Raw genomic sequence first — 144,179 nt, forward strand, 5'->3', positions numbered from 1 at the left:
GCACTGTCTTTTTATGCATTTTATCATCCTAGAATCAGGAAGTTTTAGTTTTTGTTTTTAAGCTTTGAAGCATATATAAAATTCATCAAATAAATATTTAAAACAACATTGTGACATTACAACATGTTTACAAAAACTTAGCTGTAAATGTGTTTCTCCCCCCCCCCCCCAAATATTAACGCCAATTGCAGTAACAATTTTGCTTATATCAGTTTTGCTTGGTTTTGAATTTACAGGGCATTAGTTTATGATAAAAGTAACTGAGAGAGTGGATACAAATTTATATTTATGGATCTGGGATTTCATTTTGTGACATTGTGTTTAACAGAGCTTTATTGGTCATCAACAATAAAAACAATGACATAGTTTCTCTTTTAAACCAAACCAGACTCTCTGAATGTGGCTGACAGTGGAGGAGGACTGAGAAACCAAGGACAACGGCGATGGGCTTGGACTCTTCAGCATAGACGGGCTCACTGTGAGCCTTGTCAGATTGGTTGCTCACCTTCCTGGACTTAGGGGGAGTTGGGAGGACCTTGGACTTAACATAGTGAAGGGAACCCTGATGGCTCTTTGACCTGGAGAGGGAGGGAGTGGGGGTATGGGTGGAAGGGAGGGGAGGGAAGGGGGAGGAGGAGGGGAGGAGATGGAAATCTTTAATAAAAAAATGAGAAAAAAATTTAAAACATCAGTCCAGTGGTTTAAAAATATAAAACAGCAATCTGTTTGCAAAACTTTGTAAATACTTTGCAATGTATATATAACTAAATTTCTTTGGGAGCAGATTTTTAGGATCAGCCATAAATTATAATTATAAAGATAATTATATTGAAAAATCTGCAGAATTCAGTAAAAGGGGGCACAAACTACAATACCTTCTGGGATCTGTGCATACTTGAGCTTGAACTCCACTTCTGAGAGACACTAAGTACATTAGTAAAAGCTGCCAAAAAAATAGACAGTACAGAAGCAACTGGAAGCTACTGTACAGTTGTCTAGAACAAGGAAATGTTACCTTGCTCTTGAAAAAGAACCTTTATTCTCTTCTCTAAAGATGTTTTCTCACAGTGTCTACTGTCCCTGCCATGTGTTTGTAAGCTGACAGAAGACATGACTCTTCATTGGTCAACAATATCCTACAGTCTATACAAGGAGAAACACAGACCTTAAATCCAAAGCCACCAAATGACAGACTTTTGAAATGTATGCAAACATCTATGCTCTTCTTCAGTGATATGTCATCCATCAATATCACCTACCAGTTCCAACTCCTTCTCTTTGGTGTTTTGTTAATAGAATAGCTAGGGGGAAATCAAGAAACTGGGGCTTTGAGTGACTGCAATGTTTAGAAAGGCATAGAAATGACATAACTTGAGATGGGCAAGAATTTAAAATTAAAACAGGACAAAACTTAGAAGCACATAACATAGAGGTGCCATCTAGAATATCTCATTGCTGTAATTAAGAATTCAGTGTAAATAGTTAAAAATTAAGAATATAGAGCCGGGTGATGGTGGCACATGCCTTTAAGCTCAGCACTTGGGAGGCAGAGGGAGGCAGATCTCTGTGAGCTCAAGGCCAGTCAAACATAAAAACATAAATATAAAAGCCAGCTGATACAATGCTTCTGTCAGATGTGCTTGCAGAATATATGGCTGCAGTTTCTAATTTCCATATCATGGATAGATCTTTAAATAATTAAACTGTATCTTCATTTATATTACTTTGTTGGGCAGCAGAGATGATCAAATTCTTTTCTTGTTGTAGCTCTGTCTTCTCCTATAAGCTAAAAAGAACTCTATAGGTATTTTTTTGAGGCACACTCTCCTAAACTGGCTTTCAGTATGTGAAAATATAAATGAATAGATAGATAGATATAGATAGATAGATAGATAGATAGATAGATAGATAGATAGATGATAGATAGATTGCAGTTAATTGGGATAATCAATGAATCCACCAGAAACTAGCATGAAGAATCATTCAAAAACACAGATGCTCAGATATCCATGTAAAAACACAATAACAGTTAAGACAGTATGTTGCCACTAGATCCTTGCAACCCTAACAGTAGCCCTGAGAAACACAGTATGACTAAGGCACAAAAATAAAACTTCAAAAAGCTGTTATGAATATGCACATGAACCTTAAAGAGAGGAATAAATCCAATAATAAAATTAATGAAAATATGAACAGTGGAATAAAATTAGGAAAGCTCATCAAGATTTGAAAGTTGGAATGGAATCACTAAAGAAAACCCGAACATAGGGAAAACTGGAAAGGAAAAAGTCAGGAACTGAAAGATTAAACTGAGAGGCAAGACAGCCAACATGATCCAAGGGACAGAAGACAGAACCTTAGGCATTGTAGACAAGATAGAAGAACTGTGTAACTCATTCAGAGAGAGTGTTATATCCAAATATTTCAGATACAAAATATTCAGGATGCAACTATATGAATCTCTGCATCTATATGTGTTTCCTATGCTTTTTCTTCTGTTTGTTTAGTACAGTTCCCGATTGTTTGTTTTGTTTTATCTTATCTTATACTATTATCCTTTAGCTACCTTATTGTTGTTTAAATAGAGACAAAAAAAGTAGATTTAGATGGGAGGTAAAGTGGGGAAGATCTTGGGGGAAAGGAAATCATGATCAGAATATATTACGAAAAATGTTTTCAATAAAAATGGAAGAAATACACACACATGAGCATCTATCTGTGCAGAATTAGTCTTCTCTCAACCAATACTGTGTCCTCTGCTCAATATTTGATGGCCTTGTCTTCATCTTCTTATTTTAATGTAGTTTTGATTTTGAATAAACTATCCACTAAATAAGAAATGTGGTGCTTATTTACTAATTTAGTGACTGCATATCTTAAACTGTATGAGAGAAGAAAAGGAAACATGAAGGTGATTACTGACCACATACACACGAAATAAAAAATTTTGAGTTCAGGGAAATTAAAAGTTGAATTAACTCCAGCCAGGATGAATAATTTCATTTTACTTAATGTGTTCTCCTGAAATTATTTTCAATGAGATTCACTTAAATCAATATGAATGGCACTGTAATTCTAATGTCTGAATTTAAACACTTGCCTAATCCAGTTGCTTTATGTGAAGACATGAAAATCACATTGTGTTAAGGTTATTTTCCACAGTACACAACTTAAGAGTTTGCTTCTTCATACTCTGTTGAATGGATATGAAGTGGTCAACTGCTAAGATTCATTTTAGTGAAGTGAATTATGGAATTATATATTTACCTCTGTTTCAAACATTCAAATATTAGAGTCATTAAGGCATTACTGCTCTCTTGGCAGCAGTAATCTCTCCAAACAAAATTTTCATCTATTTTTATATGTTCCATTACATTTTTAGATGTAGCCCATTCAGCACCTACAAACTCAATACTGTCATATGTAAAACAAATATCATAAACAGAACTATATATTTACCAAAAATAAAGCCAAACTAAAACAAACCAACAAAACATTGCTTTGTAATTTTTAATTCTGTTGGAATAAATAACTGAGTTGTTTAGCGGCATTCATGATTAATATCAGAGTACTAATAGTGGAGGGGAGGGAGGGGGGAGGAGGAGGGAAGGAGATGGAAATTTTTAAATATAAAAAAAAAATAAACCATGAGGAAAAAAAAAAAAAAAAAAAAAAAAAAAAAAAAAAAAAAAAAAAAAAAAAAAAGAAAGAAAATAAAAACATTTCTCTTTGGAGTAATTTAAACAAGAGTGAGTTCAGATTTGAATTCTCTTTCTACTCCCTGTGTCTTCTTCCTTTTGTCTGTCTCTTGTGTGAATCTGAATTTGTCTCTGAGTGAAGAGTGTCTTGTGACTGTCCTGTGGGTCTGTTTGTGTGACTGTCTCTGTCTCTAACAAAAGGTGTTCCTCTGGATTTTCTGAACAGTGTAGATAACACCTAATGGAGAAGCAATGAAGGATATTTTTCAGAAATCTTCAACAGAATTGTACAAGAGATTAAGGCATTGGCTCCAATGTACCCCAGTTAATCAGATAACAAACAGTACCATGAACATCATTGTTTCTCAACAAATATTCAAATTTATGGTGGATATTCATTTTAGAAGATTGTTTTCCATCTCTGTAGTTGTTGCTGTCAGCAAATGATAATGATACAAATACATTGCTCTAGTCAGAGTCGTGGAAGAGTACATAACTTAATATTGCAGCTATGTGTTATCTTAGGTTGGACAAGTTGATTCCATGGGAAATCCAAGACAAGTAAGGTTGATTGTTACATTGATCTCTTAAAAGAAAATGACACAAGCAGGCTGAGCACACAATAGGAGAGCAGTCTTAAATCTTCAGTAACTTCAAGGTATAAGAAAAACTTTGTGAAGTCTGGCAAGAATTCCTGTCTCTTAGAATGTATGAGATATGTTTTATCATAATGCTTTGCCATAAAGAACTCTCTCAAGAGATTAAATAGTAAATAATGTGTAGTGCAACACAAACAATGTATAATAGCACTAGTTATTACATCTAAGTCAAATAATACAGTGTTTGATACTTTTGAAACACTTGGATAATTTTGTCTTAGATATTAGTGAAACTTTGGAGACAAAAACTATATTTTTCTTTATTTATTTTTTAATTCTTAAAATTTATTCTATTATAAAAATTGCAACTAAAAACATCATGCAATGACACAAAAATGTAAACAAAACTAGATCAGAAATAAGACAATGGCTTGAACCTGTGATATGCAAATCATTTATGTATAGGTCATTGGGATTTTTCAAAATAGGTTGGGACTTGTCCATGCTAAACATGTTGTTAAAATTTCATTATGTTTTCTGTAGGTTTAATTTATTCACGAAAACAATAATGCTTACATAATCAGAAATTCTGAAAACAGAAAAGGCAGAAATATTTGCATGGAGATCTGAAACTATGTCAAACCCTGACAAACACCACACTGTCAACACTTCCCACCTCTTGCCGTAAAGTGCAGTTATCATGGCCACAACTATTTGGTTTCTAAATGACCTTCATTTTTACAATAACATTGCACTCCTATAAACAAATCAGGTCCAATTTGAGCATTTCACTACAAAGAAATGCAGTTTTATGATTTTTCTACAGCTTAGGTGATTTATTTCCATATTTCTCAAATAACAAGCTTCAGAGCATTATGTGTGGCACTAACTAGCCTCTAGTTTTTTTATAAGCTAAAATCTTGAATGTATGAAAGTTCTTCTTCAGACTGCAAAGGCAGTGAGTAAATAATTTCATAGTTCAGACCTGCTTGTATTTCTATTTATTTTCCCCATCTAAAGTGCTAAGCAGTGATCAACCATTACAGTAGCCTATAGGACGCTAGTTTTCTCAACTGAAAACAAGAAAAGTCCATTTTTCCCCATACGTGCCTCTTCCAGTGGTGGCTTCAAACGCTAAACAGTGACCAATCCCTATAGTAGCATACAGGAAGCTGTTTTCTCAATGAAAAACAAGAGAACACTATTTTCCCCCATGTGTATCCTTTCCAGTGGCAGCCTCAAAGGTTTGATGAGCACACAGCTATTTCAGGCTGCCTGTGCACACAGCAGGTCTAAACTGTAATATCTGCCTGTGGCCTACTGATGTCACCTAAAAGCTGAAATAGCACATGCTGGGACTTGGGTCACTTTACTGTGTATGTTGAGAATCTTTCTGGAATGCCATCATGGCTCGGGGTAACATTTTAAGGAATCATTAATAAATATGCAGCGAATGACAGAAGCAAAGGAATAATATGAACCAACCCAACCAGGCAGTTTTAATAAAGCATCAGAAGTATTAAGTCTTTCATCAGACCTCCTTAATAAAATGTCCTTAAAGGACAGACCATAGGTCTGGCTATAAACTTGAATTTCTGTGTAGAAATAGAAACAGCCTGCCATGGCTATAAATGTTTCCTTCTAACATGAGGCCTAAAATGATTCTCCTTTTCATGGTATACTATACAGTCCATTCTGTTCCCTTAAGAATGTTGTAGAAAACTTAAATGCTTGGTTTAACTATATTACCTGCAGACACATATTAAAGAGGACATCTTACATGTTTTTCTTCCTTTGGGCTATGGAAATTTTAATAGTGTAAATAAGCATTTTCTATGAAATGGCTTATGGAATGCTTGTACCTATACAAAGGCAAACTATTGCTGAAATAATATCATGCACGCCCATGTCAACACCTTGCTTGAAAAACTCTAGTTAATGCCTTTATACTGTTTTAACATAGTACTCTATGTTAAATCACATTGGGAAGGAAGTTACTGCATTGATCTTGCACAACAAATACTTTATGAACATTGTTAAACCATACCCTTAGATATCCTTCTTCAAAAATATCTACATGTTACCTTTACAATACTGAAGAATATGTTGGTTTTGTTAGAAGAGTGTGCAAATAAACTGAGTAAGTTGTTACTGATGCTTTGTTCTATTTTTAAAGAGGCACTTCTTCATATTTTCTAGAGTACATGTTGTCATATTATCTTATATAGTAGCCGACAAAATATGTTGCTGAGAACATGAGAAGAAGAGTTCTTTATTTTTAAGCCAATTTCAGAAGCAGTCCATCTTGAAACAACTGAAAGAAAAAAAATGTGACAGACAAAGTGAAAAAAAATATTTAAAAATGGAAATTTGGCATAGAGCTCAAAGGTAGAGTACCTGCCTACATGCTCAAGTCTGGGTTCCATGCCCAGCACCATTTTTTAAAAAGCAGTGAACTATTCCAAATTGATGTGGTATCTCGTAAAAGTTCATAAATGTCAAGGTAATGAGACCATTTAAATGGCAGAATATAGGATACAAAGGAAAGAGGAGCAGCCATTAGAACCATCTAGTGTGAGAGAACACTGGCATGCTTATATACTAGAGAATGTACCATAAACGCTGCTACGTGATGTAAAACATTACAATAGGGAAAAGTTGCCTAAATCGTGCTTTAGCTGATGCTGAGGGGAAAATTTATGAATTTAAATAAATATCCCTTGACTAAGCAGCTTCAAAACCATTGCTAGAAAATCAAAAGACATCATTGTTTTAATTTGTTCACTCATTTTTTTAAATATTGCACACCATCTAGCCAACTTTCAGTTGCTCACTTAAAGAGAAGCAGACGCTTGGCAATGCCAATGAGAGTTTTCCAAATATGGATTGGGAGAGAGTGTGGATGATACTAGTTATTTTTATGTGACAGTAACTTTACAGTTGGAGAAGGATGCTGGCCATGCTGGATGACATCTGAAGCTGGTAGAACTCTGAAAACTGTCAACAAACAGTGAGTGTCATAGGAATGATATTGACTGTCTATGCCTACATTATTCTTCTTTTATTTCAATGACTTCTGCCTGATGCATTTTTATAACATGAGAAAAGCCCAGGACTATAGAATATATGTCAGGTAGACAAAGAAAAACACACATCAATTATTGGTGCATCAGTTATTACCTAATAGAATTGCCCTGGCATTTAATTCCCATTTCATTTCAGTCTCGACTAAAAGGATAGACAGAATACCCAGATCATCACTATTATTCTTAACTCAACTGATTGTTGCCATTCTTAAAATATCTTTAAAGTATGTTTTAAAAACTCACAATCTTTACAATTTAGACAGCCCATGTTGCTTCAGACCGGTGTGTTGATTCACCTTTGAGATTTTGAGCTGCATGATTGTAACTGGATTTTTGTAAATGTTGGCATATGTGTATTTCAAGGCACTTATATGCCTTTATTTATACTGGTTTCCAAAAGTTCTTGAAGATAATTTTTTTAAAATAAAAATGGTAAATTCTCAATCTCAAAATTCACCATGCCAGGAAAGTGATAACAATCTTGCCTTTTTACACAGGAATTTGAAATTTAAATTAAGATGTTTAACATAGGCTATAATTATATAATTTATGAAATAAAACTTTAAATCATACACAAATTTGAGTCTAGACTTAAACTGCTATATGCTGTCTTAGATGCCCTCCAATACTCTCAAAGTATCTGTCAAATATCATGTACTTTTAATCTTTTCTCAAAAAAAATGTGAGCATAAAAGAACAACATGCTAACTTAAATTTAAAAGAAAACTCTTTTGATTTTTATTGCCTGCTAACTATGCTATATGGAGATTCATTGTGTCTTTAAAGGGGGAAAACACATTCGTTAAGGTGTCACATATTCCAGATTTCATTTTCTGATATATGAAATCCCTTGAATAGGTATCCTGAGGTCTGTCTCATTTTTTCCTTTTTCTTTACTTCACTGAAAGTCATTTTCCATGATATCTCAAGGCCAATCATATCAAGAATTTATTGAAACTCAATGAAAATATATGTTATGTGAATGTTGATATTTTTAACAGGTACACAATGATTTGAAATTAGGTCCCTATTTGTAAGTGATAAACTTTATGTTCAAAGCTGAATGTTGAAATTATTCAGGAACTAGTTCATCTTTTCCTAGTCAAATTTTCGATGAAAATATTCTAAAGTACATCAGACAAGGATTACCATGGGACTCTTAAGTAAAGAGGACATTGTGAAAGCAACAGTTTAGACAAATATCCATTCTCTATCAGAATTCTGTATCTTGAGTGGGGAAAAGCATTTTCCTGCAAGACTCTGTGAATCAAACACCAGAGAAACATTGAGGTTTTTCATTCACCAGCTCTTCATCCACTATTTTTCTTCAGAATGCAGTCAGGGATGGTCGTATAATACTTCCTCTGAAAAGAAAACCACTAAACAGGAAAACATTAATAACAATTTCCTGGAATAATTGTTTGCTGTGCCCAAAGTATGTTTAAATATTGACAGTGTTTCAGAGAAAGACGATGAAACAATTCACTATGATAGCAGAAATATGGCTTCATAGGAAACAGGGATACATTTAATTAAATTTCATAGTGTATGTGTCTTTATGCTTCTTTTTATAGTCCATTTCACTGGCTCGAACTTGTGAGTCAATCTTTCTCAAATTACTTTACTACCAAAATTTACAAACTTGATGTGAAGACTATATTGTATTTACAAAGAACTTGGCACTTACAGAATAAATTATTGACTTTTTAAATTCTAGCCCGGGGCACCCATGGTTTAGGCAAATGTGAAAGCCAGATGCCTTATGCATTATGCTACATTAACATGAATTAGGTTTTCCAGCAGGTAGATGCCACAGTGCTGTCCCTGTTGCTGAAAGCCAATACCTCCCATTTCTAATCCGTGGGGTAGAAGTGGAGAAGTTCTTAGTCCAGAGAAAGTAAAGGCTGCCTGTTTTCTTCTTCGTTTTTATCCATGCGCTTCAGGGCTGTGGGGTCCACCACTGATTGCGATCTAGAAAGAATGAAGCCAGGGGTAATGAGTTAGCACCCAGAATTAACCGCATGGTACCGTCTTCCAGCTTTTCCCCACTGCTTCTCCCAGAACTGGGAACTCTCATCAAGGGATTTATGAACTGTGGATACTACACATTTAGAGTATGGCATCAGAGTGAGCAAACGATTCCCTCTGGCTTCCTGGGTTGTGAGCGGCAAGAGGTTCTGAGCAGAAAATAATAGGAGCAATTTTGTCCTGACAGCTGAGCAACAGTATTCTCTCTAATACACTGAAATTTCCTAGTACAGGATAGATACTTTCTAATAAAAAATTACCAACTAGAAAAAGAAATAGATAGGTGCTTTTGATGATGATTTCAACATCAGTAAGAGGCTGAATTCCTGCCTTAAAATAACCTATAAAACAAATCCAAAATAGCTCCAACTCATTTCTTTATCGTATCATCTCTCATTTTCAATTATTACATCACTACCCAAACAAAAAAATTAAATTTGAAGGTAATTATGTTATGTTTCCCACTAGAAAAATCCAAATAAAATAAAACACACATTTGAACACTTCAAAAAATGTTTAAAGATGTTTAAAATAAAAAATGCTTATTTTGGCAGGAAGACTCTATAAATAAGAAAGCACACAATTTCCAAAGCCCCCATATATAAATTCTTTTGATAGCAAGGTGGAATTCTATACTCGTTCATCATTAGGAAACTGCATGAGAATGGGAAGAAGAGAGAACAGTGACACATGCTAATATTGTGGCAGGAAGTTGCCCTTTCAATGGCTATGGCATTAAGAAGGAGCTGCCCATGAGTGAACGCACCCCTCTCGTGGTGCGTTCACTCATGGAGACGGTGGGACAGAACTAATGGGAGATCACCAACTCCAGTTGGAATGGGACTGATGGATCATGCGACCAAACCCGTCTCTCTGAGTGTGGCCAACAGCGGGGACTGACTGAGAAGCAAAGGACAATGGCTCTGGGCTCTGATTGTTCTTCATGGACGGGCTCTGTGGGAGCCTTCTCAGCTTGGTCGATCACCTTCCTGGACCTGGGGGGAGTTGGGAGGACCTTGGTCTTAGCATAGAGTGGGGAACCCTGATGGCTCCTTGGCCTTGAGAGGGAGGGAGGGGAGGTATGGGTGGAGGGGAGGGGAGGGAAGGGGGAGAAGGAGGGGAGAGAAGGGGGAGAAGGAGGGGAGGGAGGGGGGAGGAGGAGGGAAGGAGATGGAAATTTTTAAATATAAAAAAAAATAAACCATGAGAAAAAAAAAAAAAAAAAAAAAAAAAAAAAAAAAAAAAAAAGAAGGAGCTGCCCTTTTAGAGCCCTCACTGGTAATGAATTCTTCCACACTGATACACTCCAGCCAATTGCCTTTTGCTGTAGCAATGTGCCTCTTAGCAGACTTCATTAACTCCTGAAAAGGAAGACTCTCAGCTAAATTACAATTGCACATGCTAATAAAAAGAATGCAATGGAACTAATTATATTTTCACGAAGCACAAGATTCACCAACAAATGCTCCATTTATTTAAATAAACAATCGTATTTCAGGAAAGAAAATGAAGTTTTTTCAAGTGGGGAGATGTTCTGTTTCTTAGATAAATTTTCTTTTCTCTAAATATTAAATAGACACCAGATCTTACAAAACACACCGATTAAACTTTTCTGTGTTTCTCTGTGTGTTCTCATGAGAAAGGGATGACGAACAAAGAGGAGAACAGGAGGAAAAGGAGACAGAAAAGGGGAGAGGCAGAGTAGGGGATTACAGGGTAAGATGCATAGTAAGACTTTGCTGTCTCAATTTCTAATGCATTTTCATACAAATAATAATGATATTAAGCATTCAAATGAAAAGCAACAAGAGATATAGAAAATTATTTAAGAAAACACAAAATATCATAAGACTACATCTACTATTCAGACTCTGAACTGCCTTAGTCATCTCCAATAGGTAAAATCCAAAGCTGTGTTTACCATAATATTCTGTTAAAACACACTCCCAGACATACACATACATTCTTTTCAGTTTAAATGGAATCTGACATTTTATTAATATAAAATATATTGTCTGCATTGGAATTAAATTGCTACTTATTTTCTCAGGCATTACAGTTTTCAGAACTGTCGGTGGGTAAATGTTGGCTCCATTTGCACAGCAATTTCACAAGAGAAAAAAAACTAACACTCAAAAAGAGAATTAATGTTGTCTTTGGCACTTAGCTGCCCCAGTTGCACTACTATTTCGTCTGGGGTTTATTCTTCCTCTCTTCTCTTCTGTGAGGGAGGGGGTGGAATTCTCTCTAAGAGAGAACTGTGTACAATCACAATTCTTCCTAATTATTTTATTCCAGCCAATATGTAGGTAACTGTCTACTATTATCTTGCTGTGTATATCTAGATGTTTTATTTCGGTAAAAACAACAACAACAACAACAACAAAGTTAGGGTCTGGGGAAATGACACTGTTTGTAAAACGCTTGTCATGCAAATAGGAGGACCAGAGTTTGGATCCTCAGCACCCAAGGACAAGCTCAAAATTTGCCAGTATCTCTAACTCCAACTGGGGATTCAGCGATAAGAGGATTATTGAAGCTCAATAGCCAGCCAGGGTAATAAAATTGGTGATCTCCAGAGCCAACGAAAGACCATGTTTCAAACACTAAGATAAGCGCTGTCAAGAAAGACACCTGACATTGACCTCTGGCCTCCATAGTTAGGTATATTTACCCACATACACATATACCTACACAAGTACCCATACACATACACACATACACATACACAAGCATATACAACACAAAAACAAAGTTAAATTTGTCAATATTTATGTATTCAGAAATTGTGCAGCTATAACGGGATGCAATAAAATCTTTTAGACCTAGACTTCAGAAACCAGTATTTCAATTCCAGTTGCTTATATAGCTAATTTGCTTACCTTTTAACCATGGGAAGGCTATTAAAAGGCCTAAGATTATATTCTTTTATGTGTAAAAGTGGGGGAGAACCTCTTCTTTACATGAACATAGTGAAGATAAAATATAATAATGCATACTTAAACCTCACACACATGACAAACACAAAGGGCTAAGGAAGTAGCTCACCGAATATGATTATTATCTTATTATATTATCTCTTAAGCTTCTTTATAACGTTCATGTCCTGAGAGGCCACTACTGTTATAAAAGAGTGGACTGACTTTTTGTCAATAATCTGAAAGTCTCCAGATGAGCTTTGTTCAACACACACACACACAAACACACACAAACACACACGGTGAATGGGAAAGCACTGAGAATACATGATTTTAAGAAGTTTTCTGTGAGAACTAAAAGGCAGAACATTAAGTGCCATTTTATGATAAATATGTAATAAGTGTTAGAATATAATAACAATTATTAGTAGAATTACTTTTGTTAGGTGACAATTATCCAGAGACATTTACTTTTTCAGCATTCTTGTTTTAGGAACACTTTTAGAGTTGGAGAAACACTGTGTAAATACACACACATACCCATTTAATTACACACATGCAGACTTTGAAGGCAACTCAGTACCAAAGAGACTCCTCAGCAACCTATCAACAATCACTTCAGGAGGTTAATGAACCCTCAGGTTTGCTGATAATTACTGTATAAGGCTGCCAAGTGAAGGAAGATAAGAAACCTAACGTCAGCTTAAAAACAAATTTGCTAACAAGTAAGGAAATGATAGGTAGCAGGGAATAATTCTCCAGTCCTTTCCTTTTACATCCAGGAGGTGTACAGCTGCCGGTAGTGGGCAAACATCATTTACAAACATCATGTACAAAGACATGTACATGTTCGTACGCACATGAGACAAAGAGAGAAAGACAGAGACAGAGAGATAAGCAGAAACAGACACCGAGGCAGAAAAGGAGGAAGGACAGGAGAGAAAGAGAGGAAGGAAGACTCACTCTTTAGGATCATGCTTGACACTACCTGAATCAATGCTTTAGCCAAAGAACCATGAAACCTCCATGGAAAAAAAGATACAAGATAAGGTTTTGCATGACAAGTGAAATGTCTGCATCTTCCGAGAGGTAGCAGAACACCACATACGTCTGTTGATAGTGATAAGACTTGTGTGATCTGTGAGCATCATTAAGCTGCACTCTGCTGGGGCCTGAGGAAGTCTGAGAATCAAAGTCATATCGTTTGCTACAGGATTCAGAGGCAGAGCCAATTATGCAAGCATGCATCTGCAATTCTCCCACCCACTAACTGAAAGAAACAGCATAAAGCATTATGAGTCAAAACAGGAAGATGGACTGTAACACAATAATGAACCTTATGATGATTAAACCTGTGAGGATATAGTGGTTGGCACAGAAATGGCTCCCTCTAAGACAAAGACTGAAGAGAGAGATTGAGCAGGTAACACAAGCTTGATTGTACTATTTCAAAGTGTGTGTGTGTGTGTGTTGTATGTGTCTACATGACCCATAAAACTTTTTTTCCTAAATGATCAAGCAGACTTTATTGACTTAGAAAAAGTCATTGTCACGGCAAGACTTTAAAATTCTATTAGAAAGGAAATAAGACACACACATGAAAATGACGAGGTCAAACTCAGTGTCACCTTCCCCCAGGGGCTTTACCGACTTCCCGGTCGATCTGAAGCGTACCTCTTCATGGATTTGGGGGAGAGTTCCTTTTCTACTTCCTTCACAGGCATGCTGTAGGAGTCCACGTTGTACTCACTGTCATCATCGTACTCATGGTCTAGCAGGGTTCTTGCCCACGTCCCCATGTCATATGGGGGCAACATTCCTCCAAACTCAGAAGGCAGGATCTCAGGATGGATTAGTTGGTGTAGACTGTTCAGGTTGTTACCGTGCAAGAATATCTATAAATGCAAGGTAGGTGACAGATGTGAAAAAAAAAAAAACACATAGAGAAAACTAAATACCACACAAAGGCTGTGGGAAGGGGAGAGGCTAGAAAAGCAAACATAGAAGGTTTATGTGTCTCTTCTCTACTCTATGAAGTAGACAAGACTATATGATTATCTAACATTTCATATAAAAGTCCTGAGGAGCAGGAATATTAGTTTCTGGAAGGTCAGATAGCTATTGGGCTAAAGACCTAGAATCACAAGTCTGATTTTCTGGTTCTTTATAAGAACTATGAGCAGAATATTCTAAGCTCCACATCACCTTCGTGTTAGCTGTGCAAATCTGGTGATATACATAATGGTGCTATTCAATCAAGGAGGGATTCTTTAATTCCAGAACTGTCCAAGTTATCCAGACCCAAAGCTGCCTCCATATCCATTTCTTATTATTGTCAATGAAAATAAAAATACTGTAACTATTCTACTGTAGCTTTATAATTTGAAGTGAATTCTATAAGGAAAAGTTGATTAGCATCCTCAGAAGTAATGGTTGAGTGGGGCCCGCATCCCAAAAGACACATGATCTGCATTATTGCCAAAATCCTCTGTCCTAGAGATTTGCATATTCATTCTCCAAATGAAAACAGAACTGTGAATTGAAAGGGCAACATCAAAAGTATATTTAAATTACTGGCATTATTGTCTACATAGGGTTTTTGTAATCTGAAGATGAATTCGAGCACAGTTTGAATTACTTGTTACCTCCATCGGTTGCTACCCTTTCTACATTTTTATTAAGAATTATTTAAATTATTTTATTTTAAATGTTTCAACAATACAAATATTAGAACACTATTCATTCACATGTTTATATAACAACCCTTTGACTAAAATAAGATTTTATCAGTAAATAAAAACTTATTTTTAGTAGTTAATAGCCAATATGCATCACTATTAATAAGGCTTTTAAAGAAGACATGACACACTGAGGTTGCAAGATATAGACAAAGCAAGCTAGAACTGAGCTGAATGCTTCCTACCTGTTGACTAGCTTTCATAGTTTCAGAGGGGTTCTGTGTATGCTTCTCTTAGCATTTTTTGACATGACACAGAGCCCAACTGCCTTCTAATGATTTATGTTTATATCCATATACAAATATGTATGTTTTAGCCATAGATAAATGCCACTCTCAGTTTTTAATCAGATAAACTCCTCTTTGCCGTGCATGGTAGTGAGTATAGGGACACAATGTTGCTTCCGATACTGAGAATGGATGATTGAGGGCTCAGCCCTAAACAAGACAATGTATTCTATTCCACCTAAGGTTTGGGGAACGTTGTGGAAAAGAGGGCAGAAAGATTGGAACAGCCAGAAAAATAATTTCTTCTGGACATTGCACAGTCAATGCAGTCATGATCTCCTACTGCTGCAATTATATTGCAATATAATTATATTGCAATATATAGGGGCCTGCCAACACTCAATCATGGATGCTCATAAGACTCTTCCATTCCTTGCTGAATTATTGGAAAGTGATAGGTTCTGGGACAAGGATCAATATCTTCTGCAATTGATTGTGTTTCCACTTATGAGATGATAAGGCTGCAATGGATAACTCCAAACCTATGGTCCCAAAGAAGGCCCTAGTTTAACTCAGTGAATAGAGAGACAAGGCTGTGGGTAATGGGGTGAAAATAAAAAAGAGACAATGGGTGACAGTAATCAGAATACACTGTACATACATGTATGTCATATATGTGCATATATATCTTATGTCTATGTGTACAAACGTGAAACTGTCAAAAATTAAATTTTAAAAAATTTTAAAAATGTATGTTACTCTCAAGTCTTCCTTTATAATCAAGCTTTCATCATCAGCTATGGACCCACCATTACCATCAGAGAACAAGAGATTTTTAAATTGTAACTTGCCTTTACGTCATTTTCATTCCATCATCACTAAATTATCAAAAAGAATCACTAACAGCCTGTTGATGAAGGCTGCTTGCTTGTTCCCAGCAGCCCAGACCCTAAATAATCACACAGAAACTGTATTAATTAAAACACTTCTTGACCTATTAACTTATGCATATTTCTAGCTATTTCTTGCATCTTAAATTAACCCTTTTCTATTATTTTATAATTAACTACAAGGCTCGTGGTTTACTGTCCCAGGCAAGGGCATCTCCCTCATCTGGTGGCTACATGGCATCTCTTTGACCCTGCCTACTCTCTCTATATCTTATCCAGCCTTATTAAGTCATTGGCTGAAAGCATCTTTTTTATTAACCAATGACAATAAAACATACTCATTGTATACAGAGGGTAATCTCACATCACCATTCCATGCAAATTTCTGTAATATTTATTTTGAAAGTATAGTTTATAGGTAACTTAATTTCACATTTTGGGTCCAAGATGAATAGGTTAACTAGCACATTCATATTTGGTCTCTGTATTTTTAGAATTCACATATGTAAATATATAGGAAAATATATCTTTAACATCAGGCAAACTTTGAGAAATTGCAATTACCAATCAGCTATTATTTTTAACAAATTATGGAAGATTAGAAACAGGTGTCAGCCAAGCATTGGCCAGTGTACAGAACAATCAGATTCTTTAATAAGCAATTGCAGTGTTCTAAGATGCCAGCTACACCACCCATAAACCAGGTTAATTGAAAATATAATATCTTCCCACTGCAACTGAAGATCACACAGCCTGTGTGTGTGTGTGTGTGTGTGTGTGCGCGCGCGCGCATGCTTGCTCATATATATGTGCATGCATATGTATGTATATGATATATTTATGTATGTATGCATGCATGCATGTATGGTGTACGGAACACACACATACATACCAATATTCTTCAGTTGATATTATTTCCCCTAAAAGAATCTAAGTTTCTAAACCCTTGTTATACCAGCTCTCTAACTCTGAAAACATCAGATGTGTTTCATCATAACAGAATCCTGCATCAAGTCATGAAGGAAGGTGCTGTGGTTAAAAACAACCTTTAGAGCAGTAAATTCTGCAACTCTCTGCTGCCTCCTCCCTCAGCATCGCTTTCAGCATTGGCCTTGATTCCACTCTCACTGAGGAAATAGGGCACTCAGCTGCAGTCCACCCACCAGCATCTGTGCCCATGTGCTCGGCCTCACCACTAGAATAGAGACAGCATAATCCCTACAAAGACCAACCATTACACAAGCAAAACAGATCTATTCTCTGTTCTCAACCCAATTTTATTTCCCAACAATTACACTTGTTTTTCCTATATTAAAACATCAATCTCTCTTTCCCATCTGAGGAAGAAAAAAAAGCTTGCTGTCTTCAATACCTTGCAAACAGATGCATAAAAACTCTCTTGGCTCTTTTATTCTTATCTTAGCTCCAATTCTTTATTAACAGCAGAACTCACAAGGGAATTTGTTTTTATACATTGTCCAAATACACTCCTCTAATATTTTATAAGCCGAGCCCATGTCTGCCCAATCTCTTAACACTACACCTTTTGTTTATATCACTCTCCCTGGTGAATTCAATGTTCAATTTTCATCTCATTTATACACAATCCTTACAAAACTACATTCTTCTTAAATCTCCTTTGCTGATGACTCTAACTTTTTTTAAGACAGAGTCTCACTATGTAACCTGGTTGACCGGGAATCCATTATGCTCACTGGGTATAACAGACTTCCCAAGAACTCATAGAGATCCACCTTCCATGGCCTCTCAAGTGCTGGGATTAAAGGCATGTACTATCATGCCCAGGTAGACTCTTAAACCAGATTTATTATTCTTAAACTACGATCTTTGTTGATTCTGTTCAATCTGCAGATTTATAATACTAACTATACTCTAAAAACCAGTGTCTTGAATCCAGACTTATGCTTGAACTCTGTATTTGAATGATCTCTCTCTCTCTCTCTCTCTCTCTCTCTCTCTCTCTCTCTCTCTCTCTCTCTCTCTCTCTTTCTTTGATATTTTCACTTCACTGTTCAATGGGTGTCTTGAATTCAAAAGGTACAAACTGAACTCAAAACTCTTACCCCCAAACTGTTTTTCCTTATTCTTAGCACCAATATAGATTTGGTTATCTTTCCTGTTTCTCAAACCAATACAAATGAATCATATTTCACTTACTATTACATCATCCAAATTGTCAAAAAAATTGGTGATATCACTCAGAGTAGCTATAACCCCACTACTAAAGTCACCTTCCATTATATTATACCACAGCTCAGATCTCCTGGGTCATCCTGCTGCCACTCTTCAGAATGCTCTCAAGATGGCAGCTGGAATGGCCATAACAATACATATACCAGATTACATAATCTGCCATTCCCTGCCAGAAGCAAACCCTCTATGGCCCCATATTTCCTACAAGATCTATTCATCTCAATTCATCTCCCACTGCTGCCTTAGAGCATTTGTAGTGCATATTTCTTCTTCTTGAATATTTCTGCCTCAATATATTTATGAACTCCTGTGGTCTGCAGAAATCATACAGTGCTATTTCTGCTGATATAGCAGAAGCCTAACCCACCAGAATGAATGTGTTCTGATGGAGATAAACGCAGTTTGCAAGGTTCTGGACCTACCACCTTTTGCATATTGACTAATTCTCATAATGGATCTCTTATGAAGCCACAAAAACTTTTCCTTGATGCAAGATTCAGCAGAGTATGGATTATCGGGCATAATTCTTTTCCATGTGCTGGAATATTGGGTCATCCCTCCCCCCAACCTTTTGTGAGACCTTGAGTGAGAAATTTAGTCACACAGTCTATAACCTTGGTTCCCACAATCTAATCTCCACTTTGTTCCCTGAGAAACGTTAAAAGCCAACTCTGTGAATATCTTCCATTTGTCAGGACATGTAGTCAGGAAAGGACTCTTTCATATAGATCACATTTGGGACCTTCAAAGATAAAGGGGCATCCAAGCTCAGAAAATTACCTTTGGTTTGCATGTGTATATAAACTAGAAACTTTACAGAATAAGAGGAGAAGAGAAGAATAAAGAAACTGATGCAGAAAAGTACATAGTGGAGAATTGATTTTGCCCTTAGATCTAAGTCCCATGCTTGTTGTGTATCTTGTTCTGAGCCCTGAAGGGGACACTGAGAATGGCATCCAGAGGTCCCCAATAATGAGCCACTATTCTGTAGTCATTGTTTATAAACACCCTTGGTGTGAAGCCTTCAGTGGTGAACACTTTCAACCTTCTGTTCCTGCCCGCAGCTAAACAAGTGTCAACATTTTCTGTATCATGTGTTTTGAACAACAACATTGACCTGCTAACATAACAATTTACCTAGAGTTGAGATGCATGCATACAGCTTTTAAAATTTACAAATCATCCCACTACCATTTCTCAAAACCTACAGTTTATTAATATCCTAAAAAAAAAACCACTCCTTCAGAACTGTAAGTGTGAAGTGATCTTCTGACTTGGGCATCAGGAATTCATCACTACTACTGCTCAATAGGAAAATGTTTGCTCTTAGTGGGTTTCTTTTTCTTTTTTCTTGTTGTCTTGAATAGTTCTATGTTAAGAATATCTATTGACATTTTATTATTGACTTCTTTCCTTTTGTTTTTGTTGTTTTTCTCTTTTGATATGAAAGGTGTCTGATCTTTATGGGTTCCTCTGCTTCACAGCACTAAGAATTACCCTGAAAACTATTAATGTTGTTTTCTAATTCACTTTCCTATGCCATTTATCCCATCAAATAAACTACATCAGGACACTGGAAAGAGAAAGAGAGAAAGAAACATAAACCTGAGAATCAGTGAAGTTTAGAATTCAGAGCCCACTGTTTTGAGGACAAGAAAAAACTCTGTGCTAGTTAATGGAGAACCCTTGTCAACCTTTATTCACAGGATGGCAAAGCCATAAGCAGAGACTTGTTCTAGGTCAAAATGAGGTGAAGAGTTGAATCTGAGCCTCTGCTTTCCAGAGTCAGCAACAATGCCTTTATTTGACTGACAACATAGGAGCAAAATAGGCGGGAAAAAAAGAAAAGAAAAACTTAACTCCAGGAATTAACACTGCACTCAACCATGGGAATGTTAGGCATTGGTTATGGTGGATGCAAAAGCGCTTGGTATGAAAATTCCAGGCATTGATGAAAAAATAAGAAGTGAACTCATAATATTGAACAGGGAAACCTTTACCATTCTGTTATGTTGACATTTAACTTAATTTAGGAAGATGAAGTGGTAGCCATTTCTTGTACCCTGGGTCTGTAGAGGAAGGCTCTAAATCCCCTTAAGTTTTAGCAGATTTTTCAGAACATGTATTTATAATGTCAGCAATATGAGGTGCTTGAATAATGACTGGGTATAAATTTAATGCTAGTAAAAATAAAATACCTTTGTTACATAAGTTCATCATATAAGTAAAAAATAAAGGAATTTAACTTTTAATTATTGTACATGAAAATCTTCAAGTCATGTAACTTTTATTAAAATTGTGGAGTTCCAAAGCAATCATACCAAAATCAGGAACAAGACAAGGCTGTCCACTCTCTCAAAGTCAATGCAATACAGTACTCGGAATTTTAGCTAGAGAAATAGGACGACAAAAGGCGATAAAAGGGACACAAATTGGAAGAGAAGAAGTCAAACTTCCGCTATTTGTAGATGATATGATAGTATACATAAGTGACCCCAAACATTCTACCAGGGCACTACTACAGCTGATAAACATTGTCAGTAATGTGGCAAGATACAAGATTAACTAAAAAAAGATCAGTAGACCTCCTATATATACATAATAAATAGGCTGAGAAAGAAAACAGAGATATATCATCTTTTGCAATAGTCACAAATAACAAAAAATATCCTGAGGTAACTCTAGCCAAACAAGTGAAAGACCTGTATGACAAGAACTTTAAGTCTTTTAAGAAAGAAATTGAAGAAGATACCAGAAAACGGAAAGATCTTCCATGCTCTTGGACAGGTAGCAACAACTTAGCAAAAATACCAACCTTACCAAAACTAATCTATAGATTCAATGGAATGTCCATCAAAATCCCAATGCAGTTCTTCACAGACCTCAAAAAAACAATACTCGTCTTCATATGGAAGAATAAAAAACCCAGGATAACCAAAACAATCCTGTACAATAAAGGAAAGTCGGGAGGCATTACCATCTCTGACTTCAAGTTCTACTATAGAGATATAGTAATAAAAACAGCTTGGTACTGACATAAAAAAGATATATGAATCAATGAAATCACATTGAAGACCCTGATATTAATTCACATATGAACACCTGATTTTTGACAAAGAGCCCAAAATTATACCATGAAAAAATAAAACATATTAAAAAATGGTGCTGGAATAACTGGATGTCAACATGTAGAAGAGTAAATTTATTATTTATTACTCATGCACAAAACTCAAGTCCAAATGGATCAAAGACTTCAACATAAATCCAGTCACTCTGAACCAGACAGAAGAGAAAGTGGAAAATAGCCTTGAATGCATGGACACAGGGGGCCACTTCCTAAATATGACACCAGTAGCACAGACACTGAGAGCAATAAGTGGGAACTCCTGAAACTGTAGAACTTCTGTAAAGCAAAAGACAAGGTCAATAAGATAAAATGGCAACCTATGCAATGGGAAAAGATATTTATCAGCCCCACATGACAGAGGGCTGAACTCCAAAGTACATAAAGAACTCAAGAGACTAGACACCAGAATACCAAATATACCAATTTTAAAAATGGAGAACACGTCTAAACAGAGAATTCTCAATAAAAGAATATCAAATGGCTGAAAGGCATTTAAAAATTGCTCAACATCCTTAGCAATCAGAGAATTGCTAATCAAAATGACTCTGAGATACCATCTTATACCTATTTAGAATGACTAAGATCAAATACACTGATGACCACTTATGCTAAAAAAGATGTGAAGTAAGAACATTCCTCCATTGCTGGTGGACCTTGTACAGCCACTTTGGAAATCAGCATGGTGGTTTCTTCAGAAAATTCGTAATCAGTCTACCTCAAGACCCAGCAATGCAAGTCTTGGGCATCTACTCAAAGGATGTACAATCACACCACAAAGACATTTGCTCAACTATGTTTATAGCAGCACTATTTGTAATAGATAGAAACTGGAAACAATCTAGATGTCCCTCAACCAACAAATGGATAAAGAAAATGTGGTACATTTATACAATGGAGTGTTACTCAGCAGTGAAAAAAATGACATCTTGAAATTTGCAGGCAAATGGATGGTACTAGATAAAACCATCCTGAGTGAGCTGTGAGGTAACCCAGATCCAGAAAGACAAACATAATATATACTCACTCAAAAGTGGATATTTGACATAAAATAAAGGATAACCAAGCTATACGCCACAACCCTGAGAAGCTAGGTAAAAAAGGAGAACCCTAAGAAGGACACGTTTGGGGGGCCCAGAAAGGGGAAATAGTTAAGATTTTCTGAAAAAGCTGGAATGGGGAGGGTTAAAAGGGAAGGCATGGGAACATAAGGGATCAAGAAGGCTAAGTTGGGGGAAAGACAGAAGGGACGGCAGTGAAAGAGATATCTTGATAGAGGGAGGCATTATGGGGTTGGGAAGAAACCTGGTGCTAGGGAAATTTCCAGGAACCCACAAATATGACCACAGGTAAGACTCCAAGTTATAGTGGAGATGGTACAAGCACAAGCCTTCCCCTATAATCATATTAGTAACTACACAAATTGTCATCATAGATACTACATCCATTAACTAATGGAAGTAGATGCAGTGACCAACAACCAAATACTGGGCTGAACTCTTAGTGTTTAGTTGAAGAGAGGGAGGAGGGATCATATGAACAAGGGAGGTCAAAATTACCATATGGAATACCACAGAGAGTGGACCCAAGCTAATGGGAATTCACCAACTCTGGAATGGCAGCTGGGGAATCTCCATGGGATGGAACTAAGCCCTCTGAATGTGGGTAACAATTCTGCAGCTTGATCTGTACCAGGACTTAGCCTGGCTGCATGAACTAGCTTTTTGGTGCCCACTCCCTATGGTAGGGTATTTTGCTCAGCCTTGACATGGGGTCGGGGGCTTGTTCCTTCCTCAACTTGAGATGCCAGACTTCGTTGACTTCCCAAGTGAGGCCCTATCCCCTCTGAGGAGTGGATGGGGAGCAAGGAGCGGGCAGGTAGGTGTGAGAAGGAGAAGGAGAGGGATGAGGAACTGGGGTTGGTATGTAAAACAAAAAATCAATGCAAAAAAATGTAGAATTCAGTTGCCTTGCTTCCATCTGGCTAGAAATGCTTTCAAGAGAAAAGGATCATGTCACAATAAGACTGATTGAACATCAAAGCATTTGCAATGCCTGTCAAAACCACATAAGATCTAATGAACAAAATTTCCTTCAAACTTGTCCCTTACTACCTCCCCATGTAGTTCATTTTCTAGAGTTTCTGCTTTCTTTTCTTTTGTTAAATATCTTAGACGCATACACACCTAAGACTTGTGTCTTTGTTACTCCCCTCTGTGGAATTTTCCAAATAAGCCTCAACCTCCAGCTCCTCTATCTACAAACAGCAATATATAGCAGATTTGTTTAACCTCCTAAGTCTCATTCTCAACATATAAAATAAAAAAATGACTTTCTCTAAAGCACTGTTAAGTATTAAATGAAACACACATAATGCCCTGAGAACAGCATGCAGCAGGAGGGAACAAACAGAAGTGGGATTTGTGCTAAAATCCCAAGCAGATGTTTTGAATAACCTGATTACCACTTCACGGAACACAACTTGAAGGTGCATTTGTGAAGCACTTTGTTATATTTTTAAACACTCCAAAATATGCATGATTCCATGCTTAGCAGTAGAAACAACTCTTAGTATAAATTACAGTTGTTTGCAGAGTTCTTCCTCCTGAACTAGTGGAATATTTTTAACAAATTCATACACAGTCAGCCCTCTGCTCCCTAATGCTTGATGTGAACACATAATTACTGAGCTTTCATGCTTAGAATGAGGACTTTGCAGTACTGGAAGACACGAAGGGCTTAATCACTGAGATTCACAACGCTATTGTCATCCTCATAGGTTTAGAAGTAAGTACATTTCAGAGTGTCACTAATCATTGGATGGTGACGAGGACACAGAGATAAACAGAACTGGATGCTTTGAGGGCATTTACTGGCTCTACAACTTCCCAACGGCATCTGTGGGGAAGCAAGTTGCTTATCCAGCCTCAGACTTCCCTTTTCAGCTCGGAAATAAGAGACCATGTTTACTAAATTTACTTTTCAGAGTTCAGCATAAAATCAGTAATCAGAGGCTGGCAAAGAAGAGCTAGGAATAGGTTGGTCTGTGGGTACAAGTTATTCAAGCTCTGGTGGATAAGAAAAATATGTATGATGACTCTTGATAATTATAGTCACTGTCCAGTTTTTTAAGCTACAATATTTGGAATGTTTTCATCACAAAGAAGCATTATTTTTAAAAGAAAATACATGTTTACCTTTTTCTGAACTGCTCAAAATGCATATATGTTTAAATAAATAAATAGCTGAAAAATACTTTAAATATTCCTTACAGAGCTGTTAAATAAAAAAGTGAAATAGTGTACCATTAAACATATTTAAAAATTCTATGTTCAGTCAACATGCCTATTCAATTTACGATGTACTATGGTGTTAGCACTAAATGATTCAAATAATTATTATAGTTCCAGAAAAGTCATGATTTTCTTTTATGTATATTTATTACCATCCTTGTATGATAAAACTCAATCTTGAGGAAAATCATATAACATGCTGTTTAGAGAAATATTAAAACTTCAACACATCAGCAATGTTATCGAAACCTCTGATGGATCATGACAGTCATGATATATCATGACACAGATATATCAGATTCTACAAGATTTACTTAGTTCAGTAAATATTGTGAAATAACAACACTCATTTGTCAGTAAATAAAATAATAACTTGTGTCTAGAGCTTACATGAAATTAATTGTGCCAACAAAAATGGAATAACATAGCCGGGTTTTCTGAGGTTTATAGTGAGATTGTGATATGAAGGTACTAATATACTTCATTATTTGGTTAAACAGTAGGAAAGCTCATTTTCAAATATCCCATTCATGCAACACTGTTGAGAATTTAGAAAGCTTATGAGCTCTCTAAAAATCTGTCCATGTCTGCTATGCAGAGTGTTAACATGACAAGACTGAAGAGATTCTAGCATGGCTGACGTTAACAGTCGACATGTGCATCATAACTCATTGAATGTGGGCAGGAACAGAGATCGACTTTTAAAACAAAAACGCAAAGGTACCCTTTTCCGAGTCTTCTCCTTCAGGAAAGGCCGGATCACAGTGTACAGGGCATGGATATACCAAGGCTGGTTGACGAAATGAATTCCTCCAAATCTTGCGGGGAAGCTGTCCTGGAGCAACACAAAGGTAGAGAAATCAGTACAGACTCTTCTGCAATGGAATGCTCCAGGAAACATTGCATGTTACTTCATTATATGAATCTATACACTAAAGAAAAAGGAACAGGCCTTGTCACAGTGAGAATCTCTGAAGAAAATCCAACAGTAAGTATTAATAAAGTGAATCCTTCTCAAAAACAGGTTAATAAAAAAAAAAACTTCAACATCTTTCAGACTGAAATTTAAGCCTGCTAACTTCTAAAAGTTATCAGCATAACAGAAACACAATAAACAGACAGATTAGGAAAAAAAAACCAAATTCAGGTAGAATAGTTGTTTTATTTGAATTATTTGTATGTATAATATATATATATATTTAAGTTCAGATATTTTATTGACTTCAGTAATCATTTGTAATGGGAGCGATACCGTATATAAAAACGCGTTTTTGTGACCAGTGTGATGGCTCTGCAAAAAATGATGCTTGCTGCCAAGCCTCAAGATCTGAGTCCAATTCCTGGGACTCATACAGTTGTCCTCTGACTTCCAAATGTGCACTCTGGTGAACCCACCTACCCCTGACCACACAATAAATAAATAAGTCAAAAAGAGACTCAGTGGATGTGGTTAAGGGCATTTGACAGCCTGAGTTCAAGCCTGGGAACTTGCATCGAAGAAAGAAAGAAAGAAAGAAAGAAAGAAAGAAAGAAAGAAAGAAAGAAAGAAAGGAAGGAAGGAAGGAAGGAAGGAAGGAAGGAAGGAAGGAAGGAAGGAAGGAAGGAAGGAAGGAAGGAAGGAAGGAAGGAAGAAAAACCTCTTATAATATGATCTCTGACCTCCACACATAGCTTGTGCTCTTCTGCATGCCAAAATTTAAAAATTAAATTAAATTGTAAACTAAGGTACATTAAAACATACCTTGTTCTCTTCACATCATTTCTAGGCTTTCTTATAAATGTCTGCCTTTCCTTACTTCAACAAGTAAAAAGGAATCATGCTTAAGTAAGATTAAAACCCAGAGTTGTGGCACAGGAAACTTCAGGATACATTCAGTGGGTTAAATGAGGATCAAAAATCCTCTGAGCTACTCCAGTGGAGAAAAAAGGAACTCAGTTAAAACCTGCTTCCTCTTCACCAAAACGTACCTGGGTAAGCTCAAGACCAGAGTGATGAAGCAAGGCTGCTCTGCCTACCTGTGGGTAGGAATGTGCACCTGTGGCTCAGTTCCTAGCATACAGCGATACCCAAGCCAGATGACTCACAACCTTGACACCTGATTGAATATGCTGAGGACTCTCCTCCAAAAGCCCTGACTCTTCTCTCCTCCAGTTTGTTAAGTCCACAAGAATCAGCGCCACTGACCCTCATAAAGACAAGAGTAAAAGCAATAAAATAAACTCCTCTAACTAATCTTGTCTTTCAAGTAGCACCATAAGTAATGGGTATATTCTTGTGCAGAGCATGAATAGGAATGAATAAAAGATAAGGGTCATGGTGAAGGAAAATTTAATGAATTTTTTTTTATTTAAGTGTGCTTTTGAATAAGATTTTCTGATCCAAAACATGCACCAGTGTAAGAAAATAAGCTGTTTTTAATTGGAATACTTTATAAGTATGTAAACTTGAGTATGTGTGAGTGTGTGTGTGTGTGTGTATGTGTGTGTGTGTGTGTGTGTTTGGTATATGTGCATATATAATTGTATATATATACATATATATATATGTGTGTGTGTGTGTGTGTGTGTTGATATGTCACATAGCATCATTTCTGACGTTTAGCACATTTGAGGGTGGCTACACATGCTTAGTGCCACTGTAATCCAATGTAACCCATGAATACTATGACTAAGATACAGTATATGGTTATTGAATTATTTTCTCTCATTCACGCACATCATTTTTCAGATCTTTTGTATGTTTACCATGACCCACATTGCAGCCCTCAAGACATCTTTCATGTGCACATTCAAGAGTGTAGTAACACATTTTTCTCAGCATTGATGCTGCTTCCTGGAGCAAATGCTACTCAAGTTTACAAAACCAGCAAGAATGACTGAATCAATTTACACTCCTCCGTCCCCTTGTACTGCATGCCAATTTCATTTAGTTTGCATAGCTGGTATATTACCACCTTCAAATTTTATGAATCTACTAGAAATAAAATCAATTTTTCACACAAACTTTATGTGCTAGATTCATGGTCTCTGTACATATTTGTTATTTTCCTCATTAGTAATAAAAGTTGTGAGCACAAAATTACATTTTGTGTTCTTGAGAGTGTGAATTGTATGCTCTCTACTGATTTTTCTATGGCATCCTGTTTATGGTTAACTCAACTTTGGCTAACCGTAACTATCAAGCATATAGACGAAACTGGTTTGGAGATGCCTTTCTCTACATAAAATCTGCTTCAGTTTTCACCAGGTATGAGATGCTAGTCAACTCATATGACTTCAAGTAGATGACCCATGCTGAGATTTCCCTGACTCCAGCATATATTCAGATTTCAGACACTCTTGAAATAACCGTGATCCTGGGCAATTGGGAAGGATATTAACCTCGTCATTATGACGATTGATATGGTTACTTTTCAGCAAGATATAGAAATGGCAGAGAAATTTTCTTGATGCTTTCCTGGTCAGTTGAAGCTTTATTTCAAGAAACAGCATCACATCCAATCACCCGCTTGCCCTCAGCATGTGCAAGCACACCCATGCCTGAGTACCCATGATCCTCTACAACTCTGGGTTCCTGGGTTGGTGTTTTACTCCAGAACTGTCTGGACCACAGCTACTCTCATGGTTGTCATTATAGAGTATTGTCTGTGTTTGTCTTCCATTCCTAAGAGTTCAACAATGCATTCAGAATTATTTACACTGTAATAAATTCAACACTCTTCTCCTTCGTGACAAAAAGATGTTTTAAGGATTGGAAACAGGCTGCACTGTCTGGAATAGAACTATGTACTGTATGTTTGAAATATAAGGTGCTGACATCTACAACAAAGCTGAATGAGCATCAGTCATAAGGATATGACACTACAAGTTTCAAATCAGGATAATTAAATTTTTGACATTTTCAGGGAAGTCACTGCCTTCTATCTCCTAAAAAAAAAACACTTGCATACACAGATCTTTTTAAATATACAACTGGATCATACCAAATTACAGTTAAGCCAAAGAGAAATAACAGGAAGAGTCTCCACTTTCCAATTAGGTATATCTACTTCCGAGTTCTGACGCAAATCATGTGTAGAAGTTTAAGGCATGATTTTGATTCCTTCTTCTCCTTCACTCTGATCTTCCTCTAAGCATCCACCAAGTGCTATAGTATTAACATCCCTCAACTCCAAGATTCTTGAAGTTTCATGTGCCCAAGCAGTGCAAGGTCAATCTGATGTTTCCAAACCCCAACTCAGTACGTTACTTTCCTTCATGTTTTTTCCCCCTGTGGTGACTATCTGTGTCATGACTGTGGACTGTTGTCTCCCCAAGCCAGCATGGTTTCCTCAACCCCCTGACATATTTTCTACTCTTACTAAGCCCTTTTGCTTAACTCAGTCAACATCATTTACACAATGCTCATTTTGGTTCCTTTTCTCATTTCTCATCAGAGTGCTCATTCACAAAAGCCTTCTCTCTGCTACCAGCAAAACCAAAATCCACCTCTGCACTCATTTCATACCTTCTACCTGTCTTTATATGTGTGCATGTGCATGATTTTGTGTACATGCATGTAGGTGTTTATGGATAGGTATGCATGTACACCTAGAATGGATAAGGAAATATGGTGCATTTGCACAATGGAGTACTACATAGCAGAGAAAAATGACATCTTGAATTTTAAAGGAAAAGGGATGGAGCTAGAAAACATCATTATGAGTGAAGTAACCCAGACACAGAAAGACAATTATCACTCATAAGTGGTTTTTACACATAAAAAACCAGCCCACAAATCACAATCTCAGAGAACCTAGACAATAATGAGGACCCTAAGAGAGACATACATGGATCTGATCTACATTGAAAGTAGTAAAAGACAACATCTCCTGAGTAAATTGGGAGCATAGGGAGTATGAGAGAAGATAGAAAGGAAGAGGAGAAGCAGAGAGGGGAGCAGATAAAAATGTATAGCACAATAAAATCAATTTTTAAAAAAAGAAGTCCTAATCAACCTCAGATGTAGTTCTTCATCTGTTGTTTTTGATATCTAATCATTTTGTAATCTCTTACTGGGGCCTGGGTCTTGTCAGTTTGGTTAATCTGGTTAGTCACTAAACCCTAGAAATCCTCCTGTCTCTCTGTCTCCTAGGACTGAGTTTATAAATGTGTGCCATTACGTCTAAATTGTCACATGAGCAGTGAGTGCGAAACTCACATCCTCATAGGAATGCAGCAAGCATTTTACTGACAGCCATCTTCCTAGGCCCTGACAATCTTTTTGCTGTCTGTCTTTGACAATGAATTGTGAACTCTTTGAGTAGACATTGTGAGTTCTAAACACCCTATAAGGATCACAGCCTACCTTAAAGACAGGGCATGGAAAGTCAAACATGGATCTTTAGTGGAATTATGAGTGAAAGATTTCTGCCCCTGAGATGAACTCCAAGTCTGAAGGACCGAAGGTAACAATAGGGACCTTCCCGCTCTGGTGACAAGTACCGAACTAGATCCCAGAGAGGAAACTGTTGCAATTAGGCTCTAGATCCCCCTTCCACTTTGTAGATGACATTTAGAAGACAAGAGGCCTTCAAGGCAATAGCAATAAATATGAACACAGCAGGCCTCTGAATGACAGCTGTAGAGATGTGAACTCAAACCCAGAGCTTTGTGGCAATCCTCCAGGTACTCCATTGCTTTGGTTTTCCATTAAACTTTAAGCACTTGTGCCATGTAAAATAAATCTACATTTTCTTGAACTACACAGGAAGATGCTTTGCACATGAAACTGAGTCCAACCGTGACATATTCACGTGTATGTTCCTTGAAATTGCAAATGCATCACAGAACAGAGACAGGCAAATTTGATCGCATAAAGAACACTCCGGTACTTACAACTTCAATAAACTCTTTAAATTATTTGTCTTCTCTAAACCAGATTTCCTCTTATGTAAGGAAAAACACTTAATAGGAATGCTAATTTCAGATTTCTATTACTTACTGAGCATATCTTGTAGAAACAGGGCTAGGACACCCACTATCAGTCTATCGTGTAAAAGAGAAAAATTCCTAAAGGTATCTTATCATGTGATATAAAGGCAGCCCTTTGGTCCAAAATAGCACTATAGAATACAAGAGAAAAACACACAAGGTGCCTATCGTTGACATTGCCTACATCACAGCTTTACCCGACAACCAAGAATATAAGACATGCCCTGTGATTAGGGAAAGAGTGGCCGGACTGGATGAAGGAAATGCAAATGTGTTCTACCTTCCCTGTGTCTTTCTGCTGGCTCCATTGTTTCAATTCATTCTTTTTTCTTTATTATTATTGTTGTTGTTGTTGTTGTTGTTTTATTACTTAAAAAAAAACAATCCAAATTCCCACTTTCTCCCCTCCTCCCACTCCCTCCATATACCCTCCCCCAGCACCAATCTTAAAAGAGGGTCTGTGGAAAGTCCAAGGCCCTCCCCACTACATCCAGGTTGAGCAAGGTATACATCCAAAGAGAACAGAATCCCAAAAAGCCAATACATTCAGTAGAGACAAATCCCAGTGTCATTGTCATTGGCCCCTCAGTCTGCCCCTACTGCCAAGCACAGTCAGAGGGACTAGTTTGATCCCAAGTCAGTGCTTGATGCACAGACTGCATTGTCTCTGTGCTGTAGAAAACAGAGAGTAAACTCACCAGCAACCCACCAACATCGGCATTTCTCTAAGCATGTGCCGTAATGACACTCTACTAAATATCCTTCTTTAGGAAACATTGGATTTAGAAGTAGCTCCAGCATACAGCATGACTTCCCTTCATAGTGGATACTACTGCAAACACAAAATGGGGATGGGTCACAAGTCAAGCCTCTGTTTTTTATCCAGCTCTCCAGACACTGTGAATGAGAATATATAGCTAATCCACATGAATATCAGTGAGTTTGTCATATGAGTTGCTCTTATTTTTCTCACAAAAAAATGTGTGCCTCAGATATGGATTTTGAGCTACTAGCATGTTATTAAAAATTTTAAATTAATTTTCTAAAATATAAAGACTGTGATAATATTATTAGCTTGTATTTTTGCCAAATGGGAAGCAATAATATAATTCTGATGTAGTTAGGTTATTGCTTTTAAGCTATAAATGAAAGAGAAATGAACCACTTTATAATAATGGAATCTATAGTTGTGGAACCATTTCATAAGTGGTGTGACTATCTAGGTTTCCTAAGCCAAATGCATTCACTGGTGCATCACATATAATTATAAATTGTAGCAATCAGTATTCAGGGATACAACCTTTCTACTATAAATCTACTTTATTTGTGTAGCCCTGAGGATTGGACATACAGAATCATACTGGCTAAGCAAGCATTCTACCACTGACCTTCTGAAAGGTTTTTTTTAATTAAAATAGAGTTATATTCCCCATTCCTTTCCTCCCTATAACACCTTCCAAATACTTCCACACTTGCCGTCTCTCTGATTCATTCCTTTTTCTTTAATTTCGAGAAAAAGTCTGACTAAATTGCCTAAATTGGCTTTGAAACTCACTCTGTAATCCATGCAGAACTTGAATTCACAATCTTGCATCAGCCTGCCACATAGCTTGATTACAGGCTTGCACCATGATGTCTGGCCCACAAATCTACTCTTAAAATGTCACTAGGACACAAAGCACTATGTCCTTACTTTATGGCGCTTTTGTTATAAATACAAAACCCGTTCATAAGCAAGGGTTAACTATGGAAAAATATTATGAAAGGACCACTGGTGTTGCTGCCAATCAAAAACAAGAGGAGTATTATAAACATCTTGGTCTAAGATTCCAATCTTATTCACTTAAGCTTTGTACAGATGACATAGAACTCTATAAAGAAGCTTATAACTGTGGTATTGGCCATTCATAGATACATGTCACACACAACATTACTCTGTGTGTGGGAGAACAGGAAGCAGTGACTGCTCTAGCAGCTGGTGCAGCTGGTCTGTCTTAGCATAACTGTTTGTCTTCCTCCTCTGTGTTTATACCTACTGCAATTGTGGTTTTACATGCTAACCACAATGTGTCCCTTAATACATCTTTTGGGGATACCACTTCTGGATATCTAGATAATATTTAAAAATAGCACACCCATCCTTTTTAGCTTTACTAAGTATTTGCATCTCATCTCCAGAAAGGTCAGATTCCTAAAAGAGGTCAAGCTGGCACTTGATCAAAACCCTAGCTCAGCTCCTACTGCTATCATTTGGAACAGAAAAGAGGCAGATTATAGTTGTTCCTTACATTCCCAGTGTCATTTTTTCTGGATGGAGAATTCAGGAAAGTTATTCATTCACTTCCATCACAAAAACAAAGTTTTTTATTGATTTTTATTGAGCTCTACATTTTTCTCTGCTCCCCTCCCTGCCTCTCCCCTCCCCTTCAACCCTCTCCCAAGGTCTCCACGCTCCCAATTTACTCAGGAGATCTTGTCTTTTTCTACTTCTCATATAGATTAGCAAAAACATCCCAACTTGTATGTGTTCTGCCAAATTTAGGGGATAACACCAAGAAACTATTTAACTTCCAACTAATAAGAATGTCTTTTTCTGTGCCAGTCTTATAAGTAGTAGTGACCATATTTAAATGAATGTGATTAATAGGTTGAAAAGTGATCCTCATAGGATATATATATGAGGATTTACCTTTGTACTCTTGCTACAGGGCTCTTTATCTCTCTTGTAACTGCTAACTCATCCTTAACATGTCATGCTATCCATGAAGACAAACAATGAACTTGACTTGATTCAAAGCATTGTATAGACACAATATTTCAGCAATAAGCAAAGATATTGCTCTGACCAGAAAGGAAAGTAATGAATCACGCATTCCATAAACAGCCTATTTAATCCTTGGTAGTTTATTTATGACAGACAAGAAGAAAAAATGTTAAAGCAAAATGAAAAGCCAATTCCTCTTACAAGACTCAAGTCAACCTTCAAAGATAAGTAGCCCACTGTTTCAAACTAAACATATATAGTGAGTCATTCTAATCTCTGAAACAAAATGTATGCAAACCACAAATTTATATTCTCACCATTAATCTAAACAAATGTGTGAGAGTTTAAGTGTTTTAAGGAAGTAATATAGATTTGCACCAATGGACATTAAAAAATGTTAAGAAAAGAGTGACTTAAGCTAATTGGTTGTGGCACACACCTTTAATCTCAGCACTCAGAAGGCAGAGGCAGGCAGATCTCTGTGAGTTTGAGGCCAACGTGATCTACTAAGGGAGCTGCATGATAACCAGGCTACACAGACAATCGCTTTCCTGAGAAAACAAAACAAACAGAGTGGCTTATGTTTTGTTTTTATGGGATTTTCTAGGTATAATTTTTTTTATTTTTTTAACCTTTTGAAATATTAATGTATTTTGAAATGATTTCATATTACCAGCAGTTTAAACCTTAATACAAATAGACCCAAATATTCAGATAACATTTGAGGTTCAGGCTTAATCAGAAGGCTGACTTTTAAGGTTTGTCCCTGTATAGTTAACTAGGTATTTGTTTTAGAACCAGTTGTCAGGTATTTTTTCATCTGTCATAAAAGCACATGTCAGTACATGTTACTCATCAGAGTAGTTGTAGAATGTAACATATATATTACATTCAATATATATGTATATATATATTCATCACCTCACATTCTATTTAAAATTTTGTCATTTTTATTAAGCATACTGGTATATGTCTGAAATTTCAGTTCACAGATAGCTGAGGTAGGGGATTACCAGTAACTTGATTTCATCCAGGGCTGCATGATGAGACTTTGTCTCAAAAAATTATAATAATGATAAACTCTCATTCTCCCATTCTATGTTCATTAATACTTGCATAAAAAAGATTTCATAACATGACACATAAAAATTTCTTTCCTCCTGTCACTATTTTTTCTTAAAATTCATTTCCTCTGCAATATCAGAAATAGTCTAGTTTTCTTTTTTTCAGTTCTGTCTGAGGCATGTTTTTCTTAAATTCGTTAGAAATGATGCTCTGATGCAATATTGTTGCCAGAAAGTTTTGTTGCATAAATAGATCTTAGAAATACACAACTGAGAGACATATTTTCTCACTGCACACTCCTAGCAACCCTGTTATAACAGTGAATCCTCCAAAAGAATGATGTCCTTCAAATTATCATGGATGTATACTATATGGAAACCAAGTGTCGTGCAACATTTAGAAGAGGGTAGCGTTTGACCACATCATATTTATAACTCTACTATCAGGATTTGTTTTTTGGACAAGATGAGATTTTTAGTTGTTGTTCAAGGGAACCAGGAGCAATAGTCTTAGATCACTCAGTCCATGATGACATTCAGAATTGCTCAAGTTCACGAAACTTAAGGGCCCAGTGTAGCACGAATAATAAAAACCCAGAGACAGAAATTGTGGTTCACCCCAAAAACCAAAAAAAGTAAGACAGCTAAGCCACTAGAAGTCTTAACCTCTACCAAGGATAGGCAACCATTAACTAAGTAGACTAAGCCTCTCTCTCTCCTTTCATTTTATATTCCCTCTAGTACTAAGATTAAAAATGTGACTCCCAAGTATTGGAATTAAAAGTATAGATCACCACCACCTGGATTTGTTTCTGCATTGATCTTATGTAGCCCACGGTGGACTTGAACTCACAGAGATCCATCGGCCTCTGTCTCCCAAATCTTTAGGTTAAAGTCATGTGTCACCATTACCTGACATCTAGTGGTATTAGGTTTGCCTCTTGTCTTCAGGCAAAAATTATTTATTAAAATGCAAATAATATATTATTATATTTCCCTTTTCTCTAAAATAAAATATAAGGTTATAATTAATATTTGAAAAACTTTATACAGTAAGTTCAATTACTATATACAATATATACAGGCAATAAATACATCAATAATGTCTAGTCCCTTTGCATTTGACAAATTCAGAGAAAATATTCCATATCTATCCTATCTTGGTGAGTTCAAATTTTTATTACTAATTTTTACTTTCTATCATAATTTGCTTTTTTGTGTCTGGTAAACAAGACAAACTATAGCTATCTTGTCTTCAACTTCCTCAGAGACCCAAGAAGGAAATAATAACTGAGTAAGCAGGAAATGCAAGCGACTTCCAAAAAATGTGAGAAATGACAAAAACAGGTGGCTGTCTGAACAGCCACCCAAAGTTCTCTGCAACATTAGGGCATCAATCTTCAGCCTACAGGTCAAGCATATCTGACAGACTTTTCTGTGAAGCAATGAATAATATAAAGTGCTGTTGTCCCTCCTTGTCTTGACAATGCTTGCCAGTCACTTTCTTCTCTGTCCTGCTTGTCCAGTTAGCACAGCATACTGTCAGCAGTTGAAGCAAGGACAAATTCTTGCCCATTGGCTTACTTTTGCCACAAAGAAATTAAGCTTCATGTGGAGTTTTTTAGAGGCATTTCATTTGTATTTTAGTAAATAAAGATTTCCTGAAGACCATAGAGGAAAACAGCCCCACTAGTCAGCCTTACATATCAGGCAGTGGTAACACACACCTTTAATCCCAGTAACCACACTAGTTTGCCATAGAAAACTGGCAGAACATGCCTTTAATCCCAGTGGTACATGCTTTTAATCCCAGCCCTAGAAAGGATTATAAAATAGGAGGAGACAGCTCACAGTCTCAGTCTTATTCTGAGATTCTTGAAGACAGGATTGACATTTTGGATTGAGGTAGATGTAAGAGTCAGTTCCTGGCTGCTTTGTTTTTCTGGTCTTCAGGTTGAACCCCAATTTCTCTCTCTGTGCTTCAGAGTTTCTTCAATTCCCATTATCTTCTCTGAAGTAGATTGGTGCTGCCAGGAACAGACATATCTCATTGTCATAAAAGAGAAGAACCTAGGCTATTAAAACATCTGAAATGCCATATTCTGTAAATCTCTGAAGTGTTTGAAAATGATCCGTCTGTCTAAAGTATATCTTTGTTTGACCCTGGAAACATGCCTAATATGACTACAAGTTTGATTATATTTGGTGATTAACTACTAACCTGCATTTCCTTATTAACCTAATATTACCTATTATTAAATTATTATTACCTAATATTAACCTATTATTACCCAATATTGGTAATAATAATTTTCACGGACTACAAATTTTTATTACATTGTTAAATGAGTTATATAGGTACAATACCTTGAAAAAGAATATATATGTATGTACAGTATGTTCTAACAAAATTAATCTCAATACACCAAATTTGTGTACAATACACAAAGGTACAATCCAGTATAAAACATGTAAAATTAGTATTTGCTCTTTAAAAGTATATTCAATAATCTACTTTTTCATCTAAACATATCTATGTCATTCCCTTTTTCTTTTCAGAGTAAATTCAATAATCTACCTTTTTACTATATCACCCAGAGAGGAACATGGCATCCCATTCTACTTATCAAAGAGTGAAGATTATTTCCACTTGACCATGCTAAAATAAGAGTTTTTTTTTTATATTCTTGTCATTATTGTATCATAAGACAGGCTATCATTTCCAAGTTTTATTTTGTTTTTTACGTCTGAAGAATAATGCTAGTAGAGTTGTTTTGTTTAAATTTATAATTAAAAATCCCATCTCACCTTTCACCACTGAATTATCATGTATAAATAGGAATGACATATTTAATATTTATGGAAAAATACCCACATTGCTACCCATATTTTTTTCCTTCGTTTTGAAACATATTGAACATATGTATGTATGTATATTTATAGTATGCAACATTCTTGACTTATAAATTCTAATAATAAATCCACTACTTCCCAAAATAGAGATAGTAAGACAGCTTACTTATAACATACTGACTCATTGTGTAACTGAATGGGCAGAAAGCCTCCTTTTCTGTGCAAGACAGAGTGTTATTCTCTCAGCTGTTCCTATGTCAGGGAAGGCTGATTATACATTAAAGGGAATCTCAACCACCAGACCCCACATGAAGCACAGACTTTCTTCTGTCCTTGATTGTTATTATGTGCCTGAGGCAATTCAACACTGAGGGATCCCTAAAAACATGACAGAAACTATGTACACATGTCTCACAATTCACTAATTGCAGAGGAGAACTCATAGTAAAATTGCCCACCTCCTAACAAATGTCACACCAACAGGCTCTTACCAAATCCTATAGTTTCCATCCACATATAAGCTGGCAGTAGGAATGCCTTACCCTTACACTAACCTCCAATCAACAATGGATCCGATTTCCCACTTGACTTTTAAGTTATTTAATTAATGTGCACCCAGAGCTGCTGATCCCACATCTAAACTTGCCAAAAGGTGAGTTGCATATCAGAATATCCCAAAAGAATTGAAACTAGTGAATTAAAATAAAATCGGGCAAATGTCCATAAATGGATATTTTGGGACCCTGTTGGCTCTTCTATCAAATGTGAAACTAGAGCCAAAATTGCTCTAGGTGATCAAAAAACCCAGTGCTAATGGGTTTGAAAAACAGGAATGAATTTTCATATCTGCTAAAGGAACCTAGACATAAAATAACTCCTGAAAAAAATTTAAAAGATCTATTACTTATGCCTTGTCATGTTTCTTGCCATCAATTACAAGAAACTGAGTAACTGAAGCAAAAGTTTATGTACAAGAATACTTACTTGACTTTTAAATTTGGTAACTAGTAATATATTGGAATCAATTTAAATTTACTTCCACAGAAGAAGGAATAAATGAATAATGTATTTGGAAGATAAGATATTAAAGAACCAGTTAATTGTATTTTCAAACAATTCCTACTTGCGAAACAGTCAAGAAATCACAAAATAACTAACTTTTTGAAAGAACATTAAACACTTAAAATACATCTAAAGAGCATCCTAGTTAACTTCATGATGTAGTACAACAAATAACTTTTTCCTTTTCCTCTACATTTTATGTGCTTCAAATGTTCTGAAATGACTATATACTTCATATATCTTACAAGTTTCTCTATATGCCTTCATTAGTATATATAAAAGTAAAAGATTGCATAATTCTATAATGTCAGTACAGGGGCAATAATAATAGTATTTAGTTTTCCAAGCATCAAAAAAGTTTTTTTTTTTTTTTTTTTCTGAGACAGAGTTTCGCTGTAGTTTTAGAGCCTGACCTGGAACTAGCTCTTGTAGAGATCTGGCCTCGAACTCACAGAGATCTGACTGCCTCTGCCTTCTCGTCAAAGAAGTTAATGCTAAATATTAGCTTAATCGCAATGCTGAGAAAAGTAAGAGGAATAGGAATGAAGTACTAGTAGCTGATGTTCTAGTAGGATGAGCAACAAAATTGAAGAAGGAAAGATTATTGCTTCAAGGTGTCATGAAGTTTAAGGAAGATAAACAATTGTGGAATATTAGCTGAAGACGTTACATTGGTTTATGCAGTGGAATATTTGGTTAACAATGCAAAGATGCATTGCATTCTTTTATGCTGCATTTGTTTGACCCAGGAAAGCTGTGTTACTTTGCCTGTCTAAAACATCTGATTGGAGTAAGAAAGAGCTGAACAGCCAATATATATGCAGGAGAGAGAAATAGACAGGGCTGTCAGGCAAATAAATAGAATAAATAGAAGGAGAAGAGAAAGGAGGAACAAGGAAAGGAGAAGGAGAGGAGGACTCTAGGGTCCAGTCATTCAGCCACACAGCCAGTCACAGAGTAAGAAGGAAAGAGAAGTATATAGAATAAAGAAAGGTAAAAGCCCAGAGACAAAAACGAGACAGGATAATATTAGTTTAAAATAGCTGGCTAGAAACAACCCAATCTAGGGTAGAGTATTCATAAGTAAAAATAATTCTCCATGTCTGGGAGCTTGATGGCAAGTCCCCAAAGAGGAAAGAAAAAAGAAACATCCAAAGGATGGATTAATGAAGATAGGATTTAGAAATATGGGGAAAGAGGTTCTGAAAGAGGCAGTGTTTGAGGGATGTCATTTAAAATTTGTAGAGTGTCCCTGGAGGGAATAATTGAGAAAGAAAAATGGTAACACCCAGGTCTCCTTAGAACACAGTTGCTGGAGGTGTCTGTTGGTAGCTTAAAAGTGTATTCACAAAGGTCTGGCAGTGCAGCAAAGAAGGCATTTTGAGCCTCCTTGACGGTGAAAATCGGCTGACTTTGTATGTATTGGGTATTATGAGAAGAGAGTGGCATGCAGGAATGACCTTGTAAGATCATTACCTTAGCAGGAGTGTGTAACCTAGAATAGAAACTTAATGTCTTAATATTTATATTTAAGTGCAACAAGTATGGAAACAGCTAATTCCAAGTTATAAATAGAAAAGAAATATGTAGCATTTTAGTTTCATAATTTGTTCAATGTCCAAGTAATATGTAAGACAAGGAGCTAAATACAAATGATCCTCTTAACTCCATTCCTGGTCACTATGGGCAACGAATATGAGACAGTGAGGGTTAGGAGTAAGTTAGACTAAAGTGAGACCTAAGAACCAATAGAGATGAGACTGAGTTGTCTCTGGTGCAAATTTGCTGAAAAAACAAGCAAGACGTGATTTTGTTTTTTTGTCCTGCTTTGTCTGTTGGAGGGAGATGAATAGAATGTTTTCCTTGAATTAATTCCAAAGAGAAACAGAATACAGTGATGAAAGTTAAAAAAATATTTTAGATCAATAGTAGTAGTACCACACAGGATGTTAAAGCCTGAGTCTTAAATTATATCATTGTATAAACTCTGAAAGGAAAACAAGGCATGCAGGTTGGAAATAGGAGGAGACAGAGGCTATATAACTTCACAAATGACTGGAGGATGCAGAAGAGACATAGAAGAGCATACTGTTCAGTTCAGTCTTTGTTAACTGGGATATCTCAATGGTGTTATAAACTAAAATATGAAAAGGATAGTGTTTAAAGGAAAATATTAAATTTCAAGTATCTATAGATTGCTTACATAAAGATGATACCAAAATACTATATATCTGCTAGGTACTTGGAAAATCAGGAATTGATCCATTGATGCACAAAAAAAATCTTAAATAGTATGAAATTATATACCTTAACAAAATATTATTAATAAAATATTTTAATAACTGAAAATAATTATCAAATAATAATTATCTTGGTACTATTATGTGGTTTTCCCTAATTGAAGCTATTAGTCACTGTCATGAAACTGGTCAGAGTACAGAAATGGAGGAAATAGATTGCTTGAAGCCAGACTCATGATTTCCAATAATTTGCAAGGACTCTTTTAGCTCTACACCACTTTCCAAGATTCTGTGGTGTCCATATGGGTTGTGAAGCAGGGGACTATAAAGATAGCTTGAGAGAATCTAAGGAACATGTTTTTTCAAAGAAGCTCATACGAACAACAGGATGTGGCTCAGGCTGAAGGCAGCAGCTGCTCTTCATGATCTAGGTACTGAGGACTTCCCATTCAGTCTCCAAACATTTGTTGCAGGTTGGGGGAAGTGAGGTGAAAAAACGGTGGGTCATTTTGTCTATTATGAGAATTTCTGTTACCTGTTAGTTTTACAGCAACCAAAAGACAATGGGGTTCATTTTGGTATCCTTACCCCTTTTCAGAATTCAGAAACACTGGCTGTATTTTAAATATGATTTTAAAATAACTTAGTTCAATGCTCCAAAGGTTTTACTGTGCTTTTCTTGCATTTCCTTTCAAATCTTGTAAATACTTAACAACTTTGATTAAGATTTTAATTAAGTCACCAGAACATTGATTTGTCCCAATCAGGACTTTTCTGTCTTTTGCTTAAGCCCCTGTGGTTTTACTGCCATGTAATAACCACCCTAAAGTATTCTTAGTTTCCTTTAAATAACTAACCTCTTCCTAGAAACAAAACTTTACAGAACAGAGAACTTATCAAACTGTTAGACATTGGGACACCATACTACTGTCAATATGTTAGTAATTAGCTTGTAAGTCCACCATAGTATTGCTCTGGATTCAAAGTCACCACTCTCCCTTAATTATCACGATGAGGACTGGAGGGTGGCATTAGACATTTGGTAGCAAGCGTATCAAGACATACAACCATGTTTATATTCCTGTGCACAGACATTGGTAACCTTTCCTTCCAAAATCTTAGCCATGCTCTATATGAAATTCCAGCCACACAACACTGCAGAATAAAATTCTTAGGAACATACACATTTTCTAGAGGAAAAAATATTATAGAGGGACTGTGTGTGTGTGTGTGTGCATGTGTGTATGTGTGCACTTCCATGTAAATTTTATTTTATTTTGTTGGGTGTAACCACAATAATATTCATAATAAAGAGGGACCATGTGATATCCATATAAACATCGTCTAAGCAATCCAATTTCTTTAGAATTTAGTATTTTCTTTCATCAATGCAGTTTCCTAGATGGGGACACGTCAGTGAGGTTTGAATTTCCTTTCTCTTATGCCAAAGAACATCTCATATGTTACTTTGACATCTGTAGGCCTACTATGGTGAAATCTTCCTTCATCTGTTTTAATGATTTACTTACTGTTTGGTTGTAAGACGTTTTTAAAGTTATCCAAGAAAAATTGGGTATGCCACTTACAACTCTTTTGCCCACGGAGCAGTTTTTTGTTTTGTTTTTTTTTTTTTTATCTTTTTAACACGGTATTTTAAAAAAAAATCTTTAAAATGTATCACTATGGAAGTCAGGGCAAAAACTCAAGGCAAAAAGGTAAAGACAACAATTACCTAGCTCTTACTTGCCTAGCTTTCTTAGACAATTCAGGACACCTGCCTAAGGATGGCCATAGTAACATCAATCTTCCTGCATCAATTAATAAGTGTGGCAATCCCCCAAAGTCAATGAAGAATTACTCACAATCCAATAGAACCAAGGCAATTAGACAATCAAGGTTTTTCTATCAGGAAATCCTAGATTCAGTCTGACAGCTAATACCAACTAGGATACCATCTAACTAAAGTATCTTTTGCATACTGTGTTTGATGAGAAAGTTCTTTGATAGGTTACAATCCTAAATGAAATTATTTAACAGCAGGTGTTTCCTGAAATAAAAATAGTAGTCTGAATGCAATCATTTGTCTCCACTACCCTTTAGATTTCTTTAAAAGTGGTGAGAAAATGTTTCATGTGTATATGTGTAGGGGTGTTGTATGCACAGATGTGTGTCCAATAAAGATGCACATAACTGTACATGCACCTGTCAAGGCCAGAGGTCGATGTTGGGTATCAACCTCTATTACTTTCTGTTATTATTCTCCATGTTCCTTTTTACCCAAGTCTGTCACTGACCCAGGAGTTCGAGTTTCAGCCACCGTAGTTGGTCAGGAAACCCATAGGTGTCACCTGTCTACCCCTCTGACAGCCCAGTCTTTACATAAATGTTGATGATCCAAACACAAACATTAATGTTGATGATCTTTATGCTTACAAAAGAAGAAATTTAACCACTTGCACTTCTCCTAAGTCCAAGAAATATTTTAAAGGCAGTAAAACCACAAACAGTTGCAGAACTGAAGGATAAATTCAACATTTCAATTACTCTAAATATGTTTTAAAATAGTGAAAGTAGACAAGTGGCCTATAGATACAGCAGAAACAACATAAGCATAGAATGCAGGGAGCAGAGGAGTAGCAGACATTTTGAACATGGGTTAGTAGATTTAAAGCACGAGTGAAGGGAAAAACAATTCAGAGTGCAAGCCACGCAACCAGAATAGAGAGCAGCCATATAACTCAGAAAGAACCTGTGGGTCTCCTAAAACATGGTTTTGAGAAGGAAACAGAATAAAATCCCAAATAATTTTTATAAGAGGTGACTGACTATAAAACAATGACAATATATCATAGGTATGTTAATCAGGATTTTGTTATTTTAAGCTAATAGCTGGGGAAAACAACTGAAAAGATTAAGGATTTTCTGGGCTCACATTTTCAGAGGACTCATTATCGTGGAAATGAGTGGTACTGTTGGAGCATGTGATCAAAATGGACTCTCTGAATGTGGCTGACAGTTAGGGCTGACTGAGAAGCCAAGGACAATGGCACTGAGTTTTTATCCTACTGCATGGACTGGCCTTGTGGGAGACTAGTCTGTTTGGATGCTCACCTTTCTAGACCTGGATGGAGGGGGGAGGACCTTGAACTTCCCACAGGGCAGGGAACCCTGACTGCTCTTAGGACTGGAGAGGGAGGGGGAAGAGGGTGAGGGGAGTCAGAGGGAAATGGGAGGAGGTGGAAAATTTTAATTTTAATAGATAAATAAATAAATATTTTAAAGAAAAAATAAATAAATAAAAAGAACTGAAGAGAAATATGTGAATGAAAGTATGAGAAACCAAAGCATCTAAAATTGAAAGGAAAACACAATAAAAAAAAGACAGCCCTTCACATAATTTGGACATAAATCAGAGAAAAAAAATCAAGAAATTATAAGATGTGATGAGCCTCCAAAGCCCATCCCCAGTCACTCCCTCATTCCACACCATCCTAAAACAGGACAACTATCTGTGACTAAAACTTTAAGTCATGAGTCTATGGGGGAGAATTATGTATTCAGTCCATAGCCAGGCAGAAGTGTCTCTAATTACAAGCCCATGTGTTTTATTATTTTAGAGATACATTCTTACTTAATACTATAATACTAAGTCAAGTGTGGAAGAAGGAAAATTAAGGTCAAGAGCCTCCTTAGTGAGGCAGGCCAGTGTGCTTCTTCAAATATACTCCAATGGGAAGACATTCCATGCATTATTAGCTGCTTTCGTAACAGAATTTGGAGTTTTACTCCCTTAGAGTCTTCTGAAGGGGGCATGTGAAAGATTGTCCAATTTTTTTTCCTTAGTTCCTTTAAAAATGTATACATAGAGAGAGGTAGATGAATCCAAGAGGCCAGCCTGGTTTACATAGTGAGTTCCAGGTCATCCACAGCTACATATTAAGATCCCCCTCTCTCTTCATTATGAATTATCATAAATATGGTACAATATAGTGTTTTAATATATTTATAACGTGAGATAATAATAAAACTAATAATATAGCCATAACCTCCCATAGTTGTGTGTCTATGTCTCTGTGCATGTCTGTGTGCGTGTCTGTGTGTGAGAGAGGGGACAGCACTTATGTCTGTTCTCCTAGGAAACTTCAAGCATACATATCATACATATGGCATTATTGACTCTAGTCATCCTCCTGAATGATACATCCCTAGAGGAGGCTCACCTTCCACAAATTAACGTTTTGTCATTTAACCAACCTGCCCTCATTTCTGCCTCTTTTATCAGATACGTGAGCTAGAGCCCACATTGTCACTTTCTTGTGGGAACAACTATCCTCATAGAGACCCCTCACACAACGGTGATCCTCTTTCCTACATTCTATAAAGATCCCAGTAACAAACATTAAGAAAGGATTATGATCTTTCCTGCGATATTGTCAGAGGCTACCCTACAGCTAGCTAACTTTTTTTTTTTTTTTTTTTGAGACCCGGGGACTTACTTTATTTAGTTTGACTGAGCTAGTTTTAGTCTCAGATGTGAACACAGAAGAAAGATGTGCTTTCATGGGGATCTGATCAGAGTTCACGTCACTCAGATATTAGCTGGACTTTGAGATTGGTTTACAGCAGAGGAGAGTGGCAAAGAGAAGCAGATCTGGAGAGAAGGTGACCAAAGGTCAAGCTGACCTTTATGTTTCACCAGCAGGGACAGAGCAGTTCTCCAAGCAAGCGATCACAAAGGAGTCTACACAACAGAGTGTGAGCTGGCAGAGAGCTTGACTCAAAATGACTCATCCCTGCCTCACACTGCCAAGGCACCAAGAGCATTAAAGCAAAATGCTAGAAAAGGTTCTTAGGTAACTGGAACTCCACTGAAGATTAAATATTCCTCAGTGAACTCAAGAACCCAGTCTCTTATCTGTCTCTTATAATAGCTGCAAAGGGCCAGAGATAAAAATCAAAGACCAGGCATGGCGCTGAACAAGAAAAGATCTAAATTTGCACACTTTTTTTTAACAGCCCACTTAAAAGTCTATTTCAAAGAAATAGGGAAAGTGATATTAAGATATGATAAGACAGACCACTGTTCGTGATAAACTATGCACCCCTTTTCAGGGGCATTTATACAGCTCTTACTGTGATCTCTGACTTGCTAAAACCATGCAAAGGCTGCAAACCCTTCACTAAGGTAAGGCAGTGTTTCTCCAAGTCTAACAACCATTCTCCCTGTCCTCAACCTTCCGAATGTTGCAACTCTTTAATACAGTTCTTCATGTTGTGGTGACCTCCAACCATACAATTATTTTTATCACTACTTACTAACTGCGATTGTGTTAATGTTATGAATCATAATGTAAATATCTGATATGCAGCATATCTGATATGTGACCCCAGTGAAAGGGTTGCTAAACCCCAAAGGGGTTGCAGGCCACAGGTTGAGAACTACCCGAGCAAAACCTACTGCACCAATCTGTGTTTTTATACATGAGCTTCTTGGTGCCCATGCATTCCATCATCAGGCTGTATTGGTTAAATATGTGGTTTATGATGTACTCAAAATGGATTGCCAGCATATTGCAGCTGTTAGCTATATTTCTCATTACAGCAGCTTTTATCACAGGATTACCAGCTTCAGCTATTAAAACGCACTTATTTTGTCAAGTCGAAACTTACCCTCAAGAAAGCATTATTTTAGAATTTTAAGTACAGCATTTATTACAATATTTATTGTTAATTGTAAAAAATGACGAAATTTAAAATCACCTGAGAGATGAAGTCTGGTCATGCTAAAAGAGATACCTTGATTACATTAATTTAGATGGGACAATCCACTGACTGTTGGGGGCACCTTTCCCAATGGGATCCTGGACTATATCCGCAAAGAAAGGAAGCCGAGGAGCCATATAACTTTATTATTCTGTCTCTTGGTGGTAGGTGTGATGTGATTGCTTTGAGTCCATGGTACACTAATGCCTGTGCCATCTTAGGTGTGGCACCTTTCACCTGGGAGCCAGAAGGAACACTTGTTAGTCACTCTGGTCAACGTATTTTATCCCAGCAACAGGAAAAGGAAGACAATGAACTTCTACTCTTCCACCTCTATTGAAATAGAAAACTTTGTCCCCTGTCTTTTTTTTCTTTTTTAATTTCTTTTTGAAAGTGTTTTCATTCCAACATTTCTCCCTTCCCTTTCATCCAAGTCCTGCTGTGTATCCCTCCCCACTCTCCTTCTAATGCAGAGTCTCCTTTTTCACCAATTTTTATTGTATCCATGCATGTAGTTGCATACATTTTTACCAAATGTAACCTAGTGAATCCATATAAGACTGCTTGCATGTTTCCAGAGGTGACCATTTGTCATTGGACAACCAACAGAGGCTAAGATATGACTGAATTAGTGGTTTCTGATGTCCAGATATGTCACTTTGTACATTGCCTTTCATTTGTAATCATTATAAAAGTCCTTTAGCCATACTTTCTTTGGCTCTTTTCCTAACAAAGTTCTAATTGCCTTTTCCTTTCAGATATATTGCCAAATTATTAGCATTTTTGCTAAACATTTTACAATTTAAATTAACATAACCCTTGAAAATATAATTGCATATTTTTCTAATGATGAATATTGCTATACTATATAAGATCCATCCATATATATATGTATATATATGCAGTTATTATTTTTTTCTTCTTTAGTATTTTACTTTGAGTACTATAATAAAAATAACACACATCGGTTGTCTTAAACGCCACTCAGTTCTCATGGTTATGAGGATGTAGAAGGCCAAGACCAAAGCAGGTGGCATCAGGTGAAGGCTGGCTTCGATATCTTTTCATATAGCTCGCATAAAGTGACAAATTGAGGCTGCAAGCTCTCCTAAGTATCTGTTGTCGGAGCACAATCCCACAGTGAAGGACTCTCCTCATGTTAACTTCAAAAGGATACAAACTTCCAGTCCATTTTCTTGAAGATAAGCTAACGAACATGAATTTTTGTAGACAGTATTAGAAGGCTGCACTCTTTAAAAACCAATTCATAAGATGAAGGAATGGAGACACAAGGCAAAATATGTAAATTGAATGTAACGGGGAGGATGCTGATCAATCAGACTTCTTAACCCTGTGTCACATACATGAGAGAACCAACAAATGAGAAGAATTATTTGGGCTCATGGTTTAAGAGGTTTCACTTCACCCTGGCAAGGGTAAGGAGGCAGAACAGAGCAGCTCAGATTACAAAGACAAAGAAGCAGAGATACATCATGCATACACTAGCTGTTTGTCTTTTCCCCCATTTGGATTCCACTCATGTACTCAGCTTATGCAATCCTGCCACTCACATTCAGGGAATTCTCTGCAGAGATTATTTCTTTCTGTAACCGCCCTCATGATGCACCCTCAGGAGTGTTTTATATTTATAAATATTTCCCCATACAATTGATACTGCAATCAAGATTAACTATCACAGCCTATTGTCAACTGGACACACTAATACACTTCTATAAACAGCAATGAATAGCTTCAAGTTAATAAAGGAACAGACCTTCTATGTCTTTGAAAAATTGTCTATGTATGTAGCAGTGCATTAAGAAGAGGACATTAATCCATGTTTAACAGCTGCTATACAATAAAAGTCCCTAGGCATACTTTAGCTGAAGTTTAAAACATCCTTGTTGCCAAACTTGTATAGATAAAAAATGTTGCTTTAGGAAGTGATTTAGTACTCCCTATACAAGAAGAAGCAGTATCTTAAGACTGCAGAAATAATCTTCCATTAGAGTGGCCCACGTGATTTCTAAGAGTCTAAGATTCTCAACTTTTCCTCTACACTAAGTTTTCCATTATACAGTCTGACACAACATGTGCATCTGCAGTGTGGATCTGCTTACAGTGATTTAGATCTATTTGTCTAATCAGACATTCCATATGTAATCATAAAACATTAATAAATAGCATTCATGGGATGGGGAGACAGGTTAATGGTTGAAGACCTTGTCACAGAAGTATGAGGACTGAATGCAGATCTTCAGAACTATTTAAATCTCAATACAGTAGCACACATCTATAATGTTAATGCATTTATGTAAAGATGGATAAAAGAAACCCTGCAATCTTAGGGACCAGCTAGCAGAAAACCTGTTGCAAAGAGAGTAAAAGAAAAGTAAGAATCAACACTTAAAATTATCCTTTGTACTTCACACTTCTAGTGTGTCACAAGGATGCCTGCCATCTCAAATGAATGTATACATGTAAACAGACATACATGTGCACATAGCACACACAAAAACACATATACCACAAAAAAGATAAAAGAGATGTCATGTCATTCCTATTAATTGAGGAAGATTATATTGGGGTCTGAAATTTTAATATTAAAATCTATAGTTATAAAGGACTAAATATTAATCCAAAAATCATAGGAAATAAAAACATACAATAGTTAATTTTGATTTATTAATATTTGATCAGATTTTAGAAGAAAATGAATGACTGTTTTTGTTTTTTAATTTTTTTAATTGAAATAGAACTGCATCACCTTACCCTCCCTTTCCTCCTTTCTAGCTAGCCTCCCTCTAACTCTCTCTATTCATGGCCCCACTCTCAACTTGATAGCCTTTTTTCTTTGATTATTACTGTGACATATATAGGTATGTATGTGTATGAAAAATATATAAATGCAAAGTGCTGAGTTCATTGTGTTGTTGGTGTGTATATAGTTCCAAAGCTGACCACCCTGCATTGGGCAATCAACAAGGACACTCATCTCTAGAAAATACCAATTGTTTTCTCTCAGCAGTTATTAGTTGCTTCTAGTTCATTGTTTTGGGGTGGAACCCTGAAATTTCCTGTCTTCCTTGTTAACATGCCAGCAATAATGCCATAATTCCAGTCTTGTTTTTACAGCCGTTTCTAAAAAAGAGTGTGCCACAGCAGAATTCCAGATATTCTCGTAAATTTACTTCTCTAAAAATGTGCAGGACACTCATATGGTAAACAGAATTTATCACTTGAGTCTAAGCAAGTGCACATGCAAACCTTTTTCTGCAAATCTTTTCCGCAAGAGAATTTAGCTTAGACAAGCGATTATTCTTTCAGTACATTCTGAATTTGTTCTCAAACCATTGTTTTGTGTAAACCTCTAGTTTTCCTATCATCTCTTCAGCCAGATGAGCTCTGATAAGTCCTTGTTTCTCCTCTCTGCAAAAGAATGGGTGAGTATCTTCTGAGAAAACCTGTGCTTCAGAGAACAAATGTGATCAGTATGTACAGGTATGGGGCAGTGACAGGCATTTGACAAATTTGCTTCTCTCTTTCCAAAGAAAAAGTTGGAGTGGTATGTGACAAGGAATAAAGTAAGGACAGGAGAAAAATAGATAGAAAACAATAAGGGGAAAGGTGTCCTCTCATTCTGTACATTATTACATGACCAGGACTGTGTGACTATATGACCCTCCATCATCTCTGTGGTAGGCTATTTCACATCTCTGAGCTTGGGCTGGAAATGGTTCAGTGGTTGAGAACATGTACTGTCTTGGCAAAGGAACTGATTTGGCTCCCAGCATTCAAGTTGGGAGACTCACAACTGCCTGTAACTCTAGCTCCAGGGGATATTATGCCCTGTTCTGGCAATAGTGAGCATGTGCACTCGTGTGCAGATACGCATACACAAACACACAATCATAGAAAAAAATAATTTTTCAGTTCTTAAAAGTATACCACCTGATGAGTACAATGATAGGATAAATGACACATTAAGTTTTTATTTTTTAATGTTTTTTACCTTTGATATTATACTTACCTACATTTCTTGCTTCCATTTTCTCTCTTTCAATACCACCCAATACCCCTCCCTACTCTCCTTCAAATTCATGGTCTCTTTTTTCATTAATTTCTATTGCATGTGTATGTTTGTGTGTGCATATACATATATATTCTTAAATATAATCTATCTAGTCCATATAGTGTTACATGTGAGTATGTTTCTAGGGCTGACCATTTGCACATGATAGTATATTGTTTAAATTCAAAAACATGTCCTATTTTTCTCCATCAATCAGATTTCTACACCTTCTCTTTTTTGACCCTCTTAGAACAACAGTTTACCTGAGATTTCCAAGACTCATTATGCTCAAAGTACATTCTATAAATTTTATTTAATTAAAATATAAATATATAATTTCTTTCTTTCTTCCTATCTCTCTTACTTACCTACCCTCACTTCATCGCAAATTCATGGGGCCTCTTCTTCTGTAACCAATATTACTAAATATACATATAAACAAATAAATATTTATCCTTCATCTCTCCATATAGCCATTGTGCTATATTTAGAGATTTAGCTCAATTTTAAAAGGCCTCATAAACTCTTTTTAGCATTTTCATCAGTGCATTTTAAGCAACATTCTTAAGTAATTCCTATCTACAAAACTATCTACAAAATGCATTTTTGTGCTATGAAATAATTTTAATAATACAAGATTGCAACTTATAAACAATAACAACATATACTGTAAAAGCATGTGTGTCTTAAGAAGATAATCTTTATCAATATTAACTTATTTCTTTCATAGCTATATTATTCTGTCACTGCAAAAAATCATATTTTAAATCATGCTACTGATGGTTACTGGACTAAATTCAACTTCCTTCCTCCAACCAAAAACTGCTTAGCATATGCTGAGTTTAATATTAGCACTATATTTGGCATTTTATATGTGTCTGGTGGCTTCAAAAACAAGCTTTCTAAAGGATGTGTGATTTTCTTTTCACCAATATATATCTGGATTTCTCTTGATCACGTTTCCCTGGGTCTTGATGTAACCTTTTTGGGGGCTATGAATCCAGACATGAGCCATCAGGATGCTAACAATGACTTGTCCAAGCATGGCAAAGTTGTCTAAGATGAACAGCTGCAGTTGTCTTTATTTTATTCATTAACTCTTCAAATTGTGCAATTATTTTTAAATAGAAACTATCTTTCAAACATGGCACATTGCTTGGTTATTTGTTAAATGACTTTTTATTTGTACAGTGCATCACAACTCTTTGGATGAAAGTATCTTTATGAGTAGAAATACTATATTTCAAAATGGCGATGCCTGGAAAGACAGAGCAGAAAAGATAAGATTTCAACCTACTTTTGCCACTTGGGTGCATCACTTTTTCTACTTCAATGTATTTTTTCCTCTCCCTCATTGAATATATTAGCAACATAAATATGGCAATGTTTTACATTAATTTATGGCGCATATGTCAGATTCCACTTAACACTATATGTAACATTTCCCATATTATTTATAAATTCTGCAATCAAGAATTATCCCTGACATGAAAGGAACATCTACCATAGCCCAAATCTCATCAAAATCCAGGGAAGCAGAGCTAAGTAGAAAGAGACATCCAACTGCTATAACAAAGGCCTTGGCTTATCCCATGAAATGCTTTGGTGTGGGCTCCTGCAGCACTGCTCAGAATAAAGGAAAGAAGACAATGTATTTGTATTTATACAGTCCTCTGATTACTTGTGCTTGGAGACCTCTTAGGGAAATAAGCTCTGAGAAAGTAGTTCCTTCTATACGTTACTTATAAAAACAAAAACAAAACCCAAGTGTGGTAGTTTGAATAAAAATGGCCCTCATAGACCAATAGAGAATGGTACTAATCAGAAGTATAGCCTTTTTGGGAGTATGACTTTGAGGCTTCAGAAACTCAAGCCAGGTCTAGTTGCTCACTGTCTCTTCCTGCTGCCTGCAGATCCAGATGTAGAACTCTCAGCTAACTCCCCAGCACCATGTCGGATGGCTTGCTTTCATGCTCCCTGCTGTGATGACAATGGACTAAACCTCTGAACCAATGTTCTGAGCCAGGCCCAATGTTTTCTGTTATAAAAGTTGCTGGGGTCATGGTGTCTCTTCACAGCGATAAAACAATAGCTAAGACACTAGATTAACCCATCAGCATCTAGTCCCTGGAAGAATAACTCCCTGGATTCTAAAGAGAAGTCTGAGCAACACCCTACATATATCAACCCCTTCATGTTATGTGCCTTCACTTGCTTCATATAACAAGCTCATACCTTCCATAAGAGCAACCCCAGTGTCCTGTTGAGTTTGTTTTACACTGGAATTGTGAAAAGAAAAAAGTTATACATAACTCAGCTTTCACTAAAACTATTGGTCTCAAAGATTTTCCTCCCCGCAATGCATTTTTTTCCAGAAAGGAGTGGAATGAGCCTGATATGAGCCTGTGAATCAAGAGGGTATACTATGTGTAAACTTTCATTTCATCCTGTAAATTCTACTCCAATATAGAGAGAGCATTTTATTTAAGGTATTTCATGTCACCAGATATGAATGGCACCTTGGTTCCTGTGTTCAATTGCCCTTGAAATGGCTATGTAACTCCCTTATTCCAATGTGCTCTGATCCAAAAAAAATGGCTGTGGCTCTAACTGAAAATGGAGGTACAAATTAGTTTGTAAAGTGTCTGTCTAGCCTGTATAAGGCCAAAAGTTTTATTCCCCAAACCATATAAACTGGATATGATTATGTATACCTTCCAGTCCCAACACAGAGGACAAGAAGACAGGAGGACCAGAAACCACTCTTGGCTATAGAACAAGCTTGTGGCCAGCCTAGGTTACATGAGATCCTCTCAAAAATAAAAAAGAAATAAAAAGTAATGAAAAATTATCTTAGGATAAATGTTCTTCTGTGTGTAAATTTACATTCTTTACTTCATGAAATTGGAGTCTGAAAACTGATCCATGTTAGAAACTAGGCATGATATTTAATATTTATTGGACTCACTATCCTTACCCCATTAATTTCATTTTGTTGAATATTTAAAATGGAACACTTATTGTCTTCTCGTCTATATTTCCTTATGTGTATATCTGTGTGCGTTTGTATACAGAAAAGTGCTTCTGTGTGTGCATGTGTGAAGGAGATACACGTGTGTGCTTGTTTGTGTGTCGAAGCCAGAGTTCAACAGCATGCCTTTCCACTTTATTGTGTGACTTAATGTATGTGCATGCATGAACATGTGTGTGAAGATATATGTGCATGTGTTGTAGAGGGCTACTTGTTTGTTTCCTGGCCGCCCAGACTCCTGAAATAACCACACAGAAACTATATTAATTAAACCACTGCTTGGTCTATTAGCCTATTATTGGCTAGCTTTTACATCTTAATTTAACCCATTTCCATTATTTTATATTTTACCATGAGACTCATGGCCTACCAGCAAGGTTCCAGCGTGTCTGTCTCCGGTGGCATCACCATGGCTTCTCCCTGACTCTACCTCCTTTTCCCCAGCATTTACTTTAGTTTCCCACTCCTACCTCTACTCTACCATTTCAGGACAAGCCAGTTTCTTTACTAACCAATGGTATTCACAGCATACAGAGGAGAATCCCACATCAGGCATATACACAAATCTTTGCAAATCAGAGAAGGTCGTTGAGTGTATTTCTCTGTAACTCTCTTCCTTATTCTATCAAGCATCTCTCATTGACATGGAACTTGTTATTATCTTGGCAAAGCTCCTGGTCAGCAAGCACAAGAGAGTCTCCACTCTCTCCTAATCCCTTCTCTCACAGCACTAAGATTATAGGTATATATAGACATGCCTCACTTTTGCATGGGTGCTAGAGATATTAACTCACATCCTCATTCGTGAGTAGTGAGTTCTTTTACACCTTGAGTCATAACTCAAGCCCATACCACCTTATTTTTTGATCCAAGGTCTATAAATTTGAAGCTCACTGGTGGGCTAGACTTGCTGAGCAGAGAGCCCCAGCACCTTTCTTTCTCCATGTCTTAAGCTCTGACTTTCCAGGCATTATGTCTGCATTTTCACATGGGTTCTGAGAATTCACACTAAGGTTCTATATGGTGGCTAATGAGCTTCTTACTGACTCTCCTGAGCAAGGTTGTGAGTTTACCAAACTTATCTTTCTGAGATCTTATTATGAAGCTAGGTAATAAAGTATCCCATCTACCTAAATCACTGCCTATTTGCAAATGAAAATGACATTCTCAGATGTAGAGTGTGAGTTCAATCCGCCCAGATTTCTTTGTCATCTATTTTAGTGTGTCCTTCGGAATTCTGAATTTGGGGAATAAGTGTATTGCATATTTCACCCCATGAGGAAATATACTCTAAAATTTCATGCATGTCATAAAGCATTAGCATCTTCATCACCACCATCACTCTCATCTTACTATTGTCATTCAGAAAAATAATCATGTCTTGGAGAACTGGTAAAAAGAGTGCCTCTTGTCCTTCATTTCTGTGATTTTGTGATCATAAACTAGGTAAAGGGTTGACTTCTTAATTGATGTTTAAATGATAATTTTTATCTCTATCCAGAAATTTAAATGACAGAAAAGACTGCCAAAGGTACAAACTAAAAATAATTTACAAATAACCAAAACAAGTAAAATTACTTTAATGCATTGGATATTTTGAATAAATTTCATGAGAGGAAAATTATAGGTATCTCATTTCTGTTCCAAGAAAAGGTAACCATATCTTTCCCGGTTCCTCCCCTTAAGAATAAAAGTGAGGGATGGCAGTCCCAGCACTCCTGGGGTAAAAGCTGAAGAAAGAAGAGCTCAAGGCCAACCTGTGCTATGTAGCAAATTTAAGACCAAAAATAGACACTGGGGAATGTCATCCCCAAAAAGCAGAAAAGAATAACTGAGACAATTGCACAGGAGTAGTAAAGCACACTAGGTAGAAACTCTTGACCCAGACTAGCATCAAGGCAGTTCCTCGGATATGATTCTGCAGCACATACCCCAGAGCAAACACTCATAAGCTGTTGGAAACAAAGCTCACTCTCATCTTTCAATATGTCAGAAAGAATGTATATCAACAACACATAGGACTTTTAAACAGTAACTACTGCAGTCTAGATAAATACTACAGCAAGAAAAAAAATGTGTTCTCATTCTCACCCATATTCAAGTTGAGAGAAGTCAGTCATGGTAGACACCTTTAATCCCACCATTGGGGAGGTGGATGCATGAATATCTCTGTGAGTTTAAAGCAGCCTGGTCTACATATGGAGCTCCAGGACAACCAGAGAGACATAGAGAGACCTTGTCTCAACAAAGAAGAGAAGAGATATAATGTGTGAATTTAAAGGGACTGAGAGGTATCAGGAATTTATCTAAATGTACTCTGGGTATCTGTGGTGCTAACTTTAGGAAAGGCTAAGATGTAATGATGTAAATTTAGAATGATAAACCAGATTCTGTGGGCTTCATTCAATCCACTGAAAGCCTGTGTAAAAGACAGAATAAAAGAAAAAGGAAATTCCTCCCACATGCCCTCTTTCCTTTCTTCACTCTGCCTGAGATTGTGGTTTAAGATCTCACTTCCTTCAGTCTGGGTTCAGATTAATCTTGTACCACAGATGCTTCTGAATCTCTGAGTTCCATAACCTTCAGAGAAGAACTAAAACAACTCTGTCAGTCTGTAAGATCCAGGCCCTCCCATATGCATTCTTTTTTCACTGTATCTGTTGCATTGTATTGGTTCCTGTTCTCTAGAGAACAGAGTATACAGCGTTCCTAGAAACCATCTTGAGCGTTTAGAGGACTGAAGCTAGGGAGATGGTTGTGTCTGCTGCTCCAGAATGAGGACCTGAGTTTAGATCTCCAGAAGGTGTGTAAAACCCTTTTGTGGTGGCAGGCATTTAAAACCTGAGCTCTCAGCTGCAGGTCAGGCCCAGATGTCACCATGGCCTCAGTGGCAACACAGACAACCCAGACTATTATGGCTCTGGTAGCAGCCAGGAACACCTTGAACACCAACAATGTCTTAGTTGGCTGGTCTCAGGTCCAGACAGACCCTAAGCATCTGTATAGCAGTAGGAGCCACATCCATCAACCCAGAACCTGGTAGTTGCTAGGACATAAATCCAGACATGGCCCTAGGCAGCAGCACAGGCCTGATTAACACCATGGCTCAGTGTGGCAGTGCAGGCAACCCAAGTCGGCAATGCCACATGGTGCCACAGTTCTCAGACACCAACATGGCCTGACCTAGATCGTGGGCATTCATGCGGCCTTTGGTGTCACTGTGGACATGAATATCAATACATACACTGGCTGTGGTAGGACCACTGAGGATCATGTCTGGCTTCATTGTCAACCGATCCTGAGGTCTTTGATGATATCAATGGCCCATGTTGCCACAAGAGGGATATAGAAACCATGCATTTTGAAATCCAAGGACTGTGCTGAGCCAACCCCATCCCTCACTATCTCTCAGATGACTGACCCTGCCCCTCATTGGACACTACAGTAGGAGAGCTAGCACTGCTCCCCGTGGAATAGCTGGCCCCCACACTCAGGAGAGATGATCCTTCCCCATACCCTGGGCATGGTTTAATCGAGTGTGTTTAATTTTTGATTTTAAGGGGGGGAGGGATTTTGGGAGGTATGATGCAGGAGTAAGGGGAGGATGTGGAGGGACTGGAAGGTGGGTGGAACTATAGTACATGTTGCAAAATACCCAAAGAATCAATAGAGAATTACATTAAAAAGAAAATTACACTTTGGCTCTGAGAGTGTAGGAACAGGCCCATCCTTAAAGTTCATCGACTAACCGGCTTACCAGAATTGATATGCTCCATATTTAACCAAATAGCCTGTCTCAAAGAATAAAGTGGAGAGCAGTGGAGAAAGACACCACCATCAACCTTTGACCTCCATTGTACACACACCCACATTAACATATATGTGCACTAGAGCATAGGGGAGACAATTTAGAAGATTTACTTTTTTCCTTTTAAATTAAAAATGTTAGGACATTCTTATCATTTGTGGAACCAAAGTAATGTTTGAAATGCAGAATTCATTATATCATAGCTATTGAAAAAACATATTGTACTAATATAGGAAGGTAGAGATTGCCTGCAAATTGTGCAAGTTAGGCAAAAAATGGTAGTCAGGACATGGGATGGATTGTAGGAATGATGCATTTATTCCGTTGGATTTGAATGTAGAAACTGGAGTTTCTTGAAAGATGGTCTAATTTCTATCTCCTCCTTTCATGGAAAATAAGCAAAACATTCCTTAAAAGGCTGATTGAAGAGTAATCAAAGTTACTTCATTGGTCAGCATGGATCCCTCTTCTCCCTGGCATCACAGGGATGCTTTGCTTCTATCTTTGCAACAGTAAGCATTTACTACTTCAGTTGTAGCAAAGGGAATGCCAAAGGCAATATGTGAACTACTTGCAAACCCAGCTTGTGGGATTTCTGACAGTGGTCCTTCAGGTTTGCCAATGGGCAAGGTCAGTGAATGAGAGTGAACAGAGTCACTGGGAAACACATGCAGAAGATGGCAGGCAATGAGGAGGAAGAAAGTCAGGCCACTGAGTCAGGAGAAGCACCAGCTGCTGATGGCAGATGCCTACAGAATTCATGAAAGAGATGGTTGAGATGAGGTATATACTCTGGCTTGTCAGTTACAGAAGCCAGCATTCACTTAAGTACCTTTCTCACATTTTATCATCTCATTTGATTGTGGGGTTTCAAATGCAGTCTACTTCAGGCTACAGAAACGCCATACTATTAGCTGTACATCAAAGATTTCCTTGGGAAACTCCAAGGAGACATTCCTCTTATGCCTTTTTTATGGCTTCTTCAGTTGCAGAAAAGAAAAGTAGGCACATTAGGGTGGGAGATGACTCTCACAAGAATGAGGGATGGAGAGTATTTTCATTTCCAGAACCATGTTAAGTGAATAGAATCAGAGTTTTATTCACCAATGAGATAGTACGATAGCAGAATTTTAAAAATAAGAAAAACAAAATAACACTTCCATTGATATTGCAAAAGATTTTAATTAAGTACTCAGGATTAAAAATTCTAAAGGAGAGCTGAGTATAAGTTTGAAGGCTAAGTGTGTACGTATAATATATACTACCTTTATATAGACCCAATGTCACTCAAGTAATAAATATACAAAAGTTTCAGTAGATGTTCACGTTTGGCATTGTACGTATGTGCATACATATCTCTGTGTGTTCATGGATGAGAATGCAGGCACACAGGAGCCACAGAGTGCGGAGGTAGAGGACAACCTCGGGTGTCAGTCTTACACCATGTTTGTGACAGTGTCTCTGCTGTTTTCACCTAGTTGACTGGGGACTCTCTTGTATACCTCCAGTGTCTGAAGGGTGCTAGGATTGCAGTGTTCATGCTGTCCATTCAGCTTTTAAGTGGGTTCTGTGAATTCTTCCCATTCAGTTCCTCAGGCTGAAACTCAGGAGAGAAAGCACTTTGCCCTCGGAGCCATCTCCCCAGCCTAACCATTTTGCATCTTTGATTTGAAGATACTGATTAAAATGAGGTTCTGCTAAGAGGAGAGAATGCATGATGCATTTATGTTGCTGCTGTAATGAGTAAGAGAGAAAAGCTATATTCATTCATCTCTAGCTTCTGGTTGAAGATACATCTAAACCAAGTTAAAGAAATGAAATTCAGAATACTTCATTATATCCTTCAGTTTGCTTGATAGATAATTGTTTCCTTTTCATTCATTGAAATTTCAATGGCACAAACAAAAATATGGGTGTAATTTCTTTCTTTCCTTTTTGTTGTTTCATTGGTTCAACTAATTGAAGGTAAATGATAATAAGCCTTTGTCAGCAGTTCAAAGAGAACACATATTAAGTCTTATTGGTAGTTACTACTGCTTTTTGAGTCGGAAAATGTGTGTTAAATAACTCTACAGCACAGAAATCTATGCATTTTTTTAAATTTAACGCCTAGTTCCTCACAACCAGGTATTTTGAGCACACTTTGCTGTTAAACAAAGGAAATGAATAGCAGTCTGATCTAGTAAAAATGTAGATCCTATATACATATTTGCATATGTGTGAGTCTATATATGAAACACTAGTGTATACTATTACCAAAGTCTTGACCAGCTCACTGAACTAAATTTATATATAACTTTTATACACCTAATGTCAGATTTTAAGGGAAGCGGTGCCCTACTTCTATGAATTAAACCTCTCAGCCAAAACATCCTCACACCACAAAATCAAGTGATTTCAGTATTTTCACTCACTTTGTTACAGGCTCAGTAACAACTTCCTGAAAGGAAGCATACTTAGCTCAGACAGCTATGCATGTGGTAAGAAAAATGTGACTTCTTTTTCCCACACTGCCCTCGTCACTGTTTCTCAATACAGTTCTGTCTGTGCATACAAAATGTGGAAGTAAACGCTGCTCCCTCAGGCTGTCTGAGTGAATACAGATCATGCGACCGTGTGTTCCTTTGCCAGCTAGGTATCATTTCAACACCGTCTAGTCAATCCTGCCTTATAATTCAAAGGTCGTTTGCAAGCAAGAGGTGTCTGCTATTGTCCAAATGCTGTGTGCCTGAAAACCACTAGCAAGCACCACAAAGAACAGACTCTAGGTTTCCTATAAAACCCTAAGTCTATCAATATTTCTTTTCTTATTCTTGATTAGCTTCCCCACACATGTGCATGCACACATATGGCTTCATAGTACCCACATTAACAGGTAGGATTTGCAAGGTTAAATACACTAAGGCTACACAGAAGTTAACGGAGCTCCTTACTCATTCGCCTTCAACAGGTATGTTCCAAGTTGTTAGCGTGTACTATGACTTTGGCAAGATTCCCCGTGTGTAACTGGCCTTCCAAAGAGTCAGAATCAGAATGTGTAGTGGCAGCACTTTCTGCCTTCTGCATGAATTATCGGAGCTCTCCGCATTAGCAAGGTCCTTGAGTCAAATGAAAGAGCCAGTGAATTGACAACATATTCTTTATTCTTTCTCAAGTCCTACTTAATAAGGAATCTTGGAGTAGCTGGCACCGTGTTAGGTACTTTACAATGGTCCTACATCTGTGTTTTATGTAGCAATCAAAGACCTATTCAGCCCCTTGTCACAGCCAACCCCTTTGCTGGCAAGCTTGTCTTGGATGCATTATGCAAATGGAATTAGGGGATTCCAGGGCAACTGTGAAAGCAAAACCACAGAGACACAGCAGGATAGCACCAAGGAAAATAGCAGAAAGGCATATCTGAGAGGCAGCAAACAATGCTGGGGGGAGGAGAGCACATTTTAAAATGTTTATAAATTGCTTAGAGAAGTACCCAAGAAATTCATAGATCAAGAGAAATAAGAGACATTCAAAAAGTATATCCTCATTTCACTCCAAACTCAAAGACTGATCAGTTCCAGGTATTTCCAAACTTTTCTTGCTTTAAGGGGATTCCCAGGAAGGAGCTTTCCATCTATAGGTCACATTCATTAAAACTTATATTGATTTTAAATGAACCTTTCTGTTTCCGTGACTACACTAATCAATTAACTTTTTGTAAGTGGCAAGACAATTTTCTTTTTTTCTCTCCAAAGAAGCTTAAATATATTCTTCTTTCAAGCAGAGCTAATATTGACCATATTTGTCAAGAAAATGTACTATGTTGATCAAAAACATTTGATGCCTTTTATATTTTGAAAATATTTGATATTCTTTACGAACAAAACATACAAAACCCCCTTTGTGTCAAAACTAAACACCTTGTAAATGTATCCTGGCATTTTTAAAAGATCTCCTGGGTGCTAAAAAAAAAAACTGTCTTTACTTCCTCCCTCAGAGAACTGAGTCAGTAGGCAGTCAAGGAGGTTATTCACCAGAGAACAGATTATGAATCTGGTGAGTGGCGACAAAGTACAAAAAACAGGACAGTCATTTGTGACTTCTTTCACTAGAAGGGAACTTCCATATTATGGACCTTTCACCTGTATTTAAATGTGAGAATTTGGAGTTACTTTAAGCTGATACCACCTAATATTTCTTTTTTTAAGCCAAGAATCAACAGGAATCCTTGGGAACCCAAGACTTCGGAGATGTATTGATGTCCAGACACAGGTAATATGGACTCAATACTAAGTATCCACTGAGAAAATTTGGCAAAGTGCCTTAAATTGAACTTTCACTTCCAACTCTGTAAATGAACTTGATTAACTTAGGGGTAATTTGGGGGTTCTCAAGATCCAGTTTCTTATTCTTTTGCCCTATTTCTTCTTCTACTCAGAAAATCTTTGCAAAACAGAAAAGTGATCAAGACATTTCCCCACCCCCAACTGTCCTGTCTGGAGAGCACTGGCCAAATGACATAGATTGAAATCTTTTATCCCAGTGATCCAGATCATGGCCTGCCTCCCCAAGTTCATCTTCCTTATTTTATTCCTTCCTGTAGTCACAGGAATGGATTCATTATGTATTCCCAACTCTCTCTAGTTCTGAGTTGAGTTGTTCAAAGTCCCCTTACCTAAATCTCCTTCTTGTCCTTGTCCCCTTAGCAAACTTTTGCACAACATTCAAAGCCAACACTATCTTCACAAACAGCACCTTTACAGCTATGGCAGGACTGTTTCATCAAAGAACTAAATGCTAAATTGCTCCAAAAGAAATAATATCTTTCTTTTTTTTTCCTGACTTCCCAATTGAAAGAACTTTTGTTTTATATCCATTGTGAAGTATAGAGAGGCTATTTAACCACAGGAAACAAACATTTAAAATTTTAGTTATTTATATACAACATGAGCACCAAGAGAAAAAAAGAGGCTAAATTTCTAAAGTCAATCAAATACATCTCAGATTGAGAAATTGCTGCTTTTCTCAATTCTTAAATTTCTCAAAAAGGAAACAATCTATCCTTATAACTAAAAAAAAATGTTACCTGAAAATCATCTGATCCTCACCAACTTTAGCTTAAGATATCACCTGCAAGGTGCAAGATGTATTATTCATAATGACACTTTAAATTAGTGTAAAGACCTAGAATGAGATTCAAGTAAGGTATGCAATTTCACAAGTACTTGATGTGCAGCAGGGCTGCCATCTGGATCTAGATCTGCTTGGCTCCTGAGCATATCCTGCACTCATCCTTGCATATAGTCTCTCAGGCAACCTTGTACTGGGATCACAGGTGGACCTACAGTACGTCCCATGTATCTGTATAATGTGGGGATTGGATCCTAACTCTATCCAAGTCATTCAAAATAATTTTCTTCATGAAGAATGGGGGGTAATTATATAAAGACAAATTACATAGATAAATCAAGAAGAGAGATAAGACCTCTTCAAAATAATAATATCATTCATAAAAGGCCTCATTAAAATAAAATTCCCATCTTCCATAAGGCTCACTGGTAGCTTTTCTTATTTTTGGTTCAACACCTTAGAATATTATTTATATTTATCTAAGTAAAAGTCACATTATTGCAGAATTGCAATATACTACTGCTGAGCTACTTAGCCATCAGATTTCTTAATTTCCCTGGTTGATTTAGTTGGGGGAGGGGGTTTACACTGTGGCAGTGGTGGTAGTCTTGGTTCAAATAACTTTAGGGGGAGGTAACTAAAATTGTGTGTCTTTATTTCATACATGTTTTTGACTCATGTTTATCTTGAAAAACAGCTAATTTTATATCCTGATTGGAATATGAAACAGGGCTCAGTAATAGTCTTTTTTCACATAGTAAATGCAAGCTAAATTAGAGACTTAATTTGAAAATTCCGTTTTCTTACTTCACTATGAGGCTAAGTGTAAGCTTACGTGTGTCATAATGGAAAACTTACAGCAATATTAGGATGGAGAATCACCACCATTTTAGAGGTAGTTGTATAGACACAGATTCAAGAAAAAAATAATTTTAACTGATGATAATTTGGAGTTAAAGTTTAGTACACTGTGTGGTGGTTCAAATCCACTCCCATAGGTTCAGATGTCTGAGTATTTGAGCTCAGTTGGTAGGGTTGTTTGGTTAGGTATAGGAGGTGTTGTTTTGTAGGAGGGGGTATTAATTTATTGAGAATTTATTATTGAGAATTTAAAGACTCACGATCTCTACTTTTTTTTTCTGCTTGTGTTCTGGTTCAAGTACTGAAGTCTCAATTTCCTGCTCAAGCCACAATGCCCCGGCATTTGGCCATCATGGACTTTTAACCCCCTGGAAACTATAAATCCATATAAATTCTTTCTCTAATATGTGCCTTGGTCATGGTGCTCTTTCTCAGCAGCAGAAAAATAACTAATACATTGTGTAAAATACATTCTCAGGAAGACCTTCTTTTTTTTAAACATTTCCTGGTTTTTCTTATAAATGTTTTAGGCCTGTTTACCACATGTTCATTTTGGAGAAAATAGGTGCTTGAGTAATTTATGCAGAATAAAGAAAAGGAATATGTACAATAAAGCCTGTACAGGAAAATAGAAAACATTTCCATTCTAGACACAAATGAAGCATTAATCTGACTAACTGTAGCTCATGTGAGGTTCACACCAACCAACTAAAGCTCTGACAGTCATCACAACAAGAGCTTACTTTAAATCCCTAAGCTCTTTTCTATCAATGACTTAGTGAAGTTATTAAGGGTATCTCATCCAGCACGTGTTGGATATATATGAGTTCTCCGTCTTTCCTCTAACAGAAAGTCTAGTTCAGCTTCTATATAAATAAAAATTAGACCCATGCTAAATAGAGATAATAATTGGCTGAGGTGACCAGTCTGTATAAAGTGGTTGCTGGTGATAATTTCTTCACAAGTTGAAGAACACTTTATGGATTGCCAGAAAGGGGCAGAATGCATGATATGCACATTGTACAATATGCATTATCCTTGCCCTCTCTCTGTTCTTATTAAGTGTCTCTATGAAATTATAAAAGAATAAGTCGGCAGCAAAGCGGACTCACCAAGCTTGCTTCATGGAAAACCTATGTGGAGATCAGTGTGTCTGATTCAGTACAATGACAGGTCAAAAACTGTGAACTAAATTTGGTTACTATGTCCTGCAGCCTGGAGGAAACACCATTGTTTAGAGGTCAGTGGTTATCGATTAAGTTGTCTGCAGAAACTAACAAAGATAGAGTGAGATAAATATTGTTTTGGTTTATTTATCATCTCAAGAAAGTGCAATATTTTTCCTAAGGGAACATTAAATATATAATTTGTCATTTTAAAATAAGAGATATTCTGATTGAGAAAAATGGTAACCTACATACTTCTAGAATATGTGTTGGGAATAAAACAAATACTAAATAATATCATTTTGGTGAACTTATAAATGTTCTAGGAGCTCTAAACTAGTTCCACAAATTAAACAAGTAGAATTCAGGACAGAGAGAGAAAACAGAAGAGTGTTAGAGACTAACTTCAACAAAGATACCACTTGCCAGTTTAGAGGCATGGGATTAGAAAAATAAGTAGAGAGAATGAAGATGCGAGTGAAAATAATAAAACAGAAGCATAGGCTAGTACTGGAAGGGAGTTCCACTAATTATTGAAAAGCTATATCATTTAATTTTGTATACACATTTATACTCCAATACAACGGGGGGGAGGCAAAATAATGGTCTAACATGATACATAGGACAGCTAGAACAATTATTTGCTTCAATATTTTGAGACATCAAGCCATTAATTCATGAGAAAAGCATTCTATTGTTTAGGTAGTGAATCCCCGCCCCAGAACAAGTACCTTGAAGACAACTCCTTAGGTCAAAAGAAGGAACAGAAGTATACTTGAATTCTCTGACCTTGGTCAGGGTGGAGTGGGTCTTAATGTAGAGGCCATCTTAATGTCCAAAACACCAAGTGACCACAACTTAGGTCAGAGTATGTAGCTACACTTGATGTTAAAAACTTCAAACAAGCTAAAACTCTGTGACTTTCGGACAAGGTGAAAATCAGTTCACATTTTTGAGCCTCCACAAAGAGTATCCTAAAAGTTAACAAGACTTTACAATAGCAGGATTATGAATGGCACACAAAAGGCCTCATTTCTCACTTTATGATTCTGTACAAGTTAAATATTATTCCTTAGAAAGACTCACTATTGCTGCAAAACTTACCACCCCTTCTACTGACAAAGAAAAGAAAGCAATAACTCCAATTACATCTGAAGAAATATTTCAAAACAGAGTTTTATGCCTTAAGGAACTATAAAGTCATTGATTATTAATTATAAACAAGACAGCATAATTCAGTCTCAAGTTCACTAGTTTATAAAGTCGTTAAGTAAAGTTTTGTTAATTTGCTCACATCACAGAAAATGAAATGAAGCAAAAAAAAAAAAACAAGGCTAAATACTAATACATCAAAACCAAAAATATAAAGTACATGTTCTGGCTGTCAACACAAACACCTTCATTCAACCCTTATACTTATGTGTAGACTTAGAGCAGGCAGGCCTCACCTCTTAGAAGGTTCTTGTACTTTCCTTGTTCAATCTTTTGTTCCAGGATTGTCCTTAAGATTTGTGCTAAAAATACAAACTCTGCCCTTTTGCGTTTTGTCCATTATTCCATAAGACATCCAATATTCTAACATATGAGACAAGTAAACTACAGGAGACAAGGAACTGATAGCAGCACATCCTTACCTGAAGGCCTTCGATGGCAAGTCGCAGCATGCTGGGTGTGAGCTTGGAGGCTTGCTTGAAGGTAAAGTTACTCCAGTCTATGATCAAAACAAATCCATTTACCTGCAGCTCGGGGTCTTCAATCATGGCTTCTAAAGAAAGTAAGATGGCACGCAAAATATCCACCAGTGTGTACCTATCAGCAACAGAAAAGGACTGAGTTAAAGCTACCAGCCACTTTTCAGAGCTGCTTGGGTATAAATTATTGAGGTTTTATATCTGGGTGGAGTTTAGAGGATGTGTTGTCTATTTCTATTTGTTTGATTGACTATTTTTTTTTCTTTAGCAAACTAAGGATTCTCTTTAAAAAGCCCTCAAAATTTTCCAGGAAAAGATTTTTGTGCATGGTTTTAAGAAGAGAGTGACTTGAAATGAGCCATGAGAACAAAGTAGAAACTGGCAGCAGTGGCTCAACAGTTAAGAGGGTTATGAACATGTACTTTGCTTGCACAACAGGCAAGTTCAGTTGCCAGCACCCATATACAGCGGCTTACAACCTTCTGTAACTTCATTTCTAAGAGAGACCCAATGCTTCTTGCCTCTGATGGCACCTACACTTTTGTGTACATACTCCCCCCATACATAATTTAAAATAATAAAAAAAACTTTTAGAAAGAAGCATATATTCTACCCTAACAAATGGCAATGTTGTTTTTTTAACACTAAGCTTATTTAGAATTTTGTAGTATTTTTATTTTCTTCTAGGCTCTCCATGGAACTGAGCATTCAACCAACTGAAGATCAAATACATTTTGTTAATGTTTAAACCATGTGCTGGGGGATAATTCCTTTGTACACTGTAAAGATTTGTCACGTGTATTGGTTTAATAAAACGCTGATTGGCCAGTAGCCACATAGGAAGTATAAGCATGGCAACCAGACTAAGAGAATTCTGGGAAAAGGAAAGAAAAGGTGTCAGCTGCTACCCAGACAGAGTGGAAATAAGATGAAAATGCTGCACTGATAAAAGGTACCAAGACACATGGCTAAATATTGACAAATAAAAATGGGTTAACTTAAGCTAGAGCTAGCTAGAAATACACCTGAACCTTCCACTGAGCAATGTTGCATTTAATATATCTTCTGTGTGATTGGGGTCTGGGTGGCTGGGAAATGAAAGCGCAGTCTGTCTACAACCATGAACATGCAACTATCTGCATAGCTTTTGTACTTAATTAGACATTGTAAGTCATCAAGAGATACTCAGAGACACTAAGATATAGATTAGAGGCATAGAAATTACCTAAAATACACTGCCATTTTAGCAAGAGACTTAAGCATGCTCAAATTCTGGGTGCCTATGTAGAACGCTAAAACCAATGCCCATAGACACTGGGAGACAACTAACCTTGAGAAAAGATGAGAAGAAGATTCAGAATCTCATCCAAAAAACAAGAACACTGTATGTGAGAGCTATGTACAAAAAATCACAAGTCCTTAATTCCTTCTACTGTGTTTCTCTCATAACTATGAAAATAGAAGTTAGGAGGAATGGAATTAGAAACCATAATTAAAAACAAAAGGGGAAAAGCTAATCTAATCCATACCTCTATGAGGAACTAAGCTATCCAAATTCCAGGATTAGTATCTTTAGTTTTACTGCCTTATACTTAGAACTGTGCCTTTAGAACACAATCTAGAAACTCAGGAGGTGCACACACTCCTGTAAACAACATCAAAGATGAGGGCAAGGGCACTGGATTATAGGTTAAGACATGGACTCTGCGAGGAAAGTAAAAGGAGGAATCATACGGAAGTATTTTTAGAGATAATCTTATGATTTTTAGCGGTAATCTTACGAAAAGTTGGTAGACTGAAGAAAATAAAAGACGACGTGAAGAGTATAGCTTCAGTCACTGAGAAGTAGGTAAAATCTTTACAAAAACCAACAATGTAAATAAATAAAGCAAGGGGGTGGTTTGAAAAGAATTTTTGGAGAAAATTCTTCATTGGAGAAACACTTCAGAAAGTGTATCCTAAACTCAGGAAAGAGCTCAAAGTTAAAAATACTGGAATCAGAAGCAAATAGACCCTATAATCAAATAAGTTAAGGGATAAGACAACACTAAAAATTACTCTAAGAAAGCAATTGCTAGGAATAGCATATCTTAAAATGAGTCAGAAAATGTATGAACAATGTTGGCAATTTAATTGTTAAGCAGTAGTATTTGATTTTGATTCTTTTATCTAGATAAATTCACCTGGAGATTCCCAGTGAAAGCTACGAAGAAATCGGGAACTTGGGACAAGGAAGGAAATGGAGAGTGAGTAAATTAGGAGTAGAAACTGTCATCACTCAGTGAAGAGAAGGGATCGCCAGGATGACCGTGTACACTTAAAAGGAAGTTATTCTCTCTTTACTTGTAAAAATATTTGGAGGCTAATAGAGAAAGTATGTTAGTTTAGAAGGAAAAAAAATAGTTAACACTGGATCTTCAAGCAATTTCTTACCTTCTTGAGATCTCATTCTCTACCAGTAAAGCTAAGCCTTTGAACCAGATTCAGCTTTCCTATTCTAACATTGATAAAGCAATGCCATGATCTCAGAAAATTCCAAGATGGAATCTCTACCACACCTATGGTAAGCTGATCTGTGTGGCCTTCAATGTATCGCTGGTTTTATAATTCTGAGGTGCACTTCATGTATTTGAGAAAAATAGTAGTAACTATGTATATCCCTGGGGCTGAGACTGCAAAAACAATATGATCACTCTTGTTTTATCTCAGAGATCAACAAACAAATAAGTGTAATGAATAATATAAGTGAACTTAAGAAGAGACATCATATGCTTATTGTAACAAATGCACAGAAGGACTTTGACAAAATCCAGCATCATTTCACAGTAAAAGTCATAGCGAGGATAGATTCAGAGAAATCATACCACAACAAAATAAACATGATAAAGCACATACTAACATAGTTGATGCAGTCTATTTAAATAAGGAACAGGAAGGGACTTTATTCTCACTGCTCCCCTCCTGTTCAATAGAGTGTGCAAAGTCTTCGTTCAAGCAATACGATAGCAAAGATTTTAAAAAGGACACAAATAGGAAACTAAGTCATGCTCTCTGTCTGCCAATAATTTGATTCTGTAAATAAAATATGCGATGAGTTCACCAAAAACTCCTTGAAGTCCTTAAACTTTCAGCAAAGTAGCTGGATGCAAAATTAAAACAAAAATTAGTAGCCTTTCCACATACCAAGACCAGACATACTAAATAGAAGCTGGGGAAGTGCTCTCATTCCTGACAGAAAAACAAAAGGAAACAAACAAATGAACATACACAAAGTAAAAGCACAAGAAACATATATAGATGCATTTGAACACAAAGGAATCTGAGAAAAACACAAAACCTGAAAACAGAATATATACACAAAGGACCTATGAGGTTTAAAAAAAACATATCTTAACATCATGAGACAAAGAACTTCTAACAATGATGCTGAGTTTGTTTTGTGTTGGTCATCTATGTCTGGCATGAGACCTGCCCTTAAGAATTGTTTATTTCCCTAAGACTCACTTAGATAAAAACTAATGTTTTTAGTTGCAAGTGGTTATCAATTGGATATAGTTTTTTGGATTAGAGATAGGGGCATGTATTCTTTCTGTTCCTGGACCCCATCTGGTGCAGACTCCTACAGGTTCTGTGCATGCTGTCCTAGTCTCTCTGAGTGCATGTGTGCATCATTCAAGCTGTGTTTAGAAGGCTCTATTTCCTTGGTGATCTCCATCCTTCTGGCTCTGGATGGGAGGAGAAGTGGGGAGGAATTGGGAGCAGTAGGAAGAGGAAAAACTGTAATCATAGTATATTGTATGAAAATATATATTTTTTAATAAAAAGGAAAAAACTTGAGGTAAAACTAAACAAGAAAAATTTTAAATATTTGAAAGAAATTAAGTTAGCCCTAAAGACACTCCTATATTGACAAAGTAGAAGAACTGACATTATAAAGGTGATCAGCTTACAAAATGCAATGTAGATATTCAATACAATACCAATCAAAATATCCATTCCATTTTTTACCAAACTAGAAAATAAATCTTCAGATTCATATATAAACACAAAATACCTGTACATCAAATGTAACCCTAGGAAAAAATAATTCTGTAAGCATTATAATATCCAATCTTGAGAGTGAAACACAAAATAATAATAAAAGCAGTATGATGATCTTACAAAATAGACACATATATTAATGAACTAGAATAGAAAATTCATAACTAAGATCACCCATCCGCTGATTTTTTTTTTTTACAAAGAAGCCAAAAATACACATTGAAGAAAATACAGTGTCATCAACAAACAATGTTGGGGAAATGAATGGTGTCTACATGTGTAAGAATTAAATTGGACCTTTATCTCTCACCTTTCATAAAAACTAACTCCAAATCAGCTTCTATACAGCAAAGAAAATAGTCAACTGAGTGGAAAAACAGCTTACAGAATGTGAGAAAAATTTTCCCAAGTACCCTCGGAAAGAGAATTAATACTATTGAAAAATCACAAAAAATGAAACATAAAACATCAAGAAAACAACAAATCAAGTATAAATCAGGCTGTAAATCTGAGGAAAGAGACCCAAAGAAATGAGATACAAATAGCTAATACCCATTTTGAAAATGTTAAATCATTGATTGTCAAGGGAATGCAAACTAAAATTACTTTGAGTTTTTATCCCTCCCATTACAGAACAACTATTATCAAGAAGTCAAATGACAACCAAGACTGGAGAAGGTGTGTAAAAAGAACACTTGCTCACTGTTGGTGGGAGTGTAAACTAGTGTGTATCCACTAGGGAAATCAACTTAGAGATTCCTCAAAAAAAACTAGAAATGGAACCATATGAGACATAGCTTTACAACTCCTGGGCATATACCCAAAGGACTCTACTGCAGAGATGGCTGCTCACCCGTAACCATTATTCTCATTGTTTGCAACAGTTAGGAAGTGGAATCAGCCTAGATGCCCATCAACTAACAAAGAGGCAAAGAAAATGTAGTACCTACACAATAATGTTTTTTATTCAGCTGTATAGGAAAATGACATTATGGAATTTGAGGTCAAATTGATGGAACTGAAAAACTTATACTTAGTGAAATAACCCAGACCCTAAGAGATAAGCACTACATTTCATTCTCACATGTAAATCTTAGCTTCAAATTTCCAATTCTGAGTGTTCAACTTGAAGTACCCCCAGAAATCAGGAAGCTAAAAAAAAGCCATTTGCAGTGGTGGGGTGTGGGGGAGATAATAGAACAATGATAATGCCAGGACTAGAAAAGCTTAAGCAACAAGGCAGAATACTGCCTAAGGAAACCAGGGGTGGGGAGAGAGGGCTGACTAAATCAAAAGTTGTATAAAATGGTCATATGGAAACCAATTAAACTGAAACTGAAAAGCTTCTGTAAAACAAAGGACACAGTCAACAAGACAAAACAGCAGCCTACAGAATGGGAAAAGATCTTCACCAACCCCACATCAGACAGAGTTCTGATCGCCAAAATATACAAAGAACTCAAGAAATTCATCATCAAAAGAACAAATAATTCAATAAAAAATGGAGTACAGACCTAAACAGAGAACTCTCAACAGAGGACTCTAAAATGGCTGAAGACACTGAAGGAAATGTTCAACATCCTTAGTCATCAGAGAAATGCAAATCAAAACAACTCTGAGATTACAGATTACACCTATAAGAATGTAAGAATGGCCAAGATCAAAAACACTGATGACAACTTATGCTGGAGAGGTTGTACAGCAAAGGAAACACTCCTGCATTGATGGTAGGAATGCAAGCTGGTACAGCCCCTTTGGATGTCAGTCTGGTGATTTCTAAGGAAATTAGGAAACAACCTTATTCAAGACCCAGTAATGCCACTTTGGGGTATATATCCAAAGGATGCTTAATCATGCCACAAGGATTTGTGCTCAACTATGTTCAAAGCAGTTTTGCTTGTCATAGCCAGAACCTGGAAACAACCTAAATGCCCCTCGATTGAAGAATGGATAAGGAAAAGTGGTACATTTACACAATGGAGTACTACACAGCAGAGAAAAACAGCAACATCTTGAATTTTGCAGGAATATGGATAGAGCTAGAAAACATTATTTTGAATGAGGTAACACAGAAACAGAAAGACAGTTATCACATGTACTCACTCATAGATGGTTTTTAAACATAAAGCAAAAAAAGATCAGCCTACTAACCACAATCCCAGAGAACTTAGACAACAATGAGGACCCTAAGAGAGACTTACATAGATCTAATCTACATGGGAAGTAGAAAAAGACAAGATATCCTGAGTAAATTGGGAGCATGGGGACTTTGGGGAATGGTTGAAGTGAAGAGGGTAGAGGCAGGGAGGGGAGCAGAGAAAAATGTAGAGCTCAATGAAAATCAATTTTCAAAAAAGAAAAATAAGTACAATATTTTAATAAATTTGAAAGGACATGTTCTGCATAACTGGACAATGCTGCTCCTAGAAGCTATAGATTATTATTAAATGAATTACCACTGTCAGATTTGAAGTGTTCTGTATGAGTTCTTAGTCGGGGGGGGGGGTGGGGAAGAACAGCAAAATAATTGACAGTTCCTATTATTCCACTTACTTGCCATACCAGAACTCAGTAAGAGCCAGTTGCTAAAGACACCACAAACCTTGATTTCAAGATATATAGATGTCAGACTCAACTAGAAGTTTCCCTGGTGGCTAGCTTTCATAGTTCTAGAAGGTGCCATTCAGGGTACCAGAGGAGAAAAGTTATCAATAGTCTTACATACAATGCCAACCTACAAGGGAAGATAAGCACTCTTGTGCACTAGTGGTATGCATGACTGCTATGGAGATAGTCAACCACTCACTCTCTAATTTGATGGAGACAGGAAGGAAATAAGAGAAGGTAGGAGGTAAGAGTAAAGAAAATGCATTATACATATGCTCATAGTTGGGAAAAAATTAAGAATGATCTTGTTAGACTATCTACTTTTATAAGAAGTAAGCATCAAAATTATTTTCAACTACCTAGAATATATCCAGGTTACTACAGGTCTTAGTGTAAAAAATCTAAAGATAGTCCTTGAATATGTAAAATAATAAAACTACTCAAAATTTGTCTACTCTTATTTATTTGTCTGGGCCAGGGTGAGTATAGGTGTGTACATGCTAGAGTTTAGGTGCAGATCAGAAAACAACCTTTGGAAGCCAGTTCTTTCCTTCCACCAACAGGGTCCTAGGGCTTAAATTCAAATGTCGGGTTGAGTGGCAAGTGTCCTTGCACCTTGACCCATCTTTCCCAACAAACTTTTGGGGAGAGCCAAAGACTTCTGCAGCTTATGTGCCTGGAATCTGTGGAATGTGCATGGTAGGTCTAGATCCCACTCTGTGGCTGACCCACATTCACTGTAAACACAATGTTCTGAAAGTGTTCTGAACTGGAGTTTGTAAGCCTGCAGACACAGCAAGTTAGAGCAGAAAGAATACGTTTTAGACTAAAATTGGGCACCTATTCAAAAAATCATATTTAATTTCTAAAATTCACAATAAAACCATGTTGAAGAAAGAAATTTTAATTTGCAAAGGCCTAATTTGGATAGTCCTTCATGAGGATGATTTATCCTTGCATTACCCACAAAATTCTCAAACGTTATTGATATGAAAACATTATGAAATGTAATTTGAATCTGAAATATGCTTCAAGGGGGTGATGAAATTGTATGTAGTGAAAATCAATCATGGCTCCAGTGAGGATGAACCAAGAGACAATCTGTTTCAAGAAACACACTTGGAGCATGGTCCTTCGAACCTGTATCAAAGTCAAGAGATTTATGCATATCATTATACCTAAGGATGGAAAACAAGGCAAATCACAGCATAAATGAAGGAGAGGCTCAGACATGCAAAATTTTCAAGAGGAAATCGAAACTTTTAAAAGACATTCAATGTCTTACTTCAAAAAAAAAGAACTAAATGGCCCGATATAAACAAATCATTTTAATGTTTAAGTTTGAGAACAGAAGCATTAAAAGGTTCCAAGCTAAGCTCATTCGGAAGGCAGGCCAACAGCACTCTCGACTTCCTCTGGCCCTGTGTTGTCAAACATGTCATATTCTCACCATTAGCAACGCAGCAGGTGCTTGCTTTACAGAACATTATTACTCAGGCTCCCGCCACTGCCTGGAAAATACCCTCCGCAAAGTCATAACATCTACTAAAAAAATCATCTCCTCAGGTATCTTCCCATCATTTTCTTTTTAAAATTATTTTCAGATGATATTTTTTAATTAAAGTCCACAACAATGGAATATTTTACATGTCCGCATTTGGGGAATAGACCTCAACTGTGTGAGTTTGACCATTGCTGTTCATCTCTTGCATACAAGGGAAGAGTCATGAATAAAAGCTCCTGACTACCAACTGTGCTTCCCAAAATAGCAGGAACCAAGGCTTGAGTCAGTTGAAAGATGTAGAACACATAATAAGAGAAAATCATGTTTCTAACAAAGGGCAGCATACCACGCAAACCATTGCTCTCGAAGGAAATTAAACCTCCTATAATAATTTTTTCAAAAAAATCATTGACAGTCATAGCTGTCATAGCTCTTTACTCACTGTGTAGTAAGAAAGAATTGAACTTCTGGAGCCCATCAGTTATAAAAATCAGTCTTCCTTACAGACTATAATATATCCCTGAATTCATAAGTTGGGGTCATTTTTATTTAACTTAAAACCTTAATATAAAACTTACAGCCATACAAAATGCAAAATAAAAGCACAGACTACTATTTATTTCTATCATCCCAGCTTCCTTTTGTGCACTGAAGAAGCTTTTGAATGTCATTAAGTTTTCATTTTCTTTTTAAAAGTCAGAGATAATACCATTGACCTCGTAGGACAGACTGTAAAATGTGCAGCTTTGTGCCTACCAGACTCCATACTCAGGTGTGCAGTTCTATGATCCCTGCAGATATCTTTCCTTTCTAAATTCACTTATTCTACACTCGAGATTTGGACCTTCCGAGTATATAGTCTTAATTTCACAAAAATTTTATAAGGATAAAAATGAAATAAGGTAAGTGGTAAGCAAGCAATTAGTGGTGCTGGGTCTGTAATGAAAACAAGAGGAGTATTTGCAATCATCTTTGCTGCTGAGACTAACTTGTTCTGTATTATTACCCTAAACTACTTCTTTTCCCATTTTTTCCAGACAGCATTTTGGTTTTCCTTCCACTTCTTCCTCCAGTCTCCCAAATGTAGAAATAGAATTCGATCTCCTGCTTCTTCATGCGGTAACTCACAGACTTCCAGAGTTATGTGTCTGAACCTTTGACCATGGTTCTGAGTAAAGCCTGATTGGTGGAACCAGAGCCAGTGTCACTCCTGAGGCACGCCTCATCCTCCCAGTTGCTATGTAAATACCAACACTTCAGTATCCCTTGTTAACTGAGATATTTGGTACTAATGTAACGTATTTCAGTGTTACCCACACCAGCTTTTCCTCTGGGATTGCCTGCATTAAGCACTTAATGAATAATATTTCATTATATTTTCTTTTGCCTCTACATTTATTCACCAAAAAAACCCTGTTTCTTTCTCCTTATATTCATGTATTTTTGGTATTCAATGACTCCTTTCCACCGGAGTCCTATCTCCATTGTCTAAATGGCACTGTGCCTCGTTCTCTTTGTCGCCTCTCTTTGTCTTTCCAGACATCTTACCTACTCTCTTGTGTGAATCTGGTCTTCCTGACACCTGCCTATAGCACTAGTCATCCATGGCTCTTCCCAAATTCTACCATTTCCTTCAAAGTCTTGCTTCTTACCTTACAGACTCACATCCAACAAGTTCACTCCAGACACTCAGATTTTGTCCCATGGCAATCCTCTCAAATCAATATTTCTCTTCTCTTCCTTTTCCTCAGTCTTTTGAAGACACCACTGCTTCTTATTGTCCTTAAGTTTTACCCTTCTCTCCTCCAGTATGCTCTGATATGTAAGATTGTCTCCACTTATTTGAGACTTTGGCACCATTTTCCACTACAAATCTATATATCTCACAGGAGATCCTTGTTTGGGTATGACCTCATAGTCTAATCTTACCTTTATAGCTGTGTTTTCACACAGGCCCTGCACACCCAGTTCTCTAAATTGATAGACAAAAAAAAAACCAAATTATTTCCAGAGGATACAAAGCACATTGTTTATTCCCCCACACAGAAGAAAACAAACTAACATCGCTTAATGTAAATATGTGGATTATGTCATTCACATAAAGCTTCCCTCTCCCTCCAAAGAACAATATTAAAAGCTACCTATATAGGACAGAAAGAGTTATATAATAGTGCTTACTATGAAAAATGAAGCTTTGATTTTTTTTAATTAAAGAAATGAATTACAAGAAGTGAATTACAAAATGTGCTTCTCAAAAACACTCAAGGTGACCAGGCAAGGTTCTTCTTCTGCCTCTAGCCAATCAATTTTTGGCATTTTCCCTGGATGGTGTTTCCCTCCTAGAATCTACAGCATCCCTGCTTTCAGTGCAAAAAGACCAACTAAAATGCCAAATAGGTTGTGTCCTCTTCTTTCCAACCTTTTCAATATCACAGGGAAAATATGAGCTAGCATCTCAGTATCACACTGAACAGCACAACAACTAACAATTTCCCCATTAAATCAATCAACCATTATTAAACTCTTCATTAAGGCTAGCCCAACCCCTCAGTTTTTATTAAACCACATTTTTCTAATGTCAGAAGCATTTCCTATTGGAAATGTGCTTGAGGTTGAAACAAAGACAAAAAATTGCTCTACTGATGCTGCAATGTATCATTAGTACTAAAGCTGATGAACTCGTCTAGAGGTTTTATATTACCATATGGTGACAATAATTATTAATAATAATACTTCTATCTGGGTAATAGTTAAGACTTTCAAAGCAATTTCAAATATATTATTTTAATCTTGACATAATAACGAAGTCTCAGTACAGGTTTGAGCCTATTATTTTGTATGGGTCTCAGAGAACTTAAATTTTCACAGAATCTTCATGGGAAGTGTGTATTAGAAGTCGATGTCTTTTGTCACCATTTAGAAGAAGGCTGTTTCCACTTTCTTTGGTGTCTTATACCTAGAACACAGTTTAATGAAGCTGATCTGCATTGTTGCGCCTTATTGGCATGTATATATCAGAACATAGAAAATTGGAAAGTCAATACAACATGGCACCTTCCTATTGAACCAGGCACTCTCCAACCTAGCTAGAGTAAAAGATTTTATAGAGGAAAACCAGTAGCACATTCAATGGAGGCATGATGAAGTGGCTAAGTCTACATGCCTTAGATGAAATATGAAAGAAGTCATGCCTAACTTCGGTCTCTGAGTACAGATTAGCTGTACAAGAGAACCATGGAGATGTGACATGCACAGAAAAAAAAATTCATTCTATGTACCAAAAAAAGGCAAAAAAAAAATCCACAACCTAAAATAAAACAGATTCCTTCCAGACAACACAAAAGCACATCAGAAAGCCAAAGTTCCAGGACTAGCTACTCTAAGCAAATGTCACTTGCTACAAACAGTGTTTGCTCTCAGAACACTTTTTTCTCCTTAGCATTTTGTACCCCCTTTTTTCTCTATACTCTTAAGATTAAGCAAGATTTTTTAAATCACAAATAGATTTTTAAAAAATTAATATCACGGCTGATTCAGCTATCTGTTCACAAACAGAAATCACTAATTCACTTAATAGTCAATGAAAGCCAGGGATATCCATAACCTAGTGGACAAAAGATGCAGAAGTGTTTTGGATAAATAGATAGATAAAAGGAGGAGGGAGGGAGGGAGGGAGGGAGGGAGGGAGGGAGGGAGGGAGGGAGGGAAGGACGGAGGGACGGAGGGACGGAGGGACGGAGGGACGGAGGGAGGGAAAAAGGAAATCGAACAGTAAGACTAAATTTACTTAGTTAAATAGACAATGTGTTCCTTACACAAACTGAGTAGTTCACAGCTGCTCTGATGCCCCAAATTCTAGCAGCATCTATAGTATCTTCAACAAATAATTTGGGGCCCAACTGGTTGTTAGTTCTTTGGTCTTTCACATTTTCTCCAGAAAAGTTATACATATCTTAACATTACAAAGCAGATGATACATGTTATGCTTGTCCTTAATACTTAAACATCTTTAGGTAAAAAACAAATCACTGACAAAAATTATTTTTAAATCAAATTGAATGAAATGTTAATAGCTCAGTTTGTTGTTTACTATCATCAGGGCATAACACACCAGAATAGATTTTCCTCCTGCTGTTAACTCTGCTCATTATAATAAAAATTATGTATCTCCTTTGGACAACATTTAAAAAGCTCAGTCTTTGTTTTCCCAAATGGAAGAAATCCATCCAGTTACTAAACATAGCCTGCTGAGCTAGTAAGTGTTGACTTTTGTGTTGGTACACTGTTAAACTTCTCATTTGAGTAACCCTGTAGTAACGCAAGTCCTTTGCTACTCCTCAGCCTTGTCTAATACTGCTTATTTGTAACCTGGGAAGAGCCTGGGCCAAACCTAGTCAGCATGCTAGCAAGAGTTGTTTCTCTCATCTTTGCTGCTATTTTAGTCCTATTCCACTAGTTGCGGCATAATTGGCCCAGTTTTAAGAGACTGCCCTATTTCTTTTTTCAGGAATCTGTCACTTTATCACTTTGCCACTTCCCAAGACAGCTTTTTATATCACCTTCAGTTTCTCTATAGTCTGTACCTTCATTTGGCATCAGTTGCTGCTTCCAGAACATTGTTGAGAGAATTTCCTTACAGTTATGGGAGCTCTTCCCAGACAGAATTCCCATGAAATGCCCATCACTCATTGCTAGTTTCAACCTAATCAAAACCGACCCGTAACACCACACAACAGTGCCCTTGAGTTTGTGAAGGTGCCAGGTCTGCACTGCACATAACAATAATGGTTCAACTAAGAAATATTCCAATAAGTTGAGAAAGGAAGCCTTTTAAAAATCAGACCAAACAATTGATCATTTTTAAGGACTGTTATCAGCTTGTCTCCGACTTCTCTGGTTAATTGCCCATGACTATTTCAATCTATACTCGGTCATTTTTTTTTTACTTCAGTTTACATCTTTTAGAGCACTTTAAGGAAGACTAAATCATTGCCCTGGCACTATATCAAGTTTTGTGTTCTATGGCTGTTTTTAAGTATTATGTGGCTGAGCAATCTGTTTTTCTTTTGAATGTTGACCACACTCTTTGGAGAAATAGGAGCATGGTCATAATTTGAAGGGAAGCCATAAATCGCTGTCCATTTAAGTGGCTTCTTTTCTACTAAAATGTTATACAATACCAATATTTGTTAAATATGCAATAGTAATAAGCAAATTTCTGGATAATTTGGAGGATCATAGCCATATCTGAACAGTGTACTTTCTACCACTTCCAGAACTTTAATAGCCAGTCCTTGTGACAAGATAGGGACAGGATGGCTGCACACTCTGAATTATCACTATTAAAAGAATTGTTTTTAACTATAGTTACATTTAATTATTTTCTAGTGACTATCAGCCAAGTTCCAGATAAATGACTGTTGGGAATGTAATGAACAGTTCTGTAAGAGCGCTGTTATCTACAAAAGTGTTAGCTAACTGATGACATACAATCCAACTCCAAAAATGTCATCTTACGTTTCATATAGCAAAGTTTCATTCATGAATATCTCCAGTAAATATTACTGTCCATCAATCGAGTGCCCGCCCTTCTGTGTACATGTATGTGAAATGTGTGTTGTACAGACACAAGTAGAGGCCAGAGTTGACAGCCTTTGGTGCTGTTAATCCTCATCTTCCATCTTCTCTGAAAGGTGGTTTCTGCAGTTTTGCCACTGTGTAAAATAAGCTGACCTATGAGATTCTAAGAATTCTCCTGTGTCATATTCTTACAAACGAGAGCACTGGGGTTACAGAGGTACGGGCACTGTGTCTAGCCTTCACATGGATTCCAGAATTTGAGCTTAAGTTACCATGCTTTTGTGACTAGTGCTTTTCCACACTGAGCTACCTCCACAGCTGTTATCTATGGATTCACTTTCTCAGATATTTGTTCTTACATTCTAAGGTCTAGAATGCTTTCCCTTTTTTATTCTAAGCCTCCTTTCCACAAGAAGCTATCTCTTTTAGCTTCACGGACCATTATCCCCAGACTTTTGACAAAATTGACTGGAAAAATTGAATTTATCTACTAGTCCTAAGCAAGGCACTGTCAGTGAGGAGGCAAATGAGGCATGTGATGTCTGGGGTCCAGGAACAAGTGTGACAGTCAGATGGTGCAGCGTGACTATCAAATTGCTTACAATTTCCTTGTGTTTACTTCTATTTTCAAAAATTATGTTAGGCGATCTGAAAGGAAGAAGACAAATTTGTGTGACTCTTCCAAAGTATAGCCTGATCGATGAAATGCACGTCATCCGAGCCTGTTCCAGTCCTCTCTAAAAGAACCACAGATGAAAGCAAAAGTCACTTTGACATTTTAGAATCTTCAGTTGCTTTAGATTTATTATAGAGTGGTTACACTGCAAATACTGAGCCCCACATAATCTTATTGATTACTCCATGTCTCAGAAACTTTTTGGAAATGCTTCTTTAGTTCTTCATAATGAATCCAAACTAAGTTGTGCTATATTTCCATAGAAAAAGTCACTATTTTATTTATGCTTGCCTCTCACATATACTTAAATGTCCAGTGTCCTGGGGAACATCAAAACTTTTCTTCCGAGCCGGGCGGTGGTGGCGCACGCCTTTATTCCCAGCACTCGGGAGGCAGAGGCAGGCGGATCTCTGAGTTTGAAGCCAGCCTGGTCTACAAGAGCTAGTTCCAGGACAGGCTCTAGAAACTACAGGGAAACCCTGTCTCGAAAAACCAAAAAAAAACAAACTTTTCTTCCTTATTCAGTACAGGAGAAAACTCACCTATAATTTTTGGTAAAAACTCTGTAACTTTTATTTCAACTCGGCTTCTTTCTGAGTCTCTCTACTCTATTTCAGTAGCTTCTCTCACCAGATTAACTTTCTTTGGACTTGGCTTTTTTTAAAAATTCATACATTTTCCTCTTACCACTGTACTTGGAAAATTGTACATAAGTCTTTTTCCCTTAAATCATGTTGGTTGGAGATTTTTCTGAATTTCTGAAATTTCCCTGTATAATGAGTTGCACTCCCTTGAGTTCTTTCCTGAAAAGAACGTTACTTTTAAAAATAGCCATTCAATGCAAGGGTTGTTGTCAGAGTTAAGTTCAGACATGCAGTCTTCTTAAACTCGGGTGATTTGGGGACTGTCAAGATGACAGAAAGGAAAGAATGACTGTCTGAGTCACAGAGCAGGAGAGTGCTGGGGAACAGGAGAACGTGGCTTGTGACATGTGCACCTAACAGAGTATTATTACCAAGTGTCATATAGAGACGTTCCCAGAGATTTCCACTGGAATCAAGTAAGATAAGGCACAAGACTTAGAACAGAAAGAGGAAATCCAGACTGAGATGAACTGGGGCGGCCCTGGCCCTGCGAGAGACAGCTTTCCTTTCATTTTAGGGGAAAGATCACAACACTATTTCAGCACCCATCCTGAAGATGAAGGCTTTCAGAGCATGCCAAGGCTCAGAACTCTTTATCTGTGCCCCTGTCCATCAGTACCATGTTGATTTGAAATGTGGCCTAGGTAAGAAAAGAGAAGGAACAATTTTATGAGTATTTTATGAATAAAGAAGGAGGCAATACCTGAAATCTAGAAAAGCCCTAATCCAGGTTTGTCCTTTCCCTGTTGATGTACCATGCCTTCTAGAATGGAAGTGCCCCTCAACCACAGAAATGATACCCTGGGTGTAGACCCTGGGAAAGAAATGATACCCTAGGTGTAGACCCTGAGACAGAAATGATACCCTAGGCATAGACCTTGAGAGTCCATGTCCATAAAAGGTGGCTTCTCATTTTTAATTTTAACTACACATGCATTTATTATTACTTATCATCTTATATTGGCTTATTGAAAATAATTCTACATGCCAATCAATAAATTCCCTCCCACTATAGATTTCCAAGGAGAGTCTTGATGATTAATAGCCTGTCTTTTATATTAATGCATGCAGTAAGCAACTAAAACACATTCTATTTCCTATAGCCAAAATACTCTTCTTACATGAAAACTGAAAGTAACAACCACTTTGGTGTGTTTTTTAAATTGTGACTATTTGCACACTTACAGAAAAATACAATATAGTGTGTGAGTGTGTGGTGTGTGGTATGTGTGTGTGTGTGTGTGTGTGTGAAACCTGCCTTTCTAAAAACTTCAAACAGATTCAAGACATATTTAAATATAAAACGTCTTCATATCACCATGGTTCAATATAGCATAACATCATAACTTAATGAATACCTTTCCAACCTAACTGATATAAGGAATATGATTTTCTGTGCCATTTTGTCATTTTGTTTTTATGTTTTGATAGAAAAATTAATTTGCATAACTCTAAAGTGAACTTCTCACATTAAAAGAAAAAAAAACACTCAAAGAAAACATATAGTAAATGGGTGGGATTTCATAGTCTTTTAAAATTTCCTACCTGACTCCCGTCCAATAAAAATCAATGTAAGATTCATACCAAGAGAATTCCATATTTTATGGTTAATCTTGTCTGTGAGCTCCTAAAGTTTGTGATTCTCTAGATAATAGGTACTTTCTATATTTACTAGGAAAAAATTATCAGTATAATCTTTCAACCTAGAGTTACAGGAAAGTATGACCAATTAAAAGAGAAAAACTATTAAAATATCCATTTACATTTTAACATACCAATAACACTCTCAGAAGTCTGTTGGGGAATCTGTTAGAGCTATTGTATCTCTCCTTAACTGCAGAATCATTTACATTGCTCCAGAAATAGGTTAAACTAACCAGATGCATCCAAAGACACTATTCACAGGACTAAAGAGACCAAATGTTTTAACAACCGGTTTCATAAAACTGATGAAACATCTTTAGCTTTGTACCTGACACCCTTTTTAAGAACCTTTTTATAAGTTTTGTGTCTTTCAGTCTAGAGAAAATGGTTGTGATAAAGGACACAGAAACGTCACTGTCAGCCTTTTTCTACAGTAGAGGAAGTAAGAGCATTATTTCTCTTCCATTAAACAGCACCTGAGCTCACAGAGTTTTCTAGCCGATGTATCTTAAAGTTTCCCACTTCAAAAAGATGAGCAGTCACATCAGACAGGAAGCATACCCTTCAGATTAGTGACAGGTGTAGAACTCGAACACCAGTCAGCCTTTATTTTCAGTGTCGCTGAGCATGCTCGGAGACAGAGGGGACAACTCTTCCTTCTCATTGAAGTGACACAGACCACATGATGCCTTCATCTACATGTCACCAACAGAAAAGTTCCCAAGCAAGAAAGCTGCCTGTTCGTGGTTAAGCACCAGTCTATTTGGGTGAGATAACATGCCACTACGAGGGAGAGAGAAAGGTGAAAATGCCAATGATGAATTGAAGGATTTCTTGAGGAAGAAGAAGGAAAAGTTGGCTCTATTCCCTCCCCGTTATTAAACATCAGGATTTAGAAGCCAAACGCTAGTCAGTAGCTAATTAGTTCTCAGCATAATAATATGCTTTGGGGAACACGTAGAGCTACAGTAGGAACTGTGTCAGCGCAGGAAGTTTTAAAAGCAAAAAATACAAGCCCTTCCCAGAGAGTCGACCTAAAGCTCATTTCTCAGTCCCATTTTCCCTCTGCCTCCAGCCAAACCATCAAAAGCATTGAAGCTACAACACTCCGAAACTCCTTGGAGTAGACTAACAAATAGAAGATCAAAAAAAAAAAAAATCATAAGTGAAATTTTGGCTTTAGAATTTACCTGCTCTGGTCCCAGTTGGCAGCAAACAGGACTAGAATTTTCCTCCCATAGTGGTCCAGATTGGCCAGGCCTCCAGGAAAGCCATCCTTCAGTGCCTGCTTGATGCCAGGGTCAGTAGCCTTGAAGCTCTTGAACATATCCAGGTTCTGCTGCCGATACTCAAAGTACTGGGCCAAAAGGCGGAAAGCCTCGAAGTGATGAAACTTCCTGGCCCGCAAGAAGCGTAAGATGAAAGCGTCATCCGTGCGCAGAAAGCCAATGTCTGGCCTAGTGATGACCATGTCCCTCACCTCCTGGATATCCTGGTGCAGAGTGTCTGGGTTCTCATTGAGTTCCAGGCGAGCTTTCTCCAGGGTCTCAGGAGAGAGACCAGCTTGCAAATGAGTCATTGTTTCCCTGCTCCCAAGCTGTCCTCTCTGAAGCTCTCCTTGTGTCCAACAATGCACCTGGCCTTTGCCACCTCCACACCACACTCTAGCCCCCAGTTCTAGCTGCTGTCTGCTTCCTTTCCTGTACAGGAAATGGTTCCTCTTCGTGTTCAGTCAAGTACCCTGTTGCTCCTGTTCCCCCCAACCACCACACACACAGCTTTTCTGGAGAGTACTTAAACTTTTAACCCCAGCCCCACTAAAAAACAACGTCTCCCATTAGAAGTGGGACCCTGGACAGGCCCCGCCAGCCTGCCTCTTGTCCTTTATCTCTCCGAATAAAAAGAAAGGAGGGAATAAAAGAAAAAAGAACCGCTAATTCCACTTAACATTGGGCGCTTCGGGTCTTGAGTCTGCCTTCTTCTCTTGTCTTGTACGATGTAAGGAAAACAACCCCCACGCACATCTCAGCCCCAGCACCGTGTTGCTGCTGCGGTCCCTGCTGAAGGATGTGCCTGCCAGAGATAAAGAGGGGAATTCTGATTAATAATAAGGTGGCTCTTCAGCTCTGAGCTCCAGGGCGGGGAGGGAGAGTCTTTGGCAGAAAGAAAAGGAGAGAAAGGAGAAGGGAGCTGATTTCTCCTCCTGCTTATTCAAAGATGCTATTTTTACAGGATATCTTTGTGCGATTTTTACTTTAGGTTATTGTGGTTCAATTAGGGGAGACTGCAGATAGTGTGCACCCTTCCCTCCGCCCCTCGTCCACACACCGTGATCTCATAAGGCTCCAGCTGGGTTTTGGGTACCTTTGACACGGGCGTGGGCTCCCCCACCCCCGCCCCCAACTTCTGCCTAGTCTAGCCCTTTATTTCAGAGGACTTGCCAAGGGAGTGGAGGGTAAGGATGAGAACTGGATGAGACCTCTCTGGGAGCATACATGTCAAAACTAGGGTGGATGTATGGAGTTAGAGTGAAATAAAAAATGTCTTTACCTTTGCTATAACCCCCCACCCCACCCCAGCCGCCCCCAAAGCCAGATAGAAGAAAGAGCAGCCAGCTCCTACCAGCAAACCCAGAGGCGGGGACGCTAAGCAATGCGGCACTCCCCAGCATCCATCAGCACTGGCTTCCGCGGAGGTGGTGGTGGTGGCGGGGGTGATGCCAGCATCAACTCCTCTCAGAGGGATGGAGCAAGCAGAGAAAGCGCCCGTGGCGGTGACCCGGCTGAGGGTTCGCCAGGAAGCAGCCTGGACCACCTCATCCAAGGACAGCTTGCTGCCTCTATCAGCAGGAAGGGTGGGGACCGGCTGAGCTAGGACCACTTCTTTCCCAGGTCCTCGCCTGGCCCATCCATTTTCGCCTTCTGGAGAGGAAGGAGGAAGAGGACGGGAACGCCGGGACTAGGCAGGCCACAAGGGTTGAGGCCGCCTTTACCTTTGTGCACCCAAGCGGTGGTACGCTGCGGCCAGCACCAGCTGTCCCCGGTGCGCTCAGAGCCGCTGGGTCCCGCGAGTCCCTGGGGCTGCTGCTGCCACTCCTGTGCCTGCTGCTGCTAAAAGAAGACTCGGCTCAGCCCAACTCCTGATTATCCCAGCACAGAGCTCAGGCGACGTAAGCGCTCGCGCACGCACTCTGCTCCTCTCCCTGCCTCTGAGGGGTAGGACCGCAATTTGGGAGGCGTTCAAATATCTATCCCGATCCTCAAGTTTAGCCTGCCTCAGGTCCCCAGATCCCAGCCCGGGCGGGCTTTAACTGACCAGGAGGGACAGCTACTGCCTCACAGCGTCCCCACACCCCTCGCCCACCCTTTGTGTGTTTGACCCTTGAGTACTAGTAGAGCAGCCCTTGTTCTTGTTCGGTAATTGAGGTTGACAAACCTTCTTTTCTGGTTCCTGTGGGGAGTGATTTTTGACGCAGAAGGAGTACAGAAACATTTTGTAATTTCTGCTTTAGTTGTACACAGAGCTATTTAATTTTAAGGACGACCACAGCGGTTTCAACACATTACTGGTGTTTACTCCCTCGAGGGAACTTACAGGGATTAGTTTGGGGCTGTAAAGGCTCCCTACTAAATTCCTGTTGAAGTGAATGAATATGACAAGGCAAAATCAACAATACCCACAAGAATAAGACAATTGTCAAAGGACGAGTTGGGGGTGGAGGGGAGGCACTTGACACCTAATAAATTTTATTTTCAGTTACTTTTAGAGACCTGCTTTTTCGCTTGTGATGCATCTTTATACTCGAACTACCATAAATAAAGAAAGCCCTTGAGTTTATGGTGCCCGGAAACGTATTTTAAAAAGGAAGAAGAAACCTTTTCAATTTTCAAAGCACCATGTGCGTTACTCAAACTGTAAGACAGGGTCCTGAGTTCAAAAACTCCGATGCAGCAACTCTTTACTGCACTCAGTTTGGGGCAATGTTCTAAAGTCTGCGGATAGGAGGTGGTCTGGAAGCTACCGCACTTTAGAACTGTTAGACTCGCAACTTATACAACATTATTTTTATTTTCTTGAGCATGGTATTGATAAAAAGAAAGGAGTGTGGTATGGCACGTTACACCATTTGTTAATTAAATTCTTGTGAAATAACTTAGGGGCCAGAAAAAAAGGGAATAAATCATATACACATAGTAAGTGAATTGCATTTTAAATGCAAGAGATGAGAAACTACTCATGTAAATAGATATGTGTATGTTTATGCATGTACCTGGTGTGTGTGTCTGTGGTATATATTTTACATGGACACTGTACATCCCTTGGGATATATGGGAAACTGATTCCCACATCCTGTAGATAACAAACTCTGAATAGGTTTACATATATAGAATGCTACTGTATTTATATGTATTCTACACACATTTTCATGTACTTTAAGTCATCTCTATATTACTTAAGATAATGAACGAAATTAAAATGCTGTGTAAATAGTTGTGCTGTATTCTTTAGAGAATAATGATGAAAAAGACTGCTTATATATGGTTGGTAAAGGAAATTTTGCAAGTATTTTAAGGTACAGAAACCACAGATATGATTATTTTAATGTGTCTATGTAAATTTGCTTTAGATAATATCTAAAAGGTGGAAGAAATTACTGCCTCATCAACTTACAAACAGGTTTGAGCTATCACCAGCTACAACTCTCTGTTTTTTTTTTTTAAAAAAAAGGATACTGTCTTTTGCAGACTAACTTTCCCAAGATGTTTATATAGCAGTCACCTTGGAAGTGACTTGAAAGATGGAGACAATAGTACCCCCATTTGCAATGGGACTATAATGTCTCTGCATTGAGCAAAAGGCAAGCAAGCTTCTGTAAATACTCTAAATTTAGAGAACACTGCTTAAAATGTGCCTCCTGGATGTACAAATATCACCTGACTCTTTTTTCTTAACTCTGTAGAAATGAAGCTCAGGACCCAAAGCCTGGCATGAGGATGCTCATACAGGGTGCTGGGTTAATAACCCAGGAGTGTTTATCATATTTGCTACCAGCGTCCCTGAAACTATAGACAGTTCACTTGTAACCTTAAAGAATTAAAACATGGATTTCTTGGTGTGTTTTAAAAACTGACTAATGTCATGATAGAACTCAATATAACTATTTGAGTAAATTAAATAGATAAATAGATTATAGATAGATAGGTGATAGATAAATGATAGATAGATAGATAGATTATTATATTGCTAGTGTTGTTCCTTGGAGTGCTGGTGTTGGAACCAAAACCTTTGAGCACGCTAACAAGCACTCTACCTAACACTGAGACACATCTCAAGACCCTTTTCATGGCATTTTTATTATTTAAAGCAAATTTTCAGTTTAAATGTATTTTGATCATATTCTTTTCCCTATCAAGTCTTTCCAGATCCAACTTTAAGTTTCTTCTAAAAAACAAAAACCCAATACAAGAACAAAATCCCCAAAACCAATAAAACTATGTCCAAAAAAAAAAAAAAAACCAAATATCAAAACAAAACAAAGCAAAAGCACCAAACTGTAGTCAAATAAAAAGACAAAAAAATTTTGGAGTCCATTACATGTTGGTCAACCACTCCTGAGCATGAGTGCTCATCTACCCAGTGTCACTGTATGGAGAAAAATGATTGTCCCTCTCCCAGCTGTATAAACGACAGTTCATTCGTTGACCTTTCCCCTTTCAGTTAGGTTTGCATTCATTCATTCTTTTTTTTAATGAAACAAAATTAAATACACTAAGACAAAACAAAAATGATCACATAAAAGTTGGACAAGACAGTTTACGGAAGGAAAAGAGCTAAGGTGAAGCACAAGAATCAGAGACACACTTGTTCCCAAACATGAGAATCCCTGAACACAGTACACTGCGAACAATAATGTATATTCAGAGGACCTCGTGCAGACCCACACAGGCCTTGTGCATGCAGTAATGGGGACTTGCTGTCAGTTTGTGGAGAGAAACCCATCTTGTCTTGCCAATAGCTAGGTTGTTTGAGGATTTCCATGGGAACCCTTCAGTCCACAATTTCATTAGATGTAATTCTCACCCTGTCCATCCATACAAAGCTATCTTTCTACTTCACTTGTCTAGTAATATCTGTCTGTTCCCACTAGTCCCTGACTCTATATCTAGCCTCTCTGGTTCTATTTATACCTTGGTTATCACAGGCTTCCCAGTTAATAGCCACATATAAGCAAATACATACCATACTCATCTTTCTGACTGAGTCTGGGTTGCCTCATTCAGCATGATTTTGTCAGTTCCATTCATTTGCCTGAAAATGTCATGATGTTGCTGTTTTTTAATGACTGATAGTGCAATGTGTAACTGTACCACATTTCTGCTGTCTATTTTTCTGCTGAGGGGCATCTAGGTTTTGTTTCCAATTTCTGACTATTATGAATAGAGCAGCAGTGAATATAGTTGAGCTTGTGCCTCTCTAAAAGAATGAAGCTTCCTTTGGGTAAATGCCTCCCCCCAAAAATGGGATAGCTGGATCTTGAGGTAGATCAATTCCCATCTCCTAAGGAATCACAACACAGATTTCCATAGTCACTATGCGAGTTTACACTCCCACCCAGCAATGGATGAGTGTTCCTCTTACTCCACATCCTCCTCAGCATGAGCTGTCACTTGTCTAACAGATCTTAGCCATTCTGACAGGTGTGAGATGAAATCTCAAAGCAGCCTTGATTTGCATTTCCCACCCTTTCTCTTGACTCTTCTTTCTCTGGTAGTGTTTTTATTGATTATCAGAATGGTAGATGTTGTGGAATAGTCCTATTGTACAGTATAAAGATTTGCCACTCAAATTGCTTTAATAAAATGCTGATTGTCCAGTAGCCAGGCAGGAAATATATGTGGGGTGACCAAACTAAAGATTATGGGAAGGAGTCAGGAGTCTCCAGTCAGGTGAAGAGGGTGCAGGAGATGAACATGCCATGCTAATAAGGGTACCAAGACATGGCTAAAAGTAGACTAGATTTATGGGTTAACTTAAGTGTTAAGAGTTAGCTAGTGCCGGGCGGTGGTGGCGCACGCCTTTAATCCCAGCACTCGGGAGGCAGAGGCAGGCGGATCTCTGTGAGTTCGAGACCAGCCTGGTCTACAAGAGCTAGTTCCAGGACAGGCTCCAAAGCCACAGAGAAACCCTGTCTCGAAAAACCAAAAAAAAAAAAAAAAAAAAAAAAAAAAAAAAAAAGAGTTAGCTAGTAACAAATCTGAGGTTTATCTGAACATTTGTAATTAATATAAGCCTCAATGTGTTTATTCAGGATGAAAAATGACCATTTACAAGTAGATTTTAATGTAGCTTCAATTTCCCCTTATTGAGGACTTTTTAGGTCCTATGAAAAGGTTTTTACTATTGTTTCATATTTCTCCAATACACCTACAAGTTTTATCCTTCCTTTAACATGTAGAATTCCAGTCCACTTGGTAATATGTGTAGTGAATGACATGAGGAAGGCAACAAATCTGGTTTTTTTTTTTTTTTGCTAGAATATCCAGTTGATTCTACATCATGTATAGACATCATGTATTGAGAAGACTACCTTCTCTGCCCTAAAGGAAAGATATGATACCTATTTTCACAAAATAGCTGTTCATATATGCCTAGATTTTAATTTAACATAAAATTTAAACCCTAAAGCCTTTTATATACTAATATATTATATATTAGGAATATATATAGTAATATATATTCCAAAATGTTTCTCATAGTTGGGCCCCAGCAGTAGCATTGGTAAACACCTGGAAACTTCGTCAAAACATAAATTTCATTGAAAAAAAATGCAAAATCTAATCTACTGATTGGTAAACTTTAAAAGACATAGAAACTTACAAAGTTTGGGCACCAGCCCTTTCAATGATTTCGAAATCAATGCTTATATTTATTTATCTCATACTTTTTATTGTTCCTCCTCAAATCTCTGAGTTTCAGTATATAATTTATTTTGTTTTACTTTTTATCCGAATAACACCTTTTAACACATTCTTCAGTATAGATCTGAGGGTCATAAATTACTTGCCTGTGTATCCGAATCATCTCATTTGCATCCACTTTCAGACAGTATTGTGATAACTGTTGGTTTCTAGATTGATGACAATTTCCTTTAAATGCTTTGAGTATGTATTTCGTTTTCCCTGGATTCTCTTTTATATCTGTTGCAAACTCACAACTTTTTCGCTGTTCTTTTGAAAGTAATCACAGTATTTCTTTAACTGACTCTATTTATATTTAAATTTCAGTCATTTTACACCAATATTTTAGGTTGGGGGGGAATTGTTATGTTTTGTTTTCTTGAATCATTTACGTTCGTGTGTCAGTTTTTCCGATACACATAGTTAGTTACACAGCTAAACATTTGAAAGGGAGTGTTGATGTAGGATTCCCCCTCTGTATACTGTATTTACCATTAATGAATAAAGAAACTGCTTTGGACCTATATCAAAGCAGAACTTAGCTAGGCAGGGAAAACCAAGCTGAATGCTGGGAGAAAGGAGGTGAAGTGAGAGAGAAGCCATAGAGCTGCTGCCAAAGACTTGCTAAAATTTTGCTGGTAGGCCACGACCTCATGGTAATGCACAGATTAATGGAGATGAGCTAAATTAAGATGTAAGAGTTATCCAATAAGAAGCCAGAACTAATGGGCCAAGCAGTGATTTAAATAATATGGTTTCTGTATGATTATTTCTGTTCTGGGCATCCAGGAACCAACAAGTGGCTTATTACAAAAGAGTGTATGTTTACAAATGTGACATTTGTATGTAGAGAGTAGAGTTGAAGGAATACACAAACAAGCTTTAAGCTTTCTAAATACACCAGCAGCAATGGGCTCTTTCCATTAACAACTTGGAAAAAAATCAGCATTAACCTGTTAAAATGAGTATGTTTTAGGTAAGAGATCTCAGTAGCTAAACATAAAGAAAACTGCTATTTTGCTGAATATGCCAGATTTGACATTTTTTTTTTTTTTTTTTTTTTTTTAGTGAGGGCAATAAACGTGCCTGTGACTGTCACCCTGTTAGTGATATCTTGTCGGTAGAAGAGAGCAAATTCAATTCTGCCTCATTGCTCATGTTTTGAAGCATATAATCTCAGCTGTAACATATTTTCATACCAACTGTTCAAATTCAAATTTATTTCATTTCCTCAGAAGAGATTCTGTTCTCAAAAGCACCAGCAATCATATTATTGCATCATATATGTTAGTAATCTCCTAATGGAACCCAAAATGTTCAGTGGGATATTATTTGCTAAACTTTACAAGTAGCTGGAATTAATTTTCTATCACAAGTCATGCAAGCCATATGTACTTTCCCCCTGTCTTATAGCACTAATTATTACCTTGTGTTACTCAAAAATGTCTCCAGAGAAAGAGAGGGAGTAAAGAAAAGTAAAATTCAAGAAAAAAAAAAAAACAGAAACCTCACACCAGCCAGAAAAGCCAGTCAGGGAAATAGGTAAGCAATCCTCAGAATTTTTATCTCTTCACTTCTCAAAATCCAATTCCACAGACTCATCTTCAGCTCTGTAACCAACCACCTACGGAAGCCTCTCCTTCCTTTGTGCCCCCATCTCTAGCAGATCACGTAGATCTTCTCTTACAGCATCCCTCCCTCACCAGCCATGATAAAATCAAATGCAAGCAGTGTCTATCTGCAAATCCAAACCCATAGAAGACAAACTTCAACCAGGAAAGGTTAACCACACCCAAGAAAACACAAGAAATAAATAATATCAAACCAGCAGAGCAAAGTAAGAGAGAAACATACACACAGTAAGAACAAAAATAGGAACCAACAAACATGCTTTTTAATAACTCTCAACATCTCTTTTTCTCAATTCTCCAATAAAAAAACTCAGATTAACAGACTGGATACAAAGAAGGAGTCATCTTTCTTCTGCAAACAAGAAACACACCTTAATGTCATGGATAGACATTACCTCAGGGTAAAAGCATAGAAAAAATATTTCAAGGAAATTGATTTAAGAAGCTAGTCGATGTAATCATTTAAATATCTGACAAAATAAATACAAACTAAATTTATCAGATGAAATATGGAAGGTCCCTACATAATCATCAATTAAAACATCCACCAAGAAGATGGTGAAATTCTAAACATCTAATACACCAAACACAAGGACACCCTAATTAATTAAAGAAGCATTACTGCAGCTAAAATCACATACTGACCCTCAAACAGTGATGATAGATAGTTCAACAACCCACTCTTGACAATGAACATGTCATCCAGACAAAACTAAACAATAAAATGATACAGATAAATGACATCATAAACCAAATAGACCTAACTGATATTTTTGGAATATTTCAAATATAAAAGAATACACCTTCTTCTCAAGATCTCATGGAACTTCTTATAAAATTGTCCACATATATAAACACAGAGCAAATCCCAAGAGATATATTAAAACACCATTCTAAACTTATCTGATGATTATAGATTAAAGCTAAGTATCAACCAAAATAGAAAGAACAGAAAGTTTACAAACTTATGGAAACTTAACAGTTCATTATAGGATGAAAAAAATGGGTGAAGACAGAAAAGAAAGGAATCAAAAATTTTAAAATTGAAAGAAAATGAAAATACAACATATCCAAACTTATGGGACACAGAGAAGGTGGTTCTAAAGTCTTTACCACTAAGTGCCTACATTTAGAGATGGAGGATGAAAGAAGGAGAAATCTTATATGACTGACTTAGCACAACTGAAAGCTCTAGAACAAAGAAAAAGAAAAGAAAAGAAATAAAACCCAAAAAGAATAGGTAGAATGAAATAATGCATGCAGGACTGAAATCAATAAAATAGAAACAAACAAAAAATAGTACAAAGAATCAATTAAATGCCAGATGGTGGTGATGCAGTCCTTTAACCCCAGCAAACTGGAGGCAGAGGCAGGTGGATATCTGTGAGTTCGAGGCCAGTTTGGTTTACAGAGTGAGTTCCAGGACAGGCTCCAAAGCTATAGAAAAACCCCATCTCAAACAAACAAACAAACAAAAAAGGAAACTAAGAGTTGGTTCTTTGAGAATACCAATAAGATTGACAAAACCTTATCCAAATAAACTTAAATCCAAATTAGCAAAATCAGTAATGGAAATGGGGGGGGGGCATAACAACAGACCCTGAGGAAATCCAGAGAATTTTAAGGATTTTAAAAATATACACTCCAACAAATTAGAAAAGCTCAAATAAATAGATAATTTTCAAGACATATGCCCACCTACTAAAGTTAAATCAAGATTAGATGAGGAATTTAAACAGACCTATAAACCCTAATAAAATAGAAGTAATAAATAAAAGTATTCTGACCAAAAAAACCCAGGGCCAGATGGTTTTAACACAGAATTCTACCAGACTTTCAAAGAAGAATTAATGTGAACACTCCACAATTATTCCACAAAATAGAAACAGAAGGAACATTTCCCAAATCTTTCTACAACACCACAGTTACTCTGAAAGTCAAATTGCATAAAGACCCATCAAAGAGAATTTCAGATTAATCTCCCTTATCAACATATGTTGCTGGCCTCTTGTTGCTGCCTGTTCTGGAATCTCTGTTTATTGGGGAGGGGGTGTAGGAGGGTAGGTAAATTCGGGAGTGAGAAGATGTAGAGGCATCAACACAGACTCTGAGAGATTTCAATACAGAAACTCTTCATTGTAAAATTGTGGCTTTTTATGTAGTTATGGAAATTAAACTGCTGCAGTAACCTTTTCAGTTGGTCCTTTTGAAACTGGCCATCACTGCAGGCGTGTTGTGTTGGCTAGGAGTGTGCATAATTACTTACTGTGCTTTTGCTTTGCTGACAGGTTGTTTTGGTTGATTTTGCTTATTCACTGTGAGTTTGCATGAGCTTGCTTGTGCTCGTGCTATTGCGCCGCCTCAAACATGGATATAAAATTTCTCCATAAAATAGTTGTAAACCCAAGAATACTCAAAATGTCATCCAGCTTACCAATTAGGCATCATCCCAGAGATGCAGTGATGGCTCGATATATGAAAATCGATAAATATAATCCACTACATAAACTGAAAGAAAACAAAACACATGATCTTCTCATTAGATAAAGAAAATGCCTTTGACAAATCTAAAAGCACTTCATGATAAAAGTCCTGGAGAAATTAGGGATATTCAAGGAACATCACGCAATATAATAAAGGTAGTTTATAGCAAGGCCACAGCCAACACCAATTTAAATGGAGAGAAACTCAAAGTAATGCCACTAAAATCTGGAACAAGACAAAGTAATTCAATTTCTCCATACCTTTTCATTATAGAACTTGAAGTCTTAGCTAGAGTAATAAGACAACTGAAGAAGATCAAGAGGATGCAGATTGTAAAGAAAGAAGTCAAAGTATTGTTATTTGCAGATGATATGATAGTATATATAAGTGACCCTAAAAATTCTACTAGGAAACTGGTACAGCTGATAAACACTTTAGCAAACTGGCTGGCTAAAAAATTAACTCACAAAACCCACTAGCCCTCCTATGTACTAATGACAAACTGACTGAGAAAGGAATCAGGAAAACAACAATTTCCACAACAGCCTCAAATACTTTAAAATGTCCTGGGGTAACTCTAGCCAAGCAAATAAAAGGATTATGCAAAAAAAAAAAAAAAAAACCACTTCAAGCCTTTGAAAAAAGAAACCGAAGATGATATAAAAATGATGGCAAGATCTCTTGTATTCATGAACATGGGATTATCCTAGCAAAAAATGGTCTTTCTACCAAATATACTCTACAGATTGAGTATAATCTCTATCAAAATTCCAACACAGTTCTTTACAGCGCTTGAAAGAACAATTTTCAACTTTATATGGAAACACAAAAAAAGCTAGGATTAAAAAAAAATTCCTGAATGATAAAATTACAGCTAAAAGTATTCCCATTCCCTATCTTAAATTATACCATAGAGCTATAGTAATAAAAACAGCTTGGTAGTGCCATAAAAACAGAATTGTTGATCAATGGGATAGAACTAAAGCTCTCGGTATAAGTTCACAAACATTTTGTTTGAGAAGCCAAAACTACACACTAGAAAAAAGACAGCATCTTCAACAAATGATGGTGATCAAAACAATTTCTTGTTTGTAAAAGAATACAAATAGAGCTTAATTATTGCCCGAAACAAAATTCAACTCCAAATAAATCAAAGACCTCTGCATGAAATCTTATAAAAGAGAAAGTGGGGTGAGGGGATAGTGTTGAAGTCAATGACATAAAAATGTTTCTGAACAGAACACTAGTATCACAGACAATAAGATTAACAATTAGTTAATGGGACCTCATGAAGCAGAAGTATTTTCTCTGCAAAGGACATCCTCATTCAAAGTAACAGCTTTCAGAATGGGAAAAGATTTTTACCAACTACAAGTCCAACATAAGTAAAGAAATCAAGAAATCTTAACCCAATTAAAAAGAAGGTACAGACCTAAACAGATAATCTTCAAAATAGGAAGCTCAAATGGCTGAGAAGGAGTTCAGTATCCTTAGTCATTAGAGAAATGCAAATTAAACCTACAATGAAAATTCATCTTACAACAGTCAGAAAAAAAAAAAAAACAAGTGACAGTCTATGTACAGGAGGGTGTGGAGTAAGAATAACACTCATCCAGCCAGGCAGTGGTGGCGCACGCCTTTAATCCCAGCACTCGGGAGGCAGAGGCAGGCGAATCTCTGTGAGTTCCAGACCAGCCTGGTCTACAAGAGCTAGTTCCAGGACAGGCTCCAAAGCTACAGAGAAACCCTGTCTCGAAAAACAAAAAAAAACAAAAAACAAAACAAACAAACAAGCAAAAAAAAAAACCACTCATCCATTTCTGGTAGGAGTATAAACTTTTACAGAGTCACTATGGAAATCTATAGGGAAGTTTATCAGAAAGATGGGAAATGATCTACTTTAATATGCTGTAGTGATGGGAGCAGCGGTCTGCATTCCCACCCAGATCCCGGCCGCCTGGCTAGCTTATGCCCCGAAATAACAACACACAAACTGTATTCATTTAAACACTGCCTGGCCCATTAGTTTCAGCCTCTTACTCACATCTTGACTAACCCATATCTAATAATCTGTGTAGCACCACAAAGTGATGTCTTACCAGGAAAGATTCAGCATGTCTGACCTGGTGGCTGGCTTCATGGAGACTGTCCCAGAGAAGAGAGGCAGGGCAATTGTTTGAGGCATCTGCCTCACTCCCAGCATCTTGTTCTGTCTACTCCACCCGCCTATGTTCTGACCTATTGGGCCAAGCAGTTTCTTTATTAATTAACCAATGAAATCATCAGATAGATAAAAGACATACCTACAATATGCCACCCTTGGGCATATAGCTAAAAATGACACTTAATCCTACTACAAAGACACTTGCTCAGCCATGTTCATTACACTTCTATTTATGATAGCCAAAAATTGAAACAATCTAGATGTCTGTCAACAGATGAATGAATAAAGAAAATATTGTGTGCATTTATACAATGGAATACTGCTCAACTTTAAAAATTGTGAAATCATAAAATTTACAGATAAAAACATGTAATTAGAAAAAAACCTGAGTGAAGTAACTCAGACATAGAAAGACAAATATGGAATTCATTTACTTATATATGGATGTTAGCTCTTAAGTTATTGATTATCAAGCTACAATCTGTTTTAATCTTCACTCAATTAGTCCTTCAATTTTTTTTTTTTTTTGTAAACAACCATAAGTTACCTTTAGAAGCTAAGCATCAACTCCCTGGCTTCTGAATGTTTTATAACGGATCCAGGAACCTGATGCTGCATCTTCCATGCTTGGACATGCAGTCACAACCTAAAACCTAATGTGGCTAAACTTGTGATATCTCTTCTGATATTGTAACATAAAATGCCTTACCTCCCCCATCCCATTATCCATCAATGTTCGCAAGTCAACAAACATTGCAATGTGAAGAAACGTACACTCAAGCCAGAATAAGCATTCAGTTTTCACCCTCTGTATATCACAGCTTCCTTTTCATGATTCAAGAACCTGGTTGGAGCCTACTGTTCATGACTAAGTGGAAAACCATTCATACATACATTATATGTACTATATACTTTATCTGTAAAAGCAGAAGTCGGTTTTATCAAAACACTAGCTACCATTCTCATACTCCTTTGTGGAAAACGTTAAAAGACATATTCCCCACATATACCTCTCCATGACTGAGCTACATTATGACATATGCCTCTTAACAGAAAAGTCCACATTATGATCAATGTGAGAGAAAATCCAATAAGAAAATAAAATTAAAACTCGTTGTAACAATTTTCTCCAACTAGAGCTCTGGAGTTATTTATTGGTAGAACATTAATCATTGAAAATCATATCCTACTTGATCTTCTAATCCCCTAATCCTCCAGGCAGCTGTAAAGAGCCAGAATCCAAGTCATAGAGAAGTGGGAGAAGAGGTCGATTTGTATTCATTGGAGAACAGAAGAAATAAAATTAATCAGGGTGCAATGCCCTCATTAGGCTATGAAGATTCTTCAATGATAAAATTATAGAGAAAAAGTCTTTCCAAGTCAAAACTTGCCCGCATCCCCAGCCTCATGAAATGAGGTCCTCTTGTTCCTAACATCACCACATCCTTTCTCCAAGTGTTACCCCCTACTTTGCTCTCAGCCTAGTTGTCCTGCTACCAGCACCCATGCTGTCTGGCTTCCCAGCAGAGGTCACTGCAAACTTCACAACAATCTGACTAATAGGAGGCAAAACCTCACTGGTCATACAGGGGTTTTGCTATATAAAGCAAATCAACACTAAGATGATGTGGTTTGAGGGACCAAAAGATGGCATTTTACTTTCAGAGAAATAATAAAGAAATCAAAATAAACTGAACACATGACACATGTGTAATCTCAGCACATGGGAGACTAATTCAGAAAGATTTTTAATTCAAGGCCATCATGGGCTACATAGTAAGATTTTGTTTCAAATACAAATTTATGCACAAAAGTTTAGGAAGAGTATTGTCTTCGGTTCTTGCTTTTTTTGTTTTCCTGCAATTGATAAAAGCAAGGTAAGGAGAAAGGGGTGTACTTTGGCTCACAGTTCAGTGTTACACGCCATCATGAAAGGGAAGTCACAACAAAATGATCATTATTGCTGTTCACGCTCCTTCCACAGTTAAGGAGCAAAGAATAGCATACGACTGACCTTGGCTTACTTTCTCATTTTTATAGTCCAGGACCCAAACTCGGGCAATGGTATCTAGCAAAGAAAGTAGTATTTCCACTTTGATCAACTTAATTAAGATAACCCTTATCAGGTTGACAATCAAGATTGCACATTAAAAGTAAAGTCCATGCAATTTCCATGAGATTTTCTCACTTTCAACTCAAATCTTAGCAGGGTAGTGGTGGCACATACCTTTAATTCCAGAGCTCAGGAGGAAGAGGCAGGCGGATCTCTGTGAGTTCCCAGCCAGCCTGATATCTGTGAGTTCCAGGCCAGCCTGGTCTACAGAGTGCATTTCAGGACAGCCGATGCTACACAGAAAAAAACCATTTTTTTAAAAAAAAAAGGCTTAAAATTTAAATTTTAACTTTATGTGCCATATTTTATCCGGCAAGCCCAGCAGAAAGGTCTGTTTGCTGATCTGCTGCAGAATGGAAGACATAATACTAAATAGCACTCACCTTTAGCAGTGAACAATGAGACCTGTTTTGTCAAGAGCAGAAATGAAAGCAGAAGGGGAACTGTGACAAATGGGCTATTAGCAACATTAAACTCACAGTGAAAGCTAGGACTGCATCTGTCCAGACAGGTGACCACACAGTTGCAGAACAAGGACTACACGACCCTCAGATGGGCATGGTGGGCCTGGGAGTGATGAAGCTCATCAACTTGGTGGGATTTAAAATCACCGTGGAAACCTCTAGCCACACCTGAGCGGGAGTTCTAAGGTTAGGTCAGGCAATGTAGGAAGACTCAATCTCAATGTGGGCAGAGGCTAGGGCTGGGATGGTGGGATGAATAAAGAAGAGAAAATGAACTGAGTAGCTAGCAGCCATCATCTGCCTCTGCTCCCTAAGTGCATACAGGATGTGATCAGCTGCTTCATCCTCCAGCTACCACACCTTCCCAGATATGATGAACGGCATCCTCCAACCATGAGTCTAGATTCCCGTCTCCTTTCTTAAGTTGTTCTGTCAAGTATTATGCCACAGCAAAGAGTGCAAAACCTAATATGACCACCACATCTTGCTTCTGAGCCTTTGCACACTCTGCTCTCTAATCCTAGAACAAATTTCTGGCCTCCTTCATTGTGGTAACAACCACAAACCATGTAAGATTCAACTTAAAGACAAAGCCATTGTGTGACTCACCTGCCATGCGCAAGCTTCAATCATTCCCTTAGTCCCTAACAAAATCATCTTCCTTACATTTTATCACTTACTGTGCTTATGGGTAATTGCCTACTTTTTTTCTTTTTATTTAGAAAAAAATGTTTCCCAGTGGAAAGAAGTTCTTTAAAGTTGATGCTTAGTCCCCCAGGAATGTGATAGATCTTTGTTGCATTAATAAACAGTACCATTTTTCTTAGAGAATATGCCAGCTTTCTTGGGCAATTCAAAGGCACAGATAAATGTAGTAAATAAAATATTATAATTACATCCTTACAAAACAGAGATAGTTTTAAGTATGTGGTAGAAATTGCATTAATAGTAGTCAAGAGATCAGATATTAGTTATGCTTTTCTTACCTGCTCTGCTATTAAGTGAAATCATTTTGTATCTCCCAGTCATGCCTTTTTTACTTGTGAAGTTATGGCATTCAGTTAGATGATTTTATTGTTCCTTTCCAATTTAAAATTCTCTAGCCTGATAATAACACTGAATGCAGGTATAATATATGAAAGGCACAAATGTTTCCCGGACTGTTCAACTAAGAACACATTACATTTATTCTGTTGTCTAAGATAAGTAAGAGAAAATGTATATCTTTGCAAACTATCAGTGTTTGACAAAATATCTTCTGCATTCTCCAGATAAATTGGTCTGTTTTTGTGGTTATGTTACTGAATGGAAATTTTCTTTCTTCAATAAAATGAAGCTGAAAAACAACTTGTCTCAACTATAAACTGTGACTTGAAACCCACTTTTAAATGTAGTTCTAGTAATTCAATTCTAATCGCTACAATTCAGCCTTAGAAGTTGATATGCCATGTTGCATAACTCTGTTTTAGCAATATCTTTTAATGCATTTTTCCTTGATCAGAGCAATACAAAGGCAGGCATGCAACATTCAAATATTGCTGTTATTTTTTCCAAATAATAATGCCTGAACATCACCACATGAATCTGCACCCAGAAATTCCAGTTTTAGATAAGCAAGGTAATCTGACCTTTGAGAATCTATTCACTAACTGCCAAAACAAAATTAAAAGCTATTCTCAGAAGAGCCGATTGATGACCTTAGCAGAATGGAAACTGATTATGTACTAATTTAAGCCAACATGATTCACAATAAACAGAAAGCCACCAATATCTGGATAATAAGCAATGACTTCCCTTCATTGTCTTGGAAAACGGAGCTATGAAGATGGCTAGAGAAAGATGTGTTCTTTATGTGACACAATGACATATTGGAGATCAGGAAAGCTGAAAATGGGACCCAAAGAATGTTTGACCAAGAAAACACCTGACATTGGTCTACATGCATGCCCTGATGCTTAGAGAGGAATTACTCTTAGTGCTCTGAGATCCAAGATATCAATGGAGCAAGATTATTCCTAAATTAAGGGGGGAAACTGAATGGCAAATCAAAGAGATGCTTGTGCCACAAGAGCCAAGACTTGTACATGCTTTAGGGCAAAAACCATAAAAATCTGACCATTTAAAGTGGTATCAAGAAGGGCAATAACAAAATGCCCAGAAAGAGTCCCAGAGAGGTGCCAGCATCAACAGAGGAGCAGAGACAAGGGACCTCAAAGGAGACCAGTAATTCTTTACAATAAACACCTGCAGGGGCTTATTGCATGACTCACTGTATTACACTGCAGCTTCCATCACAAGATTTCCCCTTCTTCCGTTTTTTCTTATTTCTTTTAAATTTTATTTTGTTTTATTGGGGGTGGCAGGGAGATGAATAGGGTCAGGAGGCACAATGTGAAAGACACAAAGAATAAATAGAAAGTTAAAAAAATAGTCAAGGCGTCCATAGTCCCTTCTCAATATGGGAATTTCACAGCCTGCCCTCCAGGTGTCCCTGTGATATGCTTAGAGACTCCTCATCAGGATTTCAAACAAGCAAAAAGCAAAGTCTTAGATTCTACACACTTTATTACTTTGTCGATGGAACAGTGAGAGTGGAGGCCTCAAATCTCATCACCCTCCATTTATGAAATCTTGTGAAGCTTTTATGTTTTCTAAAGACAACTGAACAGTGCACTGGAATGAAACAAGAGCTGTCACGAGATACCTAGACAAGCTCTCCAGGCCACACAGGTTCAGTAAACCAGTCACATGGCTCATGGTAACTGCTTGCTACAGTTTCTATCTCCCTCACCCATAGGAAGAGCAAAAGATGCCAGTGATTCTGTTTAAGACTTAATTGCTTCTTCCTCTGTCTTCTTGGTTTGGCCATGGTGAAAGCACTTTTGCTATTCTGCTGGGCAGGTATTTACTGCTTGTCTTTCTTTTGAACAGAACTGGCAAGTGTTTTAGGGAGATACTCAGGGCTAGCATCCCTCACAATTGCAGGAGTTTGAACATTTTAAAGAAACAATTCAATATCATTGAGCTAATTCAAAGTAGCCTTGTTTTTGCATCATTGAGAAAATTATTTTTCTCAAGAACAATCACTATGGTCAAGGAGGATACGCAACAGCCATCAGGAACCCAGGGGAGACTGTGGAACTGAACTGTGCTAGAGATCAGTATGTCCCAGTGTTCAGTGTAAAGAGTAGCATGCAACATGTCTTCTTTTGTTCTTCATACTTTTATTTAAAAAATTACTTTTCATTTTGCATACCAACCCCAGTTCCTACTTCCTTCCCTTCTCCCCACTTTTCCTCCCCCCTTTCCATCTCCCATCTACTCTTCCGAGGGAATAAGGCCTTCCTTGAGGAGTCAACAAAGTCTGGGATATCAACATGAAGCAGGACCAAGCCCCTCCACCCATCCCACTCCACCCCTGTATCAAGGTTGAGCATGGTATCCCACCATAGGGAATGGGCTCCAAAAGGTCAGTTCATGCACCTGAGATAAGCCCCAGTGCAACTGACAGCCCCTCTCCCCACAACCAATCAAGCCACATTCAGAGGGTCTTGTTTGGTCCCATGCAGTTCCCCAGCTGTCAGTTTATAATCTGTGAACTCCCACTAGCTCGGGTCAGTTGTCTCTGCGGTTTTCCTCATCATGATATTGACCTCCCCACCTTGTTCATATCTTCCCTTAACCCTCTCTTCAACTGAACTCCAGGAGCTCATCTCAGTGTTTGGCTGTGGGTCACTGCATCTGTTTCCATCAGTTACTGGATGAACCTAGGAAAGACTCCTAGCAATAGTGGAGAGGGAGTCTGAAAGGGCCTTCTCCTTTAATCATATTAGTGACTACCCTATTTGTCATCATAGAACCTGCATCCCAATTTTCTGAGAAACTGCCACATGATTTCCAAAGTGGCTGTACAACTTTGCGCTCCCACCAGCAATGGAAAAGTGTTTCCCCTTACTAATCATCCTCTCCAGCATAGACCGTTTTTGGTGGGGTTTTTTGTTGTTGTTGTTGTTTTGGTTTTCATTTTTCAAGACAGAGTTTTTCTGTAGATTTTGGGCCTGTAGTGGAACTAGCTCTTGTAGACCAGGATGGCCTCAAACTCACAGAGATCCGCGCACCTCTGCCTTTGAGTGCTAGGATTAAAAGCATGCACCACCATCACCAGATTGGTGTTTTTGATCTTATTCATTCTGACTGGTGTAAGATGGTATTACAGAGTTATTTGGATCTGCATTTCCCTGATGGCTAAGGATGTTGAGCAGTTCTTTAAGTATCTTTCAGTTATTTGAGATCCTTCTGTTGAGAATTCTCTGTTTAGACCTGTATCCCATTTTTTAATTGGATTATTTGGTACTTGATGTCTAGTTTCTTGAGTTCTTTATATGTTTTGGAGATCACCCCTCTGTCTGATATGTGGTAGAAGGGGGAAGGACAGAGAGGGAGAGCAAGAAAGGAGATATATTGATCAAGGAAGCAATTATGGGGTTAGCAAGAAACCTGACACTAGGGAAATTCTTAGGCATCCACAAGGATAACACCAGCTAAGACCTTAAGCAACAGTAGATAGGATACATGAACTAGCCTTGCCATGCAATCAGCTTCATAACTATCTTCATCCAGCAACTGATGGAAGCAAATGCCGAAATTCACAACAAAGCACTGGAATGAACTCCCAAAGTCCAGTCAAAGAGAGGGAGGAGCAATAATATGAGCAAAGCCTTCAAGACCATGATGGGATACCCACTGAAACAACTTACCCGAGCTAATGGGAGCTCACTGACTTTGGAATGACAGCTGGGGAACCTGCATAGGAACAAAGTAGACCCTCTGAATATGGATAACAGTTGTATAATTGGGACAGTCTATGGGGTCACTGGCAGTAGGACCATGATTTATTCCTACTGCTTGAACTGTCTTTTTGAAGCCTGTTTTCTTTGCAGGGATAGATACCTTGCTCAGCCTAGCTAGAGTGGGGAGGGCTTTGGTCCTGCCTCAAAGTGATATGTTAGACTTTATTGACTTCCCATTGGAAGCCTTACCCTCTCTGAAGAGTGGATTGGGGATAGGGAGGAAGGTGGAAGGACCAGAAGGAGGAAAGGGAATGGGAACTGGAATTGGTATGTAAATTTCAATTAAATAATAATAAAGAATTTTTTTAAAAAACAGGTATCTTTTTCATTGTTCTCCCTCTTTTCCCCTCCCTCAACTCTGTCTTCTTGATCCCTCATATTCCCATCCCCTTCCTTGTGTCCTCCCTCCCAGTTTTCTCAGGAGATCACAACACATCTTCTTAATTTTACTGTGAAAGAAGCAGCTATGCAAAAATGCAAAAATACCTGGCAACTATGTAATGTAGGGGTGTTTCTATCTATCTGCTGTTTCATTGGTTAATTAATAAAGAAACTGCTTGGCCTGAGAGGTTAGAACATAGGTGGGTGGAGTAGACAGAACAGGATGCTGGGTGTGAGGCAGATGCCTCTGGCAATTGCCCTGCCTCTCCTCTCTGGGAAAGATGCAATGAAGCTCTGGCCCAAGATGGAAGTACGCTAGAATCTTCCTGCTAAGCCACCACCTCGTGGTGCTACATAGATTATTAGATATGGGTTAAAGCAAGATATGTGAGAATTAGCTAATAAGAGGCTAAAACTAATGGGCCATGCAGTGTTTAAATGAATACAGTTTGTGTGTTGTTATTTCAGGACATAAGCTAGCCAGGTGACTGGGAGCTGGGCGGGATGAAAAGCAGGCTTGCCTACAGCTCCACACTACAACTATGGTTGACCAAAGATTAAAATATCACATAGTCAAAGCATGTGCTTAGTGTGTTGTGTATTTAGCTGATATTTCTAAATAGCTATCTATGCAGAATAATTGGGATAAATATGTATTCAGGTGATCCAATAACCTTATTTCCATTTTACACAATGTATTTCCATTTTATACATATTTGGCACTTATAACACACAAAGTTCTATTAAGTCCACTAGAACTTTGCATTTGATATTTACAAAGTGAAATTGTATTGTTGATGTATTTTATTTTTTTAATTAGTCAGTAAGTGTATCTGAAGTAAAGGATTTTTTTAAATCCCTAGTACAGATATGAAAGCAGAGAATACAACAGTTCAAGAACATGAGCACATTCCTATTGGTATCTCACCCCTGTGTCAGGTTTTCTAAGTCACAGGAACTAGAAGCTGATACTGGCTCTTTCCCTTCAGCAACATTGAATTCACCTTGGTGGAGAATTGTGACCATTGGATTCATTTGAATACTTTTCTTATAGACTTTTCAACCTTTGAAAAGAACTCCATGCTCCCCCCACACACATTAACAAATCAAATAACATCATGACTGGGATTTACTTTCAGATGCATTCAGATTTAAATAAAAAGGCATAGAAAAGCTGGTTTTGCATATCCATTTAAAAATCTCTACAATAAAGCACTAAAGTAAATAAGACACTTCCTAAATCCTTCTTGGAAGCATAAATGGTCAATGATTTCCTCCAAGGCTGAGAGCAGAGAAACCCTGAAGGAAATATAAGATTCCAACTCCTACAACCTCACACCTCATGGTTCCACTTTAATGCATATCCTCTCCATAAGCAAAACTAAAAGTGTTTGTGAGACAAATGCTTCCATGAGCTAAACAAACAATGCAGTAGTTTATGGAAAAATTATACATAAGAACAAAAACTAAAATTTCTCCTCAAAGTTGGGAGTGAGATCTGTTGGAATAAGAATGAATTTTTTTTCCTCATTTTTTTTTATTACTTAGGGGGAGCTGGGAGGACCTTGGACTTAACATAGTGAAGGGAACCCTGATGGCTCTTTGTCTTGGAGAGGGGTGGAGAGGGGGTATGGATGGAAGGGAGGGGAGGGAAGGGGGGAGGAGGAGGGAAGGAGATGGAAATCTTTATATCAGGTAGAACTCTAATATGATATATTTTTTAAAAAAAAATTCACAGAAGAATTAATTTTTTTAAAAAAATATATCATATTAGAGTTCTACCTGATATGGATTGGCACATCTAAGATTTTTTTTATTTTTAATGTTTTTAAAATTTTTATAAATTGAGACTGAATCATATTTTTTACCCATCCCCTCCTCAGTTCCTTCCAAATACCCACCCAAATTTGTGTCCTAGTTATTTGTTTTTGTAAAACCCGTGGAGTTTAGCTAGTGCTAGTTAAGCACTCCTGGGTGGGTGGCTATCCACTGGAGTAGGTAATCAGAGAAGCTTTTGATGTTTAATCAGATGGCAATGAACCTAGAAACTCATCAATATGCAGATAAATGGAGCATCTGTATCAATCCCTATTTCCCAAGGCCCAAGAACCATTCGAGAGTGAGCAGAACGATTGCAAAAGCCATGGGCACTGGATGACTCTGGTGAAACTGCTTTCCCGACACAACAGAGCAGTTGCCTGCATGGACTCACAGTGGTTGTGACTGCATGCACAAGTCCTACACTGGCTCAAAAAAGACAAAATCCCGCCGGGCGGTGTTGGCGCACGCCTTTAATCCCAGCACTCGGGAGGCAGAGGCAGGCGGATCTCTGTGAGTTCGAGACCAGCCTGGTCTACAAGAGCTAGTTCCAGGACAGGCTCTAGAAACTACAGGGAAACCCTGTCTCAAAAAACAAAACAAAAAACAAAAAACAAACAAACAAACAAAAAAAGACAAAATCCCTGAGTGTTGGAGGAGGTCGTCACTATGACCTCCTCTGACTGAGAAGCTACGTGCAAGTTCTTAAGAGTGGGGTTAGTACTGTGTCCTTTTAGCAGAGTAGTAGTAATAGGTTCTCCTCTGTGTCCCATGGCCTGTCTTTGCCACATCTTTTTTGCCCCAATAATAATAAAAGATATAGGTTGTGTCTTGTGGAGTGGGCATTAAATTCAATCAGAAATTTGTCCATGGCTCCTGTCATATGTAAGTCATTATTATATCAATGAACATATCTTTCCAGGCATGTCATTTCTGTAGCTCTCAGTGTTCAGCTGAATAAGATTGAGGATTTCTTGTCTCCTCCAGAAGCATGCATAGTATCTTCCAGTACTAAGAAATAAAGCCAAGAGAGATGAAGCTTTCAAGTCAATACCAGTTTTATTTCTCCATATTCTATGACTCAATTCTGTGATATCTTCAGCAATAGGATGATACCATCAGATTCTGGAGAGTATCAAGAGAAAGTACAGTAACCTATCCTGAACTAAACTTAGGGGTCTGTGGGAACCCAGTAACCATTAAGTACAATAAAAATAATCCATTCTTGACATTGGGTTTTTTATTTGTTAAGCTGTGGTATCCAGGAGAGGTATTTTGTTGTAATATGTCAACTTCATTTGTACTTTGTATATATGAGTATGTTTATACTTTAGCAGACCTCTGCAGTAGTAAATTTTTATAAGCACACATTGCTATAAATAACACATATTGGAGAAAACAACATCTTCAACAAATGGTCCTGGTCAAACCTTTTGGGTACATGTAGAAGAAGAGAACTAAATCAACATGTCTTTTTGATTTAAAAAATGAAAAAAAGGAAAATATCTCAATTCTCAGCTCTGAATATATCAAGGACCTCAACAAAAATCATAATCATCTGAATATGATAGAGAAAGCATATTTATTAAGTAAGGAATATGTGTGAATGTATAGTCACAAAAAATTATGAACATATAGTCATCAAAACCAACAATTGATAAATGGGATCTCATTAAATTTCTAAAAAGCTTCTACATAGCAAAGAACACATTATTTGAGTGAAGAGGCAGCTCAAAGAATGGGGAAAAATCTTTACCACTTATAAATCTGACAACAAGTTGGTATCTAGAATCTATTTTAAAACTTTAAAAAAAATAAACACTGAGGAGCAGACAACCTAGTTTAAAATAATAGGGCAAAAAAACTTAACAGAATTCTGAAAAGATAAACTGCAAACAGTTGAGAAACTTGTTTTGTAAATGTTCAATATCCTTAGCCATCAGGAAATATAAATTAAAACTATTTCAAGATTTCATCTTAACCCAACAAAGATGGCTAAGAACCAAAACAAAAGACATCAAAAGTTCGCATGGACGTAGGAAAGGGTAACACTTGCTTACTGCTGCTGGTAGTACCAATCGGTGCATTCACTATGAAAATCAGTGTGGAGGCTTCTCAAAACGCTGAAAATAGGCCTACCACATAATCTAGATTGACTATACTTGGGATTACCCAACAGAATCTACATTCTGAATATGTGCATACATATACAGAGATACTTGCTAATTGCTTCTGTATTCACAATAGCCAGGGAAAAGAAATAGTCTAGACGGTCAGCATATAGATGGACAATGAAAATATGTGGGAAATGTGGAAATTTGCATAATGAAATGTTATTCAGCTCTAAAGAAAAGTCATTCTAAAAGCCATAGGTAAATGAACAGAGTTGGAAACAATTTTTCTAAGTGAGATAACCTGGGCCCATAAAAACAAATGCCACATGTTTTCTCTCACCAGTGATGTTAGCTTGGTGTAGTACAATTAATGAAAACACAGAGACAGAAATTAGGGTTCAACCTAAAGGTCAGAAAAGCAAAACAGCCAGCCACTGGCTTTTTACTGCCTCAGTCCAAAATGGCAATCCTGCCTCCAGGAATATGAGAATGAGACTGTGTCTGAGAACTGTTTCTTCCCATTTTATATTCCTTTCTAGGGCTGGGATTAAAGATGTGCACAACTACTGTACATTTTCTATGGCAAACAAGTGTGGCTACTGGGATTAAAAGTGTGAGTCACCATTGTCTGGTGTGCAAGGCTGATCAGTGTGTCTGCTTTACTCTCTGAATTTCAGGGAATCTTTATTCAAATACATATACAAATGAAATTTCATGCATCTTGGAATCTTTGGATATGTGTGTTTCATTTGTAATGCCCACAGAGGTCAGGAGATAAGAAAAGTACAATGAGAGTTATGGAAGGGAGGAGATAGAACACAAAGACATAAAGGAGAAAGGGAGAGTGATAGAACAGGAAAAGTTAAATGGTACAGGGGATGGCAAAGCAGGTAGCAGAGATATTTTAGTGGAACTTATGTAATGCTTGTAAAATAAGACAAGAATAAAATAAAGTATTTAAAAACAAAATGATAAGGAAGCAGACAGGGAAATCAGAGAAGCATCCCCTTTCATGATAGCCACAAATAGCATTAAATATCTTGGGGTAACTCTAACCAAGGAAGTGAAAGATCTATTTGACAAGAACTTTAAGTCTTTGAAGAAAGAAATTAAAGAGGATACCAGAAAATGGAAGGATCTCCCTTGCTCTTGGATTGGGTGGATCAACATAGTAAAAATGGCAATTCTACCAAAGTCAATCTATAGATTCAATGCAATCCCCATCAAGGTCCCATCAAAATTCTTCACAGATCTTGAGAGGACAATAATCAACTTTATATGGAAAAACAAGAAACCCAGGATAGCCAAAACAATCTTATACAATAAAGGAACTTCTGGAGGCATTACCATTCCTGACTTCAAAATCTATTATAGAGCTACAGTATTGAAAACAGCTTGGTATTGCCACAAAAACAGAGAAGTCGCCCAATGGAATCAAATAGAAGACCCGGATTTTAACCCATAATCCTATGAACACCTGATTTTCGATAAAGGAGCTAAAAGTACACAATGGAAGAAAGAGGGCATCTTCAACAAATGGTGCTGGCATAACTGGATGTCAATCTGTAGAAGAATGAAAATAGATCCATATCTATCACCATGCACAAAACTCAAGTCCAAATGGATTAAAGACCTCAATATCAATCTGAACACACTGAACCTGATAGAAGAGAAACTGGGAAATACTCTACAACATATGGGCACAGGAGACTGCTTCCTACATATAACCACAGCATCACAGACATTAAGGGCAACACTGAATAAATGGGACCTCCTGAAACTGAGAAGCTTCTGTAAAGCAAAGGACACTGTCACTAAGCAAAAAGGCAACCTACTGACTGGGAGAAGATCTTCACCAACTCCACAACAGACAAAGGTCTTATCTCCAAAATATATAAAGAACTCAAGAAACTAGACTTTAAAATGCTAATTAACCCAATTAAAAAATGGGGCACTGAACTGAACAGAGAATTCTCAACAGAAGAAGTTCAAATAACCAAAAGACACTTAAGGTCATACTCAGCCTCCTTAGTGATCAGGGAAATGCAAATCAAAACAACTTTGAGATACTATCTTACACCTGTCAGTTTGGCTAAAATCAAAAACACCAATAATAGCCTTTGCTGGAGAGGTTGTGGAGTAAGGGGTACAGTCATCCATTGCTGGTGGGAATACAAACTTGTGCAACCACTTTGGAAAGCAGTGTGGCGGTTTCTCATGAAATTCGGGATCAACCTACCCCAGTACCCAGCAATACCACTCTTGGGAATATACCCAAGAGATACCCTAGTGTATTACAAAAGCATTTGTTCAACTATGTTTATAGCAGCATTATTTGTAATAGTCAGAACCTGGAAACAACCTAGATGCCCTTCAGTGGAAGAATGGATGATGAAAGCGTGGAATATATACATATTAGAGTACTACTCGGCGGTAAAAAACAATGACATCTTGAATTTTGCATGCAAATGGATGGAAATAGAAAACACTATCCTGAGTGAGGTAACCCAGATCCAAAAAGATGAACATGGGATGTACTCACTCATAATTGGTTTCTAGCCATAAATAAAGGACATTTAGCCTATAATTTGTGATCCTAGAGAAGCTAAATAAGAAGGTGAACCCAAAGAAAAACATATCATTATCCTCCTGGATATTGGAAGTAGACAAGATTGCCGGGCAAAACTTGGGAACTTGGGGGTAGGGTGGGATGGGGGTAAGGGGAGATGGGGAGAGAAAAGTGTGAAGGGGAGGGTGGGGAGAGCTTAGGGGAATGGGATGGTTGAGATAAAGGAAGGGTGGATATGGGAGCAGGGAAGTATTTATCTTAATTAAGGGAGCCATTTTAGGGTTGGCAAGAGACTTGACTCTAGAGGGGTTCCCATGTGTCCATGGAGATTTCCCCAGCTAGTTTTTTGGGCTGCTGAGGAGAGGGAGCCTGAAATGGTCCGATCCTATAGCCATATTGATGAATATCTTGTTTATCACCATGGAAGCTTCATCTGGTGATGAATAGAGATAGAGACAGAGTCCCACATGGAGCACTGGACTGAGCTCCTAAGGTCCAAATGAGGAGCAGAAGGAGGGAGAACATGAGCAAGGAAGTCAGGACTGGGAGGTGTGTACCCACCCACTGAGATGGTGGGGCTGATCTAATGGGAGCTTACCAAGGCCAGCTGGACTGGGACTGAAAAAGCATGGGATAAAACCAGACTCCCTGAACATGGCGGACAATGAGGGCTGTTGAGAAGCCAAGCACAATGACACTGGGTTTTGCATGTACTGGCTTTGGGGGTCCTAGCCTATTTGGATGCTCACCTTTCTAGACCTGGATGGAGGGGGGATGACCTTGAACTTCCCACAGGGCAGGGAACCCTTACTGCTCTTCAGACTGGAGAGGGAGGAGAAGGGGACTGGGAGGAGGGGGAGGGAAATGGGAGGTGGGGAGGAGGCTGGAATTTTTAATAAAAAAAATGGTATTGAAAATGAAGAATTTCCAGGTTGTGGCTAAGACAAAAAATGCTGCTATGAACATAGCTGAGCATATGTTATTGTGGCATGACTGAGCATTCTTTACATATATACCCCAAAGTGGTGTTACTAGGTCTTGAGTAAGGTTGTTTCCTAATAGCAAGAACCTGGAAATAACCTAAATGTCCCTCGACCAAAGAATGGATAAGAAGAATGTGGTACATTTACACAACAGAGTACTACACAGTTGAAAAAAATAATAACATCTTGAATTTTGCAGGAAAATGGATGGAACTAGAAAACATCATTTTGAGAGAGGTAACCCAGACACAGAAAGACAATTATCATATGCACTCACTCGTAAGTGGATTTTAAACATAAGGCAAGGAACACCAGCCCACAAATCACAGTCCCAGAGAACTTAGACAACAATGAGAACACTAAGAGAGATTTACATAGATCTAATCTACATGAGAAGTAGAAAAAGACAAGATCTTCTAAGTAAATTGGGAGCATGGAGACCTTGGGGAGGGTTGAAGGGGAAGAGAGTGACAGGGAGAGGAGCAGAGAAAAATGTAGAGCTCAATATAAATTAATTTAAAAAGAATTTTATGGTTATATTCATAGAAAAAAGAAAATGAGGAATTTAGTCATAATGTTGAGTGATGGCTTTACTCTAGGATGCTTATATGGCAATAAAGTGCAAAATTGAGGCAGAAAAGTGATGGACAGTTTCTTCATAAATGCAGTGTGAAGTAGTTATAGCTGTTTAGTGTATCAACTGAGAGAAGAGAGGATTATTTTTACTAACCACGGGAAATAGAAATGGGAAATACTAGACTTGTTTCCACTTGTAAAACCACAAAACAACACTTAGCACAAGAGCTTAACTATACCCTGAAGAATGGGCTAGAAGTGCTAATTCAAGACAATTTGTGCAAATTCTAAAGAGAAAGAAACCAGAACTTTCTGTATAGCAGATAACTACCTTAAATAATTTTTAAATTTTACTTTTCTAAATATGTATATGAGTATTTTGCCTGCTTCTAGTCTGTGCAAAATATGAGTGTAGTGTCTGTGGATACCTCAAGAAGATGTAAGATTCCCTGGGACTGAAATGATATACGGTTCTGAGTCACCATGTATACTGCATTCAGTTATTTTGTCTGTAAGTTAGAATTTTTCCATACAATGAGGGGGAAAGAATATTCATTGGAACCACAGTTTATTAGTGATTTCTATCCACCCTTTACATCCATGTTATTAAACAAAGTTCTGTAAATATATGTTTAAGATTTTGTCACTTTTACACTATCATAATGATTTTTTTAATCATTTAAAGCTAACTACCCTTGAGGCAGGTTTTCTTAAAACATACTGTGATCGCTTTCTTAGTTGCTGTAAGTGGGCAAACTCTGCAGTTGTTCTGTTGCATTTGAATTCTCTGGTTCTTAATCAGTGAATCTAATTAATATATTTGCAAATTGTATATGATTTTACACATTCAATAGCATTTTTGTAAAATGTTAATACTTAAATATTACCAAATCAGTTAATACACATAATGTAATAAGTCTCATATAGTATACATGCCTTTATAATTTTTATTTTAACTTTACAAAAACAGACCAACATATCCCCCAAGCATCAGATGATGAAATAAAGCCTTGATTTCACAATTAAATATATTTTAGTAATGTACAGTTACCATTGCTGTTTATTTATTAAGGGTCCACTCTTCCTTCTTTTTTTCCCCTGAGGGCAAAAATGATTTAATTTTTCAAATCATAATTAAAGTGACAGCATGAAATCTAACAAAATTTAAGTGAAGTGGGGATATCAACCAAGGAAGGAGAAGCAAGGGATATGAGAAAGGGAATATGCAGAGTAATAGCTAAAACTAAGGGTCATTTGAGAGGTTTATGGAAACTTAATACAGTAGAAACTGCCATATACATGTGTATTATATATATGTGTGTGTGTGTGTGTGTGTGTGTGTATAATGCATTGCTAGTATATTATATATTTATAATTATATTTGTATATAAATTTATATAATGCATTATATATTAATAAAAGGAATAGAGTAATAAAAATATAATAAACCACATAAAGAAGGAAAATGTGAACAGAATCTGGATTATGTATACTATTGTGTTGTCTTTAGATTTTTTTGGCTGTTAATGAGCAAATAATAACAGCTGACATTTGACTATGAAAACTGCAGACTAAACCTTCCCATTTTAAAAATATCTTGCCTTCGAATTTTAAGTTAAAAAATATGTTATTTCTATTGGCAAGCATTCACGGTACTGGAAGGTTCTCTTCACACTACCAAAGATGAAAGGTAAACACCAACCCAACTACAAACCTGACGTGGGATTTCCCACTGTATGCTGTGGTTACCATTGATTAATAAACTAATTTGGACCTATGCAGGGTAGAACTTAGCCATGGAAAGCTAGGCTCAAAGCTGGGAGAAAGAATGGCAGAGTCAGAGAGAAACCATGTAGCCCTGCCAGAGACAGACACTGGGACTTTAGCCAGTAAGCCACAGCCACGTGTCAATACACAGATTAAGAGAAATGGGTTAAATTCATATGTAAGAGTTAACCAATAAGAAGCTAGAGCTAATGGGCAAAGCAGTGTTTTATTTTATATAGTTTCTGTGTGATTATTTCGGTTCTGGGAGGCCAGGACGAACAAGGAGCCTGCTGCTACACAAAACCTTTGATCAATAGTGGTCACCCACATGCAGATGAGCTAATGCAATTATGACTCAGAACTTGTGGAAATAACAAACCAATAACTGATTGCGCTTAAGGTCTACTTCACGAGATCAAACCCATGCTGAACACTGCTTGGGTAGCTAAGAACCTGAGACTAGATAGGCTGGGTACCTAGGTACCAAATACTACTGTTTTGCAAAATGAACCTAGCAACAAAATGATGGCTAGTGACATTCAGCTGCATTCATAGATCAGCGCTTCACTTAGCCACCCTTAAGAAATTTGCTCCTGCAGTTGAGGGGAATAAATACAGAGACACAAAACTGGACAATGGGCAGAGAGTGAAAGACCTTGTAATTCTCATACTCAGTCCTAAATGGAATGTTTACACTAACTCCCTCCCTTCAACGATCATGGAATCCTATGGAAGAGAAGGCATAAAAGTTGTACGGGCCAGAAGGGATGGAGAGAGCCAAGGAAACAAGGCTTTCTACACATAGCAACACTGAAACACATATGGACTCTCAGAGACTTGGCAGCGCGCTCAGGCCCTGTGCAGGTCTGGTCCTGATACGTTCTGAGATCTGAGAGTGGTCACAAGCTCACATCCCTAAAGCAGAAGCTCTCTCCCACTAATAACTGTTCTCAAATGAAAAATCAGTTTTCTCTAACAGAATCCCGCTGGGTATAAAAACCACTTTTAAGGCTGGCTTAATGCCCAATAGTAGATGGCCAACACAAAACAAAGTCAATGGTATTTTTGGAGTGTTTTATCTCATAATGCTTTCTCGGGGTTCCTCCTCCCCCCTTTACCCTACAAGCCTTTGTCTTACATAATATGGTTTCTAATTTCAGTTTTTTAGATTTCTGCATGTGGAATGTATATGTCTCTGCATCTATGTGAGTTTCTTGTGTTTTTTCTTCGGCTCTTTGTTTTTCTGCCTACTTATCTGCTTTGTCCTATGCAATTTTGTTTATTTTTATTTTACTTATTTACATATTTTCCCTTTTATTAGATGCCAGTTTGTTTTCCAATAAGAGAGCAAAAAACAATATTGATTTGCATGGGTAGTGAGGTGGGAAAGATCTAGGAGTAGTACAAAACCGGGGATACCATAGAGTGTATTGTATGAAAATACCTATTTTCAATAAAATCATGCATATACAAAAAATATATCAACATATGATTGCCTTATACATTAACCTTGTGTGCATGATTAGAATACTTACAATGTACTACTCTAGCAAATTTCAGCTCTATAATACATTATTAGCAACCACCACTGTGTTGAAAACTTACTAATATTTTTATTTGTTTGCTTCCATTAATCAACATCTTTCTGTTTCTCTCATTCCCTGACCTCTGAGCAACAGACTGCTTCTTTCTGTTTCTCTAACTTTGATAATGTGTTCTTTGTATGAGTGAGATTATGCAATTTTTTGTCTTTATGCAGCTGCCTTGTTTAATTTAGCATAATATTTAGATCCATCTGTATCAGTCCAAATAGCTGCATTTCTGTCTTTTGAAAAACTGAATAATAATACATTATGTACATGTATGTCACAATTTCTATATATACTCACCCTTTACAGGCAATTAGGTGTTTCCATATCTTGGTTATTATGAACATTGCTTCAGTGAAGACCAGAGTATAGATATCTCCTTGAGATAATGAATCAACAGTTTACCTTAAGCCTATAGATTTGTTGGCTTTACAGTTTCAGGTAAGTGGAATAGTGTACCTATTCTTCTATGATTTTATTTCTCTCAGTCAATCATCCTTATGAATCATTCATGTTCTAGCACATGATAGAAATAGTTTTTGAAGCCACAATCTCTCATTTTATGTTTATACCATATTTGTGTCCTTTTTCTTTTTTCTTTTGTGAATATGATATTCTATTTTGCCATTGATGATCATTTAGATTGTTTCTATTTATTATTTTAATGAGAAAGTCTTTCATTAACAGAATAATCTCTTCAGAGTCCCACACCCAGTCATTTACATGGGAATCCAAAAGTGGACTTCCTGTCATATGTGGTATTGTTTTTGATTTGAAGAAACTCCATACTGCCTTCCCAAGAACTAGCTGGACATTTCCACATTTCTGCCAAACATAGAATCCTAGTATTCCCATTCATCTCCTGAGAGTTTTCCCTTTTGTTTTGCTGTTGTGTGGGTAAGGTCATTAGTGTTTGTTTCTGAGCAAAATCCATCTCACCAGCAGGTATGAGTCCTTATCTTCTTGTGATTTTAATCTATGGCTTGCAGATCATTAACATTAAGTTCTTTCTCATCTCATCAGAGCTAAGCAGGGAAAACTACACTGGATGCTCAGAGAAAAGAGGCAAAGTCAAAGAGAAGCCATGTAGTGCTGCCGGAGACAAACACTGGACAGAACTTTACCCATAAGCCACAGATGTAGCAATACACAGATTACTAGAAATTGGTTAAATTAATGGGTAAGTCATCTTTGGAGAAAATATATCGTCCTTTTCCTGGCTTTTTTCTATTGTTATTTTATTGAAATACATTTTTCATGCAATATATTCTAATTGTGACTAGCCATCTCCCAACTCCTCCAACATCATCCACACCTCGTCTACTAGCTGAATCCACAGCCTTTATGTTTCTCATTAGAAAACAATGAGGCATCTGAAGAGTAATAATACGATAAGATAAAATTTTGTTTCTATGTTAATTTGTTTTGATATTGAGTTTTGGAAATTCACTACAGTTTTAGATAACAATCCTTTTAGACATTAGGCTTTCTTTCTTCCATATGTAGAAAGTTTTTCATTCATATTTTACTATGTCATGAGTTATGGAAACTTTCTCAAATCTTTAAAGAGATACAGACATCAAGATGCATAAGTGACTTACAGAGCAACCAAGAAAACATTTTTGACAGCATTTTCCATTCTCTAAGTCATACCTGAAGACCACACTGCTCCTCGCTTCCCTCCCTAACTCTTGCTGACACTTCCAGACTAAACACATGGTATTAACTGAAAATGCCATTCACAGGCATGAAGCTTACTGCTCTGAGCTGCAGACTTCCCATCATGATCAAATGTGACAGTGTTTATCAAAACTCCATCGGAGAGTCACACATGCTCAGTTCTCACTCAGTCTTCTTCCTTGGGCATTGAGGCTTACTATTTCTCCCTCCACACACTTTAGACATATCTAGGGAAGTAATTTATGGTCCTCATTTGCTAAGGTTAAAATAAATCTCTCATGGTTCCCAGAAGGAAAACATGCAATTCCTTTATCAGAAAAAAAAGTTTATCTGTTGTTCCCAATAACAAGATTACTCATTCAAATCCTTTTTCCATTTCCACCTCCTGCTCTGACTTCTTTTTAAAGTTTTTGTGTCTAAAAGACCTATTTCATGCCAAGCAGTGGTGGGACAAACCTTTAATTCCAGGATTCAGGAGGCAGAGGTAGGCCTCTGTGAACAGAGGTAGAACTCTGTGAGTTCGGAAACAGCCTGCTCTTCAAAGTATATCAGCTATGGCTGTTGCATAGAGAAACCCTGCCTCCACAAAAGAACTATTGCTCATTATGTTATAAAAATGAATCAATAGAAACATAATCCCGAACTATCAATCCATGCTCCAAATATGAGACTAAAAACAGCCTTCCCCCTTCGGTCTCTATTCAGTCAGTAGTCTTTACACAGTACAAAGGGGGACATGTACAACTATAGCACTGGGCTAGACCAAGAAGCTCAAGTCATTAAAAAATGTTTCAATATGTACAAAACAATACTAGAAGTCTTGATGTCCTAACCTGTCGATAACCATTTGTGTTCCAGTATACTGGATGATTTAGTAAGTCCAACCCAGCACGTTGAAATTGAAGTTCCATCATCTTTCATAGAATCCTTGGATTATCAATCAGACTGACCCTTAGCCATGTAGTAAGCTACTATGAACTTAAACTGATAGAGTGCTTCATATCCTCTTGGAAAAGATTGATACACTTATAGGCTTCATCATTTATACAACTTGTGAAGTCACTGGGTAAACAACACTGATAAAAAATGATGTCCTCAAGGTAACATACAAAAGGTTTTAAAATCTGTTTGGTGTCAGGTAGTATTGATGGTCCTCAGTGAGTTCTATATTTACATCACTCTTGTCTCTCCATCTCCCTCCAACTCTTCTTATTCCCACTACGACACACATATTCCTACGTAGTCACTCCTAAACACATGCACATTCAAGAAACACTAAGTGGACCCAGTCAGTGTATATATTCATAAAATAATAATAATTAAAGAAGTGCTCATAAATTTGAAAAAAACTTTGTATTTAAATTTTTTAATTAAGTTTTTTAAAGAGGAAAATAGGTACCTGTTTTCACAATAGATTACTTGTTTGTATTTCTACCATTATTTTTTCCCTACACCATACCTGCTTTCTAGATTTCTCATATAAACATCTCAGCAACGCAAGGTTAATAATAGAGCAGTGAGCTGATTAATATAGCTTAAACAAATGCTTCATCTTGAAACCTTTATTAGTTCTGAGAAAGGGAGACAAGGAGGCCCTACCTTCTCCAGAGGACATACAACCCTCACTCACTCTTTGCTGTTTGGAAAGATGGGGTGATTCACATGGGGTTGCCAGGGTGGCTTCCATCTGGCCATACACACTGAATCAGACCAAAACAGGCTGAGAACAGGAAATGTGTCTAGACAGCAGTGGACAAGAATCTGGTAGATCAGGAGATCCAGAAAGGTATAGTCAGCAAAAGAGATCTGGTCACCCATGATGAAAGCCTTGCTCCATAATTCTGAATAACTGTGGGGGGTATCAAAGGCTTCATGTGTTCAAGAATTGTCTTTACATGGTCATTTTTAATTACTTCTTTTTTATATAATATAACTCTATCATTCCCCTCTTTCCTCTCCTTCCTCTAAACCCTTCCACTTAACCCTTCTAGTTTTCTTTTAGCTTCATGGCCTCTTTTTTTAAAATTAATTGTTGTTACATAATTATATGTATATACATATATACATATATATTCCTAAGTACAACTTGTTCAGTATATATAATGCTATTTGTGTGCATGTTTTAAGGGCTGACCACTTTGTAACAAATGAAGATCATCACAGAAAACTATACACTCATTCTTGCCTTTGTGGTATTTAGTGGAGATGAGAGTGTCATATTTGTAGTTAAGGTCTTTCACTCATGATGTAGGATTCCCCTCTGTATGCTGTGATTATCATTGGTTAATAAAGAAACTGTCTTGGGCCTATGAAGAGCAGAATAGAGCTAAGCATGGAAAACTATGATGGGGGAGAGATGCCCCAATGGTACAGAGGAACTTTGAGTGACTGTCCAGGCAGCGAGTTGTCTCTGTCATTTCTAGAGTTTGGAAGTTGCTTACTTCTTGTTTACTTAGGTAATATTATATCCTTCTGGAGTCTTTGATGAAGTTGAAGAATAAATAGATAGTTATAGTTTTCCTTAGATATGATAAAAGATAAAATAGATATAAATATTGTAACTGTAATTCTTGCTTGATAACTGTTTTGTCATATGTAATTTTGCTATGTTAAAGTTAAAGCCTTCCTTTCTGTTTAAACAGAAAAAGGGGAAATGATGGGGGAGGGTCATCTCTCTATGTGCTACTTTCATTGGTTAATAAAGAAACTGCCTTGGCCCTTTGATAGGACAGAAAATTAGGTAGGCAGAGTAAACAGAACAGAATGCTGGGAGGAAAAAGGCAGTGAGGCAGTTGCCATGAAGCTCCGGACCAATAGAGACATAGATTAGAATCCTTCTGGTAAGCCACCACCTCGTGGTGCCACACACATTAATAGAAATGGGTTAAATAAGACCTAAGAGTTAGCCAGTAAGAGGCTAGAGCTAATGGGCCAGGTAGTGTTAAATGAATACAATTTGTGTGCTGTTATTTCGGTTGTAAAGCTAGCTGTGCAGGAGCCAGGCAGGAAGAAAAGCAGGCCTGCCCACAGCTCCTCACTACAAAACTACACTGAATGCTCGGAGAAAAGAGGAGAAGTCAGAGAGTCGCCATGTAGCCCTGCCAGAGACAGAAACTGAATGGAACTTTATCCAGTAAGCCACAGCCATGTACCAATACACAGGTTACTAGAAATGGGTTAAATTAATACCTAAGAGTTATCCAATAAAAGGCTAGAACTAATGGGACAAGAAGTGATTTAATTAATACAGTTTCTGTGTTTGGGAGTCTGGGCAGCTGGGAAATGAACAGGCAACTCTCCTTACAACACACCCAGCCATTCACCATATCCACCAGGGCATCCTCCTTCAAACTTTTCCCATAAAGCTTGAAGGAGAAACCAAGGTGCCTTCAACTGATACAGTATGCCCTCTGTTCATGAACTTGGAAAACTGACCATACAAATAGGTAGGTTTGAACAGCCCTTGCCATCACCTCCTCCTTTGAGCTCCCCATTTGTCAGCAAGCAAAATGTGTGTTACTATACTGCAAACTGCTCTCAAACTGTGAGGTAGACTATGATATATTGTGCCATGCTTATATAGAAGGAGCAGGTTCACTGCTGCAAAAATGGTGGCAGATCATAGGTGAAGGCAGAGCAAGCTTAAACAATTTTGTGTAAATTTTAATTTGGATCCTTTAACACCAAGCTAAATTGAGAAAAGGAAACTATGAAAAGTTCCTATTCTAAGGTTCAGTTGAGAAAAGAATATAAAAGTGTATACATTCCTTATGCATATGCATTATAGAGAGGTACAGCTATATATTATGTATTTTGTTACATAATAAAATTTTAATGTATAAATATAATTTAAATGTATTTGAATGAGTCTATATATAGCACATATATGTTGACTACACTACACATGAATAAAATTGACATGAAATATTTATAGTGTACAGTAATAGAGCTATGCCTATGATAAAGCACCAAAGTTGAGTTGTCTTACTCATCCACTCAACAGGAATTATGAGCAGGACAGAAATGACACACTTCTCTTATAAAGATCCAAACAGTCCCCATTAAAATATGGCTTTGCAGGCTATGGTCTCCCGTGGACCATCTACTCTGCAGATGCACACTATGGAAATGACTGTAAATGACTGTGATTCCAGCACAAAAAGGTCTTCCTAGTGTGGCCAAAGCTCTAGTGCTTGACCTCTCATTTTTATGCTATTGTCATCAGCGCTTATTGTCCACAATCACAGGATCTCCATACCCATCACTCCCAATGCTGGTTTAATAATAGCTTTTACTTGGAATTTGTTTTTCCATAAGAATCTGCACGGCTTTCTTTTAGCTTCCTGGCCTCCTTAAAGTCTTTACTCTGCTAATGATCATGATAACTTACCCTATTGGACTGACAGCCTGGTCAGACACTGTTCTTTTCATCCTATGGCAGTGACTTTGACAGTGGAAGCATGTAGACTCAGGAGTAAGGACATTTAAGTTGAATTTTGATTCTTTTATTTACTGGATATATGATTTTGGCACAATAAAATAATCTATTTGTAGATCATTTCCATTTATTGATAAGAAAAAATGAGTGTACAATTAACATCTATCTCACGGTTCTTTTCTGCGATGATTATATAAAATAGTATTTTACCTGCTATTATTACTAATAGGCTTGTCATTTGTCTTCCTACAAGAGAATAAAAGTCCCCTGCGGAAGGAATTGTGTCTTCTCTGGTCACCACTGCATTCTCAGGACCCAGCACAATGGCTATGAAATAATGAAAAAAAAATTAAATTGTATCTAGTGAAATCTCTTAAACAATAAGGAATGAAATTAAGTTATCCAGCAGATAGTAGAAAAGATTTTAAAAATGAAAAATAAAAACACACAAAGAAATCTCAGTAAATAATTTATGTAATTAACCATCAATCTTAATGACTGACTTCAACATATAAAAATTAATTAAATATATCCATCTACTAAAGAAGATTATTGAGCCTGATGTGGAGTATGGTGCTTGCCTTTGATCTCAATAGTCAAAGACAGAGACAGAAGGAGGTCTGAGTTTGAGACCAGCGTGGTCTATAGATTGAGTACCAAGACAGCCAGAGCTACACATAGAAACCTTATCTCAGAAAAAAAAGAAAGAAAAAAGAAGAAGAAGAGAGAGAGAAGAAGGATGGAATGAAAGAAAGAAAGAGAGAGAGAGAATATACACACATAATTAGACTAGACTATACATTGAATCACAGAGGTACAGTAGGGGTTATATGATATATCACGCAAAACTAAACAAAAGAAAGCTGAGGAGCAGTGTTAATTTTAGACAAGATTTAAATTAAGGCAAAATTCACTAAAACAGGTAGAGATATAGAAATAAATATGTAAATGTATTGTAATGTATATATATAAATATATAGCAGTGTTGAAATTTTATATACCTAAGATATGATTTGATGTAGTATTGTTTATAATAATAAAATATATTTTCTTATTTTATAGCCATGAGGCAAATTTAAATATAAAATATTCCACAATACATAAAATTTGTGAAAACATTTATACATTTATATTTACACTAAAACTGGGCATAAAAATGTAAATCAAAACACTACCTAGTAGTTGTTATATCTTTTGTCGCTACTGATTTTCCTTTTTAAAGTTTTTACTTATTCTTTGAGAATTTTATACAATATATTTTTATCATATTCATTCTTCTCCCCCACTTTCCTACCCACATAACTTCATGATTATTTTCTTACACTTTAAAAACTTACATTAAATTAAAAACTTTAAAAGTCATGAAGTCTAGTTGTGTTAGATGACTGCTCTGAGCATGGGACTGACCCTGGAGTATAGTTGATATACCCAGTGTCATTCCACTTTAAAAACTGACTTCTCCTTTCCTATATCAACTACCACTAACTCCTTGGCTAGGGGTAAGACTTTGTTCCCACTTAACCTCCACCATGGTAGTATTTTTGTCTGGATTGAACTTATGCAAGTCTTGACATGTTATCTCATCTTCTATAAGTTGTTATTTGCATCTGTCCTGTTACTTCTGGAAAGTTCTGTATCTTTGTCATCTACCAGTTGGCTCTTATGATCTTTCTACCCCTCTCCCACATAGATAGACTTGAGGGGAGGGGTGTGATATAGATATCTCATTTAGAGTTGAGCATTCTAAAATTTCTTATGCTTAGTGTTAGGAATATTTTCCTAACGAGAGCTCTTGGCCAATGCAAATTCCCAATCAAGTCAAATCAAAACAAACCAACTTAAGAAATATCCAGGTTTAATGGAGTTCTGTGCTCTCAGGTGACACAGGAGGGCCATGAATGCAATCACCAGGAGGGAGGAAAAGAGACCACCATGTGTTCCTCTTTGGAAGTTCATTTAAATACTTTGTGGGAGTGGTCCTGACCCCTCCCTGGGGTCTGCTGGGATTTTGAGTCCAGACCAATATAATTCTCAGGCCTAGGGGCTGGGATAGATGCTAGGGGCTGGGGCCTAAGCTCCCAACCTAATACTTAGCACTTTGACAAGCTGTTTCTATGGTAATTACCATTGACTATAGTAAGAAGCTTCTCTGAGGGCTGAACAAAGTACTGATCTATTGTATAGCAGTACAACCTATCAATAGGAGTCATTTACTATGACGTTCATTTAGCATAATAGTGACAGTTTTTCCTCTAGGGAACATGACCTATCTAGTCTTAGGTTCTTGACATCATAGACAGTGTTAGGTATGGGTTCCATCTCATGAACTAGACCTTAATTCTAATCATCAAAGTGTTGTTGGTTACTCTCATAACATTTTTTGCCACTATTGCACTAGTGTATTCAACATTCTTAGCCATCAGAGAAATACAAATCAAAACTATATTAGGATTCCATAGTATCCTACTCAAGAAATCCATCAAGAATTTCTTGTTATAGAGCAGGGGTTCAGAGGAAGAAGGATACTTAGACATTGCTGATTGAAATTTAAATTAGTACAGCCACCATGGAAATTAATATGGAGCTTCATCATAAAGCTATCATAGGATCTAGCTATACCACTTCTTAGAAGGTACCTGAAGGAATTCAAGTTAGCATGTTAGAGAGTTGTCTGCATATGCTTGTTTTTAAAAGAGCATTCACAGTGACCAAGTTACATGATCAGCCTAGGAGCCCCTCAATAAACAAATGGATAAAAATATGTGAGATATATGCACAATGGAGTTTTACTCAGACAGAAAGAAGAAGGTTATGATGTGCACTGAAAAACAAATAGAACTTGAGTTGATAATTTCAAGCAGAATAAACCAGGCTGAGAAAGACAAACATGGCATGGCTTCTCATATACGTGATATCAATTTTTGAACATTAATGGGACTTGAAAGCAGAAGAGAGCTAATTAGAAGAGATGTGAGGAAGGGAAGGTAGTCAATGGTAAAGGGCAGGTGAACTAGATTAAAGCACGAAATACACATGCATGAGAGTATCAGAGAAAATCCATTGTTCTCTGCAATTAATGAACACTAAAAAATTATTTTAAAATAGAATAAGAAGCTTAAACTTCAATATGGGAGCCACGCCTTGAAGCTTGAAATGATTTTTTTGAGAAAACAAACAGACAAATAAAAAAGACAAACAAAGATAAAACAAATGAACAAACTAACAAATCAAAAAACAAACAAACAAAAAAGAAATTAAGAAATGAGCACAAGAAACAAATATATGCACATTCAGAGGCACATAGACACAATCAAGCAAAACCCATCAAAAATCAAAGTGGAAAATCATAATATACAATCAAAAGACTAGTGGTGGTGGGAGAGAGACCAGACAAAGAAATACAAGACAAATAATCTCCAAAAATACCCTTAAATTCATTTTATGTTGGTCATGTACTGCTGGATATGGACCCTGCCTGGAAATATAGTTTGTATACACAGTGAGACTCCCTGGAAGAAACTAATTTTTCGTTTGTCAGCAGTTATTAGTTGAAGATAGTCTCTTGGAAAAGTGGGGATAGAAAAGTATGTTTATTCTCCCATCTCAGGGTTGGGACCTCATCTGGTTTGGATCTGTGCTGGGTCTGTGTATGTTACTATCATCACTGTGAGCTCATATGTAGATCATTCCTATTGTATCTGGAGGACCCTATTTCCTCATTATGATAAATTCCTTCTGGTTCTTGCATTCTTTCTCTCTGTACTTCCCATAATTCCCTGAGCTCTGAGGTGATTGATTTGATGAATAATAATGACATAATTTATAAAACTCTAGTTCACCCAACTGAAAATCTTGGTCTGGAACAATCATCTATATTCTGCCAATTATATTTTAAATAAACACTGATTGGCTAATAGCCAGGCAGGAAGTATAGGTGGGTAAACCAGACAGGAAGTAGAGGTGGAGCAATGAGAACAGGAGTATTCTGGGAAGAAGGAAGCTCATTCTGCAGTCCTGCCCAGATCACCAAAGAAACAGGATGTGACCTGCCCCACTGAAAAAAGTACCGAGCCATGTGGCTAACACAGATAAGAATAATGGGTTAATATAAGTTATAAGAGCTAATATGAAGCCTGAGCTAATGGGCCAATCAGTTTATAATTAATGTAAACTTCTGTGTATTTTCCTTGGGACTTTCCAGCTGTGGGAGCAAGGCTGGACATAGACCCCAACAAGCCTGGCCCTCCTGTTACAAAATCTAAAAAGAAATGGATAAATTTCTTTATTTAACCTTGGTAGGTTAAATAAAGAAAGGATAAGAAACTTAAACAGACCCATTACCACTAATGAAATAGAAGCAGTAATTTAAAGCCTCCTACCCACCCTCAAAACAAAACAAAGCAAAAACAAAACAAAATTTCAGGGCAATATGAACTAAGAGTGGAATCCTGCTAAACCTTCAAGGAAGAAATAACACCAATAGTCCTCAAAATATGTGACAAAATTAAAATAGAAGGAGCATTGTCTGATTCTTTTAACAAGGGCACCATTACTTTGAAATATATAGGATTCTCCAGCTACTCTTCCAGTACCTAGTCTGCCTGTATGCTGCCATGCTCCCATTCATGATTATAACATTCTGAACCTCAGAAACTATAAGGGATCCACCCAACTAAATGTTTCCTTTATAAGAGTTGTCATAGTCATGGTGTCTTTTCACAGAAATAGAGACCCTAACTAAGACAATGTCTATTGTTGTTGTCCTTGTTCAACCTCTTTGGTATAAAACTTTTAACAAAAAGATTTTGTTGTTGAATTTTTTTGCTTTTGAATCATTGAATCTAAATTTCTAAATAAATCCCTCTATTGTCTTCCTACCTATTTTGTTATATTATCAGTTCTAAATCGAGTTATAATATAAGCGGAGACTACAAATTCATTTCTTGACCACCCAGTCCTGAATAATAACACAGAAACAAACAGTTTGTTAATTACAACACTGTTTGGCCAATAGCTTAGGCATATTCCTAGGTAGCTCTTACATCATAAATTAACCCATTTCTATTAATCTGTGTATCACCACACAGGATAGGGAGTCTAGATGACATAGAAAGTTGAACAGAGACAATGTGATGAAGATGCAAGAAAGAAAGTATATTGTCAATGTAAACTCCTTTGCCTGGTTATCATATCTTGCTTTATTTTCTCCCCTCATCAACATATGAATTTTTGTGAGCTCATTTCCATGTTGTCTCTCTCCTTAGTAGATTCTATGCTCTTCGAGAGCAGAGACTTTCTCTGCCTCATTAATTTCTGTATTCCTACAACCTGGTATAATATATGCCCTCCATGAATGTTCCTTGAATAAATGAATCAGAAAGGAGCAAGAATTTGTATAAATAAACCATAATAATAAGAACCACTAGGGTGTGAAGTTGACAAGGTGAAATGTATTTATATGATCATATTATAATGTATGTAAAACTAGATTAGAGAGAAGCAATTTAGAGATTAAAAAGTGATAAAGTTACAACTTGAGAGGCATTCTTAGCTGTTAAACATAGATTCTGCAATGTTTATCCTGTACTTATAGCATTTCTGTCTTTTCTCCATGATAATATTTTATGTGCTCAACCCATCTTTTAGCCACTTTCACTGTCTTTCTAGACCAAATTTGCTGGAACTAGGAGAACTTTCACTGAGGAAAATGGGACAACATCATCACTCTCCTACTCTTCCTACCCTTCCTAACCTTCCTCTCTCTGTGTATATGTGTACATGAATAGAAAGGGAAAGGATATCAGGTGTCAAATTGTGACCTCTTTAAGAATTTGCACATAAAATTCTTCATAAAATAATTTTGTGTTTTATGTTGCAGTAGTTTAAGAGAAAATGGACCCTGAAGAAAGTGGCACTACTAGAAAGAGTGGCTTTGTTGAAATAGATATGGTTTTCTTGGGGCAAATGTGTTACTGTGGAAGTAGGCTTAGAGGTCTTATATATGCAAACCATGACCAATATTTCAGACAAGTTCCTGTTGCCTATACATCAAGATGTAAAACTCTCAGTTCCTTCTTCAGCACCATGCATGCCTGTATGCACCATAACCTACCATGATGATAATGGACTGAACCTCTCTGAACTGTAAGCCACCCAATAAATGTTTAAGCAACCCCACTAAGAGTTGCTGTGGTCATGGTGTCTCCTCACCGCAACAGAAACCCTACTAAGACAGAAGACGTATTGGTTACATATACTATATAGATCGGTATTCTCCTTCCTTTGGCAGTGTTTTTAAGCCTAAGTCAATGCCACCTAGCTTAACTGTTTTAAAGAACAACAAAATTTACTTCCTCTACCAATTTGTATACAAATCAAGGTGAACTAATTTATTCTATCATAATCAAAATCAATTTGTCATAAAATAATACAATGAAGACTGATTTTACACTCAAACTTTATATCTAATGTATATCAATTAGTAATATTTTATACAACATTACTCAGGAATGGAGATACGAGAAACTCTAACAAGTTTTACAGTAACTGCAACGGAAATAGGATAAAGTGTTACAAACCATGTACTATTTCTTTAAACAAAGGTAAGAATGAATATCCATCACTTCTCTTCATAGTGTTGATGGGAATGTCATTAGACTACATCATATTTGTCAAAGAACAGAGTTATCTATGGCCATGGATTAAGATGGAATGTTATGAAATAACTCTACTGCAGAAAAACAAATACCATATAATGATACTCTCGTGTTGAATACAAAAGCTTCCCTCTTAAAAACTCATGGCAGATTCAGAATCATTAGATGTTGGAGAGAGTGAGAGAAGAGAAAGTGGTCAGTCAATGGGTGCAAAGTTATAATAGGTTAGCAATATTACAGGCATAGGATCATCATAGTGAATGTTGTGTTCTCTACTTCAAAATAGCTAGAAGAGAGAATTTCAAATCTTTTATGACAAAGAAATGGCAACTGTTTGATCCTATGCATATACCATCTACCCCAATTTGATCATTATCCATGTATATTATATGTGTGTATATATGTGTGCGTCTCAAATCATCACCTTGTATCCCATAAATGTGTACAATTATCACATGTCAATTAAAAATAAAGCATACCTACATACATCATACCCATAATCTCAACACTTTGAACACTGAGGCACAAATATTATCATGAGGATGAGGCTACACAGTGAGTTCCAGACATGTCTATATGACAGAGTGAGAACCTGTACCAAAAATCTAGTTAATTATGCCAGGCAGTGGTGGCACATGCCTTTAATCCCAGAACTCAAGAGCACAGGCAGGTGATCTCTGTGAGTTCAGGCCAGCATGGTCTACAAAGTGAGTTCTGTAACAGTCCAAGAGACATTGAGAAATCCTGTCTCAAGGAAACAAAAAACAAAAAAATAGTTAATATAAATTGGTAAGTCCATCAATATTTTAAAAACTGTCATGGTAGCCATTTTTGCAATCTCATGACTACTTAGGAGGCAATAGCAGGAAAATCTTGAATTTTAAGCCAGCCTGAGATACAGTAAAATCCTATCTCAAAACAATGAAAAAAAATTAAATTCTGACTCTATCAAGTACCCAAAAGGAAAGAGAAGAAAAATATTTCTTTAAAAATGCCCTAATTAATGTCACACTGACAGAAACAATGCACATCAGAATACAGTCATAAATTTTACAAAAAATGTTTAATGCTTAATATATCTGCCTGTCTTTTCTTGCTATTTCCCTTGCAACTTGACATAAACTTGTATATCTCGGGCAAGCTAACTTATAGCTCTGGAGATGAGAGATGCTGTACGGCTTTTACTGTACTGAAGCCATGGTACACTGTCAGCATCTATTGCTTCTAGATGATCTAGGGAGCAATCTCTATTTACATTTTTTCCAGCCTCCCAAGCCTGCTAAGTCCCCACGATGATGATACCTTTCTGTCTGAAAGCCCAGCAATGAGCCTTCAGTTGACTTTTTGGTTATGATACAGGCACTGACTCCTTTGCTTCTCAGTGATAAACTGGTGAGCCCTTTTGCTTACAGTGGCTTATCCATATTATCCAAGATGAACTTCCTATTCCATAGTGATCAATCCCTATCTACTGCATGATGTAATGAGAATGGTGAAGAGCAAGATATATAACCCATTCTAGAATAAGTCACTACTAGTTACACAGAAAAAAATTACAGGAGTAAATAACAAAAAGCTATGAAATGAAAGAAGAAAACATAACTTACAGAAATAATGTGATTGCTGAAAATTTAGTTCAGAGGATTATTAGAAAAAAAAACAGTGAACTCATAAAAGAATTTAAAATTATCCAATACAATTTAAAAGATATGAGAAATTGAATATTTCAAATGAAAAATGAGACTGGTGGCAAAGTAGAAAGAAATGAATCTGAAGAAATGATTGATGCTTATAGAAAAGATAAATTTAAAGTTTAAATTCAGATTTGGAAAACTCAAGAAACTTCAAAGAAAAGAACTTGAATGTACACAAAAATACATCTATGGAAATACATAATGATCAAATTATAGATAGCAAAGACAAAAAATAAAATTTTAAAATCAAAATTATATATTAATGTTGATACATTTTAGTAATTGTTATCATCTTCACAAAGGAAGAATATGCAAACCAGAAGATAAGAGAATTGTATCTATGAAATTAATAAAGTATTAATAAAGTCAGGATACTTATATTAGTAGGAAAAGGATAAACTAAACAATTCCAAACAAATAAAAAGTAAAAGTATTCTCATCCAAGTAAAAAAGGTTCTGAAAAGTATATATTTCAGCAAGAAATAAAGTAAAACAACATAATAAATGGGGAAAGATGAACTCAAAAATGAGAAAAGACTATCAGCTCTCTCTACTATTTAATAGAGTGCTTGAAATCATAGCCAGACAATAAATCAAAAAAATATCATGCAAACAGTATGATGCATTATTTCAAGACCCAAATTGTTCCATTAATCAAAGAGAACCCTTAGGTAAAGATAAAGACTTTCAGCAAGGTACCAAGATGTAACACCAAAAAGGACTAGCTTCCAATATACCAGTACTGAGTGTGCCCTAAAAGAAATCAGAAAAAAACCTGCTTTTAATAATTTTCAAAAGCAAGAATAACATAATTTAGGAAGTGAAAAAATCTTCTACAACAAAAGCTTGAAAAGACTGATGCTACAAACTGAAAAGACACCTGGTAGATGGAGAGAGCCTCCATGTTCATGGGTACCATGTTATGTGTGTGCCTATTTCACCAAAATAGGTAGAAACGTTCATGTAATCACTGCTGAATTTCCAAATGCATTCTTTAAATAACTAGTAAAATATCTTTAAAATGTAAAAGACTTAAATAGCCAAGGACCCTTTAGTAGAAAAAATAATGTTGAAAATATCATAATACCTGATTCCAAATTATACTACAGAGCCATACTGGCACAAAACAGATACCTAGGCAAAAGAATTAGAACAAAAAGCGTATTTTTTAAAAGTCATGCCACTACATTCACCCATATATTAGCAAAGCTGTCAAATTAATACACTGGACAAGATACAGACTCAACAAATAGTGCTAAGAAAACCTGATAGCCACATGTTTAAGAAATCAAATTATTAGACACATATCTTCCACCCTGCACAAAAATCCATATGAAATGGGTCAAAGACATTGGTATGTGATCTGAACCTGAAAGGACTACAGGACAATCTAGAGAATACTCCCTATGACAGAGACATAGGAAAGAACCTTGTGAACAGAATTTCAATAGCCTCTAAGAACTGACAAACTGGATTGATTAAAATTAGACCTCTTTTGGAGAGAATAAAAAAACTTCAACAAAATGATGAGAATGACCAAAAAATTGAAAACTTTTGTCACCTACAATTGGAAATAGCATTATCTAGAATCTACAAAGAACACCAAAAATTAAATGTAAAAAAAGAGTACTACTAATAGTAATAATGCAGTCAAAATGGAAGTCATCAATGGAATAAATATAATAAATACTGGCAAGAATATGGAAAAAGATCAGTTTTTATATACTGCAGGTTGGGATGTAAACTGGTATAGCCACTATGGAAATCAGTACAGAGGTTCCTCACAAAACTAAAAATAGAACTTAAATGTGGCCAAGCTATATCTCTAGGTATGATAAAATTCAGGACAGTACTCCACAGAGACACCTGTGTATCCATAGTTGTTGGTGCATAATGTACAGTAGCCAAGGTATAGAACCACCCTCAATGCCCATCAATAAATGAATAAAGAAAATATGTAGTGTATCACAATGGAATTTTATTAATTTTTAAAAAGAATGAAATTATGTCGTTTGTAGAAAAATCGAAGTGGAAAATATCATATAAGTGAATAAGCCAGACTCATAAAGATAAATAACACATTTTATACCAGATGATGTGAATGAAGAACCATTTAAGGAAAAAACACCCCAGTTGGGAAAGCTACATATAAGCAAAGTAGTTATGAAAACATAGCATAATAATTAAGTCCATAATTTTGTATGATAACCAAAACATTTTATTAAAATTAAAACAATTAGCTTTGCCTATTTTTGTAAATTAAAAATGACTGGAAATGAAACTTAATGAAAAAATGTTTGCCCAGCATGTGTAGTAGCCCGGGTTACATCCTCCACATGGAGAACATAGTATATCAAGACTGGGAGACAACACTCAGAAAGACAACACTTAGAAAACAAAATATGCAATAAAAAGCAATGCATTTGAAAATTAACTAGGAAGCCAGATCCTGCAAACACTTCTCCAAGATCTAGTCAGGGAAATGGACAGAACTAGAAGCAATCATATTGAGTGATGTAACCCAGATTCAGAAGGACAAATGTCACATACTCTCTTTCATTTGTATTTCCTAGGAGCTCCAAGTCTCCAGATGTGAATATATACCCTGAACTAATTGCAGAATACAGGCAAGTAAAATGGGGCCATGGAAGAGGTAGCAATAGTGAGGGAATGACAGTATATAAGTGATTTGAAGCAGAAAATGGAAAAATCTGGAGCAGACTATTGTTGGTGAAATGGGAGGAAGATAAATACAGAAGGAATTAGGGGTAAAATAACAGTAAAGACATCTGAAAAAGTCATGAGACAGCTTATTATTGCTCATCTACCTAAAATTACGTATAACAGATATAATTCTGTATATAGCTATAAAAATATATTTTAAATGAAAACTTTCCATCTGGGCTGACAACACTCCATACCAACAATGCATAAGTGAATATAGTGTCTAACAGCACTAGACATAAGAAAATGGCTTTTGAGTTGTTGGTCAGATTTGTTCAAGAGACTCCCAAAACATTATAAGCTATTATTGTTGCACTTGGTTGGCTTCCAAAGATGGAAAGTCAGTCTCTATTGCAGAGAGCACCATGCACTTCTGACATAGATCCCAGAAAACCAGACTTGGGCATAGCCTGAATGCCACCTCCATGAGGATTAACATTCATGGTACCATACTTTTCCATGCAAGCATCCAAATGAGGGGAGCAACTAACCAGTCCCACACAGCTATGATGCTTATAGACCACAACTACAACCAACTACAACAGTATGATGTAATAATCCTAGGGTGCAAGGGGGCCCACATATATTGATAGTGACCAATATCTCTCTCTCTAATAGGGCTTAATACCCTCAACAATAGAAAAACTATGTCTGGTACTGGAAACTTAGCCAACTGCTCAAGGCTACTGAAGTCATCCCAACCAATCACTTTGAAAGGCTGAAATTTGTCATTGTTAGAAACAGGGCTTTAAACTGGTCTTCCAAGTCAGTTTAGGGAACTGTATTCCAGATTCATAGTTTCATATTATTTGTAAATTAGAACTCTACATTTTACTTGACATAAAATGAGATGCAGTAAGTAAAACCACGCTGTCTGTCAGCAAGGATGACATGGATAGGCATATGTCTCACAGATGGGGATTGATAGGTGGCCACTGGACCCAAAATAGTTCAAGAAACAGATGGCATTTATCTCTGTGTGTGTAAGAATGAAGAGATTTGTGTTTGTCTAATTGGCATGGCAATCCAAGAAAAGAGAAACATAGAGTGTCTCCTTAAAAATGATAGTAATCAAAGTGGATAAGGGGATCATATGTGCTCCAAAAGAAAGAGCATATTTTTCCTAATTAAAAATACTGCAGTATATAAAAAAAACTGATTCAAAACCCAAATAAAGGCATATGAAAAACAAATTATAAGATCATTCACAATTATTACTTCTTGTTTTTGTTTTGTTTTACTAGCCCAGTACAAGCAGACATTTAATTCAAAATTATGTCAGACTTTATTGTGGTTAAGACTTTGTTACTTATATGACAGCATTGTTTCATCTCATTCTTCATGCATTGTCAAGGTAACAGAAATTAATATGGTAAACTCTAAGACAGATGGGCAATGAAGTAAGATAAAGGATTAGTTCATAAATGTCTTTAAGAACTAATGATAAGATAATATTTTTAAAGTAGCAAATAAACACAGAGATAAAAGTTATCACTCTGAGTGTCCTTTGCCTAGTAATGTTGTGATACAAACTTAATTTAGGAAGTCTAGTGATCACCTAAAGATTTTTTGCAAGTGTCTTTATACATGCTCACAGTCTGGCTGACACATTTACCAGTTTATTCAAACATCTTCCTTAAAAATTTTCAAACAATTTTCTATAAACTTTATTAGATATAATTCTATAAACTACTTACTTACCTAAGTGATTAATTATTAAGGATGTGAGTATGCCATGACGGAAGACTTCTATAGGACTCTGATATAAATTCTGTGGCAAGTATTTGGAGTCAGACCTGAATTTGAATCCTCTCTCTAATTCGACAATCTTGAGACTCTGACCAAATATAACTTAAAGTCTTTAAATCCACATTTTTCATGCTTGAAATTATAGTGGTAATACTTAATACAAAAATTAAAAAACAAAACAATGGGTTGTTAACTTTTGTCACTATGACGAAGCCTCCTGAAGTAAACAACTCATAAAATGTAACATGGGGCCTGCTTGTTGGGGTATCTGTCCTGCCAGGTACCCCACAGCCAGCAAGTCCCAAAGAAAATCACACAGAGTCTTCATTAATTATAAACTGATTGGCCTATTAGCTCAGTCTCCTTATTAGCTCTTGTAGCTTATATCAACCCATTGTTCTTATCTATGTTAGACACATGGCTCTGTACCTTTCAGCTGGGCAGGTTATACCTTGCTTCTCAGTGGTCTGGGCTGGAATGGGAGAAATGGGTTTCCTCCTTCTTAGTATTCTCCTGTTCTCATCATGCAGCCTCTACTTCCTGTCTGGTTGACCTGCCTATACTTCCTGCCTGGCCAATCAGCATTTATTTAAAATATGATTGACAGAATACAGACAATTCTCCCGCACCAATAAAAAGAATTTATTTTGGCCCCATGGTCTCAAAGAAGTTGGTTTTCTACGAAAGGGAGACCATGGTTGAACAGAACACTCCACAGTGTGCACATACAGGAAGTATAGACAGGAGATCACAAGAACGAACTGACCCATGACCCTGAGCATGTGCCCCTAGCTAGCTACCTCTTAAAACTATGCCCTGTCTTCTCTTCATCAGTACCATCCAGCTTTGTAAGCATATTTAGAAAACATCAAATGATTCATTTATTGATTATCTTGGAGCCCTCAGGACCCAAACACTTCCAAAAAGCTATCAACCAAACACCAACATGTGAGGCTACGGGGACACTTTTCACAGTCAAACCAAAACAGGAAGAATGTTCTATAAATTATGTTCATCCAGGGTCGAGCACAGTATACGAGTCAGGGAGTAGAGTTTTCCAACATTTATTGACTACATAAACAGTAATTTGAGATTTGTTTTAAAGTAATAGGATCATATTCATTAAAATCAATTGCCTGAAATTCTAAAAGAATTCATAAATATATTATTTAAAAAATAAAATAAGATGAACATCAGGCAGTGGTGCCACATGCCTTTATTTTCAGTACTTAGTATGAAGAGATCTATGAGTTTAAGGCAAGCCTGGTCTACAGCGTGAGTTCAAGGACAGCCAGGGCTACACAGAGAAACCTTTTGTCAGAGTTGGGGGCGTGGTGCATTTCTTTATCCCAACACAAAAGAGTCAGAGGCAGGCAAATCTCTGAGTTCAAAGCCAGACTTGTCCATGTAGGGAGTTCCTGGCCATCCAGAACTATGTGCAGTAAGACCTTGTTTAGAAATGTAGATAGGTAGATAGATAGATAGATAGATAGATAGATAGATAGATAGATAGATAGATAGATAGATAGAGATGGATGGATGGATGGATGGATGGATCGATGGATCGATGGATGGATTGATGGATCGATGGATGGATCGATGAATGGATAGTAAACTGATTGATTTGAAGAGACTGGGAAAGAAATTTTAAAAAGCTTATTTAATGTCCCACACTAAATAAGAAAATAAATAAAATTAAAAACAAAATATATTAATCAGCTAGAATTTGATTTAATAATTGTAAGACAAACATAAAAGAATTTATCAGTTCAATAAGATATCTATGTACACAGTAAAATATGACAAATCAGCTATTTCACACTCAGGAAGTCAAAAAATAATCTTCAACTAAAGAACAACCCCAGACTTGGACAAGACGAAATCTTGTTTCATCGGTAACTGTGAAAGCTGGGAAATATATTTGGTGGGATATTGAAGGAAGTATGAAACAACACTCAGTTGTGAATGTGCAGCCCACAGGAAAAAAGTATCATTCTACCCAGAAAAACAATCCAGCCCATGTTGACCTGCCTGAGAAGTTGCCAAAGAGCCCTCATGGACTTGAGTGATGGGGTGGAGACCATCTGCTGTATTCTCTCATTCTGAGGCTCACCTGCACCTCCAGCTGGAGAGTCTGACAATGCAATTATGAAACCTGTCATTGTTTCCCCATTTTCAGTTGCTTTTGAATGGCTTTGGTTCCATGCAGCTCTATTCTCCTGACTTTGTAAAGGAAACGGCCCACAAAAAGAAATCTTATCAGGATTTTAAACACACCTTTCAGTTCAAATGCACTTGCTTTTTATTCATAGATCTTCAGATGAAATTTTCCAAAGAATAAAATGAGCTTAAACCCAGCTATTATTTTATTAATACACAATTATATCCATAGCTCCAGGTAAAGTAAGAAAGTCAGGAAATTCTACAAAAAAAAACTTTAAAAAGAAAAATGAAAAGAAAAAGATAAGATATAGATGATGGGGCCCCTAGAAGTTGCTTGAGTAAAACAGGTGAATCAGCTAAGGCTGAAACCTGAAAAACATTCCTTTTAATATGAAAAAGATAACATCACAGCTGCCACAGCATGGGTAATGTTCTTTGTAAAATTCCCTTCTAGAATTTTTATTGTCTTAATATGAAGCAATATGAATCTATTTGAAACTTGATGAATGGACATGACAGAGATGTAGAGAACTTTCTAAACAAATGTCTCTGGCGGAAGGAAAGAGTCATTGCTTCATTATACTAAGTGACTCATTAGTTACTTATCTCACTGATGCAAAAAAAAACTCAAAAAAATAATTTAAGGGAAAAGGGATTGATTTTGACTCAAAGTTCTAGAAGATGCTGTTCATCTTGGCAGTGGAGCTACAGAAGCAGAAGCACAAGGTAGAGGGTTACATTATGTTCACAGACAGGAAGCAGAAAGCAATGAACGTAGTGCTCAACTCACTTTCCCTTTTGTGTTTAGTCTGGGACTACAGCCCATGGAATGTGATTCCCCACATTTACAGAGGGTCTTCTGACTTCAATTCACCTTTTTGGATAATCCCTCATAGACATGCCCTGGGATTTGTTTACATGGGTATTCTGTCCTGAGCCTACTTGCTAAAGATTGAGGTACCTCAAGTTGTGTAGATGACGGCTCCCAAAGTGAGAGAAACAGTAAAATTGCTCTTGAGTAGAGACCTTAAGAAGAAAAGAGTCACACCTAGAGATATGGGGTCTGCCCTACCACATGCCTAGCTCCATCGTGATTCAGATGTCTATACTTAACAACCATGAACATCAACATAAGACAACTAAGGCCTCGCACAAATGTAGTATTTTATTTTTACATAACAGGACACTTTCTTACCCCCAAAGACATTCTTTAAGGAGAAGAAACAGAAGCCTGGTGGTTGTGAAAGCATTTGATTCCAGCATGCAGGAGGGAGAGGCAGGCAGATCTTTGTGAGGTTGAGGCCAGCCTGGTCTACAGATCAAGTCCCAGGATAGCCAAGGCTACACAAAGGAGAAGGAGAAGGAACAGGAGCAGAAGCAGAAGAAGAAAATAATGATGATAATGACTTCCCAATGGCCTCATTAAAGGACTGTATTGTTTACTCTACACAAGGATAGTCATTGCTATCATACCTTCCTCATGGTCAAATCTACTTTCATAGCCAGAGCAGCAGTTTACCTTCCACATGGCCACTTTACTCTAGCCACCAACTGTCTGCTCAATACTTATTTTCCTTAGACATTCTAATCTCTGCAGAGTTCTCTCTACCTTCTTTGGAAAGTCAAGGGTTATTGTTAATTTAGCCACTTTCATATATTCTCTAGTTCCAGTAAACAAGACCATTCTACCCTTTCTCTTGGCTTTCATCTCATTTCTCTCCTTACTTTTGGTTCTGTCAAGTTACGCCTTTGTTACTTCCAGCTCATTAACGAAGGGTAACTCCTTAATTAATCTCACCATATCACCTTTGGTTTAGCTACAATTGTAAGTTGCCTTAAGATACTTGACAGATGATTATACAATACAGAAATAATTATTCACGAGGAAAAGTAGGAGAAAATTTTTCAGGAAATAGTCACTCATTTTGATGGAATGGCTTTAAGCTTATACTAAAAGGCCCTTCTCAAACAGCTCTTTGTGGAGGTGAAGTCAGCCGCCTCATAAATGAAGAATCATTTGTATCCATTCAGAGGCTAAAAGGCCATCTATCAGGAACAGTGTCCTATTTAGAGGAAATTCTATCACTAAACAAATGAAGGTCTTGTGATAATTCAGGATCATTTTTTTTAAGTCTCTCAATCCTATTCCAAACAGCTAAGGTTCTGTTGCATTATAACAGTGGCTATAGGGGCTATATATGGTAACTGCTTTATACATACAATGTCTCTTTTTTAATGATAGTCCAGTCTTGATTTGTATTAAAAGCATGTATGAAATAAATTTTCAGCATTGAAATAGGAAGAGGAAAGGAAAATAGTGTCATAGCTATTCTGTGTGGATGCCTATGAGATTTGAGTTGCATCAATGAAATGAATCTGGGGTACATGTGTGGTATGTGCTGTTAAAAGCTGTTGATCATCATTTTGAGACAGTACGTGTATCATCAAGGCTGTGAAGTGTGTGATATTTGGACTTTAACAGGTTTCCCACACACACACAAAAGGTACTGAGAAGTGGCAAGATGAAACTGTTTCCCAGAAGCCAAATACAACTAGGAAACTGCAAAGTGAGAGAGCCAAAAGAACAGATGGTGTGGGAAGCAATCAAGTTATTAGCCATTTCTGTGATGGTGGACTTTGGCCAGGCATTAGTGTTTGTCACTCAGAAAAGCATGCCATCAACTTTTATGAAGGTCACTGCTCAAGATTATAATATGATGTAACAGATCTGTTCACACATTGCCTACTTTACTTGGAATGTTATTCTGACAAATACATTTGAATTTAACTCAACAAAACTTAGGCAAGACAGTTTTCTACAAAATATATAACAAAGAAGTGCATTAGGGAATGAATTTTGCACTTGCTGAGTGTGTATGGGTATTCCATATGGCTCTGGCAAAAGGCTTGGGATTAGGTCTTAGCAGGAGTGGGGCATTCAGAGTGTACCAAGCAACCAAGCTCCCCTGGAAAAGATTATTTTAAGAATGGATCAAAATGAAATGTTAGTTTGCTGGGGAGTGGATCCTGTTTGATCCCACTGGAGTCTAGCAAGTTCTACTTGCCAGAAGAACCACGTACACTGTGGTGCTGTGTGCTCCTAAAGTCATTTCTGTTAAAGCTAAAATATCGCTATCGCCAGTTACTGTTGTAGAGTTGTACATGTTGTTAAAACATATGAACTTCTTCCCATTTTTTTTTTTACTTATGTTATATTATGTTTTCAGGTAAGAGTCATCCAAATACCAAGTAAGTTCATCCTGGTTTTCAGTCATGTATAATAAACACAATACCACTGTGTACGCTTTTACCCATGATCAATTTAGTGTAAGAAAAGAACAAAGAACATCAAAAGCTCAAACACATACAGGTAATTTGAATGACAGCTATTTTTTAAGAATATTAATGGTTTTTCAAGCAATCTTTTTCTAGGACGCTAGTTCTCAAATTCTAAGGATGTCTGTGTCTCAAAGCTGCACCCCTACTCCCTGACCCCTGCCACTTACCGCTGATGCAGCTGCTGATCATTTTTCTTTTCCCTTCCCCATCCTTGTCAGTCTTCTTTCCCCATCTTCTTCCACCAGTATCCTTTATACACAGATCCCTAAATTAGAATACAGCTATCTCAAACCTAAGGATGAGGAGGAAAACATTCGCAGGTGTGAGGAGCGGCAAAAGGTTAAGAAAAAATAAAATGTTTTTAAAACAAACTGTTGGTAAGTTTAATGTAACATTTGGTTTCATTCTTCAACAAAAGATCACCAGCCACTCTTGTGGGGCAGGCACGATTTTGCTGCAATGCATCACTGGACAAAACAGATCATGGTCTGTGGACTTAACTAGCCAAAGTTTTATCAGAATAAATATTCTGATAAAACTCCGAAGAAAAAAACAGAAAGGTAGGATGACTTAAGGGAAACTGAGACTATTTTTTCAATGTTTATTTATTTGTGTGTGTGTGTGTGTGTGTGTGTGTGTGCGTGTGCACAATAGTACACACATAAAGTTAACAAGACAACTTGTAAAGTCAATAATCTCTTTCCATAATATAGATCTTGGGATCAATCTCCTCTCACAATGTAGGTCTTGGGATCAAACTTATGCTGTCAGGTTTGGCAGCAAGTGCCTTTATTGGCTGAGCCATTTTACCAAACTCACAAAACTGAGATTTATAGCTTGAAAGGTATCCGAGAGGAGGGAGTTGTAAATCATGGGTATGACACTTGAAATGTCACCATGTCATGTAACCTTCGAAATGACAGATGTTTCTAAACACTTGACAGTAAAATAGGTAGCTCCACCAGAACCATGAGATTTTCTTAACCAGTGTAGTGAAAAAAATTAATAATAGAACTGAATCACTGCCTGAATTAGGTTGATATAGAATTGCCAGACTGAAAAGAAACTTTCTCATAATGGATTTATGAGATGATAAACTCCAATAGGAGTAGCTAGATTTTGCAGATTCTCCTTCTACGAGCAATAATTGATAGACTCCATTAGCATATAAGATATTCACTGCTCCTGTTAAGAATATGAAGGCACAGAACTGGTTTCCAGATTTATTTTGAGGTACTGATTGGCTCCTCAGAATAACGATTGATAGTAAAACTAGATAACTTTAACCAGAAAATAAAAAAAGTATTATGGATCAGAGAATTAGTGGTATAATATGCAAAATAAGGCTTAAACTAGTAAGTAAAATATGAAATATGTATGTCTATATCTACACTATTAAACCCAAGAACATTTAGTTTCAAGCAAAGATAATTCATTGTCTAGCAGTAATATTACTTTTCTTTTTTGACTTTTTATTGTTTCAATTTATAGTTATGATAAAAGTAAAGTATAAAACATATATGTTTGTAATACTGTAGGCAGAGACTGCTCACTCGTTTTCCAGCTATCCAGACCCAAATAATAACACAGGAACTACATTAATTATAACACTGTTTGGCCAATAGCTTAGGCATACTTCTAGCTAACTCTTACATATTAATTAAGCCATTTTTATTCATCTGTGAATCACCAGGAGGTTGTGGTTGGTGGCTGGTGACTTTCTCCACCAGCAGCTACATGGTGTCTCTCTGACTCCACCTACTCTCTGTATATCTCTGTTTGGATTTCTCACCTGGCTTTAAACTTCTGAGTCATTGGCTGAAACAACTTCCTTAACAACTAATGGTAATAAAACATATTCATTGCATACAGATGGAAATCTCACATCCTAATACTGTGAAGATGATAACTGACAACTTTATATCAATGATATACTTTACAAAAATTAATCTCTATATTACACATGTTTACAGGTACATATATGTCAGTGTCTGTCCTGGTATTAATTATAAATTTTCTTTTGATTAATGAGAATACCACAGAATATTAGAGAAAAGTTAAGAAGTTGAATGTCTGTGAAGACTCACAGCTTTTCGGGATGTCACATGGCAAGAAACTCAAAGTGGCTCATGGTCCAGCTCAGTGGAATTGAGGAAGTCTTACTTTTGTAAGGTTGAGAAATACAGAATTTCCCACAGACCCATGCTTTATGTCTCTGGTTTTGTCTACTCTTACAACAGTAACAAAAGGACTCCTGATTGTAGCAAACAAAAACAAATCAATGTACTTTAAGCACATTTGGTGATAAATACACCTTCACAAAAATGCATGTGAAAAAATAAACACAATCGTTATTTCTCTAGAGAAATGCTATAAAATCCCCAGGACAAGTAATTTACACATAAACTCAGAAATGACATATAAGTGAGTGAATACTAGCAAAAATGTTTCCTTTACTCCTTATATATTCAGCTGTTCCAATGTTAAAAATAAATGTATTTATTGTGCAATATATAATCATTTATAAATCATGTCCAAAATCCTGTACATTTTATGAGAAACAAAAACTCTTAAAAACCACAGCAAGTGTGTTTTACATAAAAGCACGGTATTGTCTGCCTCCTGCTCACCCATATGCTCTAGGAAGGGCAAGAATTATATTAAGCAGAAAATGGAAATTATGTAAAGTTATCATCTAGACAGATAATCCCTTGAGGGAGGAAAAGCTGTCCTTAGCTCACATTGTGAGAATTGTCTAGATTATTGCTCACATTCAGTGCCTGCCTTGGGAATAAGGAATTGAATTCCAAAGCCCCTCTCCCTGCAACAGCACTACCTTCGGACATGGAAACCATGGTAACCTATAATCATAATGAAAGAAGCTTCCTGTGCACCGTCTATTTTCTAGATCTTTGCAGCAGAAACTTGAAGCACTGTCCTGCAGTCACCCAACCTTACAGATTCTGAAGTGAGCTTGGTGCCTGGCAATGATGCGTTAACAACATTAGGTTTCTGGAAAAATCTCTATAAAAGGCAGATCTGTGGGTAGAAGGAATTAGCATGCTGTTGTATTTTGCTGTCAACATCTCGAAAACTATGATAGCCATAATTTATTATTTTAATTAAATTATCAAGAAACAGGGAAAGGTTGAAAGATAAAAAAATCCTGAACCTAAACATATAGGCTTCTCATGTTTTTTGTTTTGTTTTGTTTTGTTTTGTTTTTGCTATCACTTTTATACTGTTCTTATATTTTTAAATTTTATATATTTTTATTTGTATGGATGTGTGTGCAAGCTTGCATGTA

General features: G+C 37.0%; 1 protein-coding gene across 1 annotated transcript; it reads right to left on the reverse strand.

Annotated features, from left to right (window-relative positions):
• Nucleotides 1-9,266: 9,266 nt before the first annotated feature.
• On the reverse strand, nt 9,267-84,547 carry Clvs2 (clavesin 2). Its single transcript, XM_038340583.1, has 5 exons — nt 84,159-84,547; nt 66,216-66,390; nt 25,540-25,650; nt 14,004-14,224; nt 9,267-9,354 (listed from the first exon to the last, which is right to left on the reverse strand). Exons 1-5 carry the CDS (start codon nt 84,545-84,547, stop codon nt 9,267-9,269), a joined length of 984 nt encoding a protein of 327 aa, XP_038196511.1.
• Nucleotides 84,548-144,179: the final 59,632 nt, after the last annotated feature.

Source organism: Arvicola amphibius, chromosome 8 (assembly GCF_903992535.2).
Source record: "Arvicola amphibius chromosome 8, mArvAmp1.2, whole genome shotgun sequence".
Lineage (NCBI taxonomy): Eukaryota > Metazoa > Chordata > Mammalia > Rodentia > Cricetidae > Arvicola > Arvicola amphibius.

Excerpts from the sequence above, each read along its gene's own strand:
- Clvs2 (XM_038340583.1), bottom strand. The coding sequence starts at position 84,547 with ATGACTCATTTGCAAGCTGGTCTCTCTCCTGAGACCCTGGAGAAAGCT. Across the intron at positions 14,225-25,539 it reads AGGAGAAGACTCGGAAAAGG|ATATTCTTGCACGGTAACAA; the intron begins GTACCTTTGCGT and ends TTGCATTTATAG. Across the intron at positions 9,355-14,003 it reads TCCCCCAAATCCATGAAGAG|ATCGCAATCAGTGGTGGACC; the intron begins GTACGCTTCAGA and ends CATTCTTTCTAG.